The sequence below is a fragment of the Rissa tridactyla genome, chromosome 1 (genome assembly GCF_028500815.1).
Source record: "Rissa tridactyla isolate bRisTri1 chromosome 1, bRisTri1.patW.cur.20221130, whole genome shotgun sequence".
Taxonomy (NCBI): domain Eukaryota; kingdom Metazoa; phylum Chordata; class Aves; order Charadriiformes; family Laridae; genus Rissa; species Rissa tridactyla.
Window position 1 is genome coordinate 367,591 of NC_071466.1, and position 121,896 is coordinate 489,486.

Genomic DNA, 121,896 nt, shown 5'->3' on the forward strand with positions numbered 1-121,896 from the left:
ACTGTAGGACCTCCTGTCATATTTTCGAACGTGTAGCACGGAGCTGCGCAGTGGCTGAATGGCTTGGGTTAGGAGTGAGTTTCAGTGTAACGAAACACAGGCTGCTCATGCTCCCAGTGCACCCGCGCCTTGCTGCCCGCTCTCCTGTGTCTACAAGAATCGAGGACCAGATCTCCACCTGTGGCTGTCAGACTTTTCATTTGAAGACTTTAGGCATAAATTTTGCTTTTCTGGTAAGGTAAAGCGTGGGCCTGGGCCTAATGCTCCTAGACACTACGGCAGCAGTAAATAATGCATTGCCGTCAATCCCTGCAGCTTCGTTGAAATTAATAAACTTGGCTGTTGCCCAACTCTGGAGAAGCATTTCACCCTAGGGAGGCCTCCGAGTCCATCAGGGAGCATACGAAACAGCAAGCTGATCTTGTGGTATGCAGCAAATGTAAAGATCCTGTTTCAGAAAAGGAAAGAAATGACAGAACATGTAATGCCGTAAAAGCCATATGCCTTTGCACAGGATATCACTCACATGGCACAGATCGTAAGAGTGACATACATTTTGATCGCTATTTTACCCCTATGTTGTGACTACACACCAGAATTACAAAAAAAATTACAAAGGCAAACAGCATGTAGCTCAAATCTAATGCAAAAGTTTCTCAGAAATACAAGAAGTTCATTCTGGGGAAACCTTTCTGTTTCTGGTTTCTTCTGCGATTGCAATTTTCTCCTTAACATTTTGAATTTCATAATTTGCTCTGCGTTTTTTCTTCCAAGGGAAACAAAAAGTGAACTAGCATCCCACATCTCCTTTTCTTAGACTGTCTTCTCCCTTCCTTAGATGTGTGCTGTTACCAGTTGGCCACCGTCCCTGTCTGATTTTCTTTGACCTCTCTCTCTCTTGCATTCCTGGCTGCACAGTGGCTCACTCGGAGATTGTTTCCTTCCTTGACCCTGGTGAAGGGTGGCAGTTAGGAAACTTTCCTGGGATGTGAATGCAATGCCTTCAGTTCTTTGAGAAAGGTCCAGCTCTCCCACTGTTGGGCAAGTGCTCTAATCGCTCAGCTATTATGCAGAAACTGCACTTTTCCCGTTCTCTGTAATGAAATCGGTGCCAACACTTCCTTCTCCTCCCTGAGCTCAGTGTTAAGGGTAAATACTGGGAGAAGGCGCACTGGATCAGCCCCCTTAGGGATGCGGGCAGAATTTAAGGGCCTGTCTGCCCTAATCTAGACTGCCGCAGAGCAGAAGATGAGGTGCCCAGATCGCTCCCCGGACTGGAAGGTCACAGCGTCCTGTTCATAACGCATGCAGTCACCACGGGAACTTGCAGGATGATCATCGTATTCTGAGAGATGGAGACACCTCAAAGTGTAGGTGATTTGGCTCTGGATCACTTCAAGGTACACAAGGAAAATTCAGGCACCAGAAACCTTTTAAGCCGTGTCTGTAACATTAACTAAAACACTCAGCAAAGTGTTGTAAAGCTCTGGGAGAGTAGATTTGAGTGTAGTAGATGTTGATGGGAAGTAGACTTGGGAGGCGAGTGTGCAGTCAGGGTGATTTTGGTGATGCAGTAGAAGCAACTGATCAGAGAAAGTACGTGCTCGGTCTCTAGGAGGGACTGCCTGCCTTGACAGTGGTCTGTCCAGCTGGTAGGACGAAGCACAGAGACCATCATAATTGGAGGATGGATGTTCACAAAGCAGAGAAGAGAGGAGCTGGTGCTCAAACGATGTTTGAGAGTCACGTTAGAACTTTTTGAATTATTCAGGTTATAACTAGCATCTCTGGCCATTTCTGAGTGCTCTTACCAAGTGGTTTAAAACCCATGCTCATATACATCTGGGATGGTTTAAGACAGAGAAAGAAGACAGAAAACTTCCAGAGATGCCTGGGAAGGCAGGATTTAGCCACTTGCAAAGTCATCCTTTTCTATGGAGGAAGAAGGCAGTTGTATTAGCGTGGCACTGGTTTCTGCCAGCCTTTTCTTGGGATACTGACTCAAAACCCTTGGTTGTTTCCAGGGAGAGAGAAAAAGGGGATGTTTTCTACAAAAACGCACTCCTTGCTCTGTACCTAGATACGACGTAGGATGCAATGTCGACTGGAGCGTGAGTCATGCGCTCCACATGCATTACAGCACTCGGTAAGTGGGCAGTGAAGCACAGTCGCCGGCTCGTGAGTCATCAGCTTCGTGTGAGTGGGCAGTCAAATCCTGCATAAGCTGATTTTTCAGAGACATTCTAAGGGTATTTTGAAGTATAGCATATGGCATGGGCAAATTATCTTGGTTTTGTTTGTGCTTGCTGCGGCTTCGGCTTTGGCCAAGGCCCCACGTTATTAGGCCTGACATATCCTACAAGTTTTATTTTCTGTCATTCCAGCTCTGACATGCTTGTCTAGAGAAGTTTCATCATCTGTCTCTCTGTAAGTAGCTTCCATTTCTCTTTACATTCTGAGAGAAATGAGGAAGTGAATGAAAATAGCAAACAAGATAAATAAACTATACTATTTCTTCTGCTGTTAGAGCTGCTTTGGCATCCAGCTATGGTTCTGGTGAGCCTTAAATTCAAAATATGAATTTTCCCTTTCCCTAGTTCTCCTTTTAGTGTCACTGGATGATATAAAATAGCTGTAATCCTCTGTCCTGCTGTTCCGAAACTTCACCTGGCACCTCGTATGGCCGCAGAAATCCCGCCACTTTCTGAGACAGGGCTCCTGCCGCAGCCAAAGGACCCCCAACTGAGTTTCACAGGAGTCGTGTCCTACTCGCATTTTTTAAGCTTAGGGCCACGTATGGGTCAGACGCTCCCTCCTTCTTTATATGGAACTTGGAAAAAGACGGTACTTAGCTTCCTCCCAATTTTCTGCAGACCCTTGGTATGTGGCTCATGAGGAACACAAAAAATGGCAACTTTCTGAGCTGTAAGAGGAAGACAGCCAGCTCAAGCTGGGCTGGATGAGACTTCTCGGCGCTGCTCCTTGGACTTGGCATCTCCCGGAAGAACAGCCTTGCTCTGCTGCCAGCCGTCATTGCTGCTGCTGTCTCAAGGAGCGGCCGTGTACACCACGACGCCCGGTTTGGAGTGGAAGCTCCCCTGCTGACTCAGGGCGGTGTATTTAAAAGCTGCTAGTAACAGAGTTCTATTCTTAATATAAAAATCAGTATCTGGTGCAGCTTCCCCTCCGAAAAAAAAACCCCAGAACAAACCAAAACCAAACCAAACATGAAGACCACCACAAAAAGTAGGCTGGTTCGAAGCGTAGCGATGAGAACTCGGGACAGTATGGACGTGGAGGCGCCCATAGCGCCCTTCTTGTCGCCGCGGTACGGCTACACACCCCGCACCCTTGTGCCAGGCACAGGAGCCTGCCTCTCCCAGTGCCCCCCAGGGACGCCTGATGGGGCAGGGTCGGACTGGGGACAGCACTCCCCGGCCCCCCTCAGCGTTCGAGGAGCTCCCGCAGACCTCACCGGTGGGTTCTCGGACAGCCCCTTTGTTTTCCCCCGAGCGGCAGCGCAGTTGCGCGCCGGCTGCCCCCCCACTCCCTCCTGCCTCTCGTATCGCATTTCAGCCCTGGGGGGGGCTGGCAGGGCAGTGGGGGGGCACCCCAGGGACCGGGGGGTGGGGACCCCCACGGGCGGGGAGACGCGCTTTTCAAGGTGGGGGGATGCGGGGAGGCGGCCGCACCGCTGCGGGGCAGAGGCGCTGGCGACCCAAAGCCCCTTTCGGGGGCGCCGATTCCCGGCTGGGCTGCGGGACCCGGGGAGGGGGGGGCACGGACAAAGGGCGCCCGTCGGCAGACAAAGGGGCAGCGGCGGAGCCGGGGGGCGGGGGGGATGGGGGGGTGGCTGCAGAACCGGGCGGCGGGGCCGGAGCGCAACGCCCCGGCGGCCGGAAGACAGGGCGGGGGGTGAGGGGTGGGGAGAGGGGAGGAGGACCGGCTCAGCCCCGCTGAAAAGGAGGGCTCGCCCGCCCGTCGCCCCCCCATCGGCCCCCCCAACCCCCCCTCCCCTCCACCGGGTCCTGCCCCACACCATGGCTCTGTCCTGGAGGAGCTGGCTGGCCAACGAGGGGAGCAAACACCTCTTTCTGGTAGGGGGCTGCCCCACCAGACCCGGGGGGGGTCCCCTCGGTGGGGCTGAGCTGCGGGGAAGGCTGGGGAGGGGGGCGCAGAGGGGGGGGCGGGCGGCCGGGGCCAGCGCGGCTGGCGGGTGCTCGGCGGGGCGCCGTGGAGCCGCGGGGGGGAGGTCGGGGGTCCGCGGGGCGCAGGAGGCGCCGGGCGTGCGGGGGCGTCGGTGCCCCCCGGGATGCGCTCCCGGTGCGCCCCGGCGCGCGGCGGGCAGGGGGACACCGCCTGTGCCCGGGGACAAGGCGCGCAAAGTCCGCGTCCGGCGGGCACTCCGCACCGCTCCGTGCTCTTTGTTAGAGCCGCCTGGGGGAAGTTGAGGGGCAGAGGATGCGTCTTCGTGGAGGGGTCACGTTCGTCCTGCCTTTGTCTTTGTCTCTTTGTTGGTATTTTTTATTCTTTGAGCCTTTAACTGCAATATTTAACTAAAGAGCGGGAGCGGCGTTTTGTACGCCGAGGGCTTTGCCAGCTCTCGTTGTCTGAAGTCACAAAGGTAAAGTTTTGTGAAGTTCAGTGAAAGTGCAAACTTCTCACGCAGGGGCTATTCCTTTTAATACTTTAAAATATTTTATGCTAAATGCTCGAAGTTTTTTCTCTCCCATTCCATATGTTTATGAAACTACACGCTTACAAGTTTTATGAATGAAATTACCACTGAAAAGTTTGCACATGCAACTTTCGCTTACAAACTCTTGTTTCTGTTTCATTTTAGCTTTTCTGGCTCTCCCTCAATGCGTGGCTCTTCTGGAAAACCTTCCTGCTCTATTATCAAGGGCTGCAGTATTATTATTTGCATCAGATGTTAGGGGTGAGTGACCCGGACATTACTTTTTGCCCTGGAAATTGGGATGCTGGGAGATGGGAAAGGGACAGGATGCATTTGCTAATCAAGGATGACACAAACTGCCTGTTAACGCCACAAAGCGGGGAAAGATCAAATAGGAAATGACTGGGATACTGCTGACAGTTGTTTAGGCGTAGAAAGTGAACAGCGTGGAGAAGAAAAAGAGCCAGTCAAGTGTGGGACAGCTATCCTTCCCCCGCCTTTCCCCCCTCCCGGTGCTCCCAGCTGCAGACAGGCTCACAGGAACACAAACATGCTCAAGAGATGACTGGAGATCGACTTTTTGTCATCAAAATGTTAGCCAAGCTTATGGGCTTGCGCTGGCAAATCCTTTCTAATCCAGTTATTGCGATACATATTTGCTGAAGGAATTCTTTTGATATGTCTTAGTTCTACTTGGTGTTTGTCATCCTCGTAGTTCCTGTGTAAATCATTGTGATCTATATTATTTTAGTTTTGTTTTCTAACAACAAATTCTTGGAATCTGAATGGTTTAATGAAGATTTTACTGTTTTGATTTTGCGAGGGTAACATCCACCACCACCAGAAGAATCCAAAAAAAGATAATATGGGGAAGTGAGATACGGGTCTGTCTTGTGAAGTTACCCACAGCCACGCTCTTGCGGTTGTTTGAAATGACTTCTGTCCAAAGGGCTTAACAATTTCCTGGAAAGTGCTCTAGGGTTGCTCAGATTTTGAGAATGCAGGAGAAGGTGGATGAATAACACGATGCTTTGTAACACCATGGCAGACTCGGGAATGGGTGTCAATGCAGAGTTGACGTGGGGCTAAAGCACAGATGATGCACATCCCAACCTGCTGTAGAGCCTCTGGGTTTTATCTTGGGCAGGATATATTTTTTGTTATGGCTGATACCATTGCCAGAGCTAGCCAGCCCCATAAGCCTTTGTGAACTTGCTTGAAAGTAAGTTGACCTGATACACTTTTCTCTTTTTTTCTTATGGCTGACTCAGACGTGTTAAGAAATGAATCTTAGCAAAGGTAATGCAAAAAGGAGGGAATGAAAATACCTAAATGCTTCATGATGATGACTTTATAACAGAAAAAAACCATGAAAACACATTTAGTTTTACCATGATCTCTAATAGCGTTGCAGCCCAGCACGTCCATTTGAAAAGTGTGTTTGTTCCTGGCAGAGCAAGTGGGTTGTTTATAAAGCGAATGTTCTTGGGTCAACATGTTGGGCCAGGTTGTCAGCTGGTGTCAATCAGCAAAGTTCCTCTCACTTCAGAAGACTCACCTGCCTTGTACCAGCTCATCACCTGGCCTTTTTTTGCTTTTCTTATACTTCACAATGAAAGACATGTAGAAAGTAATATAATCTGTGTTGAGAACCTGTGAGTTGATTCAAGCAACAGATTCACTGTCTTGGTCAGGAGATGAGAGCTGGGAAGCCATGTGTTTGGTTTGTGTCTGCAACTGTGAGAAAAATTACCAAAGAAGTTTAGAAACTTTTTTAAATGAGGAAGAAAGTGAAAAGCTAAATCTAAAAGATACTTTTGACCAAAGCTCTGAAACTAATTTAAAAATTTTGAAAGCATTAAAGACTGCAAAACATTCTCACAACTCACTTCTTACAGTTTGACTAAATATCATACAAATACCATTCTAAGACACCAAAATTATCTTTCTCCCATCTCTTCAATGTATTTGTACATGTGTATAAATGATACAGGTTGTTTTGCAAGGGTTGGGAAGACTGAACCCAATTTTAGTCTCTTCAGGAAACAGAGTAAGCACGGCCATGCTACACCTGCTGTTCCCTTTCGTGGGGATTTTTGCTCCTCTTCTTTACATCGGGTTGTGTAGCCACTGTCCACCTTGTGGCCCATCTCATAACACTCTCCTCTTGGTTCCATATGTGGGTGAGTGGCTTGCAGTGTCTCTGTGTGCCATTTCTGGATGTTTGAAAATGCGGGGATTTAGATGAAAATTCTTCATTTATAGTTCAGTAGTTGGTTTGGGGTTTTTTTTTGTGTCTTAAGATGATGAACCGAAACCAACTTGTTTTTCAGCGAGGTCTGCTAAGGAGTTGTTTTCTTTTCTCTCTTTGTGCACTGCGATAGCTTAAAATCTCCTGAAGAACTTCTGCACTTGCAGCACTGAAAGATTTACCACAGGTAATTTTATTGTTTTCCAAGTAACAGGGTGGAGAACAAGAAGAGTTGCTGTGGTAAATCAGACTGTGAAATGAAATCTTGGACTGAATATCCGAGTAGATTCAACTCTGCCATGTTTTCATGCAACTTGTTTTCTTTCTGATGTGAAGAAGGAGAAAATTCTTTCCTTCAGTGATCACTGAAGTGGTTCGCCTTCCTTCGGCCTTCTGCAGAAGGAGGAGACCAGTTTTATTCTCTGTCGATTGCATCCTCTGCAATCTTGATACTTAGCACAGGATTTTGAAATTATTTCGGTACCTAACTCTCAATCTTTCAATGTCAGTCTTTCTGATCCTTAATTCTACACCTGTAAAAAGGCAATAATAGCATGGTGACGTCCTGGAAGTGCAAAGAGAATAAATAAGTCAATGGCACTGATGTGCTGGGGGAAGGTTAATCAGTCTATTCGACACTACAAAATTTAGTGGGTAAAGTTACGTTGTGTCAAACGTCCCCACTTTGCAGTTTGAGTCCTACTGATGAGACCAGCATAAAGTCTTCAATGTGGAATCTCTGTCCTTGGAGGTTTTCAGAAACTAATTGCATAAAACCCTGGGCAAAGTTGGTCAGAGTTTGGGCTTGAACCTGCATTGAGTGGGAGGTTGGAATAGAGACATCCCAAGGTCCCTTCCAACCAGAATAATTCTGTGATTATATGATTCTTGTGGTCTAAGTTAGCCAGAACCTAGCAGATGTAAACCCCTTCCCTACACTTTTGCCTTGTAACACTGCACGTCAGAGTCTTAGTACATGAGTGCACTCATTGCTGCTGGTTCAGGAACGTAAGTCAAATAAAAAAAACCAAAACTCAGTTTTTCATAATTCAATGAGTGTAAACTTGTGGCATTATTTTGCCTAAAGAGAAGTCTGTGAGGAAGACAATAGGCACTGATTTTATGTAAAAGATTGTGACAAAGAGGAAAGGAAGATTCTTATCTCCATCTTCATGGTAGGTAGCGCAGGATGTAGTCTGTGTGAATTACAGAAAGGAAGCTTCACAGATTACTTGACGTGACTCCACAATCTCCATTGTTGGAGGTTCTCGGTCAGAGAAGTTTACCAAATTATTAATTTCCTTGTGGACTTCAGGATTTCTCCCTTCACGTTAGCTTGGCTGTATTTGTTTTCCAACAAGTTTGCTTGCATTTGACCAACCAATTTAGTCCTAAATTCGGTACTGGCCTTATTATAGAACTCAAATCTTGCTTTTAACAGCATTAAATGAAATACCTGTTTCTTGTTCCTTGAGTTCCCCATGAATAGAAAGCATTGGGCTCATTTTGTCATGGCATAAAAGGTCTCTCTTTCCCTATTCCCTCTCTAGTCGCTGCTCAGATAACTCTAATGTAGTCAAATGGCTGTTAATGCAAGAGATGAGCTTCTGGGTTTCACACCGAAGTGGAGATAATGCCTTCTCAGAAGGGGCTCTCTGGGAAAAGATTGAATAACTGAAAAAGGGACCGAAAAAGAAAAGTGCTGCCTCACTTTTTTATCTGTACAGTTGCTGCCTTCCTGAGCATCGTGTTTGTGTCATCTTTATTTACTGCTTGGAATACATTCCCGTAACTTGCATGTCTCTCCTTGCTACTTTATCGTAATGATAAAGATTTTGCTAATGGAGGCCAAATTCTGCTTCCATTGATCCTTACGCAACCGCTCTGCAGCCTCCTTCCCCCACGCATCTAAGTGTTGAAGGGAGCTGTGTACCTTGACCCTTTATTTTCCTTAATGTGTAGTTTTGCTATTTAATTGTCTTGTAACCAGGCTATTTGGGATTTGTTCTTTAGGTGCTACGTGTAGCAAAAATGTTTAATAATAGGTTTACGTTGCTATGGAAGCTCTGTGCGTGTATATATAAAAGTATATACACAATTCGATTTTTCAGGTTTTTTTCTACAAGGTGAGCTTAAAAGGTGAGATAGGACAATATTTGTTGACGTTTTCCTGTATTTTACTCCCCAATACGTTTTGCAACCACATATTGAATATTAGATTTCTGTGCACAGCGGCTGCAGGTAACATTCATCTCAGCGTTTATAACTGATGAACTTTGGGGAATTTTGTGATATACAGTAAATTCCTTTAGCCTTCAACTTAATACTGAAATAAATTGCCTGACTGCAGAGAAGCTCGTTTCCCCTGCAGCTCACAGAACACCCAACGAGAACTGCCTCGTTGCCTCTCCATCCTACTTTGCGCGTTGTATGAGCGTGGCCAGGAGTCCATCCGGATTTCTGTGGGACCGTACATCAGACAGGGGTAGCTGGAGAACTTACGTTCCCGCTGTGTCTCTGGAGCCCTGTCCTGCTGCTGTGGAGAAGTAAAATACGGTGATCGCTTTATACTTGCCCGGAGAAGGAGTTTTGAGGATACCAGGTTTGAATTTGTAGTGGGTCCGGTTCCCTACTGTCTCTGCCACAGATTTCCCCTGTAAATTTGATTAATCCTTTAGTTTTTCCAGGCCTCTCTGCCCCTCCATGGAATGGGATAACAGCGTGTGTGGTACCGGGTAGGCAGAGTACAGAAGGAGGTTGTCAAACGCTTGGATTTGATGTCAGCAAAGGGTGGATGAAAGAGAGCGTCCAGCAGAGATTTTGGGGGTGTTTTTCCACTCTTTTTGATCCTACAGCAATTTCGTATGCTACTAACATGAAATAAGACCTTTTTTTTTTAAGACAAGGATAATCTTAGGAAGAAAAGAGGATTATGTTTCTCTCATTTCTTAACTAGTTAATAAGGATATATATTCCCTTCTAGAACCAGCAAGTTGCCTTGGAGCAAAAATTGTCTTTCATTCTGCTATTGTTTAAAAATCCAAGAATACACTATGATAATTTGTTACTGTGCCACCCAGGCAACGCGAAGGAAGTCAAGAAAGAGACCACTTGGAAACCATTTGGAAAGAATTAGTTTCATAGGGATATTTTTAGCCTTTGGATATATGTTAAGAGCAAACTTAGTACTCTGTTATTCTTCTGGGTCTTGAATGAATTGTGATTCTAAGCATTGCTAAATGTATTACTTTACCATTGTTTTCAAATTGGTCATGGGCTCATTGCAGCAATCATTGCCCAGCTGTATTTCAGAATAAAACCTTAAGTGAACCGTTGGTGAAACTGTTTGAAGCTGGAGAAGTCGTTTTCTCCTCTCTTTTTTTTTTTTTTAATTTTTCTTTTTACAGATGCTGATAGCCTTGAATTAGAATTAATATGAGGGCATTCTTCCATAGTAACTGCATTATGAATGAATATCTGCTATTTGTTAAATAGTGTCATGGAAAAACACAAAGCAAGGTTAGGGTAGCCTTTTCTACTCATCATAGCTGATTCATAGTTTTTGTACCAGTTAAATTGTTTAGCAATTTACTTATTTCTTAGAATAAATTATTTCATTTACTTAATACTATACAGTGTAGAATTAACTCCATCCTAGACTATTCCAAACTAGACTGTTTTGTTGAAGTTTTGCAAGAAGAATAGTTGTCCCCGATAAAGGAAGTCTCGGGTAACTGATATCATGCCTGATTTATGTTTAAACTCAAAGACAACATAAATTCTTAAGAAACTAATGGTGTAACTTCTGGTCTAGTTGAAGATGTCCCTGCTCACTGCAGGGGGTTGGACTAGATGGCCTTTAAAGGTCCCTTCCAACCCAGCACATTCCATGATTCTCTCATATAGGTCATATCAGAAATTACAACAATTTTCAAATTGCTTTACTTATTAATTGTTCTGCAGCTTTTTTCAGCTTTTCGGTGTTAGTCAAGGGCTACAAAAATGGTTCCGTTTACTTTGGATTTGCATAACGTTAGTTCTACGCAATTCTTGTGTTTTTCAAATCATGCTCATTTAATCACTGAAATACTGTAGCACATCAGCAAGCTCTAATAAAAACGCTTATATGCGTTTAATGAGCATGTTTTTGAAGTTATTGCTTATGAGGTGTATAGCTCATTTTAGCTTCCCTTTAGAGGAATAATAATTAATGAAAATAGAGACAGGCTTGTATATGCAAATGGCACATTATAGAGACATTTTACTTTCCATTCATAGAATCGTAGAATGTGTTGGGCTGGAGGGGACCTTTAAAGGTCATCTAGTCCAACCCCCCTGCAATGAGCAGGGACATCTCTAACTAGATCAGATTAAGTCCAATAATTTCAAGGATATTGCCATTTTATCTGTCAATGCAAAAATACTTACAATGTTCTAAAGTCACTTTAAGCTACTGTGGATAGAGAAATATTTATTCTTATTGTTCACATATTTTTTTTTTTTTTAATCATGCTTTGAAGCGGAAAGTGACATCAGCATTCAGTAAAATCTCAGGTCGGTTGCTGAGGTTGTGGCCACTGTAGCTGCTGTCCAGTTGCAGTCATTGCACTTGGTCTCTGGACCACTTGGGAGAGTCCAGAGGGGAGGGCAGAGGATGATCTAAAGGCTGAAGAGCATGATTTGTGAGGGAAAAGTAACAAGAATAGTCTCTCACAGTGCATGTGAAAAGAGCGTGAAGTAACAGATGAAATAGAAGCAAGGGAGGTTTTATGTAAGGAAAAAGGGACTAACATTGCACTGGCAGAAAAGGTGGAGGAGGTCTGGAGAGTGGGAGAACCAGGTGATGTAGTTCATTCTAGTCTTATTTTCTAGAATTCAGTAGGTTAGAGGTGCCTCTGTTGTAAGTGTCCCTCTCAGGATAACTTCCATGAGAGCTGCTCCCGGGCCATTTGCCAGGGATCCCACATGTACACGGCAGAGAACAAGGTAGAGCACGTTTTGTGGGGTAATTTCTCCTACGTCTCATGACCAGCTTTTGGGAGAAGATGCCCTTATGACCGCTTTGTTCTGTGGAACGGGTAATCGTAGGATCATAGAATCATGGAATTGTTCCGGTTGGAAGGAACCTTAAAGATCATCTAGTTCCAATCCCCCTGCCATGGGCAGGGACACCTCCCACTAGACCAGGTTGCTCAGAGCCCCGTCCAGCCTGGCCTTGAACACTTCCAGGGGCATCCACAAGTTCTCTGGGCAACCTGTTCCGGTGTCTCACCACCCTCATGGTGAAGAACTTCTTCCTAACGTCCAGTCTGAATCGACCCATCTCTAGTTTTAATCCATTCCCTCTAGTCCTACCATTACCCAACATCCTAAAAAGTCCCTCCCCAGCTTTCTTGTAGGCCCCCTTAAGATACTGGTAGGCCACTAGAAGGTCTCCTCGGAGCCTTGTCTTCTCCAGACTGAAGTCTGGAGAACTTCTCTGTTGAGAAGGTCCCTAGCACTCAGGTCCAACTAAATAATGTAAAGTAGCCAGAAAATAAACAGAATTTACGTAGACTTTGATGCTTCAGGTGGATTCACCACCTTTACCTTCTGTTTGCCTACTGGTTTTGTGCCCAGACGTACCGCAGAGCAGGTGGGGTACATGGGTTGTACTAACTCTAACAGTTCTGGTGGTTTATGGTACTGAGAAGCTCCTGTCATGCCGTTGTGCTTGTGATCTTGCTAGACATGCTGAAGTCCAGTTATTTTGTTTACTTTATTTTTACTAGTTTATATATTCATCCATTTCTGAGACATGTAGATAAGTCTGTAAAAGACAACTAATAGCAATGACAAATTTTGAAATTACAAGGCTTTTCTAATAATTTCTGTAAGAAAATATTACCGAATAAATAAGACCTCTGTATTTCTCTCCATTTTTCTTCTTCTTGATAAGAAAGATATGAATATAATAAATTCACTAATTTCACATTTCACACATTTCACTAATGAAACGTTTTGCACTGAAAAATAACAAATGTTCTGTTTTTTTTACATAACGTTTCTTTTTGAAAAAGTAATACATCTTCAGTAATTTTTATTAGATAATTCGTACTTGTTCAAATCATTCACATACCTCTGCAGTATTTGAGTTATCTTATAATATTGTAACAGTTTTAATTAATTTATTCAGGAGTTGAAAAACTTGGGGCTTAGAGAACATTGTAAGAAATACCCTTCCAGAAATCTGTTGACAGTCTAAAAGCATTTTTATATAAGGTAGTAAAATGGTAATTCAACCTAATAACTAGGCGAACAATGGCATTTTGCTAACTTTTTAAAAAATCATAAATGAATGAGAGAATTTAATAAGATTAAAAAATACCGGTTATGACATTAATGGGTGCTTTGTTCATTTATTTGACAGGTGTTTTTGTTCTAATTATGTAAGTTCCAAATATACCAGTGAAAGCATTAGTGAAATTAGATTTCGTTGCAGTTCCCAGCTATTGAGTAGTTAAAATGAAGAAAACCTACTGTCATTAGGTCCAAATCTGGCACTGCGTGGTGTGAATGGATGAGGAGTTCCGTGACAGTTCCATAGCAGTCCTTGAAACAATATTATCATTTCAATTTAATTGAATCAGTATTTTTCTACATCTTTTTCTGGCTTGTTTACCAGAAAATCATTACGCTTAAACTTAAGTGGCTGTCTAGTGTCTTCATAGTATTTATCCCTCTTATTTAATTATGCTTGTGGAAGCTTTCAGGTAATTTCTCAGTGGATGCTTGTTGTTGTCTCAGATAGATAGTTTTGTTCCACGTGGCTTTGAGCACCGGTGAGGATATTGGTTCTTTCAGTAGAAATTTGTCATTTGCTGACATTATTGGTCACAAAATTAGTTTTAAATAAGTTTTTGATGCAAAGGTGAGAGCTGTTTCACTCAGAGAACAGGACAGCATGCTGTGTGTACAGTGGTTTTTCCAGTACAGGTCAAACATCATGAAACTCCGCTATTCTGATGAGTCAAAGAGAGCATGGGAACCATTTGGGTTCACAGCCAAGAAAAGGAGGTTGAATAGGGAACCATTTGAACGTCTTTTCTCCCTGCAATCTAACTCTTGCTGTATTTGTTCAGCTAGGATTGTGTGTTAGCAGAGCTTCAGCATCTGTCCTCAATCTCAACTGCTGCCTGGTCCTTCTACCCATGTGCCGTGTTCTCTTGGCCTTCCTGCGGGGATCCCAGAAGGTGAGTACTGTCCTCAGAATGCAGCAGCTGAGAAGAGGAGGGCCTGGTCTCTGTTTAGTCTAAAAATAATAGGAAAAAATCTGTTATATCCCTGTTTGTTATACAGTATGTACCTACCTGGTGCAAGTATCGTTCAGCCTAGGTTCATGACCCCTTGGCTGGCATTGTCTGGTTTGATTGGCCCTGTCGTGAGGAGGGTTTCTTGAAGGCGTTTTTGAAGCGCAGGGTCTTGCTGTGGAACTGTAACCAGACGAAGTCTTCTCCTCCTTTCCCAGCTCTAATATGAAAGACATCTGTGTCCTCTCCACTGCTTCCTGGTAGAATTCAACAGGGCAAAAAGAACGGAGTCTCTGCATGACCAGAAGTGTCCTACTGGAAATGACAGAACTCTTAAATAAAAATACCCAACCTGATATATTCGCTATCAGGAGAGAAAAAAAAAGTTCTGGCAAAGCAAAGAGCGTTTGTTTTCCGTACCAGTGTTCAGTAAACGATAGTTTAGCTTGTTTGAGATTTGTCAGTTGCTTTGGCAGAAATGTAAGTGATGCTTTTGAGGAACACCTGTGCTTTCTAGACGGTTGCCAACTGAACCTGAGTTCTGTTCATCATGTGACAGTACCTGTAAGATTTGATGCCTATAGATACCTACACGTATGCAAATACACCTTTCCCCCGATCCTGCTCAGTGATGCCGACAACAATTAGTGCTGGAATTCCTAAATTTTAAGGCCAGAAGGGACGTTACTTTATGTGCTCTATGTACTTTATGTGGAATACTGACCCAACTGTGATTTCTGTATTAAGACCTCAGAACTGACTCATTGTCATAATCCTGTAGTTTTTAAATTTAGGTACTGTGCTTGCAAGGGTGTTAAACCTAGTAAAAGCTGAAGTTGCTATTAAATGAGCTCAATTGCTCTTTGCTTTGTTTTAGAAGAGAGATTGCTTGAATTCTTCTCTTATTAGGTTGCCAGCCGGAAAACCAGAAGGCTGCTAGATAAAAGTAAAACTTTCCATGTGACGTGTGGTGTTACAATATGCATCTTTTCAGGTGAGATCTTGCTGTACTGAGCAGCAGCTTGTTTGGGAAATGCATTAAAGCCGGTTTTTGTGGTTTTTCTTATACAGTACATTTGGGGGTAGTCTTGCTCTGTGCTTCCCTGCCTTACGTTGTGAATGCTTTCTGGGATGTGTGTGGGGTTTGGTTTATTTTTCCTTTAAACACATGAGCTTACATTCTAACGCCGAGCCTTTCCTTAAAATTCCAGTTTCTGAAAGGACAGGTGTATGAGATCAGGTCAAAATCTGCCATTATAGCTGACCTTCAGTTGTGCCTGAGGAATTTGAGTGAGGAAGCGGGATGCTACAGGCTTATCAGCAGGAGAGGGAGCAGTGGAGGCAAACACCCATTGAACTGAAGGCAAAAGTGTTCTTTGGTGGACACCTTTGAATATTGTCTCCCAGCTGAAGCGTTGCAGTGTGGAAATGATGGCTCTAGTGCTAAAAAAACGTAATATCTTAAATGCATACAGCTTTCTGCCATGCATATCTATAACTTGATTTACTTTAGCAAAAATAATTCCTTAGTCCCCGATACATCTCAAGCAGGTGATGTGATTATGGCTTGGCATCTGGGTAGCCACTTTTCTTTACTTCAGGGGAACGTCTACCTCTTGTTTACGGATCTCAGCTTTACTCTTGTTGGTTTTTTTTAGTCTTACATGTTGCTGCTCATCTGGTGAACGCTCTTAACTTCTCTGAGAACTACAATGAAGACTTCCTGTCACTAAATGCAGCAAACTATCGCGGTGAGGTGAGCCAGCTGTTCTTTTATATTTTGCTTTTAAGTATATAATTTAAATGTATGATTATTCTTATATCCAATTCCATTGCGAGATACATCCTGTGATCTGTAGAGCGCTGCTGATTTTGTGCACTGAAAAGTCACCATCATGTGGATTGCCGTGGATTTTGTTTCTTTCTCTGGACGAAGCGTGCATTAAGCACCTTGTTTAAGGCAGCAGGATTCAGACCTCTTGGATGGAGAGGTGGAGAACGCTGTCATCAAGTCCTTTCACCTGCGCTCTGCCCTGTTCTCCTTCTTCTCTACAACATGCTTTAACTTCTGTTCAGCCCTGTGCTGGTCAGGCGGTTGGGGTAGATGATTGTTGCAGGTCCCTTCCAACTGAAATAGGCTGTTCGACTCTTCTTCTGCTTCTCTCTGTTCCTTGGGTGGGCCTGATTGAGACGCTTCTGCTGTTTTGGAAAAATACATTCTGTGTTTGCAACATTTAGAATATAGTGCCATGTGACATGTGCTGGTGACAGGGAGATTTGAGAGTGATTTTGCATTTTTAAACTGCAGTGGGAACTGGAGTATATATGCGAAGAGTGGAATCAGTTATCTGCACGAACTGGGCTGGAAGCTGATTTCTAGTTACGAAATACTTTGTTTGCCTGACTGCTGACTGTGGTGCGGATTGCTTTGAGGGCATACCCCAGCCCTAGTCCCTCCTCCAGGTGCTTGCTTGTGCATTTGGCGCTGGAGAGATGTTTGCAGATTGTAGGAGTAAGACTGGAGTCCGGGACTCTTTCTTCTTTGGGCTACACTCAAGTGCTCTCTTGTTTATATTCATTCTGGTCTCAAGTCTGCTTTTCTTTTCTACCAGCTTCATTAGGAAAGATTTAGAATGACCCTGTCCCAGCTGCATCCTTTCCTGGAAAAGGAGAGCTTGACTCAGCCCAGGCGCATAAGGACCAACAACCAAGGTCTTCTACTCCCCGGGTGAATGATCTAATCACCGAGCTATTCTACGGCAGGCAGACATGCCAACACCAACTATTGTGCTGAGGTTCTGGATTGAACTCAAGTGTCTGCGTGTGTTAGGAGTGGTCTGATGGGCTTAGCCTCATCAGGAACATTAGCAGGAGCTTGCCGCAGGCAAGAACGTGCCAGGGTGTGCATGGCAGCCTGTGCTAAGCAGCCTTAGGAATTTTGCAATAGAAAAATGGAGATAATAACAAGTTTTTAGTAACTCTAGGATCAAAACCTCACATATTTTAGGTACTCGAGTAGCTCTTGAATCTCTGTGCTTGAATTCCACTTAAACATGTTGTTAGCTGGGGCGGGCAGTCTGGATGCTGCTGCCGTCTTCTGCACGCGGGGGCGCGTGTTTGGGTGCAGACAAGGTCAGAGAGAGGGACGCTTCATTTTTTCTCACCTGTACGACAACTGCTCACCTCCCCTCACTGCATTTTACTGCGAGTTTAAAAAAAAAAACAAACCAAAGTTCTTCTCTGCAGTGAGGACAAAACCTCAGGAGGCATAGGACTCAAGGGAGTGAGGCAGTTTCCCGTGGGGTTGACGTATCCCCTCTTCCTCTCACGTGCGGTGAAGGACACAGGAACATCTGGCCTTGTATTGTCAGCTCCTTTGTGTGCAGTCCTGCTTCACTGGAGTCCACTGCACATCTCTTGGTGATGCCATTGGCTGTAAAATTCTTGCTGCTGGTCTTTCATCGAAATTCAAAATCTCTCTCTCTCCTGCTCCCCTCTGTCCTCCCAAAGGTATGAGGTACCTGACTAAAGTTAGGCTTTCAAAAAATAATAATTTTTAAGATTATCTGGATCCTAATTTTTCATAACAGATCGGAACTGTCTTCACTGGAGGAATGCAAAGGTTGAAGGTTTAATTTATGTTGAATTGCAGTCAGTGTAAACTGCTGCCAAATACCAAATCCATTCCTGCATTCAGATTTAGGGACTGCTTACACCATCGAGCCTGTGAGCTTTATGAGCTACTTGTTATTATTACATTATTCATATTATTACCATATATAAAATCAAATATATTGACTTCTTTTTTGACCTGTCTGTTTTTCAGGACCCGAGGAAACTGCTTTTTGCTACTGGTAAGTCTGTTGCAAAATGGAATGCAAAAGTTTGCTGCTTCTCATCCTCGCTCTCCAGACAAAACATTCTGATCCCGTGTTTGCATGCTCCGTTTGTTGTATCTCAGCTAGGTTGAGATGTGTTATTTGTGTTAATACAAGCCGGGTTTGCTTATCCAGTAGTCAGGAGGGAGGACTTACGTAAGCCCTGTAGTAGGATGAGCAGCGTCTTCAAAGCTGTTGTTGTACAGATGAGTCAGTGGAAAATCATCAGTTTCAAACAGGGATTCTGCATAATATTAAACCCAAATTCCTAAATGATCCAATTTCTAGAAAAAGAAACACAACAAAAAAGCAGCCGTCTTGCTTCAGCTGGTTTATTTAAGGCTCGGTTTGACTTCGGAGCCATCTAAACTGTTATATGGGAATCAGGCTTCAGCACTTACAAAGAATAAATAAGCAAGAACATTTTTGGTGCAGGAATTTAGAAGGGAGCAATGTTTGGGTATGGACAGGTAGGCACGAGCCCGAGCTGTAGTGCTTCACAAGCAGGACAAGGTCCTCTCGGAGGCAAAGGTCCTTATTTAGACCAAATGAAAAAATTCCAACTTTGTGTCATTTAGGGCAGGGTCCAAAAGAATCATTCTGGTCAGCAGCTGATGGCGTTCTAGACCTGTCAATCCCATACATTTACTAGAATTGGCAGCCTTGGTGGAAAAGGGCTTTCCGAAAACCCTAGGCAGGTTGAGGTCAGTTGAAAGCAGAGGAAGTGAGAAAGTGAAATGACAGAAATTTGAGGTACAAGTTAACTGCTAACTGGAAATAGGCTGGGTGACTGGTGTAGTCAGTGAACCCGTGGTGGAGGCCTGAAGGAAGGTAACTCACAGAGGAGGGAGTTAAAGATGGGGAGGGGGGATCAGAACAAGCCTCCAGTGCCACATTTAATATCTTGCATAAAGGAGAAGGACTGAGTGTGGAGGCCCCATCAAATGTTACAGCTTCTGGGGGCACTTTGAGGCCTCAGTAGCTGAGCACAGACGATCTGCAAGGTGGAACTCCTTTTACCCTCTGGCAGCTGGGAAAATACTGCATTTTCAAAAGTTTGAGCAAAAAGTCTGAGCACATTGTTGCAAAAAGCATTTTTTTTTTGTGATTTTAATTTTAAATGTAAGGTTTCTCAGATCACTCCCCATCCTAACAGCGGCTAATTAACATTTATTATTTGTGCCGTGGGAGTGCCCAGGCAGGGACCAAGACTTCGCTGCAATGGGAGCTGTACAAATATGCAAAAAAAGGGTCTCTTCCCAAACTAGATTTATTGGCTGATTTTTTTAACAGTGAAGAGAAGGAATAAGGGTTTGGAAGGATTTACAGTGCGATGGTTTTTCACATCAGTCTGGGAAAGAACCTCCTGGCTTAAGGATGCGAGGCTCTGGGAAGAACAAGTATTCAAGACTGTAGTTAGTGGGGGGAAAAGCGAGACAGAGAGGAGAGGAAACACCAAAAATGCACCGATGAATCGGGGCGAGGTTGGCAGTGGTTTCATATTTGCAGTGTGATGGAGAAGAGAATTGAAGAACTGGCTGGAAAAGGTGATCTCTGGCGTGAGTGCCGACGTAGGAAGCTGGATCAAGTGCTGCACTGCAGTTGGATTGGAAGTATTTGTGTCAGAGGGGAGACCGATTGCACGCGACCTATCAAATTAGGCTAAGAATGAAGAAGAAATGAAGAACGGAAAGAATGCACATTTTTTTATTGCAACTGCTTTTAATTGTAACCTTTCTGCGAAGGACTGACATTAATGTTTCTTATGCAGTCCGTGACAAAACCTCCATTGATTGCAGGACCAGGATTTTTCCTACAGTTTGTAAAACCGAGGGGTGATTTGGAATGTATCAGAGTTTGGGTATCAGACTTATCAACAAGTGGATATTGGGAAGTTTATAAAAAGATAAGATTTGAAATTGTCTCTTTATTGCTAAAGAGTCTAAAATCACAATGAATTATTTAAAAAATTAGCTCGTTGTTATCATTAGGATGTGATCCTGTAAAAGATCCTGGACCATTAAAATCTGTGGTTTTGCCATTTGCGCCCATGAAAGCTGGTTGAAACTCTTGTATTCTGAGACTAAAACAGCACTTATTTAGCTTTGTGCTTGGTGATTGGCCTGACTGACCTTGTTTAAACCCAAACACGTGACTTTTCTTCGTGAAGTAAAACGTTCTTAGTTCTTAATTCAGATTCTTAATGCCTGGGATGGCAATTTTGAAGATAAAAAAGTGGTAAGATAAAGATAAAAAGAAGATAAAATAGCTCAGAAAAAGTGGTAACTTTGGGGTTCTTCTAATGTCTCTTTAGGCTGATGGTTTATGGTACTTTATGGGCAGGATTCTACTTTAGGATGAAACGAGTCATGCTGTAGAAATGCTCTCCTTTGACTTAAAAAAGAGATGAGGATAGACTAGTTCTGATACGAGTCTGCATTTGAGCAGATGAGTCCAGTCCTTAATGTTTTTACCCTTTCCTTGGCGAATACTGGCTGTAGATCCCTCTCACAGACCTTGCTCTACGGGCAGCAATTTCAAGCATGATACAATGCCATGGAGAGTAATTTCAGGCTCTTTCTCATTCCAGGATGAAATGGGTTGGCAAACAATTGTAGTGACAGCTTGCATAGAAATTGATTTGCTTGAAGTTCTCTCCCTGACCAGGTTTTTAATTGTCGTGTTCAACAGAGTTTAGGGTTTGGAATAAAAAAAGAGGTATAGAAACTTGTACAGTCAGTCTTACAAATAAACAAATAGACAGGAATTGTTCTTGGTTACCTGCTTAGAGACAAACGTTCTGAGCAAATGATTGCGGGAGCAAAGGCAATAGGAAATTAGTGATGCTTGGTGAAATGCAAGGAAGAGGCTGTTTTTCTCTGGGAAGGTGGGGAATAACAGAACATCTCTTCTTTCTTGTCTGGTTTAATACATGAATTGTCTTCAAGAGATAAATGCATGCAGGAGTTTGATTGAATCATGATTTCTATGTCTAATAACTTCCGTTTTCCTAAAAGGTCGTAGGAGACAACTGTACCTCTCCACAAGTCAAATGTAAGTTATCTTATGTCTGTTTTAGTTCCAGGTCTGACTGGAGTCATTATGGTGTTGGTATTATTCCTAATGTGTACAGCTTCTACCTATGCCATCAGGTAAGACGTAATCTGATCGCTATGCTGAAAAATGCCATTTGCGTAATCATATTCTCATACTGATTAGAGGGAACAAAGAGTAAATGCAGTACAAAGCAAGAAGTATTTAAATGAGTGTTAAAAATACCAGTTTTCTTGCCGTATTTTTTTTTTTTACTAGCTTGCAGGTAAATTGTCACAGTGAATTTTGTATTCAAAAAATTACAAAACCTGATTAAATTGCCTTCAGAGGAAAATATTGTTTGAGGAATGTGCTCAGTTAAAAACCTAGGTCTTTAAAAATGCAAATAGTTCTTTTTTCCTGTTTGTACAGGGAGGCAGTAAACTAAGCATATGGCAAGTTCTGTCCAATGCATAAATTAAGTCCACTGGAAGTAAAATAAGATGATATCTTTATCTTAATTATTTTCATCAATTAATTATAACAGCAAACTGTAAAAAAACAGCCACAGAAAAAAACAGCAGTGAAACAAACCAAACAGAATTATGCTACCTAAGTAGAATGTTGCGTTTTTAAAGCTCTGCTTATTTTGAATGTTGATTATAATTTTGAAAGAGCAATGCAGTATTGGCTTAGAGTAGCTGATGGGATTTCTTAAGTTTTGGTCCTCCAATGGGTTCACATCCTGCACCGACATTATTGAACACGTATTATGGTACATTTGAGTGACTGGGATCTCGGAGGATCTAGCCAAATGTTGTAGCCTTTTTAAGGCTTGGATTCTGCAACTGAAGCCTATAAAAAAACCCTTGGTTTTTATAGCAGTCTCTGGTGAATTCAAAGACTGATTATGTAAATACATCATCTCAATTCACCAAACTCTGAAGGACGTTTTAATCTTCAAACGTTAATGGTGCTTCGCCGATGTGAGCTGGGTATGTGGGTTTGGACATTGTTGAACTAATCTGTCTTTCCTGAGTAGCAACGTTATCTGGCGCTGATTCAGGAAAGTAGTTCAGCAAATACTTGGGCACTTTTTGTAGACGATGGTACTTCCAGGGTTGAGACCTTTGAGAGACACTGTAGGCTACAGAAGTCCAGGATGAGACTGCTGCCCAAGATGTCAGACATGGCTGCACATTACATCGTCCACGCAGATGGCTCTTCTTGCAAAAGAAAGCCAATTTTGGGAAGATGGAAAAATGAAACAATTACTTCACTCCACAGCACTGAGCCAGAACAAAGTCCTGTTTTCTTCAAGGCCATGATAAATTAGAAAAAAAGAACAGCATTTAGTAATCATTGGGAAACTTAGGAAAATATATGTAGTTGCAAACATATTCTTGGAAATAATAATTTTGCAGTTCATGCAACAAAGGTTTCCATCTTTCCGAGTTACATGCTTGTCATTTCCTTCTTCAAGTGCAAGTGCTTTCCCATCTTTCTGCACCTCCCAGCAGAATCAAAGCCCTAAGAGATCATTTGCATCTCCTGTTACTCTCCCTCAGCCATATGGCTCAAGCGTGTCTTTATAATGTCTTTTCCTGAGGAAATGAGCCTCTGTGTGCATCTTTCTGTCCCTTTTAAATCTCTTTCCCTGTGGATTCTCACGTGCTTTATGATGACTAAGCTCATGCTATGGTCTTAGAAAAATTAATTGTAAATGTTCACTGCCTATCAGAAACTGGGCTTTTAAAAAATATTTCAGAGACTGTTATACTCTCTTTGATTTCAGCCCTAATCCGCTCTTGCACACTGACCTGCTTAATCATTTCTTCCTTCGTATGTTCTTCCTGAAATTTTTCTCTGCATGATTATCCTGCTATTTTCGTGCCTCTACTTGTTCAGTAAACTGTATGAATAAGTATTAGGAGGATTGAATTAGCTGCTAATGTTTTAAAGAGGGGAAAATGAGTGGTGTTTGAAAAATTTTCTAAATTTCTTCCAGGTCATACCTGGGAATTAGACCAACATACGTTTTTTAGTAGTTGTCTGTTGGTGGGATTATAAAGTTATTAGAAAATACAATAAAAAAACCCCTATGAATAAACGTTGTCGTTTCTGCTATATTTCAAATGAATGTTGCTCAACAGTGTTTCCAATGAAAATAATTACTAGTGACTTTGGAAATCATATATTTAAAGGAACATTAAAATATAAGCTACTCCAATGCCATCTCTTTCTGTAACCAAATATTCCAGTCTTCAATTTCATCTTCTAACTACCACCTATATCTTCCTTTTCAAAACTAGCTGTAACAGGGCTAAAAATATTTTTCTAAAACTGTGCTGCTTGCTGTGTCCCTTTAAAGTATGGCAGTCGCCCCTTACATTTCTCAGTCAGTTAACTCTTGCAGGTCTGCACCTGCAAAATTCTAAAGTAGTTTAACCAAAATTAAAATTAAATATTCAACTTGATCTCAAATTTTCAGGACTTGGGAGTTCCTAAGAAATGCTTTCATTCTGTGAATAACGTCAATTTTAAGCCCTAAGAAGAAGGCAAAGAAAGTAAGAAACGTTGTGAAGAAGTATAAAAATCTATATGTAGCAGTAGGAAGATCAAGTGTATTAGAATATTGTATGTATCTGTATGACACACAGTTTAAGAAGGTGTGGTTTGGGCCAGACTGGCCACTGAAACAAATGACAAATACAAGTAAGAAACATGTAATTATTAAAAAGTTGGAGAACATGCTTTATGGTAAGAGGTTCAAGGATCTCCATCCCTTTAGTTTAAGCAGGTGAAGTTGAGAGGACTTGATTACATTTAGGGGAACTTCAGGCATGCGAGGAACCAGGATTTTATAGTAGAGGTATCTGCAGGAATGCAGAAAGAAGAATAAAATGGTCAACTGGCCGGAAGCTGACATTTAGACATACTCAGACAAGAAGTATACAGTAGTTTTAATCAGTAATAATAATTAGCAGTTGAAAATGACACATCAGAAGCTGGGATTGACTTTCCGTCACGGAAATTTTGAAAAATTGGTGCATTCCGAAAAAAGTGCTCAAGATCCAATAAGAATTAATTCAGTGTGCAGCTTTCGGTTTTGTAGCCAGATACCAAATTAAACCAGAGCTCCAAGATGTGTTTCAGGCCTGGGGGTAAATGTTGTTCTCTTTGTGCCTTCTCATTGTGCCTCCATTCCCCACAGCACCATCCTTCACTTTCATCTCACTGATGTTCGCTCCCACAGCTCCTTACGGATCCTGTTGAGCGACTGCATGAAAGTGCCTGCCAGGGTGTGGGTACTCAGAAATGGTTTGAGCAGCCTCAAGGAGGAAAAAGTGTTAGCGTGGTGCTGAACGGGGGAAGAACGGCAGGGCGAAGGGGGGGCTTCAGAGCCCCCAGCTGCCGATGGGTTCCTTAGAACTGCCCTTGCTTGGGTTTTATTTTTGTGGCCCTCAGAATGTCAAAATTATTTTTTTCTGTCTTGAGAAAGGAAACAGCTAAGTCCCATATTGACAGAAACAAATGCAATGTACGTTTCAGATGTACTGAAGCAAGGGTAGTTCGTTGTTTATGTGAAATATGGTTGGAGGGGAAAAAATTCTGAAAAAAGTTATCTGTGTCGGAGGAGTAGCTTCTTAAACTACGTACTCAGAGTTAAGGCTGTTTTTTATTTAATAATGGCTTTGGCTTATGGATGGGGGTAGGTTTTTTGGTTTTGGAAGGAACTCTACTACCATGCTGTGTAGTGTGAGAGGTGTGTTTGTATGCTATGAAGTAGAATATTTTCTTAACCATTTGGTGGTTGTTGTTGTTTGGTGACTATTTTACTCAAGAAAAAACAAACAGGCTTAACAGAAAACAGTTCCGGATGAGTATTTTCTTTGGTCTTGGTTCTTTTTGCATTACCTAACAAGTTACTGATGAAAGTAAGTCCCCTTTCCCCTTCACCTCTCCTGATCCTCACAGTGGTCATGTTCTTCTTGTTCCTCCCAACACCATCAGTCCTAGAGCCCCACCGTATGTGGCTTCCTGCCCTGAAATTTCTCCTGACAGTCCTCTTGTTGCCTCCTTGCTCTCCTTCCCTTTCCTCCTGTATTGTCTTCCACTGTATACCCTCACAGATTTCTTCTACCTTTCCCACCCGCCCTGCTGCTGCTGTCGACGATACCTGTTTGTGTGTTGTACCAGTAGTGACACATTAAACACCACAGCCCTGTACTGGGGCAGAGAACGGGAGGAGGCACTCACTCTAAAGAGATTTAGTTTTGAGCCTGGAGGCTGAAGAACTATTCTAGCTATGAGGATGTGATAGGGCCTAAGCAGGACCTATGAAACCAGTGAAGTCTCCTAATTTTGCAAGGGTTCTTCAGCTGGCTCTGTACTTCTGTGTCCATCTTCCTCAACTTTTTATTTCTGTGCCAGTCACCTGTTCTTCTCAACACTTAATTGCGTGCAGATACTTAATTGCGTGCCTGGAGGAAAACGTACTGGGCTTTGACTATTCTACGTGACTACGTGGTGTATAATGATGTCCTACGTGCACAGATCTGCTTTTAATGAGCAGTGATTCCATCTGAGTGAAACAGCATTGAACCATGGTTTATTCTTTTCAGGGTTTCAAACTATGACATCTTCTGGTATACACACAACCTTTTCTTTGTCTTCTATATGCTGCTGATGCTGCATGTTTCTGGGTAAGTAAGCGGAAAACACTGTCCCTTTTCCTGACGCATAACCAGAAAGAGCAGTTCCCTTGATTACTGCTTTTCCCGAGCTCGCTTGTGCACAGCGGGGCAACTTCTTCACAAGATGTTGTGCTTTTCAGGTTTTCAACAGGTTATTATTTAAATAATGTTCAGACTGTAGCTTGGAGAATTGTGTGCTACTACAGCCAGCTAGCACAAACTTCTACACTTGCACATTTATTCCTTGTCCATTTTACCAGTTTCTAGTGGGAAATCAAGAAAACACTATTGCTGCTTTTCTGCCCTCTCTTACCTGGTTGCCGAGAGGAGGATGAGAAGTAAGTTTGCTCATCCCTTTCTCTTTCCTCTCTCCCTTCCATTTTGACTCCTAAGGAGGCGGAAGGAATGGCCCCTCCCTGATTATCTCTTTCTCGTTGCCATCATACAAAATATACTAGTTTTTCTTCTTTTTTTCCACAAACATGAGACGAGTGTTCATGTACCATGAAGCTGATGGTCAGGTCTGTATCTGGCACAAACAAGCCCAGCTCTACCACAAGATTAACGTCTCTGAAGTTTGCTTTGTGGGTGTAGGAGACTGGTACAGGGAAGGGAAGGGGTATTTGAATGAGATTTATTTCTCCGTGTCACCAAACATCTACTGAAACACAGGGTGCTGGAATGTCTGCGCGACACCGAGCACCGCTGCTTAAAGTAAATAGTGAAAGGCAATTAGGCCTAGCAAGACCATGGTAGGAATATGTTGTTGAACAAAACAAACGCAGCTTGAGATCCGGTGAATTGAAATAATGAATTCAAACAATTGAAATTCCTGGACACAATTCCAGTTCTCTCTGTTGTTTTGTGTTTTTTTTTCCTTGCTGTGGCACTGCGCTTGTTCATAGCTGGGGGAGATGGATGTAACCTGTTCTCCCCATCCTGGAGCAGGATAAACTTTTGCTAAATTATTCTTGACAGGTGTTTGTCTAACTTCCTGACAACATCTGGTGACCGAGAGCCTCTAACCTCCTCGGCACTCTGTTCCAGTGATTGCCTTCAGAGTATTTTTCACGTCCAGTTTAATTCATCTCCTTCACTGTGTTATCCTTTGCCCGTTGTCTTCCTAGCCATGTTGCCACTTCATGAAGGAAGAAGTATAGCTAAAGTAGTTCGCCAGCCAAGGCTGCAGGAATGCACCAAGTGTTAAACAGGCATCTCCTTGCACACAGCCTCCTTAATATTGAATTGGAAAGCCTTTCAGTGAGAACCTAAAAAACGGAGTGTCAGTTAAAAGTGGGAGAAGAATGAGTCATGGAGAGTGGGAGTCAGTTCAAGTTTAAGACGCGTAAACGTGGGTCTCCGCATGCTTTCTAAGTGTCTGTCTCCCATTATAGTCTAATGAGTTCTAATAAATAGTCAATGGAGCCTTGAGAGTGCTTTAGCTAAGCTGCTGCTACAAAGATCTACATTCAAATGAGCTGGATTGATTTCTAGGCGTCATTGGTGGTACTGATTAGAAGATCTCTTCCGAGAATAAAGGAAGCTTAGGCACATACGCTTAGGTGCCAAGGTGACTCCTACGTGACATGTCTTTTGACATGGCCAGTTACTCTACAGAGCAAGGCGTTTCCTGTGCCTGGACTGTGCAGGCAGGCTGAGTGAGCATTTACTGTCTTGGGATTCTCTCCTTTTGAGTATTTCCACAGTATTCCTGTATTCTTGTTTTGTTTCAAATTATTATAGGTATGTTCCTGAGTATTCTCTTCCTCAGGGTAGCCAAGCACTTCTCACCAGTATATAAAGTGACGTGATTCATCTGATTTATTGGTTTGTTCTTTCATCCCTACCCTAAGGGAGAGGAGAATCTTTCAGGGAATTATTCTTAAAGACTTTTGTTGCTCTTGTAATTCTTGCAACATGACTTTCAGATATTTTAGTGTCTGAAGGCTTGTTGCATATTAGGCCAGTAATAGCAACAAGAAAAAATAGTTTATGTTAAAACAGAAGCGTGATGTTTCTAGTACCAATATAAGGAGCTATAAAACATACGAAAAATTTAGAGCCCGATCCTCAGCTGATCCAATTTGATACTGCTGTGGAGTTAAGTGGGTTATGCTGGTTCATAGGAGCTGAGAGTAAGAGTCACTAGCGTTATCCAAAGGCTGAAAATTCTTGAGATTCCACCCACACATTGACCTTTAGGAGACACCTCAAGCAACTCGCCTTGAGTGGAGCAGTGGCAGATGGATGAGAAGATAGGAGCAGTGTAGTTCCCTATAAAAACATTAAGAAACATTGACCTCTAGCTTATCATCATAAAAATCTCAAAAAATAGTGATAGGTATTTTCCAGCTCTATCCAGAAGTGAATGTTGTCTCTATTTTGGGCATAGAAAATTGGGGCAGAGGTTGATGTGTGCCCATGCAAATAGATTGCATGCTGTGTTGCTCAGCCAGTAGGACACTTTCATGTTACTTGCTGGTTTTGTCTCTCCCATTTTTGTTTGCTAAAGATGTCTGTCTCCTACTTACTGACATCCACATTTTGATTTTTATGTATTCAGGTGTTGTATCGAATAAATATGTGTGGCTATATCTTAGGCTCCTTAAGAGTTGTGCAGAATTCAACCTTTCTGCGAACTGATCTTGGCCGTGTAAGACAACCTGCCTTTCCTTGACAGCTTCAGAAATGGGAGTCATTGCAGCTGCTACTAACAGCCAGCTTTGTCATCCCAGTTTGCCACTCAGTTAGCATGTTTGTAATAGTTTAAACAAACCAGAAATCGCTGGAGGGGATGCTCGTATTTGCAGTTCAGTTATTCATATCTCAAGGAGAACTTTGAATCCTCTTTTGGGACGTTGGGAGAACAGAGAAGCTGTGAGAGCAGCTGGCAGGCATGTACATAAGGTTGATTGAAAAAATATTGCATGTGCTGTGATTTCCAGCTAAATCCACGAGGCACCATAATATTTATGGAGCAGGGAACTACCATAATGCTGGGGGTATCTGTCACTTTGCAAATATGCGATGACCAACAGTGATGCCAGATGCAAGCAATAGGCATGATCGGGCAATAAATACAGACAGAAGCATGGGTGTAGGCACATGGACACTTCCCAAGTGATTCTCCAAGGGTCAGATGTGGAGTTTAGAGTGAGCAGGTTTAGCTTCCAGGCTGTACATTATTCAGTGGACCATGTAGGAAGCTTGTTACTAGCTGTCAGGACTGCATTTCAGTAGGGAAGATTGCCAGTGGCCTGTTGGAACCCATTTAAGTTGGGAATATTGCAGATATTCTACTTCTCTCTCTCGTTGTGAATTAGACGCTGTCTCTGCAGCCATGTTTGTACGTTGGGGAGAGAAGGGGGGAGCACATGTCCTTATGTTTGATCATATACTTGAGATGAGCCTTCACCACGTGGCCTAGCAATCTGAGGGCACGTCTCACCAGACATTGTGCCTTATTTCCCACCCAACATCATCCTGTACAGCTATCATTTAGCCCTTTGTTTTTTTAAACACTTCTCCTTGTGCTTTTACTGTCATCAAATCCAGATTTGGAGGCAAGTAGTATTCCGAGGAATTTTATTACTGGTATTATCAGTTCTTCCTCATTTTCAGTGATTCATTCATGTGTTGAGATATCATAGAGTGTCTCAGGTTTCCACTTCTTTCTCCACAGTTTCTAGCTGCAGCTGCAAAGTTCTCACTTCATTTTACTAGAATCATAGTGTCGTTTAGGTTGGAAAAGACCTTTAAGATCATCAAGTCCAACCGTTAACCCAGCACTGCCAGGTTACCACTAAACCATGTCCCTAAGCAGCACATCTACACGTCTTTTAAATACCTCCAGGGATGGTGACTCAGGCACTTCCCTGGGCAGCCTGATCCAGTGCTTGACAATCCTTTCAGTGAAGAAATTTCTCCTACTATCCAATCTAAACTTCCCCTGCTTTCCTCATCCTATCACTTGTTCCTTGGGAGAAGAGCCCGACCCCCCTGGCTGCCCCCTCCTTTCAGGAGCTGCAGAGAGCGAGAAGGTCTCCCCTCAGCCTCCTCTTCTCCAGGCTGAACACCCCCAGCTCCCTCAGCCGCTCCTCACAGGACTTGTGCTCCAGACCCCTCACCAGCTCTGTTGCCCTTCTCTGGACATGCTCCAGCACCTCAGTGTCTTTCCTGGAGTGAGAGGCCCAAAACTGGACACAGCCCTCGAGGTGGGGCCTCACCAGCGCTGAGTACAGGGAGACGATCACTTCCCTAGTCCTACTCACTATTTCTAATACAAACCACGATGCTGTTGGCCCTCTTGGCCACCTGGCTCATACTCAGCTGGCCATCAACCAACACCCCCAGGTCCTTTTCCACTGGGCAGCTCTCCAGCCACTCCTCCCCAGGCCTGTAGCGCCGCATGGGGTTGTTGTGACCCAAGCGCAGGACCCAGCACTTGGCCTTGTTGAACCTCACGCCATTGGCTTTGGCCTATCGAGCATAACTTTAGCTTAAGAAACAAGCATGGACCCCACAAAATAATTTGCCAAAAACGTTCCTTGTCTGTCATGCAGGGCTTTCTTTTTTTTCCTTCTATCTATTTAACAAGATGTTATTTAAAGAAGTAAATTATGCCGTTGTGTGCAAACCTGATAAACGCCAAGTAGCGGGAACATTCCTGCAGTTTATGATTTGGCAACTTAGGCCACTTCTGCTACGGATTGCCTCAACAAACGGGGCTTGCTGACTGTAGGGAGGATGAGTGAAAACAGCCTGGCTGTGATTGAACTGGAAATGTGATTATTTAATTTTTTTCAAGGCTCCCACTATATCTCCCCCTTTCAAGCGGTATTAAGCTTGAGGCTGTTCAGTGGGGGAGTGCCAACTGAGCTGGAACAGTTAAACCTTGCCTCTAGTGACAAGGGACTCTATTGTTGCAAAGCTTCAATCTCATTGAAAATCCTGAAAGCAAATGGAATAAAAATTCTTACAGAAGATGAGCATTGTGACTGCTTTCTGAAACCCTCCCTGAATTAAGATAAGTTTCTTGGTTTTGACTGTTACTTCAGTGTCTTTGCTATTTTTATTTTCCTGTAGGGGGGTGCTGAAGTACCAGACCAACTTAGAGGAACACCCTCCTGGTTGCTTTAATCCTAACAAAACACTCCGAGAGAACATGACGGTGCCAAAGGCTTTTGAAGAGTCGTTTCCTGACTATACTACCGAGCCTTTCCCAGAGGACTTATCAGTACCAGAACCCTTTGTACAAAATAACTTTATGAGAATTTGTTCCGAGGAACCCAAGTTCCAGTCACACTTCCCAGAGGTCTGTATGATCCGACGTTTCAGGTATTACAAGCCATGCCAAGTCTTTCAGTCAGCCATAACCACTAATTATTGCTTTTCCAGACCAGATGTTTTAATAGTGGAAAATATTATTAAAACCTTTTCAGGCATTCAAAGATTTGGTGGGAAAAAAACAATCTGTATTAAACCTTGAACTGCATTACAATGTGGCGCATAGAATAGGGCGGAAAAATGCCAAGAGATCGGTTGTAATGTTCTTTTTTGTATGACACGCTAAGGGATGTATTGCTCTTGCTATAAATGTGACTTTAAATTACAGCGTAGCACTTCAGAGCAAACATTTATATAACATATTCATAAGGTCCCTTTGTAAGCATTGTGCGGCAGTAGTTAATTGAAATAATCAAACTCCATTTGTTCTCTTTTTTACTATGTGGAAGCAAGTCCTAATACTTATTTCTGGGTTGCAGTTGGTTGTGGTTTGGCTTTGTGTAGCCTGTTGTTTGCAGACAGCCTTGTTTGATACGTGGCATGGGTAAACGAGCATGGTGGCAGCGGGGGCAGAAAAGCCTTTTTTTTTTCTGTTTTTCGTTTTCCTTTTGTTTCTTTATGTTTTGTGGCAGCAGCTTTGTCTTCATCCAGATTTTCTCTTTTATTTTGAGAAAAGATGAGCTGGGCTGTGTTGGCAAGTAGCCTGAGGAAGTTTGGGAATATGGAGTTCACAAGCCCAAGGCCCACCACTCAAGGTGGCTCCATAACAAAACTCACCGGAGTTGTTTTTTATTATTATTATTATTATTGTTGTTGTTGTTGTTTTCTGTAGGACACGTCCCTTACTAGCTGCAGTGGGAACCCATTTTACTGTGGTGCATGTAATCATAATAAGAAATGGTCATTTCTACATTGAGGTCGTCCAACAAAGTTCTTTGGATTTGTATTTTGTCGTGATAATACTCCTGAATTACAAGAATCGGTGTACATCTGGCTCCAGATGACCCACAGGACATCAAACTTTGGGGCATTCTTTGGGGCTTAAGGTGTCTACTTTATAGCTGTTTATGGGGAAACAAGAGCCATGAAAAGAAATGGTCACTCAGTGTTTTCCTGGCAGCTCGTAACTTTATTTTAGGACTTTTTTTGATTTGGAAGTGTTTTATGCTCTTAGTGATACCAAGTTTGAAAAAAAAAAAGAAAGCCTTAGGACTTGTGAGGTTCCAAAGTTTTAAGGCCAGAGGTCCTTGAGGAAATAAAATAATCTGCTAGTTGCAAGAGATGCTGATGTGTCACTTCAAAAATTGGGAAGGGAGGATGGATGAAGGTTGAGGGCACTTCAGTGCCATGGCTTGAATGACCGAGCAGATGTGGAATTAGTAGTTAGCTCTGCCATGAGCTGTTAGTAATTGACTTTTAGGATGGGATTTAGCTGAGCAGCTGCATATGTCTCCATCTGAGGTAGCCACCCAGGTCTCCCTGTATAACCACTGCAGAGAAATGGGCGTTTCCAGGGCATTATTTGTCTGGTATACACATCTTCCACTGGGGCAAATGAATCGTGATTCAAAAGTGCCCATTTCTCTCCCTTGACTGTGTTTTTACACAAGCTTAATATGAGCATGAATTATATAGCACAAGAATTGCTTGTGCTATATAATGTGCTACGTGCCAGAACAGACTCTGGTCTGTTAGATTTTTAAACAGCGTATGTGCTGTGTCCTTCACTGCTGAAGTCAGCCGCAGTCTAACTACACAAAACCGGAGTAACATGGCTGCAAATGAGGTCATTAGCATTTTGTTCCTGATGAGTTTCATGATTGAAATCGTTTGTGCTTGTGGGTGATGCTGCCGGTTAGACTGATTAAGCCCCCATAATGCGCTTGGGTTTCTGCACGCAGAGAGAGGTGGAGGTCACTTGTGACCAAAACACTGTTCCACAATAGACGTGAAATGAGGTCCTGCAAGCACTCATGTAGTTTTGAAATCAGAAAACATACAATGAAAAGTCCTTGAGCTGGCATATTTTTGTTCTTCCATAGACCTGGTTTTGGATTTCCGGACCTCTGTGCTTGTACTGCGTGGAAAGGCTGTACCGCTACATCCGCAGCAATAAACCGGTCACCATAACTTCGGTGATAAGCCATCCCTCCAATGTCCTTGAAGTAAGGATGATAAAAGACGACTTTAAAGCAAGGCCTGGTCAGGTGAGTTAACGTGCCCCTCAAAAATCACTGCTGTTCATGCAGTATTTTGCATAGGGATGACTCACTTTGTGTGTGCTAGCCCATCGCTGAATGTTTTGAATGTATCTTTTCCATCATTTTATTTTCTCTGACTGATTCTGTTTCAGTATGTTATTCTACACTGTCCAAGAGTGTCGGCCCTGGAAAGCCATCCGTTCACCCTTACAATGGTAAGACATAGTATTTTTTTTCTATACTTGCCCTTTTATTTATATTTGGTAAGCAAATGGTCTTTATTGCCTTCAAGGTGAAAACTCCCTCCAGAAGAGCTTATGTTTCATTTATGAGGGTACCAATGAATATGAAATGGGATGATTATTGTGTATGACAGTACTCAATACATATTTAATTTGCTCACTGTTGAGAAAATGATAATAGGAACTTTTTTCTAAGTCCTCAGTAAGTGAAAAACAATAAAAAAAAATAAATAAATTCAGTGTGATTTTGATCATTGTTTCATAAAAGAGGTTTCAGCTGTTTTTGTAGACATTAATGCAGAACGAGCACAAATTGTAATAAATTTTGTCATCTTTCCTATTCAATGAAAAGACACTCCTGCGACTGCCTTTTACAAAGTTAGAAAAACATCAAGTTTAAAAAGGAAGTTTCTGAAACAATCTTCTGTTTTATTTTTATATTGCGAGATATATTGATGATTTAAAATGGTATACCAGTGAAGTCATACGACAGTGGGAGTATTACTTACTCAGTTCAGTTGATCCAGAACGGGCCCCCTGGAGACAGACTGGAATAAAGTGAAATTGTATATAAACAGATCTGAAGATCTCCAGGAGCGAGCAGTGCAGGGGCCTGGGAGATGCTACCAGAAAATCACTGACTGCGCTGGCTATGTTGTTACGAAAAGCAGAGGCTAAGGCTGAATATTAGCAGTGGCCTTTTTGTTCCAAAGCGAATAATTTAGTATCACCTGAAACTGATACTCATCTTCAAGACGACCACGGAGATAAATATTCACAGTTGATTCTTTTCTTTGGACTGATCTCTGATACTTCATCTTCACCAAATTGCACCTAGTACTGTGGAACAGCTGAGATGTTTTAATGTTACTTGGGATTACCAGGTCCTGCCTGCTCCCAGCTCTTTGGTTTTGTGGGGTGTTTTGTTATGTTTTGTTTTTTTAATTTATTTATCTATATACCGAGCCAGCAGGCAGGTACTGTCACAAGGGAACCCACGCTAAATTCCATCCAAAATAAAATTTGTGCTGTAAAAAAATCTGGGATTGAACCTCACTTAAAGCAAGCTGCCTGTGTATAGCTTGATGGAGCAATATTGGCACTTGTGTAGCCTGATTTTTGCAGTTTTCCTGGCTATTTGCTTAGCCAGAGCAGCAGAGGTGTGTGTTATTTATCTGTTCTTAACCCAGTAGGCAATTTTTCAGGCTTTCTTCTGTATAATGCGTGACGAGAACTAGATTTGCAATGCTGAAAAATGATGTGCATTGCAGTACTGATGGAATAGTAGCTGATTTTTTGTGCAGAATGTTTCAATCAGTATTTATGTATATTATTTATTAGTTTAGTGATCAGAAAATAAATTTAAAGAGCTTAGCATGTCTCACACTGCTCTTTACACTCCTTTTGCCCTAGCATAGCTATATTTAATAGTTACACCTGTTTTATACCAGTGGACATATCTTATTTAAATAATAATCTCAAAACATACTGTTCTTGATTTCTGACTGTCCATCTCCGTGGAAATTAAAATAATGGTAATAATTTGATCATTTGTAGTAATTCCACAACTTGGAAACTATGGGATTGTTATAAAGATTTACTTTTCTTATATTAGAAGACTGCTAGAACGATGGATCCTGTCATTCTAATTTCCATAAATAATGTCATCAAAGGCTATTAGGCCTGGTTCAGTAGTCTTTTCTCTGGCAAAACTTCTTATTTGTTGTGATGAGGATTTTTATCAGAAAAGAGGCTGCTGACATGGACCTGCTCGGTAAGATCATAGGGTGAAGTCGAGTAGGGTGTTTTATTGAAGTCAGGTTCTTTGTATGAGTTGAGGATCAATCCAGTATTTCAAATGGCATACTATAATAATGCATGTTATGAAAAATGCTTTTTGCACAAAAACTTCTAGATCTAGGAGCTATGGAAAATAGATCTCTTGTTGTGAGTCTGAGTTTTCTTAGTGAATATAACTAACTCATTCAGAGAATGTGCAGTATATTTTAGATGTATAAGCCTGGTTGATAAATTACAGTTAGTGTAATTTTTACAGACACATATTAAATATGTAACGTTAGAACTAGCAATTTCCACTCATGCACAATGCATTATATTTTAAGCCTGTAATATGAGACTGGGCAATTTCTGTTAGCGCTCGATGCTTTACACTGTAAAGTACAGTGATATCCTTCAGCATAACAGCACATCCTTCAAGATTGCGTACATGTTTTAACTATTACAAGATATGAAGTTACCACTGACTTACTGAGCTTCATTTTTATTGCCACAAACATATTTTGGTAGAACATCAGCTATGCTGGAGAAATGCTGTTATTGGGCAAATGGCTGTTTTACAGCATGATGAGGATTTTAAATGTCTAGGTTTATGACAATCTTTTTCCCAGCCTCAGCAGGGAACCATCGTTTTCACATGTCTTTCTAGGTCATAGAATAGGCCTTGGGCTGCTGTCCTGTTTAGAAAGCTGCTTTTTCTTTTTTCCTGTTGTTTAATATGGTGCCAGACATGGGACTGGGCTTGTAGAGTGTGTAGGCAATAGCTTCATTCAGTATTTTTTTTCTCCTCTGATCTGACCTACTTGTAGTTACCAAGCAAGCTGGAACACTACTGCTGCTTCTTTTGTTGGATGATGATAATCCCTAGGTTCTTTAGAGGTGGTGGAGTCTCCGTCTCTAGAGACATTCCAAACCTGCCTGGACGCGTTCCTGGGCCACCTGCTCTGGGTGACCCTGCTCTGGCAGGGGGTGGGACTGGGTGATCTCCAGAGGGCCCTTCCAACCCCTATCATTCTGTGATACCATTTTCCTAGGCCGGTGTAGGAGCGCGGGGCTCGGAGCCACAGGCAGACCAGCATGAGGGGCCCGTGGGGCTTTGGATGCTGGGACCGTGGCAGTGGCAGGGCTAGGAGAAAGGCTGCAGCCTTCTTCCTGGTGCTCTTCTCCTGCTTAGGCTCTGTGGAATGTCCCGTCTAAGCTGATGAAACATCTCACTGTGCCTGGAGTATGCTTGAAAGACAAGAAGTTCAGGCATATCTTTATGCTCTAAGTAAGGATTGTAGACAAAATCGCAAAGGAAAGGGTGAGTCAGCGTGAAGGAGTCATGCAGATATTTTGCTAGTCCCTTCCCTTTTCGAGGTTGTGTAATATTTACAGTTTAGCTCAGTTTCTTACATAACGCTGGGGTGGAGGAGAACACTGGGAGGCTGCGTAAAGGGCCCGAACCCCCTCGTATTGCACCCTGGCAAAGTTCCCACGAGCTTCACTCGGGGCCAGAGGGAGCTCTGAATTGTAACCAAGTGAGCATAAAGAGGTAAGCGTTCTTCAGAAGTCCATGCAGTGGCGTTTATTTTCTTGTCCTTTTTGTCAGTTGACAGTGTTCTTCCCCCTGCTGATGGAAGGAATGAGCACAAGTCATTGGTGCAAAAATGCACAAGGGAATTTGGAGAAGCAAAATCCATGTTGCTCTGAACTCAAGGCTGCCAGTCTAGCTTCTCTGCTAACCTGTGACCTCTGCTGTCGAAGGCTTCATGTCACAGAATCAGAGAATGGTTGAGATTGAAGGGGACTTCTGGAGAACATCCTGTCCAACCCCACCTGCTCAAGCAGTGCCACCTAGAGCCAGTAGCTCAGGACCATGTCCAGATGGTTTTTGAGTATCTTGAAGGATGGAGACTACACAGCCTCCCTGGGCAACCTGTGCCCATGCTTAGGGACCCTCCCAGCAAAGAAGTGTTTTCTGATGTTCAGGGGGAACCTCTTGTGTTTCAGTTGCGCCCATTGCCTGTGGTCCTGCCCCTGGGCACCACTGAAAAGAGCCTGGCTCCGTCCTCTTTGCACCCTCCCTTCAGGTATTTATATACATTGACAAGGTCCTCTTAAGCCTTCTAGTCTCCAGGTTGAACAGTCCCAGCTCTCTTAGCTTTTCCTCACAGGGGAGATGCTCCAGACCCTTAATCACCTTCATGGCCCTTGGTTGGCCTCTTCCCAGAATGTCCCTGTCTCTCTTGTACTAAGGAGCCCAGAACTGGACATAGTGCTCCAGGTGTGGCCTCACCAGCGCTGAATAAAGGGGAGGCATCACCTCCATCAACCTGCTGCCAATGTCACTTGTACACTCTGAAGTTCAGGCATTCGGAGATCCTAATGTTATCATTGATGTGGAAGCCGGCATTTTTTTAACTTAATTTTTGAAGCATGCTGCCACTGGTTTTTATTCACTAGTGTGACTCCTTGACTTTGTTATCCATTGGGAAGGCTGGGAATGGTCATGAAGGGATTCCTGCAGGTGACCTGCTGGCCCGTTCTAGGTAGTTTGTAGTGGGCTGCTAGCTTCATACTCTCTTCATTGCACCATTGTCTTTGATTTCACTTTGACGAAATGCTTTCTTTTTAACATGTTTTACCATGCTTATTTCACTGGTTTCTATACACGACTGTACACAACTGTTACTATGCTGTGTAAATCCGTGTGAGTAACATTTTCAGTCTTGTGTCCAATTTACTTATTTTAGATAGGATATTATTGCATCTTACAGTTGAATCTGAGCAGAATACAGTCAGCTCCCATTTATTTTTGATCTGTAGTGGGGAGAAATATTTTCTGTAAATAAATATTTTAGTAGAGGGCTTGTAAAGTGACAAATGATTTTTGTGTGTTTCCACTTGATGAACTCTTTTAAGGAGATTTGTCTTTCAGACCAGTATGGTCTGGAGATCAGACCAGCCAAAGAAACATCAGAAATCTTCTCTTTAGTGCTCTGCTTCCCAAGTCTGACATTTATTTACACTTCTGTGGAACAAAGTGTGGAACTCATCTGCTGTGGAATAGAGTTCAAATGCCATTGGAAAAGAAAACATGCATCAGCAGTAGTACCAATTTCTAGTAATGAGGGCGGTTGTTCATTACAGTTCATGTATCCAAAGCATTGCTTCCACTTTCTTTAGTATACAAAGCCCCACCCCTTACCAAAACCAAGGAAAAAAATAGTTTATGGAGATTCTTCCATCTTTTTTTTGGTTTTTTTTGTTTTTTTTTTGTTTTTACATTGAAAGTGTTTGTTTCCTGTGACTTCATTATGGTTGCTCTTCAGTTTAATTTGTGTGAACCAGAGGAGACTCAGGCTTGCAGTTTATGATAGCATTGGCTTTCTTTTCATCTCCATCTTACGTTTTACACTTGGTATTGAGTTCCCTCTCTTTCCAGACACATCACCACACTGCTGATTATTTGCAGCAGCATGAAACCGTAGTACTGACCATTTATGGCTGCACACTTCCTTTTTCTTTGCTAATGAATGGCTCCAGAAGTTCCTGTTTAGAATATATATTAGTGTCTTACAAGATAAGTCACTTTTTCTGCTGTGTTTTTGGAATTTCTTGCATTGGCATGAAGTGATTGGCAGTAAGCCTCATGGAAATAGCCTTGTGTTTTGCAGATGTTGTTCTTCAGAAGATGTGCTTGGTCCTTCATGTGGTCTCTGCTGAATCTACAAAGAGTCAATGCAAGCCAAGAGCTCTCACAAGCTGCAGTTTAGACAGCTTGGCTATCAAAAGACTGGTGTCTACTCCCAGCACCTCATAAAGCTTAGTAACCTTGTTGGGTCAGTAGTGTTGATTTGCCTGTGGCAAAAGAAGGTAGGAAACAATTACATCATTTCATATGGAACTTAGTTTGTGACAGACCTTGAAATAAGGACAAGACCAAGAGACAAATGCTTCTAAATTTGGAGATGGCTCAGATCTGAGGTTTGGTGAAAACTTCTGCTCTGCAACAAACACCCACAAATGCAGGATCAGGCAACCTGTTACCTCAAATTTGTGACAGTTTTGGTTGTCTCTAGCTGCTGTCATGCCCTCATTTCCCCTTTGGACTGAAATCTAAGTTGCACAAAGATAGGAGATATGTTCTGCTGTTGTGGATTCAGAGCTCGCTTAAACTGCTGGCTGAATATCTTGAAGGTTAAAATCCTTCCTTCCGGTACGTGCAAGGAACAGTGCGAACTGTTCAAAACTGTTCTTTCAGTGGGTACCATCTTCACAGTAGGAGTACCACCTCTGAGGAGGAAAGAAAATTAGTCCCGCTGGTACATGCAGTAGTGAACTGAATCTTTCATCAGAGCTTCTTTAGAGCCGCCTTTTACAGTGGTGGCTGTGGAGGAGAGCGTAGCAGGTCCTGTGGTGACTGAGTGAGTTGGTTTGCAGTATCGTCTTTGCTGAACTTGAACTGCTGATGGAAAGGCTTCATTAAGTTTTGTTTTATGGCAACAACATAGATCTGCTATTTGGAATATTTTTTTTTATTTTTTTTTTCAGCTAAAAGTCCTCTTTCATTTCTGACAATTGTGTGTGTGCTTATAAATTACCTTTTCAGGTATTTTGACACTTCGCCATCTGAAGCATTACTTTAGCACCCAAGACATGAGACGTCAGAGTTGTAGGCATTGTCCGTAGACACTGAGACAACACCTCCTTTAGGCTGGCACTCATGCAGAACAACAGGGAGTGCTTTTGGCTAATCCAGACTTCTGTAGTATGAGGGTGAGAGTCTCTTCCAAGAGACATTCAGGACAGGAGCCAAACCTTGAATCCGCTGAATCACATTATTGCATTGACTAGAGGAGGTGATAGAGTTAGTCCCTGGGAACTCCCGCTCAGATGCTGTGGGTGCGGGAGAGGAGGGAGGCTTTAGGAGATTCTGGGAACTGAATTCTGCACTCTGTAGTTCTTGTCTAGTGATTTCAGTGACCCAACCACAATTCCTTTCTGCACTGAAGTCACTCAGGCAAATAATCCACGTTGAATTTCTCTGAGATTCAGGATATCATTTTGTTGGAAGTGATGAAACAATAAATCTTAGCTCACTGAGCTCAGGCTCTTCAGGCAGAGCAAAAGCATTGCCTGGTCTGTGTAGGTCAACCTTCACTGACGTGACTTTACATATAGATTTCATTCCTTTCTCCACCTTTCCTCCTGAACAGAACATTTGGTAGGGTGCCCCTTCCCCTCCTGCAGTTCCCCTTTTAAGCATCCAGAATCCCTTTTGGAAACCAGTAAAAAGCCACATGTTAGTAAGATAAAATGCTTAATGTGAAGATGTTAATCTATTTTGTAAGAAGTTGACTCTCAGTATAGAAAGAGTACCACCTCTTCTGCTCCTGTGAACAGTGGAAGCTTAAATATTTTGGATAAATGTCTTTGTGCTTTACTCATATCTATAAAGCTGCCCAAGACCTCATTTGTCTTTCCAAGAACTGTATATCCTGAGCTTGGTGTTGTGTTTTCAGATTAATACTGTTCTAGCATAGAAGTTGTCCTTCAGTGACTTTTTTTTTAATTAACACATACATGTATCCCAAGATACTCTTGTTGATACTCAGACACAGACAACTTGTATAAACTCTTGTTGAGCTTTCTCTGCTTCTCTGTTTAAGACATACTCGGTGTACCCACTGATTAGTAGGTTCACGAGAAAGTTAATAGGGGCCGATGGCATGGAAGTGGCACATATTAAGCAAAACTAAAACCAAGTCAAAGAACGTAAAGCAAAGATCCTAGCCTTCAGACTCCAGGACTTTATGACATAGCTGCTTTGTATTAGCATGGGCGGCTGCTTCTTCAGATCCTCCAAAGAGTTTTGGCCTTTCATTCAATGTCTAGATCGTAGTTCTGGTAGCAGGTGAGCAGAGATCAACTACCCGCAACAGGTACTTTGAAACTTTCTTTGAAACTAGAAATTTTCTCCTGTGTTGTAGTGTGCTCTGACCTCCCCTAGCTGAGCGCCGCGTAACAAATCTGCTTTTAAATCCCATTGAAGTAGAAGCTGGAAGAGTCTGGTAATAAAAAGCTCTGAGAAGTTCTGCTCTTTTTGCTGGTTCTCCATCTTTTTGCATGTATGGTTAATTTGAAGCAGATTGCATCAGGAGGATTTGTGGCACGACGTCTTTCTTCTTTTCCTCTCCACGTAGAGTTCTGTATGAGTAAGAAAAGAAAAAGTCCGGAGGGACTTGAATTCTCTGCTCATATACGTGGATGGTCAAATCCCTGCTGTGTCATTTGAGGCATGTAGCGAGTTAGGGGGCCAGTATCTGTGCGTTTTTTAACAAGTCAAAGATGAATTTTGAGGAGGTGAGAGGACAGTTTTGCATATGCAGATACTCAGATCCGCAGACAAAATCCAAATATGTGTTGTCGAGGAAGAATACTTTGTCTGATTAATCCCCAAATTAAAATTTGATAAATAATTACTGAACCCCAGGCAGAGAAACTCTTTAATTCATTAATCATCTCAGAGTAGGAAGAAGAATTACCTGAAAGAGGTTTCTGAATGTACATGACAAATTATAGTGCTGTACCTAAATGTCTCAACGCTATTACTTATTCATACATTTTCTACCTTTAAGGTTTTTGGGCTGGGTTGGGTTTTTTTGTAGATTGGGTTTTCCTTTTTACCTCTGCACCTCTGTTTAAGTACATCTGGTATCTGGATTTAGACATGATATGATTAGAAGCTGATGGCCCTGACCTGTACATTTACATTTTTGGGCTTGATGCCTTGTCAGAAAGGTCTCAGCAAATAATACATGAGTATAAACAATGTCACAAGTAACAAATTTTCTTTTGTAAAAGAAAACCAGTGTTTTGTAAAGCCAAGGTTGTCTTTGTCCCTGGGTATATCCAGAGTTCATTTAAAATCCATCAAGTTATTAACAGTCTAGCAGTGAAGTTTTAGCTCTGAGCTTCTTTTAAGCAAGAAATTCAGTACTGTGCAAGAAGATGATGGAGAAACACGTCCTGTACTGTAAACTTGAGAAATAAACTGCCCATAACAGGAAAAGCCGATGGGCCAAATTCTGAAATACTTCATAAAAATAATTGAAAAGCTGTTGGAAGTTTGCCTGAGTAAAAAGTATGCAAGGATGTCAAGAGCTAAGTTCATATTGACAGGTAAATACAATAAAAACAAAATCTGACATGATGACATTCTAAAAGGTTTGTTAAATATCTTGTGCAAATGGTTATGAAACTTATCTTTAAGAGATGATTTATGGAGCATTTAGGGAAATACAGATATTGTGAAGTATCTTGCTGGCAAACTAAAATCCCTAGAGCTTGTCTGCACTTCATAGAAGTAGAAAATCTAGCAGCTGTTTGACAAAGAATTTAAGTAAAACAAAAATAGAATAGATTAATATTTCAGATGCCTTCAGTACTTCTTAGGCTTGTTCATTTGGTTTGGTTTCGGGCTTAATAGTTTTGGGGTCTGTATAAAAGCCGTAAGTAAACCTTTACTTTCATTTAAACCTAAAAATCTGACTATTTTGGATCAAGGGAACACAGAAATTGTTACATACAAGTTCACTAAACCCTGAGTGGAGATACCTCCTTCAGGAGATACTTCTCCCATCAGAAGTAGTGCTTCTAGGGTAGCTGCTAGGTCAGGTTAGAGAAAGGTCTAGGAAATGCAGGAGAACGTCAAAATGAAAAAAAAAGAGCACAACTTTTTAACATGAATGCGATTAACATGTAGACAAAGTATTAAAGGAAGTGAAATGCCTTGCCTCTTGATGTCCTAAAATTAAGACCAGCTGACTGGCTGGGATCTGAGTTTTAGCCGGGCAAAATATCGTGTGCCGGCTGGGTAGTTTGGAGGGACACAGCATGTCTCAAGGTGTTGATAATCAACTAAAAGACTTGTCGATCCGTTGGTGGTTCTTTCCATGAGTGCCGTACACCCCTGGGAGTCAGTTAGCACGGGTCTGGAGGTGGCCTATCATTTCTGCTCAGGGATGATGGAGAAGGAGCCTTTTGTGCCATTCAGCTTCCTTCTTCCTGCATTCAGGGCAGTGGTGCTTGGCAATGTGTCCACATACCCTCGGAGGACTTGGAGAGGCAGCCTTGGGCAGAAACGTTGCTCTACTGCCTTTTACTCCTTCAGGGTCAAAGGCTCGCATCCTGAGCATCCCGTAGGTCGTGGTTTGTTTTTTCCACTAGCTAGCAACTTGAGATGCATAAATTATATGGGCTGCACGTTGCTAGGACTGAAACATTTTCACCGCGTTACGGGCAGTTGCACTTGGGTGATCCTGATGGGTCCCATCAAGCTTGTGCATTCTGTGATTCTGTGAAATGCAATGTGTCTGCTGGGGTGAAAGGGCAGTCGGCGAGTTTTTTACCTTGGTTGAGCTGCAGAGGAAAAGGACTACTGAGTAGTCTGTAGAAGGGTATCTTTGTAGTGCCTCTGTAGCAGCAACAGAGTAGCAGTTGGGCTACTATAGACTTATTAGAAAACAAATAAAGTAATTTCTCATTATTTATTCACCAATGTGTATATTTTATGCAACATCGTATGTATTTTAAATCTACAACTATTGGTGTATTTGCAAACCTAAGACATCTATCGCAGTAAAGATTTGTGTTTTCTTGTGGTGCAAGAGTGAAATCAAGGAGCAAATGCTCATAGACTGAGACCTAAAAAACAAAAAGAAAGCTTGTTTTGAACACTGAGAGTAATTTAACAACTGAGACTGCAGGGAGTGAAGCAGCAGATGCTGAACTGCAGCCTCACAGGAATCGGTGGGTGTGGGTTTGTGGTTTCTGTCACAGAAGTTAGACCCCAGATGACCAGAATGATCCGTCTTGGCGCTGCAGCTGACCAGTGATGCATCCTGAGCATCCCACAGCGTTATGGTGTGTTTTTTCCACTAGCTAGACTGCAGGTGTTTGGGTTTGTACAACAAGGAGTGCAAGGGAATGGAAAGCGAAAGGGAGAAGTGTTTGGGATATGTTTCTGCAGCTGGGCTGCTTGCAAGGAATCAGCTCTGCACTGGGAGGGCTCTGGCTGAAGCGGTGAGTGTTCAAGGCATGGTGGTCTTGCCTTGATCATCCAGACACCCTTGATACTTTAATCATGTTCCATGGTCAGGATTTCCCCGCGTTCAGGGATGTTATAATGTCTGCTGATGTCTGCCAGTTAAATTCGAATGGCTGTGAAGCCAAGTCTCTAACGGGGAAAGCTTTTAGAGAAAAAATGATCTGTAAAGTAACCCAAAACAGAAAAATAAACAGAGCCATGTTAGAGAATCTCCTAGCCTTTGAGGCAGAGATGTGTTTAAAAGAGTAACTCCTCAAATCAACGTTTTTTCTCTGAAATTTGCTTCTTCTGGGATTCATTAGTTAAAACAGGGATAGCCCAGTGTAACAGAGTTCACCTCCTATGAGTCAGACTGGAGTCTAGCTACTATTTTTTGGCTACCTTTATATAGCATGCCTGTGTTTGTCATCACTCCTCTTCATTTTCTAATGTCGGGATGAATCATTTTAGGAATGTTTATATCAGTTCTGTATGAAAACAGACAAGCTTACAGCTCTTACTGAGCTCCCGAGGTTCATGTTTTCTTGTCAGTTGACAAAGTTGAAAAACTTTTCTTTTTCTTCCCCCCCCACCCCCCTCTACAGGAGGGGAAATAAGTTGGTCGTGCTTAGTTCTCTCCCCCCCCCACCCCCCCCCCACCCCCCAATTCTGCCTCTTTCCCGACCATGCCAAGTCTTTGATGTGTTTTTCTTGATCTGTGTAAGAGCTCGTCTGAGTCTGGAGCAAGGATGGGCAGATGAAACGGGGTTCGCGGCGCAGCTGGTTCCCCCGGCAGGGAGGCAGAGGCAGGGAAAGAGATCAGGGGCCCAGCAGTGTTTCCAGTCCCTGACAGGGTATTTGCAAATCCATATTAGGACCATATCATGGCTTTTTCCCCGAAGTGAAAGCTTTCTTTGAAGGAGTTTCCCTTTATTTAACCAAACACCGCAATAAGCTTTTTAGTTCCCCAAATCAGGCCAAGATGAGGTTTCGCTTTGTTCTTCCAGCTGTGGCACGGATCTTGTTTGTAACTCTGGGCACTATTCAGGCCACCTACTACAGGACCAAACACAGAAGTTGGTGTTCACTGAGGTGCATCAGCTTGAGAGCAGTATCTCCACAGGAGATCAGGAGCTTTATTTGCAGAGCCGCATGGTGGTCCATAACTTGGGCATCCCTTTCATCTCCGTTTTTCTGATAATAGATATTCTGCAGTGTTATCCTGGTGTATGCATCAGCGCTTCTGTGACAGCGCTGTGATCAAACCCTAACATCTCTCTAACGAGTCTTCACAATTCTTATGGTAGAGATTTACAGAAGAACTGGAAACTTTCAGGAATTAACTTGCTAGTTTCTTGCTAGTTTCCTTTTGACTCACCCCAACTCCCTGCATCTCAAGGTCTAAAAAGAGTTCTTTACAATATTTCAATAGTGTTTAATGCCATTCAGATTATTTCAATAAGGTTTGTCCTGTTTCATGTTCTGGGCAGGGTTCTTGACTGGGAGTAGATACCAGTGATGTTAAATATTTGGGGTATTCTAAGCTGGAAACACAGATGCTGATAACCTAGTTTTCATTAACTATACGTGGTGCGCTCCTATGCACAGATTTCTCCGCTGGTCATTGTCTCCGGTAGATTTTTATACCAATATAAAGGGCATTTAAAGTATTACCACTATGGTCTAACGGTAGTTAGTTCACTCTGTGTTCATATAAAAGCAAGGCATAGAGGACAACCGAGAATCATGTTCGCAATGCAAAACTGATAAATAAAATACATTTCAAGTATGTATTAATATAGTAGTGCATTAAAAATAATTAAATTATTACGCTTATTAAAATTATCATCTATATTTTATCTCAGCATATAGATAAATAATAGGGCTACAGCTACTGGTGAGTGTAATTAACTTGGTCGCTCTCCAGAGACTGTTGCAAATTCCCTATGTGATAATTCGCATTTGTATGTCAAATAAGCTTGAAAAAAAAGGAAAAAAAAATACATGGGAAGGTGTTTTTTCTTCAAGATATAGAATCTGTATTACATAAGTTCTATCTACATATAGAATACTTTTCTCACTGCTTTGAATGTGAAAATACATCCAAAAATAAAATAAAAATAGTCATTGTAAACTAGCTCACATGTGATTAACAGCTCTGAGGAAATCTACTGACTTTCCAATGCTAAGAACGTAGTTTGGTTTCTCCAGGGGTGTAAAACTGCACAGCTCTGTTAAATGTAACAGAATTCCTTTGGTTTTAAATTGTTTTTGGAGGATGGCCAAATGCTGACAGATTAACGTGATTAGAGTAGGTGTTCCTACCTGTAAAATCTTTTACTTTTTAAAGGTATACATAGCTTGAGGTTAGAATAAGATTAACATAGCTGCACGTAATTACGCTATCAGCCACAGTTAATTTGTGTACCATAGCATTTTAATCAAATGAGTGCGGCAAACGGGATTCATTTAACTCTTCAAAATGCGGAAAGTACTGCTGAAAAACTTACCAGGTGTCACCTTGTGTTTAACGATGTCTAATGTCCCTTCTCATTACACGCTATTCAAGTTAGTGATTCACCTGCTTGTAAAGCATTGTTTATTTAAGGAAAAGGAACTAAGCGGAAGTGTTTTTTCATTTCAAGTTTGGCTAATCTTTACAATTTCCTCTGGTGCAGTAGACTGGGCAATAAGGAAAAATAAGGGGCTGCCTGCAGCTCTCACCACAGTACGGTTAATAGTCACTGGATTGTTTCTTAGGGCTCCCAGATTAAAAGGAGCAGGGAGAAGTCCAAGTACTATTTGCCAAAACACATTCTAAAAGCAATTCTAAATTGCTTTTGTTCACAGCTGCAGAGAGGACATCGTGCATTGCCGAGGCCACTTTGATATGCCTTTATTTGACCAAGGCTCATGTGCTTGGTCTCTTGATTTCGCATTCAAGAGGGTACTTCAGCTTGTTCTTGTCTTCATAGAACATAAATAGATGCCAGTTTAAATGTGTGTATGAGCTGACTGTAAGAAGGATCTTCAAGCAGTGTGTAGCTGTGCAGTGCTTTAAAGATGAGATACGGCAAACTAAAATAGGTGATCAGAGACTTAGATATATAAAATGGACAAGAGCATCATAATTCACAAGATTTTTGACAGTATTTCCCATAAAATCCTCATAGAGAAATAGGTGAAGTGTGGAGTAGATGAGAGGGCAGGGAGGTAGGTGGAAAACAGGCTGAGCTGCTGGGCTGAGAGGGTTGTGATCAGTAGCGTGAAGTCCAGCTGAACGCCAGTCAGTAGTGGTGTACCTCAGGGCTCTGTACTGGTTTGCAAATGGTACAAGACTGGGAAGAGCGGTTGGTACACTGGGTGCTTGTGCTGCCATTTGAGGGACCTTGAGAGGCTGGATCTGGTGGAGGAGTGAAGAAAACAGCGAGGGTGTTCTCGGTGGCACCCAGTGACAGCACAACACCAACTGAAATACAGGAGGTTCCATCTGAACAGAAGAAAAACCCGCTTTTTCTGTGAGGGTGGCACAGGTTGCCCAGAGAGGCTGTGGTGTCTCCATCCTTGGAGACATTCAAAGTGCAACTGGACACTGTCCTGGGCCACCTGCTCTTGCAGACCCTGCTTGAGCAGGAGTATTGAAGTAGCCGGTCTCCAGAGATGCTCTCTAGTCTCAGCTATCCTACGATTCATGAAGAAGGTTTAATATATAAGAGGTTATTTTCATTGCACTTCATTACACATGCCCAGTGGTCTGTTAATAACATGGGAAAGTTTACCTAGTTTCCTGATTAAACTTGTGAAAAACTGTCTTTGAATATTTTCTTAAGCTTCTGGAATATATTCTCTAACAGCGTGGAAAAAGCCACAATTTAGAGGCTCAATTGTATTTACGGAAAAGAGAGAGGTAAAATAAGTGTTCTGTGCAGTAAAAACCTCCTAAATACAATTTTCAAAGGTAAAATGACAGGTCCATAGAAAAGTCTTAAGTTGGAAGAGGCCTCTGGAGATCATCTGGTTCAACCTTCTGGTGCAAGGGCCATGGAGTAGGTTATCCTGGGACCTGTGAAGCTGAATCAGCAGGAGAAATTGCACCGTTTCTCTGGCTAACTCTTCCACGGTGAAGAAAATTTTTCTAATGTCCAGATGAAATTTCCACTGAAGCAACTTGTGCCCCTGGTCTCTTATCCTATCACCATGCATGGTGGTGAAGAGAGCGCCTTCATCTTCTCTATAGCTATTTTTTGGGTATTGGAAGACCGTGATCTCCCTGAGCCTTCTCTTCTGTGAGTTACAGAGGCGCGTTCCCTTTTTGACCTCTCTTTGTATGGCAGGTTCTCCAGGCCTCTCATCATCTTGGTGGCCCTTCACTGGACCATCTACAATCTTTCTCTCTCTTGAACTGGAGGAAATTCACTCCATGTAGCCTAGATGGTGGGCGTGTTTTTCTGGTAAGATTTAGCAGTACAATAAGATATTTCTAGAACTCTCTGAGGAGCTCTCATACCCAGTTATAGGTATCAAAATAGGCTTCCTGAAGTCTAAAGAGAAATAAATCTCTTTTTTTATTGGATAATTATTCAAAGTAGTGCAGAAAGGAGTTAGTCACAAGGGTAATGTAAAGGAGAACGGGTTTGAACCTATTCTGGCTGGAGACAAGGGGATTCAGCCATTAACTTCAATGGAAGGAGAGACTGACAGGCGATTTTATAAATGTGCAGAACTGGGACTGTGCACAGTTAGACTAAGAAATTCACTCAACTTCCTGTGAAACACGGAGAGCCCTGGGACAGCCCAGACTGAAGAATAAACTCTGCTAAAGGCTCTTACAGAAGCCCTCAGGAGAACAGGTCTTTTTGCTGCCAGTATGCACCTTCCCAGCTGAGAGGCTGCTTACCTGCCTTTCTGTGGAGAATTGGTCTCGAGATTTTGGTTGGAAGACGTTGCAACAAGTGGCAGCAAATACTGGCCTCGTTGTGTGAGATTTGCCTGTATCCCTCCCTTGATGCCATTTTTTTGAAGGTTAAGACTTTCTGAAATAATTCTAAGTCTCTGTACCAAATTTTTGTAGGAAAACGTGAAAGATGACAAGGACTTAAATATGAGTCTGTCTGTAATCAGTACTCTTAACAAGAGTGCTCCTCCCCTTCAGGACAATGGAGTGACTAGCTGGGACATTGTATTCCCTGTTCGAGATTTGCCGAGATGTGGAAAATACTAACCTTTAATCTGTGTCTGCTGCTAAATAAGGAACTGCTAGTAACTGATCCTCGGCCCCGAGGCCGGTAATTTCCCACTCCACAACAAATTATCTTGGGAATGCTAATGGTCCAGAACCGAGCCAAGAAGTGTTCTCACAAGCATGGTGGGTGATTGAGTATTTGGTGCTTGGATTCACTACATGGGCCTCTTTTACTTATAATATAGACGTGTTCCTGGAATTTCAGCCCAAATAATTCATATTTTTCTGTAGCAGTAGAAAAAAAAAAGACAGGAGTGTCATCTGTTGGGTGTTGGATTCGTGATGGAGCTTGGATCAGTCATTAACAGGTTCTAAGAAAGGTGTCCAAACTCAGTAGTAATTTCTTCTATCAAAAGAAACCAATGGTGTTGGTTTTGTAGAAGGAAAGTGAAAAATCTTTCCTTGAGGAATGGTTGCTTGTCCTGTTTATGTGTGAAATCATTTGGTGTACCTGCAAAAGCTGTCCAGACAGTGCACTTGAAATCTCCCTGTAGCTACAAGGAACGGAACTGAGGGGGCTCCTTAGACCTTTGACATGGCTTGACTGGAGCCATGTTTTAGGTACCATGGTTTAAATAAGACCGTAAATAATACCATTCCTGTGTTGATATTCCCAAGTAAGTAGCCCCGAGGTGAGGGCATAGGTGCAGAGTGAGAGAATGGTGGCTGCAGAGTGATTTTTATGATGTGCCATGCCATCTGGTGTTTTTCCTTTGCAAACTCTAAGCTCTTGTGAAGCGCAGCAAAATCTCAGTTTCCATTTAGAAGCAAGCGTCAGTTGTGTGAGAATGATCAGCTTGAAAACAGGTGCCCTGACATTCAAGAACCAGAATTCTCTTAAATGCCTTGATTTAAGAGTGATGGGGCAGTTCCTGATTTTGGATGATAAGTGTCAATAGCAGAGGGAGCGTTTCTGTACATCCTCATGCTGGATTCTGTTGCATCCCCAGTTGGTATCATTGCTCAGTGATGCTGAATGAAGTGGCTCTTCCAAATCACACCATCAGACAAGCCCATCCCAAACCCCTCTGTGACCAGAAGAAAGAGTTAAGACTGAGTGCCATGCTCGGCTTCCTGAACTGTACTGATGCTAGACTTGCTTTTTAGAGGGTATCGCTGCTAGTATGCTTGCTCAGGAATGACCTATTTACACCAGGTTCTGTCTTAACAACTGTACTTTGAATGCATTTTGTTATTTTCTTGTTACTCAGAACTGGTCCTTAATATATTTAATATTTTTAGTGCCCTACAGATACCAAAGCAACGTTTGGGGTCCACCTTAAAGTAGTAGGAGACTGGACAGGTATGTAGAAAAACCATTCCTTTTCAGAGACAAATACCTTTACTTAACTGTTATCTCTTTCTGGCTTCAGCACGATTGTACCTTTATTGTGGTGTGTTCTCGCTAGAGATCATCCGTGCTCGTTTTTCCCAAGTTCCTTTTATTACACTCTTGATGCAACCCCTGCTTTATTCAGATGTACATTTCTTCAGATAACGTGTTCTTCCAACTACTAACAGATCTTCTGATTGCAATGTGATAATTTTCAGCACTCCTCCATTCCTGCCTCTTTTTCTTATTTTTCGGTAGCCCGCTGCCCCTGTGCAGTGCCTCTGTGCGTAGTAGTGTCTGCAGAAATGCCGAAATGTGCAGCTCCCAGATAAGCGGATTTTGATGCCAGCAGTCTGGATGGCTGCCAGGTTAATTAACGCCTATGGTACGCTGAGATTACAGGTCGCTTTCATGTTCTTCCATGCTCTTCCATTGCTCTTTGAATGTCCTCCAGACCAGGGGGGTAAGCCAGGATTCCCCGCAGAGGAGAATGGTAATTTGCTGCTCCCCGTGACAGTTGTATACTCACGTGATAGTTGTCATTATTCCGCGGCGGCTGACTTTCTTCTTGCTTAGCACAGCATTTCCTTGTAAGGAAGACAAATACACAACACCATCTTGTTCATCTCTTATGAAGGAATGTTTTCCATGTTAATTTCTATCGGCTCGTGTTTTTGTGGAACTGAGTCAAATAAGTTTGTCGCCCTAAAAGGGATTGGACCAATTTGGGGAGAATAAGTCCCTGAATGTCTGTAGAACTTGTCGGTCGTGCTGCATACTTGGCTGTGGAAGTTGCTGAAACATTAACAAGCAAAGGTTGTGAGGGCAGTGCCGTACGCACATACGCTCCGCAGTCACCCTCGTTTTCTGTTCTTGCTTGAAGTATAGGATTTCAGCCATATAGAGCCAGATGATGAGACTAATTAGCCTCGGGTCTCCTCCAGTATGATGGCTCTTGTTAAGCATCATTCCCGCCCGGGAGTGGACAGTGGGCTACTGGGACAAGTGGGGTGGACAAGTACAAGCTAAATGGGTTTTCCAAAAGAAGTGGCATCTTTGAAGTTTTGTGACTGCTTCTGTGGTGTGAATTGTTCTCTGTTAGCATTTAAATATTATTCTCCCACCTCAATATCTATATTCTCCATGGAGAGGCAGGTCTGCCTAGGTAGGACTGTATGAGACTCAGGACGCTGTCGCGTTACAGAGACCGTTTGTTCTATGACTTTTGCTAAACAGGGATATCTCTGCCGGGGTCAGACAAGCTGTCAAAAAGCAGGTGGTTTACCCAGCCCTTTATGCCACATCTGTGCCACGGAGCCTTGTTCTCACCGAGTCCCTTAAGCCCTGTGACAGTTAATGGTCTCTAATCCGCTGACTGTTTGAGGAAGGATTATTATGTTTGCCACGTTCCTTATAATCTTTCTTAAGCGTGCTCTAATGGCCTCTTCTGCAGACAGGATATTGGGCTGGAGGAGTTTTTGTGTGACATACTGTCATTTGAGCTCTTCTCACGACCTGTTCTCTCAGCCTTTATCCTATTGACCCAAATTCTCTTTTGTAACACTTTTTCACATTCCTGACAGTTTATGCCTGACACCAAAGAGAGTTAACAATTTGTTTCAGAGAACTCAATTACAAGCCTTAATTAAAAGGATGCCAGAAGAGCGCAGATACGCTCTGAAATATGGAGAAGAAGAACCGGTTAGTTTGAGATGTTTCTCCTCTTGCCGGCTTCAGCTCCTGCTGCCCGCTCCTGGGAGAAGTGGTGAAGGAACAATTTCCTGCCATTAGCTGTAAGGACTGGAGGAGGGATACGCGCTGCCGGCAAACCAATTCTGCGAGTTACGCTTTGGGTCAAGTCTCAGACACCGAGTCTTATGCTTTGAAAATTGAATAGAGTACTTCGTGGCCTTAGTGACTTTGGTGTGTAGGTTGGGAAAGCAACTGCATGTCAAGAGGAAAGATAAGGCGTAATAGAATTGTCAGCTCCCGGTGAGAAGTTGCGGTTAATGGAAAGTCATTTCTTGCCCGTATCCCGGTGCATATCGTTTTAGATATCCGGTAGAAGAAGCAGCAAGAAGCAGCTTCTGAAAAAGGCAGTCACTCTAGAAGTAATTTTTTGCATAGGAGCAGATATTTAGTAGATTTTCAGTCAATACTGTTATTTGCTTTTTAAAGCAATGATTTGAATAATGAAAAACATATGACAGAAAAAGTAGGGAAGAGAGGAAGAAACCTCAGAAACGGTAGGTCTGAGACCTTCGCAAACCAAACGGTCATCCGGACCCCGAAGTGATGTGTTTCTTGCTCCATTGAAATCAAATGGTGCTACCTGAGCTTAGAAGAACTGAGAACCTGACCTTCTCAGAAGGAGATTTGGATAAAGGCACAACATTCCCTCCCTTTAGGTAGGCAGCGGCACCCTTTAGATAAATTTCCAATACAAATCTGAACTCTTTCATTTCTCGTCTGTGTTATGATGGTGTTAGTAGCTGTGTTGTGTGTAACTTTCATGCCCTTCACGGCACAGAGAGGCACGCAGGCACTGGCATTGCTGCAATGTGCCCGCAGATGCCCTGTTTAGCAGATTCTTTCACCTGAAATCCTTCCCGTGGCTCCCTTCGTACCTCTGACCTGTTCACGTGTCTAGTTTAGGATGAGATGAGCCATGCCCCAAGCATGCCTTTTTCTCTTCATTCTTTGTAAAGGGAGTCTAGATACATACATAGCTACCTCAGAGGTGGTTAGTTTAGTTAATTGACAATTAGTTGTGATTTTTCCTGTGGAAAGATTCCTAACATGGTTTTTCCATCTTCTGCCATGTGCACTGGGTGTTGCGAATAGTGGAACAGCTATTACAGACCTCCCTAAAGACTGGTTTTGTGATCATGTAATTACTATCCTTGTGCTGACAAGCGACTACTTAAGTCAGCACTGATTGTATTAACAAAATGTTTTGTGGCATTGTGATGGCTCGTACTATTAATGCAGTTATTTCATCATATTACAGAGGTGAAACCTACAGCCGTAGACCACAGCTTAGACTGTCAGGACTTAGACACCCAAGTCACAATGGGTTTAGAGCGGCCCATCTGTGGTAATTGCAAATGTGGAGCCCTGCAGGTTGGGTTAGCCCTGTGGCCCAGAGCTAACTTGTCATGTCTTCCTCTGCGGCTGAGCCGGTGGGTGGCAGCTTTAAAGCCTGCGGTAACATTGCAGCCCCTCGTGCACGGATCCGAGGTGGGAGATCCATGGATTAGCTAATAAGCTAATCTTGTTACCAGCCTCCCCTCTAAACCTGTTTTGTTCTGCTTCTGTCATATCTCTGTGGTCGCCTATTTCTCCTTCAGCTTGGAAAAAATTGTTGTTAGTATTTACAAAAGGGTTTTTTGAAAGTTTTTTTGTCTCACTTACTTACTGTCTAGTTTGTCCTCAGCATTGTCATCTATCAGCCTTGTGCTTCCTCTGTCCTTGCTGCTGCCTCAAGTACTACTGCTTGTTTAGTTTCAAAGCTGACATTTCATCTGGCACCTCTGGAGGAGAGAAGAGAGGCCAGGGGCCATGCCTCATGTCCAGCCACTTGACAGCAGTGAAAAAACCACACGACAGTGTATCAAGACAATGGATCTCATTCACTAGACAAATTTCAGGGTGCAAGACACAAAGTGATATTGATGATGCCAAAATAACAGACTTCTGAAGCAACGCGGCATGTTTTGGTGGAAAAACAAATACACAGCACTCAGGTGTTAAGGTGAACTGCATGTCTTAAGGCAATAAAACATTGTGTGGTGCTGGTACAAATTGATGTGGGACCGTGTTTAAAACACTGCTGCGGTTCTGCGCTCTACAGGGATTTTTGTCTTGTAGTGACATCCTCCTGCTGTGTACTCGCGTGTGGTCCTGGAGACATCCACAAGGCCTGTCCACCATTCGGAGCAGCATGCCATCCATGGGCAGAGAGCTGGGCAGAGAAGAACCTCATGAGGTTCAACAAAAGCAAGTGCAAGGTCCTGCACCTGGGGAGGAAGAATGCTAAGCACCAGTATAGGTTAGGGGTGGACCTGCTGGGAAGTAGTTCTGAGGAGAAGGATCTGGGGGTCCTGGTAGACAGTAAATTATCCATGAGCCAACAATGTGCCCTTGTTGCCAAAAAGGCCAATGGAATCCTGGGCTGCATAGGGAAGACTGTGGCCAGTAGGTCGAGGGAGGTCATTCTCCCCCTCTACTCTGCACTGGTGAGGCCACATCTGGAATACTGCGTCCAGTTTTGGGCTCCCCAGTTCAAGAGGGACAGGGAACTGCTGGAGCGGGTCCAGCGTAGGGCAACTAAGATGTTTGAGGGACTGGAGCATCTCCCTGATGAGGAAAGGCTGAGAGAGCTGGGACTCTTTAGCCTGGAGAAGAGAAGGCTGAGGGGAGACCTTATTATGGCATACGAGTATCCAAAGGGTGGGTTGAAGGAGGATGGTGCCAGACTCTTTTCATTGGTTCCCAGTGACAGGATGAGGGGCAACGGGCACAGGTTGGAACATAGGAAGTTCCGTTCAAATACACGGAAAAACTTCTTTACGGTGAGGGTGACAGAGCACTGGAACAGGCTGCCCAGGGAGGGTGTGGGGTCCCATTCTCTGGAGATTTTCAAGACTCGCCTGGATGCAGCCCTGAGTGATGTGCTCTGGGCAATCCTGCTTTGGCAGGGGAGTTGGACTAGATGATCTCTAGAGGTCCCTTCCAACTCTGAAGTTTCTGTGATTCTGTGATTCTGTATTTATTGTGGGGATGCCATAAGAGCACTTTAGTACCACCCATTGAACCTGGGACGTCTGTCCTATAGGTTGCCAAATGTCGTGGCAGCAGGAGGTGGTGGTGTGTGCGGGAACTCTCCATCTGGAGCCAGGACAGACAGATCATGGGGTACCGATCTGCATCACCCTGTAAACTCTAGGTCTTGTCAGAAAATACACATCTTTGCTTATTCTTCCCGCTAGGGATGAGGGTATACACGGTCACTAGGTCATCTAGGTGCTTATTTTGAATGATGTGAATTTTTGTCAGATATTGTCATAGTCCTTTTTCTGGAAGGTCCAGACTTGGAGCAGGAAGTTCCAGCGGAAAACAAACATTTTTCAGTTAAAAACAACAATTTTCCAGAACATGGCAAATGTATGAAAGCATGGATCTTGTTTAACTCCCTGTGGACTAAAACCTCAGACAGCAAAGCGCACACACCCCAGATGATAGTTTTAAACAGACAAAAATTTTCAGGCAGTTGTTTGGGACTTTGGAGGCTGACTAAGGATTTTTTGCATACTCACCAGAAGAAAACAAAGATACCTTTTGAGTGGCTCTGAAGGAAGAATGATCTAAACTTGCTGGGCTGGGAGGGTTTGTCAAATTGTTGAGGAGCATCTACGTGACCTTGCTAAGCCCCTGCAGCTCCTGGTTTAGAGAGGGCCTGAAGCATCCCAACGTGCTTTGCTGCCCTTAAATGGAGTTTTGCAGCAAGCGCAGGAGCTAGCAAAGAAGCAATAACCCTGGAGACAGTTTTAGAGATATTGAAGTAGTGGATCATTCAGTCAGTATCTACTATATTCTTAGTAGATCTTGATTCAGACTGGAGGAATGTGTGAAGCAGAAGGTGACAAGACTACAAAATCTGCCCGCAGGGTGTGACACGGTTGTCCCGGGATCACTATAACGGCTACTGAAGCTATTACCTCAAGCTCTGTTTGATTTGGGCCTTTTTCATTCCATAGTAACATGTATTTTGTTGTGTTTAGTTATTCCATGGGATTCCTGGCAGGGTGTAAAGGCGTTAATGATGTGGTACTGTCAGCAGTTCCAGCAAAATCAACGTGCGGTTTTGGAAGCTGAAGACAGAGATGGAATAGATGTTATTTTCCCCTGTTAGATTTTATGTCTACCAATTCTTATATTATCAGTGAATCCTACGTAGACTTCTGAGGAGGATATCAGAATTGAATGCTAAAAAGGTTTAATTGTGTTTCTTTTCATATAATTAGACATTAGTAATAAAAATAATACTGTTGCATTACTGAGAAGTTAAAATACCTTAACAATATAATTAGCCACATTGTGCCATAAGGAGTACTATTTTTATTCTTCATTGCCATTAACGTTCATTAATTATCCTATTTATGACTGCAAACAAGCTCAATAAAAGACAGGATTAAGAGAATGGAGCAAAAGAAGGAGAACAGATTTAGTTTACTGGCCCAAAGCTGAGAGCCCCTTTCCTCTGATTAAAGAATTAATGCTGAAGGTGAACACATCTGGAGTTTTGGCTCCAGACCTGGATTGTTTTACGTTAGTTGAACTCCAGCTGACTTAGTCCCAAAACCAGGGTAACTTGAGTCAGCTCCGATTTGAACAGTTAATGAGTTTTATCTCTACAGGGAAAAAAAATTTTTAGGTGACAAAAGGAGTAGGACTTCCTGCTCTGAAGTCCTTTCTTCATGCATCCTGTTATTTGTAAGCTTCCGTATTTTTGCATGTCCCAGGCTCTTTTTATTCATTTAATGATTATAGAAAATGGCCAAATGATGTAAATTATTTTTATCCTTTTATACAATACACACAAGATGTGTGGATGTTGGTGTAGTTAAGAACTGACCCAAGAATACAAGGCTGAAGGATTCCTCGCCATGCCTCAGAACTCTGAAGTACCCTTCTGAAGGGAACGACAGGAATGAAGCCTGTGGAGCACATGGACATGTAGCAGCTGATGGGATCGAAATGAACGTAGGGAAAAAAAGCAAAAAGCTGCTCTCTACTTTGAAAATAGAATCACAAGATAGAAAAGCTCTAGGACATGTATCTGAGAGGACTGCCAGGCAAATTTCTGGGGTTGTAATCACTAACACGCGGTGTTTGCCTATTTAAGAACGCAAAGTTGCTGTCCTGGAATTGCCTGTGTTTCACCATTTTTCTGTTAATCTTTGCTTAGGGAAGCAAATCTTTGCTTAGTTTCACCATTTTTCAGTTAATCTTTGTTTAGGGAAGAAAATCTTCGCTGAGTTTCACCATTTTTCTGTTAACCTTTGCCTAGGGCTGCTTAGGGAAGTCCCATTCTTGTGGTGGTTTCTGTGCAGAGGTACACAGCGGCTTCCAGCAAGGAATTTGCAAAGTCTGGCTGGACTTTCTGGTTCCTTTGTGTGAGCACCTTTAACAAGCTGAGGGGTGTAATGGTTTCTAGAGAAATTTGAGGGTTCACATCAAAACGCCAGCTCTTCATGCACGCCTGCGCTTCCCTGGGGGCAGCAGTGGACTCCCCTAGATGCCACTCAAGTTTTGCTGAAGAATGCGTACCAAATGTCATCTTGTTTTGTTCCCAGATCATTGAAACTTCCTCCTCAGGGACAGAACAAAAACGCAGACATGCTTCATACTTGGAATTATGATTTACCACAGTTGAACTAACAATTGCTAGTTAAAATCTCTTAAAAAGAGATTTGAAAGGTTTCTTTTTGGGACCTTTTTCTAACAGATTGTAAAAGTGCTGTAGTTAATTAGGAAAAATATATTTCATATTTGGAGCATTAAAAATATAGGAAAAACTCCTGTAGGAACTGTTGATATTTATAACCTTTATGATCACAAGGGACAATTATCTTTATGTGCTCCGAACTCCTGCGTGATGCTTTAGAGTTTCTTAGAATAATTTCTGTACAGACGTTAACATAAACCAAACCCAAAACTTGGGATTGAAAGAGTCTGCTGTTTTTTCTGCTTGAACCATTGGATGTCCGTGGGCTCTTTCTGTGCTGTTTGTGAAAATGAAGCTCAACTTTGTGATGATGTCATAATTTAGGTTTTTTTCCTGTTTGGTTTTTTTTTTTACCCCTTTACTCCTTCATTTCAGAGCAAGAACCACCACTGAAAAATGTGTGTGCATTTTAGTTGTTGCCTTTTTATGTGCAAATTCTTACAGAAAATGAGCACGGCACCTTTGAACCTTCTGTTGGGTTCATCTGTTGTACAAAGTTGAAGTTTTGAGACCTTGCATTTGCCTGGCTCTTTACTTTCTTCACCTTCTTCACTTCTAACATTCCTTTTAATTACAGAAGTGGGCTTGCTTCTCAGTAGAGGTCTCATCATCGATTTAGGCTGTGGTGTGATTTAAAGCGTAGCTCTCCATTGCCGTGAAGGCCACTAGGAACAGTGGCTGCTGGGCTGTTGAGAAGACTACCGACCGTGCTACCTCGTATTGCTGCTCATTCCCTGGTCTCTCCTACCCGTCTGCTTATATCTACAGGTGCCTTGTCTAAGTTGGATTGGAAGGGAGAGAGGCCGTCACTTGCTCAGAATTTACTCTGGGCTCAGCAGTTAACTCTGTGGGAGTTAATTAAAACTCCCACGACACTGCAAATGTCATCATGATCAAATAATGTGGTGAAATGACTTTTTCACCCTATTTACACAGCCAATATTGCATAGCTCCTTGTTGGCACGATATTGGCGTTGAAGTTCTAGTTAGGATATCCCACCTTCTTTATTGCTATTGCATTATTTTTTCTCCTTCATTCCAAAAGTATGTTTACCCTGCTTTTCGTCAGCTGCATGTCCTCACCCCAAACGTCCTTCAAGCAGCAACTGTCTATTCCAAAATCTCTTTCTATTCCAAGATGCATGAAAATCAGTGCTGGCGTTGTTCATGTGAAGCAAATCCTACACCCCAAATTTCAACATCAATTCCCTACAGCCCCTTGCAGCCCAGCATTCGTGTGCCACACACACCTTCCTGTTGCTCCATCCGGTCCTTTGACTTTTGTGTGTGCATTGTTTCTCCAATGCATCAAGCACTAGCTGGAGAATTTGGGTTTTACCGTAAAGAAATAGAGCCAGTCGGTGATCCAAGAAGTTCTGAGGAGCATCTTGCAGCCACAGTTCTTCTCTGCCCCAGTGCTCCCCTGGAGATCTGTTCCATTAAATCATAAATATTATTAGTAAAAATCTGCCACCAACTGACTATGTACTTTTCAACTGTAAAAGTAGGATTCCTGTGAAAAAAAAGGGTATGTGACAGCCGCAAAAGTGTTACGTCTTCCTTTAAAGAAGAAAACCAAATCTCAGAACTTGCACTGGAGGCACCGTGTTGTGACAATGGGCCAGCAGCAGGTTTCCACAACTTGTCAAAATAGGCATGTTGGTGTCTGCTATAAACAGAATGGAAGAATTGTGTTTAAAATGTTTATGGCTACGCATTTTGTACAAACTTAAACCACACGTGAAACTACGTGCTCATCACAGCTCTGTGGTGGTCTATGAACCTCGTGGTGCCGTGCCTCAGAACAGCGGATGCCGCAGTGCAGAGCGCAGGCGCGGGGGCAAGTTCCTAAAGGGAGTGGAGTCAGGCCACCAGTGCAATCCAGTTTTTAATATAAAGGCATCCTTCTGTGAGTGTCAGTCCACTAAATTAATTTGTAATTAGACCCCAATTTTTTTCTTTTGATCAGGCTTTGAAATTTCAAAAGGTGGTGAGGCAGAAATGCCTTAAATACGCTAGAAAGTTTTAAGATGCTGCGAGGTAAATTAATTGCTAGTGCGTCCGACTTTGGGGCGAAATTTGAAATGGTAGTTGCTACGTGCTGAATGTGGCATTTCTTATCGACGCAAATTAGCTCAGTATTAGCTAAATGCCATGAGGAGAAACTGTAGGAGGGAATTCATAGCCTGGAAATCGCTTCCAAATTGTGAATGGGATCGCAGCCGTGCGCCTCGGGGATGGCGCGGCAGAGTGTGCGGTGACGGCAGTAACCGGCGCTTTGGTATGAGGCGCAGCAGCTGACGGGCAGGGTGCAGCGTGTATTTTGTTTCACTGACATTATAACCCACATTTCTGCAGCTCCGGCATGTCCTTCTGCCTCTTTTTCTTCTTTATGTAAAGGGTTTTTTTGATGAGAATGGGGATAAAGTGACAGAGCTTGTTTCAGAAAGGATATCACGATATTTCTTATTTGTATAGTTTGTGACATTTGTAGCAGATTAGACCAAAGTACGCTATAATGAAATAATATACCATGAGAGGCAAGTTTTGGGGGGGGAGGTAATATCGTTTATTAGATCAGCTGAAACAGCCGGAAAAAACCAGGCTGTCTTTGAGGCATGAGGTGCCTTCAGCAGCTTTGACAAAGAGGCAGCGAAGTCAAAGCAAAGAGCAGGGAATGAAATAACATTCCCTGTGACTTTTTAAAGCATTTTTTTCCTTGAGAAATAAGAGTGATAAAATTGCCTATTAAATGAATATAAGATGCCCTTCCCCCCCTTTTTTTTAAATTAATTTACCTTTTCCATGAGAAATATTATTTGTTTCTCCAAAAATTCACTTGGTCAAAAACATTGTCCGAAAGCCAAAAATGTCACTTGTAAGTGCTCTCCCCACTGCCTCTTAGGATTTGTGTGTCTCCAGCTTCCTTTATCTTCTCTTGGCTGGGTTCCCCATTTGGGGTATATTTGCTGTAATATGCCACGGTCTCGCTCTCTCGGAGAAAGAAGGCGCTTGCATCGTGGTAGATAGAGTCCGTCTGGCAACTCTAACTGGGAAAGGAGATGGGCGCGTGAGAAAACTCCACTGTGACTGGCATGAAGCGCTGCATTTTATTTACATATACGTGCCCACACACATCCCTCCACTTTCAGCACTCGGGTGGGTTTTTTCACATTTTAATGTGTTGGGTTTTTTTCTCTTAAAATATCGACATCCTATCTAAAAAGCCATTTTGATTTAAAATGTTTGACCATCTCTAGAGAGTAAAACTGGGACAATACTTTATGCAAGGCATCACTGTAGTTTTGGTAATTTGAAGGGACGCTGTGCTGTGCGTGGGAGCTGACAAACAGTGGATGACTGCTTGGATTTGTGACTTACCTGAAACCAGACAATTTTAAGTTCTGCTGTAGTAAAGACCGTGATCGTGAGTAAGAGAATGCCTCTCTGCTGGGGAGAGGGCCTGGGAGGTCTGTGAATCCAAACAGGCGCATTTGTGTTTTCATGTGTGTTGGACAAGGGGGGGCTCAGTGGAAGGTGGCATTTACCGAGGCCTGTTGACACATTTTTCAGTGTTGAAGGGGGATTTTGGGGAGAGGAGGAGCTTCAGAGATTACTGGCTATTTTGAGTTTTGCTGAAATGGCTGCTGCGATGGTTTCGCTGTACTGCCGGCGATAACTAGCGCACCGGCAGCCGGAGAAGCCTGCTTGTGTTACGTGACATGAAAAGAAAGCAGCGGGCAGTTTGTGCTCTTCGTTCCGATAAGCGGTTTTAAGGACTACCTATCTCTTCCCATAAATTTAACATGCTCTCTTACTCATTAAGCACACCGTAAGTGCCATTTCCTCAAGGAACATGACAGAGACGCCCACGCATTTTCAAAGCCGAAGCTGTGATGCTTTGCCGTGCTTTGCCCAGTGTCTGGTGCCAGCCTGACGGCACAGGGCTTTCCCTCAAGGATGTCACTTATGCTCCGTTAGCTGAGTGTCTCTGGAGCTTAGCCGTGACTGGCTTGAAAAAGGCAAAATTTATAAGTAAAGGAAGATATTTTTATAATTTCTGTTATTTGATGTTGGTGTTTTTTTAATGGGTCGAGGGGATTATGCTAATCATGCCCCATTATTAACAAGCATGGCAAATGAAATTTCCTCAGTGTCCAAATAAAGCAGCATTTCATTAATCCAAAAATCGGTTTAGAAATAACATTTCTTTAAAGGTCTCTCCTGCTTCTCAACAAATATGTACCAGGATGTGCCATTTCTGCCTGAAGAGGTTTTTAGCATTTCTGCACTGTTTGGTATTGCTGAATTTGTGATGGTGCATCCATCCATGCATTGCTGTATGGCAGGTCGTGACTGGTAACTAAAAGAATCAAAAGATAGATATCTAATGACAGCTTATAGTTTTAAGTGTGGTGTATGAAGGCACGGACTCTGGCTGTGATGAGCACGAAATCGTTTATTGCTTCTCAGGCCTCGGCTTTTATACGCGAGCTCTAAAACTTTCCATGCACCTGCTAGGCAAGTAAACGCATACTTCAGATCACTAACCCGGTCGCCTTGTTCAGTTCCCACCAAGATAAGCACGCGAAGCTGTTTTCTTGTTCCATGGTTATATTGAGCCGGTTCCTCTTCGTTCCATCCCTGTCGATACCCGTGCTCCTGTTTCTGTGTGCATTGCTCGCCGTGTCCTTGGCCGTACGCAGCCCTCTGCGCATAGATCTGCCACGTTAAGAATTGGCAAAATGACTTTTTCAAAAAAGTACCTGCCAAACCTTTTCCTTACAATGGCGTGAGGAACTGTGTGATCTAAATCATGTTAAAACACTGGTTTTCTTTGTTCTAGAAAATAGTTATTAGTGTAGTATTACATAGTAACATCTTCAAGCTTTTCTCTCCCGTTCAAGGCTGGGAAGACTTTTTTTTGTTGACTTTTGTTGAGTAGTAACAGACTTTCTGTCGTGTAAAAAGATGTCTATTTAATATTTCGTTACATTCGTAACATCGTGGTAGTTAAAAGATGGAGACGACAATCCATAGAAAATCACGCAACATATTTGAAGGAGAATCTACACATGAGCTAGTGCTAAGTCAGCAAATAAAAGTATTTTTAAGAAATTATTAATTAAGAGTAAATGAAAACTACCCAGACTAGGTTATATATAGTAGTTTACAGTCAGGGAGTGGGCTGGCTGAAGTTCTCAAGAATTACTTGTCTAATTCAGATGTAAGAAGAAATAATAGAATTGCTCACAGCAGGGTGAAATTAAACCAAACTTTTGATACATTTCCTGATACACTTGTGTGCATTATGTTTTATCACCTATCCAAAAAAAAAAAGAGAAAAACAATATCTAATGGCTCATTTCATTTGCCAGTCATTCAAATGATTTCCTGATAAGGTTTTGATATTGCCCTTTGAGAGATGTTATAAGAAATGGAGCCTCAGATGTGATTAGATCTTTGGAAAAAATATGCAGTTCTTCCCAGTGGATCATCCCCAGTTGACTAGCAAAATTTACATAGAAGGTAGGATCCAGCTGAGCTCTGATCACTTTATCCTGTGTTATGCTTCAGCGCAACTAGTGCTAGGAGTGCTTTCAGAGAAGAACTTGTATGTGTTCTGTGAAAGACACAGCCAGCTGAAAACACAGGAGAAATGATTTTTATATATAAATGGAGTCCCTTAATACCCTATTTCTTCTTTTGTTTCTTATTTGGAGCCTTATTACTGTTATTTCTAGCATTTGATTTCAGCTAAGAGGTTGGCTGGACAGGCGTTTCACCCCCCGGGATGTATATCAGTGCTGTTTTGTCCGAGCACTGTCTTAAGGATTCCGCATATTCCAGCTTTCTGTCTGGCCCTCGGCACAGACCCTGACAACAACTTAGCATCTTCAATGTAGGTATTCACACAACGTAGCTGTGAGGAGGTAAAAGTTCTGCTTAGTGACCTTACTGATGTCAATTAAGCCTCGTTGATTAGCAACACCATTCACAGCTGCAGTTGGAGGGAAGAGGGCCGGGCAATCTCCCTGGTACCTTGTATTGGAAGACAGGGAGTGAGGGTGTATTAACACGGAAACTCTGGTTCTCTTTTGCAAACTCTTCTTTCTTTAGCATGTTTCCTTCCCCTCCCATCCCTGCCCCAACTAAGAGAAGCCAGCATCTCCCCTGCCCAGCACGTACGAAACCTATGGCAGGGCAGTGTCTTGACTTTGTGTTTATCAGCTCTGGGGACAGTTGCCTCCTCACCTTCTGTGTCCCTCTCCTCAAACCGATGTGGGTTTGCAGTTTTATGTTCAAAGGTGACAATCAATGGAAACGGCACAAAATATTGATATAGTTTTGTTTGGTTTGTTTTTTTCTTTTTTTTCCATAAGCAGACATGTTGATTATATCAGTTATTTAGGGTGACTTCGGGACAATTTTAGTCGGGACAATCCTCGTTATCAATACAGGCTGGGGGATGATGTGATAGAGAGCAGCCTGGTGGAAAAGGACTTGGGGGTCCTGGTGGATGAAAAGCTGGACATGAGCCAACAATGTGTGCTTGCAGCCCAGAAAGCCAACGCATCCTGGGCTGCATCGAAAGAAGCGTGGCCAGCAGGTCGAGGGAGGTGATTCTGCCCCTCTGCTCCGCTCTGGTGAGACCCCACCTGGAGTACTGCGTCCAGCTCCGGAGTCCTCAGCACAAGAAGGACGTGGACTTGTTGGAAGGGGTCCAGCGGAGGGCCACGAAGATCAGCGGAGGGCTGGAGCGCCTATGCTATGAGGACAGGCTGAGAGAGTTGGGGATGTTCATCCTGGAGAAGAGAAGGCTCCAGGGAGACCTTATAATGGCCTACCAGTCCCTGAAGGGGGCCTACAGGAAAGCTGGGGAGGGGCTGTTTGCAAGGGCATGTAGCGACAGGATGAGGGGCAATGGTTTAAACTAGAGCAGGGCAGGTTTAGATGAGACATTAGGAAGAAGTTCTTTACACTGAGGGTGGTGAGACACTGTCCCAGGTTGCCCAGAGAGGTGGTGGAGGCCCCATCCCTTACGACACTCAAGGCCAGGCTGGATGAGGCTCTGAGCAGCCTGATCTAGTTGAAGATGTCCCTGCTCACTACAGGGGGGTTGGACTAGATGGCCTTTAGAGGTCCCTCAGCCCAACACATTCTATGATTCTATGATTCCATGACTTCTAAGAAAGGAATTGGCACAAAGAACTAGAATGTACTTGTTGGTGATATTTTTATAGGGGCATGCTTTGCTAGGCCAAAATCTGCTAGCGCTTCACGCCTGTTCTCTTGTAATGGCGTAGGAGTACTTTGTACAAGACTGGCGTGTTGCGTGTTTTGGGTATACAAAGCATTTTGTGCTTCACCCACCCCCAAAAACAGTGGCTGAAGGTAAAATATAATTTTGTCAGCCTTAAATCACACCCTGTGTTGCATAGGGAAAGGTTCATTAGATCTGGAATCCAGGTCTCAAGGCATGTGATTGTTCCCTCCAATGCCTTTTGTCCAAAATCTTTTGCTTTTGCCTGGGAGGGAGTAAAGCAGAGGGAGCCAGGTTCTTCCCAGTGACAGAAGAGGAGGCAATCAGTGCAAATTGAAATACAGAAAATTCATTTTAAGTTCAAGAAAAACCCTTCCCACTGGAAGGGTGTTCAGGCACAGGAACAGGTTGCTTAGGGAGGATGTGGAGTCTCCATCCTTGGAGATATTCAAAACCCAACTGAACATGGCCATGAGCAACCTGGTCTTCCTGGCCCTGCTCAGAGCAGGGTGATTGGACTAGATGATCTCCAGAGAGCCCTTCCACCCTTCCACTTCCCTGGCCATCAGGAGCAGGGAAGTGATGGTGCCTCTGTACTCGGCACTGGTGAGGCCTCACCTCGAGTGCTGCGTTCAGTTCTGGGCCCCTCTGTACAAGAGGGACATTGAGGTGCTGGAGCATGTCCAGAGGAGAGCTACCAGGCTAGTGAAGGGTCTGGAGACCAGGGCATATGAGGAGAGGCTGAGGGAGCTGGGCATGTTTAGCTTGGAGAAGAGGAGGCTGAGGGGAGACTTCATTGTCCTCTACAACTCCCTGAAAGGAGGTTGGAAAGAGGTGGGTGTTGGCCTCTTCTCCCAGGGGAATAATGACAGGACCAGAGGAAATGGTCTGAAGCTGCGGCAGGGGAGGTTTAGGTTAGATATTTGGAAGAATTACTTTACTGCAAGAGTGGTCAGGCACTGGAACAGCCTGCCCAGGGAGGGGGTTGAGTCACCATCCCTAGAGGTGTTTAAGAAACATCTAGATGTGGCACTTCAGGGCATGCTCTAGTGGCAGAGATCGTAGGTTGTGGGGTGGTTGGATTTTTTTTTTCTTTGTTTGTTTGGGGTTTTTTTGTGTGTGTGTATGGTTGGACTCGATGATCTCAAAGGTCCTTTCCAACCATGAAGATTCTGTGATTCTATGATTCTATTCTGTGGTTCTGCAAAGTTATTGTACAGTAATTTATTTGCATATTTGAGTGTAATAATGAAGCTCTGCCTGTATTAGTAAGAGTGTGAAATGATCCCGTGCTTATGGTCTAAACCGAGGCCAAATGCGAATAGACAAAAGCCAATGAATGAGTTCCCAACGACTGGTGGTGTTTTTGTTATGATACAGAATTTTAGCCTTGGATGGGATTAACTCCATTATTTTGTGGCTGCCATTTAAATAAGTTTTATGAAAAGTTCTCATAGCTTGTTCAACTGCATAAAATATGTTACGCTTACAAACCTATTTATAGACCTAGCTATAAATACCAGTGCATGTATGCATGTGGGTACGTACTGATGTTTGATATATTTGGTGACAAACTAATGCACGTGGCTGGAGATGATGTGACAGTGACAGCCCAAGAATAACACTTCGGAGTCATGATAATTATTTCCATTTCAGCTCAGTGCTCAGCAGCAATAAAGAGGGAAAATTATTAGGAGAAGAGTAGATGCTGAAGCAGAGGAGGTCACTGTGCAGCTGGGCATTTCTGTGGTGCTCCCAGGACTTGAGTCCTGCGTGAGTCCCCTGTGCAGGTCTGGTCCTCATCGCTCAGCCGGGATACTGGACAGGGTTCAAGAGGAAAGGACAAACATGATCAAAAGCTCGGAAAGACTTCCAAACATGGGACAACTGAGTATACAGGGACTCTTTAGCCTGGAAAAGAGATAATCTAGAGGAATATAGCAGTGATCTGCAAATCATGCAAAACACTGGAAGATAAAGTGAGTAGGGCCTGACTGTTCATGGTTTCTGCCAGTGTCAGAACTTTGGTCATCAAATACAGTCGGTAAGACACTATTTCAGAGCAAACGTAAGATGATGGATCTTCATGTAGTAGAAACTCCTTGTCAGAGGCTGTGGGATAGATTAGGGGGTTTTCATGGGGGACTCGGCAAGTACTTTAAAGAGAAGTCAGGTATTTCTTAATAGACAAACCACCGTAGGCTCAGATCTCTTCAGGTAGAAACAGTTGGAGGCTTGGAAAGTGCCGGCAGGATGGATTTGCCCCGTGCCGGTTCTTCCATAGGTGCCTGCCTGTGAAGCAAGAGCTGAGGGGGCCCTTGGTGCGAATCAGTGCAGCCTGACAAATTGTGCCTTTGCCCAGGTTTTTGGAGGCATACCCTCTGGAGCTTGGCAGTGCTGGAATTGTAGAACTCAGTGCTACAAAATTCTGCATAAATAACATTTGCTTCAGAGTATGTATTTATACAGGGTTTTTTTAAAAAATTAAAGTTACCTTTTAGGACTGTTTCTAAACCCAGTTTTACTGTAGCACTTTGTAAGTGCCGAGCTGTGGAATGAACTCTACTGTCATGACAGAAATAGCCTTCACGTATAGTGAGAACCTCTGAGAAAGAAAAGTTTCTTGATTAAGACATTGGTTTTGAACTCCAGGGATCTAGCTAATCCCCAGCTCTGCCGGGGCGTTGCTCTATAACCTGCAGAAGGGTCTCTAACTCCGTATTGAGCATTGAGGCTGCTCAACTTTGGTGTTGTGTCCGCTCCTCTTCACCGGCTGTCTGGGGAGCCCGAGGCTGGCAGCACAGCTCATAGGCAGGCTGGGTCACTCGCCACTGTCTTGCCAAGTTAGACATACCAAATGCAGTCTCAATGCGGTTCTCGGTGTCTCTCTTCCCTGTTTTGAAACAAAGCATTTTGCTTTCCATCACTCACCTTTCAACCTTTTAAGGTCCTTTGGACAAGAACTGCCTTTTATGCCGCCTCTTCATTGGCAGATGTATGGGTATACACACATAAATCATGCAATATCTGTGGTTCTAGTGTAAATGAGGGAGGTCTGGTTAGAAATAAATCTGTCCAAACTCATTTTGACATAGTAGGTGTGACATTTTAAAGGCATAGGAAAGCACCTAGAGTTCCAGCAGGGAAGGGATGGGCTGATGCCAGATTCAGGTTCACTGCTGACCTGTGTAATGATTAGTTGATTTCCTTATTTTTTCCCTCTGCTTAAACAAACTAAAATTCTGCAAAAGAAACAGAAGGATGCTCACTGCTTATTCACCTAGCTTAGAAAACAAGGAGACCAGTCGCCGTTCTGTCAAAGCTTCTCTATTTCCCTTAGATAAATATAAACAGCAAGGGTTTTTATATAATTTTCAACTTTATGGCTTTTACTAGCTTTTAGGTTTTTTTTAGTAGCTCTGTAAATAGTGGGCTTTAATTAGTCTTTTACATGACTGATCAGGAGGGATCACCAATGGTGGTGAAAAAACAGGAGAATTAAACTCCGTGAGGCTTAATGGACTGAAAATCATGGAAGTTCAAGCTGGTCAAAAAGCCTGTCTTTTTGTATCAGCAAAATATGTATGTTTTAGGGGAATTCCAAGGCTCATGGTGTAATCATTTTGGAACCTTTAGCTCATCAACATTACCTCATCATTGTTTTCTTTCCTCCCCTTTTAATCCGATGGAGGATATTTGTAGTGCAGACTCTTCAAGAGGAGAGAAGTGACACTTCCTTAACTTCAGAAACTTTGGCCGTTGCGATGACATAGGTCAAACTGAAATATTGAACATTTCAGTTTTATGCCATCTTGTTGCTCATCGTAGTTTTATAGCCCTTAGAGTGGCAAAGGCGTCTTCCTAAATGCCTTTTTACAAGGCACTGAGGAAGTACTTGTGACAGCATTTCATGTATACAGAGCTTGAAAACAAGGCAGATTAGTGGGTCTGAAATCCTTTTAAATGATGTTGACTATTTTAAGAAAGCTGACTTGATTTTTTTGTTTTTTATTTAAATTATTGCAAGTTGTTGAGGAGATATTCATGGCATGGAAGGTGCTCCAGACCAGTCTGCATTTTGCATAAAGCTAGGCAGATTTTTTATAGTTTGAAATTACAGGACTTGCAAGTGTCCGTGTAGTGAAAGATGAAAGTGAGAGATTTCTGTCTCAATAAATGCAAAAGTGCTACAGGTAGTTAGAGAAACATGAGTGTAAAATGTCCAAAGGTATGAGTGCGGCACTATGGATAGACCTTCTGGTAGGCAGCTAGGCTTCTGGGCCACAGTGTTCTGTAGTTGGAACTAATGAGGCTTTTCTGTTCTCCCGTTCACTGGTTGCTTTCTAATCTCATCTGTGTTTATTCTTATGAACTTCGATTTAAAAAGTCCATAAAGCTGGTATAAAAAATCCGTATCCCAAAAAAGCAATTGCCATCAGTCATAACAGTGTTCTTAATTGAGTTCATCGCGTGCAATTCAACCTGGTTTTATTAGAGGTTCAGAGTGATCTGAAGCTGCTGGGTAAAAGGTGACTGGGATAAACAAAAGAGCAATATCTCAAACTTCAGTTTGAGATACAGACCTCATAGATACAGACCCATCAAACTCTGAAAGAGCAGGAATTTGATTTTTCAAGACCCTTGGAATTCAGCAGAGTCACTTTGCTGTTATTTTCTGTAAAGTATTTTGTAACAAGGAGGAGCAAGGAAAGAAGAACCACAAGACCTGACCTTTAAAGTCAAACCTGACACAACTGCAGTGTGTGACCTTTGTCATCACCTTTGAAGTGCTAAAGCCGTAAGAGCTTCAGGGGTGTGATAGCTTCAAAATACAAGGCCGCTGCTCTCTGTGCCATAGTATTCTGTCTACAGAATGTGAATAATAATAATAATAATAATAATAATAAACCTTCTACACAAATTATTTTTCTTTGTTTTGAGAGCCCCAGAAAATAAAATTTTATCATAAAATTTCCCTTTGCCTCTCTTTCCACCTCTCTAATAGTGTATTCTGGAAAAAAGGAAACTTGACTGTGTAACCGATTTAAATGGGCTTCCAAGCACGCACCCATTCTTGCTCACGTTTTTCTGGCATTACTCACCATAGTGAGCACAACCTCATTCTTGCTTGAGAACCAAAAATGACATGCATCTAAATATTTCAAAGGGAAAATTTCCCTTGAAATGCATCCTTCTGTCCCTGAAATGGGTAACTGGTTTGGCAGAACAGGTATTATAAAGCTGTTCGTGGGCGTTTATACTGAGATTCCAGTGGTTGACTTGTGAATGTGTTGAGCTGGGAGGGGGAAGGAAGAACAAAGGATGAAAAAGAGAGAAGAATTTGGTAAGAGACAAGGAAGAGAGGTTTATGTAAGAGGACAGATTAAATTTCTAAAGCTATCCATGACAAACTTTCTCTTCTCCTTTGTAGTCTACAACCTTCCTGACTTAGAACAGGGCAAAGATTGTGTTATTACACCCAGCCCCTACTCATCACGGGTAGCAACACTTCACATTTATCTCAACATACACGATCCCAGTGAGAGTGCCTACATTTAACCGAGGACTTCTCACTGATCAACGATTTGGAAGGAACTGTATGCTCAAAAGGGAAACCAGGAAGAAATGGAGACACTGGGCATGTTGAAGAGAGAAGTTTGAGCATAAGACGTGACCGTGCAGCCATTCTTGATGCCTGTGAGGACTTTGTCCTGTGGTTAGACTTACGGGAGAGTCAGCGAGACGGTATCTGCAGTGTCACACTCAGCAGAGTGACAAAACAATCAATGGCATAATTGATCTCCGAACAATGCAAAAAATCATTAGGAAATGAGCTAGTACAGACAAAATAATGCAAATTGCATGCATAGAATGAGAGAGAAGATAATTGCGGATTTCTCAGAAGCAAGCATTTTAAAACTTGGTTTAGTAAATGTTTTGCATGTTTGGTTAATAAACCAGACCAATACCTAGACAAAAAGCATCACATTTTAGACTAAACTGTATGAAGTGATGGAAAAGATTCATTTTTGGAGATGTCTCTCTAAAATGATCTGAGTATTAAAATTGTCTGACTTGGTTTGGTTCCATTGGTCAGCTAGTGATTGCAGATCAAAATAATGTAAAATACTCTGATTAGTTTCATCAGTTCTTCAAGTCTTTCATCTGTTGTTGTAGCATGGATTTGAAGGAAACTCTTATTTTTTTGAAAAGTCCCCCTGCCTTTGGAAAGTATCGTTGTGATTTTTTCTTGCAAATTGAAAAGCTTTCTCCTGTCAAGCTTTAAGCTTCTGACACATACTTTTCTAGGAGCACCAAAAGTGGTTTATGTTCTGTCAGCAGCTGCCAAAGCTCTCATCACCTCCCTCATCACCTTGCTGGATAGTCCTTAAAGGCAATAGTGTCATTTCCACCAATGTGACTTTTGTACAGTGCACACGTATGTGTAATATGGGAATATCATAGACCTGAAGGGTGAAGGATGTACATAATGGTCCTATGGGACGGATCAATGCTAAAGGCTTCTGTTCAGTGTGCCGTTTCTCCTGGGAGGCTTGAGAGGCTTTAGAGGACGTGGAGGCTACGTGTGCTGGAGGAAGTTGTAGGATGTGTGGGAGATGAGGTGGAACGCTACCCCATAGTGTAAGTGCTGCCATGGAAAAATGAGTAAAGTCATATGGTGAAAAGAAAATACGTCTGCCTGGGAAATTTGCCATAGTGTGGTGAAAAAAATAAAAGTTGACTTTAACTAAAACAAGATCCAGTAGGGAAGCTGTTTAGGCCAATTTCAGATGCCATAACTTGGCTGCTTTCACTCCAGTCCGGGCCAGCCCTGTCACATTACTATTCAAAACATTTTCAAGATCACGGCTTGTCGGGTTGAGTCCTGGAGTGCAGCCAGGTGGCCTGGATCAATGGGAAAGGGCAGCAGCACAAGAAAAAGAGTCACAGAGCAGGGGTTAGAGATGGAGCATGGCTGGCTGCCTGTGTGCTGTCCATCTCAGGCAGAACAATGGAGCAGGACATATCTGCAGCCTCCCTGGGATGTGTTTTGCTTCTCCCAGAGAATCGCAGGCCCTTTGCAAGGTCTGCCAAACCAGCCTCACTCACATGTAGTATGGTGGTGTGTGGTATTGACCTGAAGAAGAGCATGAAGAATGCTCTTCTGAAAAACTGAAGAATGCTTTGCATTGCAGTTGTACATGGTCATAGACCCTAACAAATAAATAAATTGGGCCACCCCAAAGACAAATCCTTAATCACGGTGACTTGCACAATGTTCTGGAGGTCAAAACCCTCAAGTCATGGAAGGAAGTGCTATTGTTCAGTGTTTGCCATTGAAAACTTCCTCTCATTCCTCCAGCAGGCACATACAAAGGCTGTTGTTGTTCATACAAAGTCTTTTTATTAAAGGGTACCATTAGCTTGAGTTGCATTGGGAAGTTCCTGAGGTAGGGGTGGGAGTTAACGTGCTTGCTCTGACACATATGCAGTTGGATATTTTGCACCAGTGAAAGCTCCCTGAAGCCTTTCAGTTCTTGTCCAGTGGCTTTTGAAGATCATATCGTATCATCTTTAAGGATGACAGGGCATGCCCACATGCATTAGAGGATATGCCCATGTGTTAGAGCGTATTTTGAGATGCAGAGGGATATAAGGAGAGGAAGGACTATGCTTATCCTCAGGTTCAGTTTCCAGAATGAAAAACTTACATGGAAAAGATATCTATTTTAGAGAAACCCATAGTACAGCTGCTACACACAACACAGGCCACAAACTGTGGTTTAGCAAATGAAGGATAAAACCTGTAGCTGAAGACTTCAAGCCACGGTTATAAGGTATTGCAGGAAGAGTAGGAGGTGAGAAGCTGGGAAGGGAATCACCAGTGTGCCACTGGAGGACTGGTTAAATAAAAGTTGCAGGTGGTGGAAGCAAAGAAGGAAAGAGAGCGTGTCCCATGCTATGGAGAGCTACAGGGTGTGCTGAGGGGATTTGACCTGGGTCGGAAACGTCCTTCGGTCCCTCAATCTGGGTATCAAGTGAATTTTGAGGAGATTCCCATCTTCCAGGAACTGAGAAATTGATACCGATAGAAGCTCCTACAGATCCTGCTTATGCCTATCCACCTCTGGAGAAAGGCATCAGAGAAAGGCAGCTACCCCAACCACGACCACCCCGTCACTTGGTGGTTGGTGAAGCTACGTTACAAAAACTTCACCTACTGCAGATGGTCCTATAATGCAGTTTAAGTATATAATAGTGAACAAAAAGCAATCAAGTCTTCCAACCATCCCTGAAAATACCAGTGAATCAGTTACCAAAGGGCTTGTATTGCAATTTAATTTAGATTAATTAATTAATCTACGTTTGTTTAGGCTGCTGTGATCCTTGAGTGGCTGGTGAATTCTTAATTGCTCCTCCTTTCTGTCTAGACTCAGCTCTTCAAGGCAGGGACTATTTATTTATCATCTGTGTATGATACTCAGAAAACCTGTATGCAAACCTCAGAAACTTGTAAGCACTACTAGAATTCAATATTGGATGAAAAAATTGACATTTTAAAATATTATTAAAAGGCCTTACAGGAGACAGAAATTTCTGGGCTCAGTGCAGTTTTGTATGAATATATAGATTTTATTCCCTGTACACTTAGCTTTGTCCTCTGGTTAATATTGCTGGAGAAGAGAATTCACTGATATTACTGCTTGCTTACTTGTGGCCTGAACTTATAACGCAGAGTCACAGTCTGGGTTTGTTTTTTTTTTCTTTTCTTTTTTTTTTTTCTCTGTCCTGACAGAAAGATTTCGGGATTTACTGCTTCTCCATTCAAACCAAGATACAGAGATTCTGCCCATCTTTCAGCAGAGGCGCTATCCCAAGTAAGTAAGATTGTCTTCTTGGGAGAAATAAAATCTTTATCTATTTGCAGCGAGGGAGAGCGGAGCGTTTATAGCCCTGCACATGCTTTCGGTGTGAAGTCCTAAGGCAGAGCTGTCGGGGAGACCCACCCGCGCTGAGCTCGGCAGTCCTTCAGCGGTGTCAGGGAGAAGCAGACGTGCTGCACGAGCGTGCCCAGCTGGCAGGGGGGATGTGGTGGTGGAGTTGCCTGGATCGGTGTCTGGTGGAGCTCCGTTTCACTTGACACTGCGTTGACATAGGCAGATGTTTTGTCAAGCTAATCCCCGCTCTTGTCTTGTGGGATTCCATCATTTGCGGTGACAGATTGCCTTGGATTTTAACAGGCTCCCCTCTGGAAGCCTGCAAGGACTAGAAAACATTTTTTTCGGCCCTTTTTAGAGATACATGTACGGACAAACCAAAAGATTAGTGTTGTGTGTTTAGGAGGTCTTGAATGTATTGAGTATCCTGGACAAAACCTCTTCTTCTCCTAAGTGACATACCTGAATGAAAAAATAAGTGCTCCTTGTTATTATATTAGTCACAAGAAACAGTCACTTTCAGCCGAGTCTTGGAAAGAGGCAGAGAAGGGGAGAGGAGAAGAAGAAACAGTCCTTGCATTAACCGTGGCCAGAGTGAGCGATGAAGGAAGGCCAGTGCAGGAAAGACAGGGGCAGGAGAAGGAAGAAAGAATGTGTGGAGCCAATCCAGCGATGATGACAGAAATAAGCAAAGTTATATACTTTAGTTATTATTGTTAGCAGGTTCCTGAAATACGTAAGAAGCCAGTGGAGCAAAGTGTGAAATACAGCTCTTAAAATCTTATAATATGAATTATCTTAAGAGTAGGCAACAAATAGAGGGGCTGGGTGCTGAAAACCAGTCACTTCCTTACTGCGAACACTTGAAAATAGAAGCACTCAGGGGTGAAATCCTGATTCTGAAAATAGTGAAACTTTGCAGACTTCAAGGGAGACAGGATTTTATCCCCTGGAATTGATTGTTTGCGTTATCCGTTGTCACTGTACTGGAATACTGTGGAGTTACAATATATGAAACTGTGGGAGACACCGTATGTGGATGGACTGGTCTGCTTTTTTCACTGGGACTTCCATGAATTATTACTTTTCTCCTCAGCCTTTGGGGCACTGAAACAGTTATTTTTCCATGGCAGTAGACTACTTTGCTTGGCTGAGATGTTTTCACTTATGGTATGGACACTGTCAGACTGGTCTGAGAAACTAGTGTATTGTCCTTCCTCAAAGAACAGACTTACCTCTACACAAATCATTCTTAAGGTGTCTGACTTTCCATTTCCTTACATTCAATTTATTGTTAGCATTCTTGGCAAGTACAGTCCACTAGCAATATTCACATTGTCAGATTCATGGGTGAACGAGTGCCTGTTGTCTGCTGTTCAGTGGATGCTTCAGGTTTTTGAAGATCATACGACAAATAGCTTGTAGTGTGGAGCTCTATTGCTATTTGAAGTTATAGTGGCTTTGCATCACAAAATGATACATGTTTTCAGCCACATTACTTGGCAAGATTGACCGATTCCTCTAACATACAAAATCAGCCAAACTTTGGCACGGAACTGAAAGAGAAGTTTGCATATGTTCTTAAAAGCAGTAGATTGCTGTTTATAGCATCATTAATTGGTGCATATTTGCTTGCTTGTTTCAGAAATTTGTAATTTATTATAGTTCATTTAGAAACTAGTTTAAGACTATTGACATGCCCTAATTTCCCTAGGGGTTGTCGTTCAAGTGAAATACTTGTGTTCAGCAAGGTAGAAAACCTGTTCATCTTCATAATATCTTTTGTCGTATTCCCATGTCAGTTTTTTCCCTTCCCTGTGCTCATTTTCATTGAAAGGTCAGTTAACAGAAGTGAAGATAATGAACAGACAGATTGCATAAATCAGTGTCCCTTCATTGACTTCAGCTGAGCCATGGCTGGTGGTACTACATAAGGATCTGAGCAGTCAGGTCATTTTAGTGAGACGTCGTCATGGGGCACAAGCTGGAGCTTGTAATGCTTAAGGAAATCTTAAAAATATGGACGGTTAAAAATAGAAGATAAATTCTAGTAATGACTTAGCTGAATAGCTCGACTAAGCAGGGCTTAGCAGGTAGAAAGGACAAAGGTTTGCACATATTTAAGAGGCGTATGTCCAAAAGAAATAGATTGGATAGGAAGATGTTCAGCATTTCTCAGGATATTCAGAGTCATAGTAATAAATATTAAAGGCTAAATGAGCAAACTATAATCCATCAGTTTTTGAAAGAAATAGAAACCTTGATGTTCTGGCCTGAATTATGTTCTTGTACGTTTATTATATTAAGACCTGAACTCTTTCCCAGGGAACAGCAGGATAATTTTGGGCACTTGTTTGAGCTCAGAGAAGATGTCTGTGCACTGGAAGGGCTGGAAGAAATTTTCTAGAATACACATGCACATTGTTCTGGATTTGCTGGGGTAAATGTGTCAGAGAAACATGCTTTGCACTCCTGGTTGATGGAAGGGAGAAATGCAGGATCTTTTTATGGTCCTTGTGTTTGCCTGAGTTGATTCTGCTGGTCTTGGCTTAGTCAAGGAGCAAATACCTACTCTGACACGTGGAGGAGATTATGGAGAGGTCTGAGCTTACAAAGATTCAGTCTTGTAAAGCCACACGGCACATCGCAGCGCTTCCTTGTTATCACTGTGCGTCCACAAGTAGCGTGGCATCATGAGCACCGGTTCCAATCATGGCCTGCGGGCGGAGAGGCAGTGCTGTGCCAGCACATCACTACAGCATGCATCCAGTCAGCCCAACACGCAGCGTGCGTTCTCTCACTTTTCTTTACAAGGTTGTAGAGCAGAAAGAGCTTGGCTTTATCTTACGCTTCACTCACATGACAACGTAACTGTGTCTTGGAAAAATTGTAGTTATTGGGGAAGGAATATGGAAGTATGTTCTCCCATAAATACCTATAGTGGAACTTAAGGAAACATACAACACTCCACGTGGTCGCAAGTTAGTGAACTAGTGGCACCAGTCTAATCCTGGCAAATCTTTTTGATACCTCAAGTGATTGTCGGAGGATGAAATGTGTGGTTCAGAGATCAGATGTCACTAGACACCCCTCATCCACCTCATCAGGAAACCCCCCATCCACAGAGAGAAATGTTTTGAGGAGAAAATCCGTCTCCTAGCTGACATGAAGCCATCGCCATGTTTGTGAGGATTCACATTCCTAGAACTAAGAATAAACCTGCAGCTGTGGGCAGCCAGATGGGTTGGGGTACATAGCAGCTCCTGAAAAGAGCCCCTGCATGTGAACCAAATCACAGACATACTTGCAGCTTGTTCCTTCTCTCCCTCACTCCACGAGAGTGAGGAAGTCACCAAGGTGAGTTATGCCAAGGCAGTATGGCCTGTCAACAAACTAGGCTTGTTGCAATGCAACAATGCAATTATCCCGACTCGTTACTTTGACAGTGAGCATGAGGGCTCCTATATCTCATGAAAACTTTTCTGAGTTTCACTCTTAGCACGTTTCTCCGGGAGCTTTTCTCATGTTGGTATCAAGCTTTCCTTGGTTGCCCACTTCGCTGATGACGTTCCTACTGTTATCACACAGATTCACTCATAAAATGCAAGAACTGCTGAAGTGCTGACACAAACTAAGGAGGATTGCTCCTGAAGAAGACACTTTGCTCATTAATTGGGCTGTAGGGTCCAGCACATGGCAGGGTGGTTGGTGCTAGCAGTGGGGCCTAGGTCGCTCCATCCCGCCAGGGTCTTTAGGTCTTTTCCTACTGACTCCATTCCACTCCTGACCGCCCGTGTTGTGTGTGCAAGGGAAGGACGTGCAGTTGCCTTGCAACACCAGAGAGAAGTGTCTCTTGCAACTGGGCCTGATAATGTCAAAAGAAAAAAAAACCAAAAGAACGCAACGATAAGGGAAACGATAAAAGAAGTGCGAGAGTGAGAAATTAGGTTGGTGGGTGAAAAAGGCAGGAGAGAAGCTGAGTGCACAAAACAACCCTTGAGAGGGATGCACCAGAAATACTACTGGCGTTAGACCTTTTTAGCAGATTTCTCTGTGTACAAGTGTCTTGAGAGTTCAGCTGTACTTTATATTTTCAAGATATTGCTGAAATCCTCAAATACGTATGTGGGTTTTTTGGAGGGATTATTTGCTTCTTTTTTTTACTCTTCAGAAATATTTGCAGTCTTCATTCTTATCTTCTGCGGGTTTGGTGGAGAAGTTCTTGGATGATTCACAGATTTTAAGAACAGAAGGAACTGTTATGTTCCAGCTAATTTGAGTCCCTTCTTAACATAAGCCATAGAGCATTACCCAATAATCCCTGCAGCAAGCTTCTGGTTCAACTGGAGCATGAATTTAGAAAGACATCCAGTCTTTAAATTGAGATGTTAAAAACTGGAAAATTCACAAGCCTTTACATCAGCTTGTTTCAGTTGTTAATTACTTTTATGTATGTATAACATTAATTTCTTTAACTTCAGTTTCCAGTCTCTGCCATCTCACTGTACCATTTTCTGCTAAACACAAAAGTCCTGTACCATCGGAAATGACACCTCCAGACAAGAGGTTGGAGGTGATTTAAAAACTTACCCTTCTCTTCTACAAATTAAATAAATAAAAATTTCTTCCAGGGTAAGGCTTACTTAAAAGGTCTCTCTCTAATTTTTTTTTTCCTTTTAAAACCTTTCCAAAGTTTTCTTTTTCATTTTCTTTTTCTTTTTTTTTTTTTTTGTTTTTTTAAACGTAGGCAGCACTTAAGAAAGCATTTTGGTAACTGTTTGCATAACGTCCATATAGAGAAATAACAGCACTTCTTCGTAGTCGAATAGGGAGACAATGTAAACTGAGTTAGCTTGTTATTTAAATGGAGTGACAAAGTGTTGAACTTCAGGGGAAAAAACTGAACTTAGAACCTAACAGGTGAAATAACAGTGTATGCAGAACACATTCATTTTCCATCAGTCATAAACTTACAAACCGTTCTTTGGCACATATTCTTAATAAATTAAGGTAGATGACTTGTTTATGCACAGAAGTACTGGTCATTTTCATGTCACAAAGAACCAGAAAATACAGGATTTTGATTTTTATGGATATACGTATCTTCAAATACGTATTTTTGAAGGTCATCTTTGAAAAGCTGCTGAAAGTTTCAGCTCAAACAAAGCCAAATGGTGTTATTCAATTCTCATCATGGAGTAGTCTAGACAAATAGGCGGCAGAAAGTTAGTGCCCTAAACCATGGTGCCATCTGGTTCCCAATTGCTATCATTGTAATGATAATGGATCTGTAATGGATCCATGCCAATTCACTACAGCTTGAGATCTGCGCCAAGAAACTGATAATATTTCATAAATAATACCCCAGGAATAAAACTTGTATCTTATTTGTAGCTGTCTCGAGAGCATTTTTCTTTTTAGTGGAAAATGATTGGTGTCTGAGTAGAGAAAGCAGTGAGCTGGAGCTTCTGCAGTGACGATGCTCAGACAGTGCAGCTGCTGAAATTCCCTTGAATCCCAGCACGCAGGAGAGCAGCTAGCAGGACCACGGCCGAGAAACCCAATTCAGTTTATGTTAGAAACAAAAGCAACATCTGCCCTGGTGTTCAACAGGGGGAAAAATCGCGACCTATGCCTTTGTCACTCAGTCTTTGTTGTAAAGGCAAGGAAATTCTTAGTTTTAAAAAGAGGTGGAGTGATTTTCTACAAAAGGCTTTCCGTGAAGTGCTTTACAAAGGTGTTCTCCTGTTACGGAGAAGAAACCAGGGCACGGGACTCTGATGCGAGTTACCAGTGTCACCCAGGAACAACTCTCCTGAGGACAAGGCCAGAAATAGAAATTAGAAATCAGGTCTTCCGTGGTCCTTTCAGTTGTGTGCAGTTGGCGCTCTCATCTAAAGTAGCATCTATCCTGTTTTCCACTGCAAAAACACGTGGCCGGCCCATATTGCTGAAATCAGATGGGAAAGTGCCAAATGAAGGAGCCTTTCAAAAGTGCCCACACAAGCACTTTAAATGCTTTGTGTAGCATTGTACATTAAGCATGAAAATTGCTGGGTTTGAAATGCTCCAAGATTTATTTCAAAATGCAGGCTAGAAGCTAACTGTCGCACCAGCAGCACTGAGCCCCCAGAAAACCTGGATCTCAGAGAATTTTGATTACCTGATAAAAAAAGAGATGCCTGCTTAAGGAATTTGTAATAACATTTAAAAGAAACTCAAGCTGTTTATAGAGAAGAATATTTACAGGGTTTTTAGTGGTTTGGGATTTTGTCTCTTATTTTTCATTCTTTTTTCTTTTTTTTTTTTTTTTTTTTTAAAGTGACTTGCAGTGATATCAGGTTATCCTGTAGAATTTGGAGACCAGTGCAGAGCTGAAGTCCATGACACTAAGACTTCCACTATAAATAAAAGGCATTTTCCTGTCATTTGGAATTTTTACCAAATGGTAAGAACAACAGTGGCAATGGAGTAAAGGCTGGTAGCTGTTTGTAAAAACAATGATCATGTTATACGAGTAATCGTCACTAAAAATGCAAGTCTTAGATTTAGATTTTGTTGAAAACATAATGAAAATGGGAAGAAAGAGGACAGTAATTCATACTGTGTGCTACATGGTTGGGCTCAGGTCCTCCAAAGACTCATGTGGACACGTCACGTAATATCGAACAAGTCCAAGTCAGTATCTTGAAATATTAAGACTGTACATTAAACTCAAGTGTGTGTTATGAATTCCTTGAGACAGAGGCTATATTTGTTTAGCGCATCCGACAATGCCCCAGTAACTTCTAGTGCAAAATAAAGACACTTTTGTTCTGTTTCCAAAGGCCTCAAGTTCAAGCACCAACAGCACTGAGTGAGCCGGTCCCCTTAGAGCCGAGGGGAGCTGTGCTGCCAACTTCAATGGGGCACAGACCTGAAATCTCAGAAACTTTGAAGCAACAAGTGCAACTCTTTCACATTTAGAGAGATTTTGGAGAAAAACATGTATTTGTGCAGCAACATACACGCAAAATCGAAGCTCCATGTGCACATACGTTCTCTTTTAAGTACCAAGCGCTCTAGAGTCCAAGTGTAACTTAGCTCTGGTTATCACAGCATAGTTGTGGCTTATCAGCAGTCATTAACTGTTTTATGCAAAACATTGCCATACTCCCAACTGAGAAGGGGAGAGGGCTGACTGAAACTAAAAGATGCCTAAACCTTTCAAAATATTTGGGAGATGAAATCATCGCTTTGTTCAAAGTGAATGGTATAAGACAAAACATTGCAGCGGCTTTTCATTCTGCTGTTTGGGAGCGTGAGCATGGTTCTCGATAAAGCCTGTTGATTTAATTGGTATATACCTGCCTACTGCTGAGCAGCAGTGTGAGGCTGCGGGGAATTACCTGCCACCAGATGTCTTGAAGGATGGTTTTTTAAACAGCTCAAACAGAAGTTATAGTAGTTTGATGCAGAAATTATGAGTGAAGTTCTTTGATTCATTATACAAGAGAGAGTTACAATGACCCCTTCTGGCCTTATACCCAGTTTTAACATAGTTTTAAAAATAATGGCTTATTTTAGTTTAAAAAATAGTTTCACAATTACCATAGTTACAGAAATCCGAGCACCAGGCTTTTGAAAAAGAAAGAGTGCTAAAGAGATGTGGCTGTTGACAGTAGCGACTTCCTCCTCGACTCTGGATGAAAGGGAAGAGCATCGTCCCTTCACTCATACACGCCTACCTGCACATTAGCAATTTCATCTCTGGGCCCGTGCTTTCCGTGGGGGACCCCGGAGGCTGCTGCCTTTCACAGAACCTGTTAAAGGAGGCAGCATCTTTTATTGGTCTTTTCTTATTGAATCTTGGTGAAAAAGATCAAAGAAAGATTCCAGCTATAATAAAGGGGAAAATTGACGATATTATGCCCCTAAACATCTGAAAGAAACCGGGAGAGAAAAAGGAGTTGCCTACCACGTCTTCCTTTATATTTCATGTAAGACATAGGCAAAAACTGTATTTACTGGTCTCTGAGGAGGGCAGAAATCTAGCAACACTCATTGCTATTCTGGCCCTTTCCCAAAAAAGGTTTGAAGAAGGAGGAAAACTGTTAGATAAACGTCTGAGCTGTACCACCAGTCCCTCTTCATGCCATTTAACCCCTCAGAAAACAGCATACGCTGCTGCTGCCCCTGGGGTAGCAGAGCAAGTGTGTCTGCACTGTGGGAGGGGAGCACGACCTTCAAGCCGAAGGAGACAGTTCTGATGTTCTAGTTTTGCATAAAATGGGCAAGGGTGGCTTGCTCTCGTCAGGGTGTGAGCCTGGACTTCAGTGTTAGCAATCTTTTGGTGTGTGGCACTGGAGGAGTCGTTCAATTCTGAGTGCCAGGCTCTTTAGTGTATGTGAAGGAGACACTTCACGTTTCGTTTGCTGCAGCAAGTTGGGCTTTCAGCTCTTGGTGATAATCAGAGGCAGAAAGAGGCCCACGTTGATCTAACAGATGTCCCCTGTCTCTTCTGAGAAACGGATAGGAGATCCGTGCTGTGGGATGCCAACTGGACCACCCTGAACTGAGCACCCCCAAGTAAACACGTACATGAAGACCACGTTTCATGGAGGAAGATGTCTCAGCATCTAGGCTAGAATGCAACTCAGAAGTAACTATCGAGTCTTAAAAACTGGCAGCGGTAGAAGATCCATCTCAGTCTATAATACATTATTCCAGCTGTTAGTTATCATCAGTTGTGGGGACAGGAGTTGGCTGCTGGTGGATTGTACCCAGTGGCCCAAGCCTAGCCCCAAGGAAAGTTCTTCTCCGGCCACGTCAAGTGGTTTGTAAGAATCACCAGTGCTTTTGAACAGCCAGACAGCTAGCAGCTGGAAAACATTGTTAGCAGCTGCAGAACAGCAAAGGCCCACGATATGAGCTGCCAAGTCTTTTCGGAGTGTTGCCTAATCAGCTCGCTGAGGCAGTTCATGAGCAGAATTCGAGACTAAAGTAGATAAGTCCTAACACAAAAGCTGCTTGAATAGAGGATATGTACTGAGTTGCTCGATGGTGAAGATAAATTGGGCGATATTCAGAGTTCCTGGTTATTGTTTTTTAATAGAAGAATTTTGTGGGTTACAGATTTCTTAGAAAATTACCAGTCTAAGCATCTGCACTGAAAGTGAGGCATTAAAATTTGTTGAGTGAGGAGACTAGCAATGCTTTTCCTTGGTATCGTGAATGTACTGACATTTTTTCTCCCCCCAAAGCAATGACAGAAGCTGTGTTGTAGGAACCAACCAGAAAGAAAAGATACTAGAGTAATTTGCTTTAGAGCCTAATAGCTTTCATGTAACACTGTGCTTTATGAGTTAATTATCCATTGCTGTCAAGGTATCTGTGCGATATGAGGCTTAAATTAAGTTTGCGTATGGTTGAAACTCATTTAGAACCAAACTCTGCAAGGCATTTTCCTCATTCCTCTGGGAGGAAGGCAAAACTGCTGCACGCTCCAAAAAACCACATGGGAGCAGGATCAGTCCTCCCACCCAAAATCCGTGTGGCCAGTGTGGAAAAGGCGACGGATGGTGCAGCCTGTGCAGTGATCAGCGTGAGAGTTCTCTGTATGCTCTCGGCTTTCAAAAAGTACTCAAAAGTGCCTAATGAAAGGCAAATGCCTCAGCACTTCTGAGGACTGGGGCCTTGCTTCCCTCTGCATAGTGTGTCGTGGCGTTGCCTCAGGATATTATAGCTTTGTATTTCCCTTCACCGTATACCATGTCTTTAAGGCATAAAATAGTTTTTTAGGTACATTACTGTTGTTGATTTCTATATGTAGGAATGTTTAAGGTATAATTAATTTCTCTTCTAAACAAATCACCATAAAAGATTGAATTTCTTTATTATATTGATCTCCATCTGCTAAACCAATTCTGAAGGTTTTAAAATAGATTAAATTGTCTTTTTTTCATGAATAGCTGGAGCTTCCTAAACAGTATTTGCAATGCAAGCATTTATTTCCAGTGTTTTCTCTGAAATAAAGGTATTTGCAGCCCCTCTCAAAAGGCTTTGAAAGCTATTTGTAATTTGGTTTTTGTGCCATACTTGTTATAGGGAAGATAGTGCAATGGAGGTGTTCAGTGACAATTTCTCCATCACGTGGTATCTTTATTACCAGAGCAAAGCCAAAGAAGTGGTGGCAGAACTGGGCCACACATTTTCTTGTGCTTCATCCCCAGATGTGTTTTGAACTCGGATGAGGCAAATCACGTGGGATGTAATATTACCTTGTGAAGGAGTCAGAAACCTGACGTTCTGAGCATTTGGGCACTGTGAAGATGAAACTCTGTGATCTTAATAATATACCAAGAGTATCTTCTGGCACGGCAGTTTTCAAGGGAAGCAGTTCTAGGATTTCAGCTCGTGGCTCCATCAGTGAGAGTCTGAAGCGTGTTGGAGGGATCCCACTCACTTTGCTCAAATCTGGGAAACTGGCACTTTGTTAAAGCTGGTATAAGACAAAATCTGGCAGAGTTGTGATCCGACCTCAGGCTTCCCGTAATTATTGAGTATAAGCTGCAGGAAAGTCTAGAACGTACCAAAATCCATTAGTTAGGGCGATACAGTGCCGGTGTTTCTGAGTGGGAAGGGTAGGGGCTGCTGTCCTGAAGGATCACAGCCGACCTGAAGAGTGTAGAAGTCGTTGGTTACATATTTCAGTTATGCCCAAGTGAAACGCTTTGCTGCTTTCCCTCCAGGAAGAGCAAGCTGTGTGTGAAGGACAGTCATTACACGCCAGCCTTCCTGTCAGCCGTGTTTTGTTTCAGGGAGAGGACATGAAATTTTGCTTCAGCTCACATATGTCAGACTTGCTGGTGAACTCAAGAAAAAAGGTCTAATGTAGGTTTGGTTTCTGAATGGCGTGGAAGGGAGCAGTGATGCCGAATGTTGTGTGAGGACGCAGGGAGGGAGAGAGGGAGGGAAGGCGAGCAGGGAGGAAGAAAAGACAGATGTAGCTTTTTGGTTTGTGCACAGCCACACATTATGTAGAGAAAAATACCTTAATTCAAAAGAACAGGTTTACCTTATGGGATCAGCAGAGCAAAGTAAAATGAGCTGCGCAGGGCTCTGACTGTACTGAGACCCTCTGGGCTCTGCTCTTCTGCGACAGGCACGTGATGCTGGTATTGACAGACGACTTCAGCTCCTGCTGTCTTGTGTTTGGGAGGAGGGTTTAGGAATGTCTTCCTAATGTATTTGCGGATCGCTGTGTCCCCAGGAGAAAACATGCTGTGAGTTTGGCATCTCCAAGGCTTCTTTCACCCATGGTGCCATTAGCACGCGCTTGAGCATCTAATTCCAAGCTGTGAGTGCAGCAGAAGGGCTGTCCCCTGGGGCTCGGCCCCCGCTTCCCTCTTTCACAGTGGGCACAAGCAGCACTTCTCCGATGGGGAACTTCTCCAGCTTTCAGTGCCCCATCTGCAGCAGCGCTTTGCTGTTTGAATGCGTTTTTGTGTGTCTGTCTATGTGTGTTTTGCCTTCACGTTGTTGGAAGGCCGTAACTAGCTCTGTAGCGGTTGATGGTTAACTTTTCTTTTTCTTGGTGCAGATTTGCGCTACAATTAAGGAATCCGCTTTAGGGGATTGGTGCAAACGGCGGTTATCAAAATGTGAGCTGGCTCTCTCAAGTCATTTGATAGCAAAATAGGGCAGGTTGACTGCAAGCAACTCTAAAGAGCATCACTGGAGTTTAAGAAATCTGTTTATCTCTGCATTGGCTATGCCAGCTATACATGGTCAGATCACCCCCCCTCACTGGATTAACTTCTTTGTTACTTACATCGCCCTGCACTCAGATTCTGGCACCAGTGAATAGCATCTGCACCGTGTGGAAATGTTTTGGCAATTAAGAACCAATTAAATTTGGCTCGTTCCCCTGTTCCGCCCTTCTTATGATGTCCAAGGAGAAGACTCATGAGTGAAATATTTAGCATCTATTAAAAAAAAAAAGGGGGTGTCTTGATTTTGCTGAGTCTTGGGGTCTGTGTTTCTCTACACTTGACAGTCCCTTGGAGGGTGAAAGTTCAAGGGACGTTGCACCATGAAACTTATTCACAGAAATAATATATCAAAAGTGCTTCTGAATCATGTATGGTTTTATTATCATTGGGTCACTGGTGGTAAAAAACCCCTGTGCACTTAAGTATTTGAACACTGTCATGTAAGGTTAACCACACGGATGGAATAGAACTAACAAGGAAATAACAGGGCTGGTGCCTTTATCCACAGTCGTCTTTACGCTTTCTTTCACTTGTTTGTCTTGGCAAGGCTTCTCCAATGAGATGTGAAGCTATCGCTTACCCTTTTTCAAACTGCGTATGTTGGTTCTGCAGATAAAAGCCGTCGGTTAGACAGATGAAACCGTAAAGCAATGAATCTCTAGAAACACTCCTTTGTGTGATGTTATCCTTCCTTTCCTTTTATTTGCTCATTAAGGACTGTGATCCTTATATTGATGGGATTTATGACCACCATTATAGATGTATCTATGGGCCTCACAGCCCTTTGATGAAGTCATTGTTGCAATGCTCTTCTCTGTTTGAGAAATATATATTCCTGTGTAACAGGTAGAAGCTCTCACACGGTGTCAAACTGACTGGCCCAAGTTCTCCTAAGGCAGGTGTGGCGGAACGCGGGATGGGTCCTACCACAGCACCTGAGCTGCCGTATTCATCCTCCCTCTTTCTGCTCTTTTATAAAGTCCCTGCTCCAAGGGGGAAAGTACCTTTTGATTAGGGACCACTTCCACAGTAGATGTAGCAGGTGGTGCTTTAGCAAATGGTTGATGAATGCAACCACTAGGGAAAACATGACTGCAGTTTTCAGAATCTCGGAAAGGAACAACCAGAAAGCATTCACCTGTCAGTCCAATTTACAATGTGTTTAAGTTACAGGTGTTAAGGGAACCCTAAAGAAGAAAGCAAGTAAACGGTATGTGGAACACCTAAACCGCTGGTCGCAGCTGAGGGATACAGAGCGAGCTCTTCAGAAGTTGAGATTTGGTAGATACACAAAACGTAGAGAACTGGGATTTCATCCATCATGTACTGCCTGTGTCCTGGTGTGTTTACTTACAAATATAGGTACCACAGCGGGGCAAGTAGTGAAAAGGAGACTCGGTGTATATATATGTGTGTATGTGTACATATATATATATATATATATACACACACACACTTGTATAGTGGGTATCTGCTTGACAATATACTTCTCAGTCCTGCAGAACTAAATCCTGGTATCGTGGAATTCAGTGGCTTTTTTGACATTTGATTTGTCCTGGAATCAGTTGTTTTTTTTCCCACACATAATTTAGCAAAGTATTGTCTAAATAAGAATACAGCACAGCGTATTAAAAAGAAAAAATGAAACAGTCGGTGCTGACAGGTGGCAAGCAGCAAATAGTTCTTACGCAGACAGTTTGAAAAGGGGTGAGGTATCAAATATGCAGCAATTCATCTTGGGACTTGTTCTTTTCAATATATCAAGTAATGAATGACAAGGAGGGAGATGTAAACACCAAGTTAATTAAATCCTCGGATGATACTGGGCTAGGGAGGGTAGTATATTTCAGAGCAGATGGATTGAAATTTCTGAATGATCTGGCAAATTTCAGGAGGTGGGTGGAAGAAAAGGAAGATGAGTTGGAATAGCAGAAATGTCAGACAGTTCAACAAGAGAAATTATCATTATTAAAGAAGGAACAGTGACATGGCGCTGGGGGGGAAATGTTAGGACCATACTTAGCACTTTATAACAGCCATTTGTCTGTGTGCGTCAGAGTATTAAACCTGTTAAATTAAGCATTCCCGGTAGTGTGGAGGGGTCTGAGAAAGTGTTGCTACCTGGTTTCACCAAAAGGGTTAGCGTAGCTGAGAATGTAAATGGCATTCTGGAAATGACAGCGGATCAGTGTGAGGGAGATGGGATTAAAAGGCAGGGCTTCTCTTCCTCGCTGACGGATGAAAAGTGGCATTTGAGGGCACAGTCCTGTCATCTGCATTTCACAATGCCAACGAACATGACGGGGATCGGCTTGACGAGTGTGGGGCTGCAGGACACTGATTTTACGTGAGAAGTCTCATGACTCAAGATTTCATAGACTCATAGAATAGTTTGGGTTGGAAGGGATCTTAAAGACCATCTAGTTCCAATCCCCCTGCCGTGGGCTGGGACACCTCCCATTTCACCAGGTTCCTCAAAGCCCCGTCCAGGCTGGCCTTGAACACCTCCAGGGTTGAGGCCTCCACACCTTCTCTGGGCAGCCTGTTCCGGAATGACCAGACCAGTCACACACAGTGTAGTTTGTGTATACCCAGAGCAACTTCAGGGGCCTGGTCAACAGGAACCGGTATTGGACCTACAGGAAGACCCCCTTCGGCTTAGACCCTGACTCTGTCTAGATGTATTCTGCTGTGATGTCCAGCCTCTATCCTCTTCAGTGCCTTATAATCACCTTGCCCTCCAGCAGTGTTTCACACCCAGTGGGTTGTAACCCTCAGGGTATTTATGAAAAGTAACGGTGGGAAGGGTTAGCAGAGGAGTTATATATTTGAATTACTTAAACACTAGTCCTCTCCCTCTGTGTCTCACCAAGTCACTTCTTAACTGTCTTGTTCAGGGTCACCTGTTTTCTCCCAGGTTCTTAAAACTCATAGAAATGCTAAAAATAATACTTTCTGTTATCATTGTTACTCTTACAACACAAGAAAGGTAAGAGCTTGAAGGAATTTAAAAATTCAAGGCATGAAAAATTCTTAATTTTGAATAACCCAAGAGGCCAAAGGGCTGTACAGAGGCATATTTGTACGTCTAAAAAGGTACTAATGATGACACTACCACCTATGAATAATGATGCCATTATATAGAGCCTTGGCAGGACTGAAGTTCAAGTACTACAGACAGTGATAGGCCGTTCACTCCAAAAAACAGAACTTGAAATAAGAAGTTGGAGCATATTCAGAGAAAATCAATGAAGAGGTCAAGATGGTCAGGGCTGGATTGAGCTCATCTATGATGTAATGCAGTATATTCTCTGGTAGCTTGATAAGCTTCTGCCTGCGAGTCTATGTGCGGACTCATCTATAGACTTACGTTGACTTCAGAAATTCCTTCTCCAAGCTGGATGATCTCATCCTTAATCTGCCATTTTACTGCAACTGTGTATGGTTTACTATAGTGTTCAGCAGGTGTTCTTTCCATTTTGGCCTTGCCAGTTTTCCATATCACTTTCCAGATAAGAGGCTGTCTGCCTAAGGAAATGAGCTTGTCTGACCATCGCAGAACAGCTGGAAGCCATTTGTAGTTGCCTCCTCATTGTCTCGCAGACATCACTCCTCAACTGTCTGAGCAATTTTTAGAGAATTTCTTTCTAGGCTTCCTGGCAGCTAAGTTCAAGCAAAGATATTTTACAACCCCCCAAACCAGTAATTATTTACTTCATGAAGCAAATAATGTGAAATAATAAATAAAAGGGAAATAAAAGCAAATAAAAGGGCACATATAGGCACATTCCCCAGCCTGTGTAGGATGTGAGGGTCACGGAAAGCATCTTTCCTTAAAGGAAGCGTAGCTGTGCGAGACATTTCTTTACAACGAGAATTCTCTAGAGAAAAGATGGGCTTGTGACTGGACCAAATCACTTTGCTTACCCAATGTCCACCCTAAGACAGAAAAGAATCCAGCAGTGGGATCCAGACATAGCAATTTTTTCTTGGGAGTTTGTTATATTTTAGGTATCATATTTGTGCTTAGGTTTACTGTATATGCAGGATCCCATTTTACTGCAGGATTGACTACTTCATTCCAACTGCAGAAATTGTTGTGATTTTTCTGTCTTTGTTTTTTCTTCTTATTCTCTTCATTTTGAATTCTTCATCCCTACTTAATCTAGTCCAAAAATCCCGAGCGGGCTGCCTTTGGAGGGCATCATGCTGTGCCTGGCCTTGTCTTCAGATTGATCTGCTGCCAGCTACGTCTTCCAGTGCTCTAGTCAGCTGCTTCTCTCCTCCTCTCTTGTTTCTGCAGATACATAGCTAGGATTTTGATTTCTGCACTTGTCATCCTTGGGATTTGTCAGCAGGTGCCAACTTTTCTTTCTCCAGCCTTAAGGTGTATTATTGGAGCTTGACCAGGAAAGCCTACTATGCCGCCGAATATATTTGTAAGTGCAAAGTGGCTTCCAGGGGAACAACCGGTATACCTCATATATGTACTACCCGTCAGGCTTTCCCAAGTCCTAAACTCCCACGTAGACTTTTTTTTTACTTAACTTGAAAATATCTACACGCTGGCTGAGGGAACTGCATTAGACCTCCAGTGCTGGTTAATATGTAATAACTGGAGGGGTGGAAAATTTGAATCGACATCCGCAATCTGCAATTCGGTTGCATCACTGTACTTCAGTTGCTTCAGGTACCCCAGTGGTACCCTGAGGTTCGGCTGCTGCAGGTATTTCCAGTGACACGGAGAGGAGGGATATCCTGTCTTAGTGAATATAGTTTACCAAGTGAGGAAGAGGGCTCGGTGCCAATATCAGCACTGTTTGTGAGAAGGACCCATGCTGTCTGCCAGATGGCAGCTCTGAGACGACCACCAAAGGGAACAGCATAGGCAAGAAAAAGCTTCCTGTAAATACTGGAAGAGAGAACAGGTCAAATACGGAAGTGGATTACTCTAAAGCAGAAATACTGTTTGCAGTGAGGTGGACAGATGACTACTGTGCCAGCGAATGAGTTGTGGAGAAACGTGGTCAACACGCTCAACCCACTTGTGGTCGCTGATCTGCAGCATCTTATCACTGAATGGTGTAACAAACTAAATTTTCAAGAGGCAAGTTACAACAGGCGGTGCGGTCATTACAAATACTCTTCTTTTACTTTATTAGCTGTGGCAAAATTGGCGGGAGACAAGTTTACAGAGAGGCAAAGCACTTCACAAAATAGATACTGTAATTGGTAAGGAAATAAGTGGCAAATTGGATTTCTTGTTATAATAAAATAAATTATATGTGATCCTTAATCACAGGAATACATTTTGGAAACATTTTATAAAAATGACAGTAGAAAGGCCGCCATGGAAAAGAATTAATGCAACATTAATTAAGAATATTGACCCAAGAATTTGGTACAGAAAGTACATGTACTTTCAGAGAACAAAGTTGTCTGAGTACATAATTATACTTGATTATAGTTCTCGTAGTGGTTTTACAGACCTTTTTAATGAAGTGAATGGTCTAAACTGTTGCTTTTCTCTTATAATAGTCAGCAATGAGTAATAAGAAATATGGGCTCCCCATAAGTAATTTGGGCAATATTTAGACAGTTTTATTCAGTTCTGAGGAAAATGAACTTGATCTGAGAAATTACCTTCAGATTGCCCTAGGAGTCCTGAACAAGGAAGAGCCATGCTTACAAGGGTGTCCATCAGTTGTGCAAGTCTCTTTTCTGTGGCCTTCAGTGCATGTTCTATTTCTATGCCTTTTTGAAATTTTCCTTCATAGTTATGAGGTTCTTTTCACCTCCTTCACCATCCTCTTCACTCCTCTGTAACAAGGCCAGCTCACCATAGGTTATGGTACAACGTTCGCTGCTTTAGTGCTCCGGCGTACTCCAGTGGGATCTTCTTCTCCTTGAACTGGCACTATGTCTCATGGAAAACCATGGATCTCAGTTCAGGGTTTACAGAACGAGCCTTATCCATGAAAACGCACGTGCCTGCTCTGCTTTTCCACTCTCTTGCCCTTGTCATCATGCCTTCAGCATATTTTCTCTTGCTAAGGATGTTGTAGAAATGGAAATTCTTCCTCAGTCATCTCTGGGCCTTTGAGAGTACAGTAAGCTGAAGAACGGGTGATTTTGTTTTGTTTTGCTCAGCCAGGGAGAAATAAGTGGAACTGAGATGTACTAAAACCGATGGCTTTTCTACAATTTTAAAAATAATGATAATTTGGCATGTTCCTGTGAGAAGAAAAGCTGTTGCTAATTGATTCTATAGGGTTTTGAGCCATCCACGTTGTTATAATTGGATATTCCACCAACTCATAAAGCAAACAGCTTCTGTGGAAGAGAGAAGGAAACTTCTGCAAGCTCTAGTACATACCGAAAGAATACGTTTGAAGTTGAAAGGAAAAAATATGAATAATCAATCAGAAATTAAACTCAAGCTGTTAAAAAAAGGAGAGGATACCTAATGAAATCTGAATTAGAATCATAACACTGCAGTCTCGCGCAAAATGGTATACAAAGTTAATTGGACCCACTGGGTTTTGCAGGCTTTCTCGTCTAAGGAGCCGCTGTTTTCTTTAATGAAAACATCATCCTTCACAATGTCAGGAGAACACGTGGGAATCTCTGATCTCACATGCCAGATGTCACATTGTGTTACACTTTTAAACCTTGCAAGCCACTGTAGTTTCGGAAATCCATACAGACCAAGGGTGATGTGCTTTGTTCAGTGGTGGTTCTTCGTCTGGAAAAGGCTGTTGGTACTGAAATGCTGTCAATAATCACAAGCCTTCTGGAAAAATAACATCAGAGCGTACACCTAGTAATTGAGGTTTAAATAATGACATGAAGTGTCATACATTGACTTCAAAAGATGAAGTGACTGTCTTGATTTTTGTTGCAGAAAATATTTGAAAAATCATCGATAGTAGTAAGTGCAGCTTCTTTGAAAAATAAAACTGTGTAATTTGTTGTAACTAGGTCTTTACTGAAAACTGTGAATTCAGCCTTGGACTCCAAAGTGGTCTGGAACACTTCTGTAGTCAGTTTTGCTTTCTGCAAGCCTACCTCATGAAGGATTGCTTCTAAGTTTCAGATTTGGATGGTTTCCAGTAATTCTTCGTTTCTCTGTATTATCCTGGTGCCTGAAGGACCAGTCATGCATCAGGAGGCCATCCTGGTACATGCAACCACGCAGCAGAGAGACTGTCCTGACCAAACCGACTTAAACTAGGAGAACAGGAGACAACAGACGGATACAATCAGACAACAAAATTCAGGGAAACAGTGAGACATCACTGGGCCAGAACATGACTGAGCTGCGGCGAGCACATTGTCAGCCTCACTACTGTCAGCTTCTGGTTTATTGGTTTTTTTAGATATTAGAGGAAAGAGGAGTCTTAAGCAGGAATTCGAAGGGAGATAATGAAATAGCTCTGCAGATGTTTACAGAGATTTCCTCCCAGGCATGAAGGGCAGTGTGGGAGGAACACGAAGGCACTTGTTTGAATATTTATCGCGTGGGGGTGGAGGCTGGTACTGTGGGTTATCAGAGGGAGGTGATGGCATCTCTCTGGTGCGTAAGAGTTACAGCAGCAGAAAAGCGTCAGGAGACTGTTTCAGCCATCAGACAGCTGGTTCCGTGGAGTTCTCGGGCTGTATCCATCGTGGCAGTACCGAGCTGTGGTTTTGGCAGGGTAAGTTAAAGAGAAGAATGAGCGTGGGAGAAGGGTGGTTGTGTTGGTTTTATTGTAATTTTGGAGAAATTTATCCAAAACCTATTGAAGTCAATGACACGGGCTTTTCATCAGGGCAGAGATTCGGCTCCGGCCGAAGACATCTAAAGGTAGGAGTCTGTGTGTGAGCTAGGTATCAAAGCTCTGATTATCTCAGTGGATATCAAGGTCTGCAATCGGGCGCCTCCGGCTAGGCGTCTAGTGCCACCTCAGTTCTGCCGTTCCTGAGGGACACCAGTCTCTGTCTTGAACTGAGTCAGTACAGTCAGTAATCACAGAGGGCAGTTCATCGCATCCTGAATCTCTCTCCAGGCTCCATTTAGTGTATCGACTGCGTCTCTTTTGCCTGTGCCGGGGACCCGGTGCACTCACACACCTGGATCTCAGTAACAAACTGAATACTGCTCCAAGGGCATAAAATCTCATACTGCCGGGTGAAATCCCAACTCTGTTGACGTTGGTAAGAGTTTTGCCACAAACTTCAGTCAGACCATGACTTCACTTTCTGTGCTCTTTGCAGTACTTGGTATCCAAGCATTTTGTTCAACTTGCAAATGCTGATACTTTTTTAATTAAAATTTCCTACAAGCTCTTGAATTAACTCCCGTATCCATCTGTTACTCCACTAATATCCCAGATAATGTCTCACAGTAGCTCCCAAAGAGCCTGGAAAAAAATGTAATATCAGCATTTACAGTTGGGTTGTGAAGTACAGTAAAAGTATTAAATTTTTCTAAGGGCACATACACCCTGAAGTAAAGCATGGCGCTGAGGTCCAAGTCTGAGGGAGGTGTGAGCAGGTGCCCTCAGGCATCACCAGGCAGTCCTTGTGGAAGATGACTGCGTGGGTCTCAAAAGCGGTGCAGCTGCCCGTGTCCCTGGGACAGTGCCCCTTGGTTTAGGGACAGCCCCACGTTAGTGCAGGTGCATTGCCCAGTGCTGGAACAAGCTGTCCTGGGGGGACATTTCCGTAGCCCTGTACTGTAGAATGTAAGCGTGCTTTAAATAGAAAATGTGTTCACCAGCTATCTGTAAGATGCTTTTTAATAATGTGCTCCGCTATTTTTTTGTGATATATTCTGTTTGTGAGCTGAGACATTGTGCCAGAATAACTGAGAGCACTCCTAAGGCTGGAAATGAATACATGTGAAAAGAACAACGCGTTATTTGAATCAGTTTGCCTGAAGGGGGAATTTCTAAACTTTTAGTAAAATTCCATTCCCTTCCTTCATGTTAATTAAATTAAAGCCAGGGGGATAGGAGACCATAGCATGGTAGTGTGGTATATGTGGGGCACAACTCAAGAAGCGGAAAGTCCTCTTACCCCCCTTGGCTTGTCTGTCTTTTTATTGAATGCTGTGAGATTTCATTTGCAATAATGAACTGCGTTTATGCAAAACTTTTCAGTACCACCAAATGAAGGGAGGAACACGTTGACAGGAAGCGAAAGTTGCATAATCTCTGCAAAAGTCCATGGCTGAATCGCTGCTCTGTTTTATGCAGCATCGTGAGGGTTTTTTTTAATGCCACTGACGTGAATAAAAGAAGGATCAGTTCCTAACTGACCACCTCCATCAGGGCATCAGAGACACTTTTCTTTTAGTTATAAATTATCCCCATAGTAAAATGGGATTAAATAGTGCATGTTTATGACATCCAACAAAATCTTCCAGGGAGGTCACGTTATCCTTGGAATCAGTCTTTTCAGGCAGTCTTGCGGAGTGGGTTAATGCAGTAGCAGTATTTCTCCAGCTTTTCCCCCATTTCTCACACTTGGAAGCGGTGACTTCTGGCTGTTCTGTGCTGGGCCACATGCACGCACAGCAGGAGGCCCTTGGCTCCTCTGACTGCATTTGCTGTCCAAACAACTGCTCCTTACTCCCTCAGAGGAAGACACAGTGGGCAGATAGAAATATTTCGCAGGCCAGATGGGGCTAATGGGACACAAACTGGAGCAATCTGACCAAAATACATATTTAATTGAAGGTTGCTTCTCGGATTTCTGGCATGGAATTATGCACCATACTTGACTGGTTTGCGGTGACTGTATCTGGTGTTGCGTGTTGAACAAATTCCTGATCATGCCAGTGGTATTCAGTGGAACTCAGACTTCCCAGGAATTGCTTAGTTCCTTCTGAGATCAGACATACATCCGTGCTCCAGATAGTCCTCAAGTAGGCGTAAGTGCAGTTCTGCTCAGTGGCACCCCTACGGTATATGACTATTATCGCATCCACTGTGGTAATTTCTGGAAAAAACTCCTTTGCTAGTTTTTTTTTTGGTCTTGTTTGCTTGTGGTTTTTTTCCCCCAAAATGTTGGCTTGTTGGTGCTGCTTGTGCAAAATGGAAGGAATTTTCTTCAGGCCTGTATTATGCCCGTCACGTATTTAGGAGCGGTTCTCCAGATTTCAGCAGCTAGGCAGGATCTGATTAGGGTAGCACATGTATAAGAGGTATGCCAGGAATGACAGTGGACTTTTGGTTTGTTTTTTTTTTTCTTTTTGCCCTACACTGGTGTCCTGAAATTAGATCTCTGTTGAGATATGTATCTGAGACCTATAACATTGGTGGACTTCTCTCAAAATGTCCCCGGGGCTGGATTCATTTCAGAGTAATGACCTGCCTCTCTACATTTCCCTTGTTGCTTATTTAAATAAGAGATGCTCCTTTACCTCCTCAGTCAAATGACCGTGCAACATGGAGAAGATCTCTTGAAGTAGCTGCTACTGCACTCTGCACAGCAGTGGTGTCATTTCATTAGTGGAAAATAAACCCTGGTTAAGGAAATGGCATATAAAGTGTTATTAACAGGAAACATAGAATCATAGAATCATTTAGGTTGGAAAAGACCCTTGGGATCATCGAGTCCAACCATCAACTCAACTCTGCATTTAATGAGAAGATAAAGTTCTGTTTATATTGTATGCACATGTCCAGTCAAGTTTTTCTTGTCCCCATTGTGCAAAACAATTTATCTGTCCTAAGTAAGAAGTCAATTTGGTTTTCTAGTATTACCATCCCGCTGGTACTAACATACCTGACATTGGATAGCGTTTAGATTCTCCAGGAGAACGTTTGTGGAATACTGTAGTGGCTTCAGGATACAAAGACAGAAATAAGAATAAGCATATTTGAGTTGCAGATTGATTAGTTACGAATATCAGTGAGGAATTTTGGTTATGTAAAAACGTCTACTGACAGCACTTCCAGTGCTTTCTGATGGTGGTGGTGGCTGGCCCAGTGTCTTCTCCCTTTCTCTCCAGGTAGGACACCGAAAGCCAAGAAATGAATTTATAAGAAAGGGCATAGCTAAGGATCAGTCTGTTTGCCTCCAGATCCATCAGAAAGTAGGTACTTATCTGTGTTTAGATAAGACACTGTAGAAGGCGGCGCCTAACGTATGAGGCATCAAGATGTCAGCAATAGCAGAGGTCTGGAAGAAATTTCCTAGAAAGGACCATATTGGCCAAAGACACCCAGACAAGATGTTGTCTTGACAAGACAAGATGCCAAGGGTCAGACCACAAAACTAAAAGAAATAGAAATCAGATCACACTGAGATCTTAAATTATGGCTAAGATCCAGCCCTCAAAAGGAAAGAATCAGATGAGGGTTGGAAGACTTTGTCTGGGAAAAGAGACGTCTCCTCTGCCTTTAATTCTCTGGCTGATGGTATAAAGGAGAAGCTTATGCCCTTTTAGCAGGCAAATAGTATGCCTAGCTTAGTTGCATAATGGTACCAGTATGAGTGTGTGTATAAAAATATATATGTTGGAGCTTTTTTGTGGACTCTGGCCGAAGCTGATGTCAGTCAGTCAGGCTGGCTGTGAGCAAATACCTGATCAATGAGCTGCTGAATGCAGTGCTGGCCCCACCACGCTTTGCTTATTCGCCGGTTACCTCAAATGGGGTGGTCAGTGAGTCACTCGTATGCAGAATGGACCTTGACAAGTTGTACTTCATAATAGTTTCTAAAGGTGAATCTATTACTGGAGGTTGGTATTGCATAAGTAGAATAGGGGGTATGCGGATATTATTAGAGATATTACCGCCAATAAATTTTAGGCTATCGATGGATGACCTTTTTGAGACTTTCATCAGTGTAGGAAAGATTTGGAGGTCAAATTTTTGAAGATGCCTAAAAGCCCATTTTAAAATCAGTCAACTGACTTTCCAGCAGTATCTGAAATATTAAAAATGGGTTTGAAATGGGACTCAGTCTCCTAAATGATCTTTAAAAGCAGGTAGACAAAACTGCTGTAAGACTATGAGACATGAGTCAAAGAAGTAAACTCTGTAGTTTTTGCCTCTTTTCAGTTATCCGGTATGACTGGGATAGATCACATTCCCAAGGGTCTGGATGTGAAGTGAAGTTGTGGATAGATGTTAGTTTGTTCCCCTTGCTCACTTGCTCACACTGGATGTGTGTCACCTCTTCTTTATTCCCCGGAGGCCCATGAAAAGCATTAAGAGGAGCCATGAAAAACAGATTTTTGTATCCCTTTGTGCATCTCAGCTGTTTCTGCTGTTCGCGAGGTAAACCTCCTAGGCAGGGCTGGCCGAGGCCTCTTTCTGCTTAGGACCCACCGAGTTGTTCTGGTTTCCAGTGCAACACTTCCTTTACCCTCTGATACCAGACACAAAGGTCACTCAAAATATAGTTACTTCCACCAGTTTGATTAAAAAATGGCTTCTCTAATCATGGAATGTGCCAAGAGGTTTCACATAACAGGTTTTCATACCATTTGTACGTTGGTTTCTCTCCATGTAAAGCTTTCCAGGAAAAAGATTTTCATATTCTGCATCCCAAGACTAATAAAAAATTGAAACAAGTTCTTTGTAGGATGTTAATTCCAGCCCATGTTTCTTTTCCTCTTTTCTCTGATTTTAGCAGCTTTCTCTAAAAGTGCTTTTTTTGCATTTTCTGCAGACTGTATGTGGATGGACCCTTTGGAAGTCCCTTTGAGGAATCCCTGAACTACGAGGTCAGCCTCTGTGTGGCTGGAGGTATTGGAGTTACACCATTCGCATCAGTGCTCAACACGCTGCTGTAAGTCAGTTTAAGCCTTTTAAAGCTATTTCCCCCCAATTTACCGTAGCAGTGCATGTCAGAAAGACTTTCAGAGTATTTAAAAACTTCCATTAGCTTGACATAAGTGAATGATTCCTTGGAGAGAGGTGGAGGACTGGGATGTCCTCTGAAGAGCATAAATCATCACGTACAGGCTTTATAACCCAAAGAGTTGTGGCAGAGTTGTGCCAGTGATGCACCTGAGCTGGGACAGTGTCACTAACCTTCCTCTGCTGCCACCAGCCTGGCCGGTGATTAACGTAGTCACGGCCCCACAGCTAGACTCGTTCCCCTGGTCCCAGCTTAGATGAGGCTGTGGACTGTGGTAGGGAGTTTTTGAGAGCTGGGAAGTCGTGAGTCCTTCTGCTGGAAGTGTGGGGCCACTTCTGGTCTGGTTGTCTCCTGTAGATGTGTATGCTTAAGGTTTTAAACGAAAGGGATTCAGATGTTAAACTCTATTTGAGAAGTTTAAGTTTTAGGTATGCCTTTTTCTTTACTTTTTTTTTGTTTTGTTTCTCTCTCTTTTTTTTTTTTAATTTAATTTAAATCCTGGGACATTCAGTTCAGCCCAAACCTTTCACCTCTTGTTTCTCTGTCACACTGGCAACACGGTTCCCACCAAATCTTACGCTGTGTGAAATAGGCTTGTTTTTATGATTGCTATTGATTTTTTTTTATTTTTTTTTTTTGCTAGGTTATTGGGTAAGAGCTCCAGTCAGAGGTTAAGCGCCTGTTTCACAGGCATTGTATAAACAGCCAACCAAAGCAGCAAACCCTCCCTGAGGTGTCGAAAGGCTAGCTGGCTTTGGGAGGGTTTTACAATGCACAACTGAAGCGTTTGTTCTAAGATGCCAGTGGCCAGCTCTGACTCCAAAGTGAAGTTAAAGCCCAGCATTTAGATGCTGTGCACGTTCTTCTGACCTTGATCGGGGCTGGACCCGACAGTGCTGAGCACTTCTGAAAATTATCAGCCCCACCTGTCTCATAGTGCTGCAGCCCTCAAAGACCGTCTTGGTCTCCCTCATTTTCTTTTCCTGAGAGTGTATTGATCCTCGTCTCAAAAAGAGGGTACGTTTTTGATGAAGGCCTGGGGCCCAGGTGGATGAGGTGACCGTTTTCCTCGTGACGGATTACCCTTGACAGTGCTTAGCGAGAATGTCACAGATGATAATGATGGGCCAACAGCAGGGAACGAGATGTTTGCCTCTACCAGTGTGTTATCAGAGGCTGTGGGAAGCTGCACAGACATTGCCATAGAAGGTTAGTGTCCAAAAGCTTTTGCAATGTCCGTTTATCTGGATAAAGCCATAAATGGGCTTCCAAGTTGCCTTTGTGGCCGATCTTCCCCTTGTGCGCTGTAACGCTGTACAGGGGAACCCCTCTGGGGCTCTGGGAAAAAGTAGCAGCCTGCTTTCCTTCTCAGTATTTAAGCACCAGCAGAGCACTTGTTTAGTGGGTGATCTGCCTGTTGTCTTTGCCCTGGCTTAGAAGCAGAAATTGGCAGGTGCGAACACGCCAACTGCCTTACGACGCCAGGTCTGCAGAGCAGCGGGGCCGGTCCTCTTGTGCCGAGGACACGCAGGTCTGGGGGAGATCAGAAGCCCGTCGATGTAGTCATTTTGTTTCCTCCTCGGTTGTGTTGTGTGTACACAAGTTAATTCCTGCTCCTGCCCTTCCCTCCACTTAACTGTTGAACCCTGTGCCCTATTTTTAAGAAAGTATAACTTCCTTTAAGGAAAGCTAGTGGTTTTCGTGCGGACTGGTCTGTAAATAACAGCTGTTATTTTGGGCAGCGGTAACATAGAAGCGCACAAGGAGTGTTATATATGAGTGGATTTGGCTGTAGCGGGGGATTGCACCTTTATTGCATGATAGATCCTGCTGGAGGGAGACACAAGCATGTGTGTCCGAGGTGCTGTTTTACAGCTATGCTTGACTTGTTCCACGAAGTCTTGCAGCCCAGCCTCTTTGTCCAGCTCCAATGTTTCATCACCGAGGGTGGTGTTTTGTTACCGAGCTACAGCAGTTTAATACAAAATGCCTCACATTTTTCTCTTCATTTATCCTTTTTTTATGGTGAAAGGCACTTATTTTCCTTGCTACTGCTTATAGTTATCTTGTCACATCTGACCAGAGTGCGACCCTTCCTAAGGGCTTGTCTTAGCATAGGCAGTCAGAAAAAGGTGGAGGAAATCCTGCTCTGCAGGTCAACAGTTTACAAACACAAAAACCTGAAATCAGCACTTGAAAGTCACTATATTCTCCAGTCTTAAAGCACTTTTTTTCTCTCTATGGGGAGTTTACATGGAAGGTGAGTTCTCGGCCCCTACATGCTGCTGAGAACGTCTCCATCCTTGTTCCTCGGGCTCACAGTGCAGGCTGGGGTATGGGCAGGTAAGACGGTTGGTTGGAGTCACTGCCAAGGTAGATCTGTCACCACTACGGTAGATCTGTCCATACAGATATGTATATGAGGTGGATATGCCGGCAACCCTAGAGTTTGAAACAATGGATGGCGAGATGTATCATGAAGCTTTTCAACTGTGGTTGGCTCCTGGGACAAGTGTTTGAAGTTGGCAGGCTATGGCCTTCTCTATCTGAAAGTTATTTTAGGAGGAAAAGGAGGAAACAGTCTGTGCACTGGCTATTTCAGTGATCAGAACAACAGAAAACAGCACTGGCTAAGTAAGAAGATACTTCACGGATATTTGTACTTTGTTTGAACTCATTAATCATCAAGATTTTTTTTCACTTCTATTTTCTTTCCCAGTTCATTCCAGTCCTTTGTGCTATATTTGTGTTTTATTTGTATTAGAATTCTGACATGAGAGTCCTGTTTTTCTAAATACAGCGTCAGAATCTGGCCGCGACTGCACTTTCCCCACTGGCATTTTCTGAGGACTGTAATACATCACACAGTTCTCTAACACAATGGAGCTCTGATTGGATTGGGTCTTTGTGATTTTGCTAGAGTATTAATTATAATCAACCAGAGCCTTTCACATATAAAGGCAGAATTAAGTCCTGACATTATTGCATTTGTCAATATTTTCTTCTTACGGGTCGCTTTATAAACCTAATAAAGAATTGACATAGTATGTTTGAACGTAGAATGTCTGCTTTGCTTTGAAATAAACGTTTGAGGATGATGCATGAATCCATATTTGCTGCCCAAATCATCTGTATAGCTGACTACTTCCTAATGCAGAAACAGTATCTGTGAAGGGTGTTAGCTCTGTGATAGAGATTTAATGTTCTCCGGACCGTCATAATAGCCTGCATTGGTCGTTTTGGTGTCTGATGTATCTATCATAGGATGAAGAACAACTTAGCAGTTAGCTTCTAATGGAAACTCACGTTTCCACTGGTGAGTATAAACCATCTTAATTAATCTTTCCTTTTAAATGATAATTTTTAATTACCCAAACATTTTATTTTCAAGTGACGGCTGGAAATGCTACAAGCTGAGAAGACTCTACTTCATTTGGGTGTGCCGGGACATTGAGTCTTTCCGCTGGTTTGCAGACCTGCTCTGTACGTTGCATAGCAAGGTAATGGGGGTTGCTCGGAGGGGTAGGGACAACTTCATAACTGCGAGGTATGTCCACACACGCAGCTGGCATGCTGTGGAGAAAGGCAGCCTTGCTCAGAACAAGCAAGCTCCAGCAGTACTTCTGCTTGGGCTACCTGACCCAGACTCCGTTTATTCTTGGAGCTGCACAAACCAACTTGATTATCTGTCACCAGTATTTTGTTGCTCGGTGTTGCCATGCACCACTAGTCTGGACACTTACCTGTGAGGTTTATGAAACGGAAAGAGAACGTGCAGGCTGGGGAGTCTGAGTGGACAGATTGAGAAGCGGGGCGGGGGGGATTTGCAATTTCAGGTAGATTTTAAGAGCGGTGTAGCTTCCTAAAATAATACTTTGTACACAGCATGATGTGCAACATTCTGGAGTGCACCAAGGGCTGCTATGCAAGCGTATCTTCTTCATTAAAAAACTTTCTTCATTGATGCTGAATCCCAAGTCTCTCAGGATAGTGGGCACAAGTGACTTCACACTTACCTTAAGAGAAGGGATATTTTTTCACTAGCCGTTTCTATCATCCCCCCAGCTTTGGCAGGAGAATCGACCAGACTATATAAACATCCAGCTGTACCTCAGTCAAACAGATGGAATACAGGTACGTGGCTAAATGCTGTTTGTAAACCATACTAGACCTTGGAGTGGTAGAAATGCAAACTGTCAGTCAAAGGCAAAAAGGAATTACTGCAGACAGTAAAAACAGGAAATGAGGCCATAAGCTCAAGTGACTGATTCATTACTAGGGCAAGAGAGCAAGACCATCCCCACAGCATTAAGAGAATGTAGTCTAGAAGCCCTAACTTGATTAGATGTGGGCAAAAATCCATATCTTCCTTTTCTAGGAAAGAGGTCCTTCTGGGCCAGGCCATGGACCAGACAGTTGGCCGTGTTTGATGGGAAATCTGCATCATTTCTGGGATAAGAATCAAAACAGAATAGTTCTAGGAACTTGCAAGCTCAAGTCTTCTTTTCAAATACATATTTTGAGAGAAACTAGCTATTTTTGAAAGCTTTGGATTTCTTTGCCTGGGATATAGACAAAAGTTATAAATTTCTTGATATATGAGATTGGAAATTATACTGAACTGTCATGTGTTACCAACCCCAAAGCTGGGCTAATTCCCCAACTCTTGGCATCTCCTGTAGCTATTTACACTTACAGTGTTCATTTTACATTATTTATCGCATGAGCCTAGGCCTGATTCTTTACCCTGCTACATCTGGAAGATTTCCATTGACTGCAGCGGGTCCAGGACCAAGCCTGACAATTACTACAAAACATGAAACGCAGTGAGAAACCATGCCCAAAGGATTTTGATCTGCCTGGTGTCAGGTGGAGCTAGCATAACATTCCCAGCTCTAGTAGGAACACTGTCCACTAGTCTAAATGATGCGATAGCTACAGCAGTTATCAACAGTGCTCTACAGTTTTAATGCCTGGACAACATGTGTTGACTGGAATGGGGTGCTTGAAAACACCCAATTGATGAAGCTGGTATGTAATTGCTAGGTTAAAATTAAAACCCGAAGCAGGACTGCATTGCAATGACACAGCAAGGTTGTAATAACAGACAATTTAAAGCAAAGGTTTCTAATATTGTGCATCAAGCAGCTACTGAATTTATTTCAGTCAACTTTGTTGTAAGTCTTCTTTTAAAGTCACTTTTCTTTTGTGGCTATTGAGCAAAACTGGCATGAACCATAACGCTGCTCATGATTTCTCAAGGGGGGAATTAAATCCAACTCTCCATTACTGTAGAGCTCGTGCATTCATTGATGTTAGTCCAAAGTGCTGACTGCTACCAAAATTAGGGCAGTTTCGCTTCGTGCTCCCTTTGCTCCGAAGCAGCATGCCTGTGTGCCAACAGGGAGCCAAGCCCATCCTTCAGCAAATGCCCCTTGCATATATAGAAAATATAGATATAAGAGGCCACTGGAGGATGAGTTGGCCAAGACGCTGTGTTTGCATTGGTGTGAGCAACGTTTCAGGTCGTTCAGCAGTGGAGTGAACGTGGGAGCACAGGTAAAACGTAACTTCCCGCTGCCTTGCTATCGCACGAGGACAGAAAACTAAAGCAAGGGAATGGCCTGCAATGGAAGGGCATTTGACCTTGTCAAAATGCTGGTGAGTTAGCATTGCTGGAATGGGTTGGGATCCACCCGGGGAGCAGTTTTGGCTGCTTTCTGCTGTTAAGGCAGCTCGAAACAGCTGGCAAACTGCTCTCAGGGAGAAATGTAAGATTTCCCTTGTTACTTCTTCAGACCTAGTCATCTTCATAGTTACTTGTACAAAGTTAAGAAAAAAGACATTAGACAGAAATACGATTTTTTGCATCAGCAGTGTTTCTTCCAGCTTAGCATTAAAAGCCAATGAGAGAATGAATAATAGGAGCGTGGTTATTGTTTTATGGCTTAAATAAATTGCTTTAAAAGTAATGGGGAGATTAACGAGCAGCTGCATGAGGAACAATGTATAACGAACACCAAGGAGAGCCATTGAAAAGGCAGTGAGCAGAGGTATCGGTGCGTGAAATGGCTGCAGTTTTAATCACAACTGTCTGATACTTGTGCTCAGGTTTCACACCTCAGCGATGTGGTAAGTCAGCCACTGTCAGAAATGGGAGCCCTGGGTGATATGAAGCACTGTGCAAATCAGGCAGAATGGAATTTTTTGTTTCTTGCAGAAAATAATTGGTGAAAAATATCAAGCTTTAAACTCAAGGCTTTTGATTGGACGACCCCGGTGGAAACTCCTTTTTGATGAAATAGCGAAGTGTAACAGGCGGTAAGTACCGCTCCCCTTGAAGGATGCTTCAGTTTGAAGGGTGGGGGTATTACAGTTTCCACCTATGTTTGTATGAAAATATTTTGGGGTTTTATCTTCGAGTATGTTTAAGCTACTGATGTTGAAATTAGCTAATATTTTGCTGCGGGAGGTAGCCTGTACAAACAGAAACTTTTTTTTACACTCAGAACAGTTCATCTTTTCAATGCGGCTAGGCTGTTCAGCGGCCCAGAAAATAAAAGTAATAGATTTCCATCTCACTGCACAGAGATTGCATATGTTTTTGTCCGTGGCAATTATCTTGCTTGCAGCATATGCTGGTTTTATAAAGTTGCATTTTTTTAAATTGTTGACTTCTATAATTTTCATGATATGTAGTGCTGGTTTACAAACAGAATGCACAAGGAAGAATCTGACTGTCCTGTATTGTTTTTATTCAGAGGACATATTGTCTTTGGAGATCCCTGGCACTTTTTTATTCTTTGTTAAGACCTGGCAATGCCTTTTTACTGTGCTAGGCAAACACACTATGGTCTGAAAAAAGACAGTTGTAAAGCAGAGTAGACATGCAGTTAAACTATGGAATGTCTTTGTCCAGATCCAGCTTTGTTGGTTATTTTACACCCCACTGGCAGTTTTCTGCCTCAGAAGCCAATCTGGTAGAAGGGGTTGTGCGAGTCTTCCCTAATCCACTTCTGGCAAAGTCAGCGGGGTGGTAGCAAACCACCCTCAGTAGCTCTTCATATCAATCTGGGTGCACCGGGTTGAGAGTTGCTCTCACGTTCCCCTGCAGAACTTTCCCTCAATAGCTCTTTGTTCTCTGCTGCACTTGCAAACTGAACGTCTGCCCACGGCTTATTGACTCTTCTCTTCTGAGGCTGGATGTGACATGGGGACACTGGGGCCTGGCTCTTGAGAAATACTGAGCGCCAGTATGTATCACTGGTGGCAGTATGGCCTTCTGACAGTGTGTGTCTTGGATTCGGGTCCTACAGGAGGTTGTGGACAAGGTCCCTTGCCAGGACACCCCAAAGGCTGCTAGAGAGGGACATCCCCAGTAGGATTCTCACACTGTGCAAATGAGAATCGCTTAGAGCAGGCTTTCATAGTAAAGAACCACAGGAAAGGAAGGGAAGAAGAGAGGTCAGAGAAGCAAGTTGACTGTCTGGTTCAGAGTCCTCTGGGTAGAGAACTGTTGACCTTTTATGCTCCATTCTAATAGGGTTTTTTGTTTAACTGTGTGAATGCTGTTTTAAAAGATTAAAATGATGGGGTTTCTGCCGCATCCTTGCAAGGCTGTAAGTGCACATAGTATAGATGAAGCTATTAAAGGGTGGGTGTCAGGAGGACGGGGCCAGGCTCTTCTCAGTGGTGCCCAGGGACAGGACAAGGGGTAACGGGCACAAACTTGAGCATAGGAAGTTCCACCTAAACATGAGGAGGAACTTCTTTGCTGTGAGGGTGGCAGAGCCCTGGCACAGGCTGCCCAGAGAGGTGGTGGAGTCTCCGTCTCTAGAGACATTCCAAACCCACCTGGAGGCGTTCCTGTGCCACCTGCTCTGGGTGACCCTGCTCTGGCAGGGGGTGGGACTGGGTGATCTCCAGAGGTCCCTTCCAACCCCTATCATTCTGTGATTCTATGATTCTATTAGTGGTAGTCATACTTTCTTTTTCTTTTGTGCTTTCCATCGCATTACTCGTAATGAGACTTCGAGTACCGTTTTCTCCGTATTTCCACATCAAGTCTTTAAATTGTGCCACCACTTCCAAGCCAGGTGTGTTTTAGTACCTAAATAATGTTCTCCTTCCTTTGATTGCCCTGCAGCTTGCCAAGACGTAGGCTTCTTCACCCTTTGTCACCCCTTTAGCAGGGTCTGTGGCTACAGGTCTGTATCTATAGACGTAGTTAGGTGTAACATGACAGACAGTAGTGTAACCTGTAACTCAGCTATCCCACAGAAACTTACCTGTTGTAGGTAAATATTCTCCCTGTTTTCTTGAGTGAGAGGGGAACTTCCATTTTTCTCCAGAGTCCAATTTCCTGGTCTCCTACTAACTCCATTTCAGTTATTATTTCTCATTAACTTTCCACCTAAATGACCCTGCTGCAATATGCAGACAAAAAAAAAAAAAAAAAAAAAAAGAACAAAAAAAATAGGCAGGGCAACCAAGTTATTTTCGACATCTGGTGCCAGCGATGTATTTGCAGCCATCCCCTTGGGCTTGTTTATGGTCAGCCAAGACATTTTCTACTTTTTATCTTGTGATTTTAGTAAAAGCTGCGCATAAACAAACGCGCAGCTGGCAAACCTCTCATCGGTTTAGCCGTCTGATTGGTTTGTGGTTTGTGAATTGTTGCTGTTGTTGCTGTTTGGGTCCCAAATAAGCAAAGTGCATTTGTAAGTGTCTGAGCTTTGCCAGACCTTCAGAGCGTGACGTGGGACAGCCCAGCATCAGGTTCCTCATTCTTTCTCCTGGACTAAGAGGAGCAGACGTGTGCCATCTGCTGTTGGTATTTCATACGACACCCGCAGTCCCAAGGATGTGCGTTGGGACAGTTTATATAATAAATTATTTGTCTTATTTTTTGTGCTCTCTCTTTGGGGACGGAGCAGCAACCTTGTTCCTGTTCAGTTGTCTCCTGGATGAAAAGCTTACACTGCGCCTTGGCTGCCACGCTCGCTCGATTTTGCTTAGTTCAAATGGACGGGTGCTTTTTTCCAGATGGAGTCTGACCTAGAAAAAGACATGAATGTCTGTAGGAGGGGAGGGCAGGGAGCACCATGATAGATTTCTAGTGCGCTGCAAAGGAGAAATCTCTCTCTAGGAATGAATATGAGATTTCAAAGTAGAACATTTCAAATCCTCACTCTGTTCTCTCTAGGTAGAAAAGTATTTCACCTCTCCCTCGTCTCACACCGTTCATGAAATGGCTGTAAGAATAGATGCTGACCTACTCATCCCATAGGAACTCTGAGAAGTTATTTACTTAGTGCTCTGAATGAGTAAAATCCTGTATTAATGTTTATAATTACTACAAAGAATGGCCTATTACACAGTTTCCCTAATTGTAAACACGTTAGTGGTATTTAAAAGATTCTCAGACATTATGCCTCAGCAATAGCTAGCTGTCTGTTGTCATTCGAGCAACAAGGTCAGACATTGCCCCAGATGAGGGATAAGCAATTAAAGCCCATCAGTTCAGGACAGATGTGTGTGCTGCGCCATTTAGTAGATGTGGGGCAGAGAGGAAGGTGTGTGCAGGCAGGGAAGGGGGGGGTAGGTGGGGAAGGATGTGGGCAGGGAACTGGAGGAGATAAGTGGTACATGGAGGGATGTCCAGAACAGAGGGCGGTGGTGGGTATCCCGGGAAGGAAGTCTGAGACCCTCTGGGGCACCGCATGGGCAGCGGCTCTGCCGGGTTTCAGGAGACCTTGATAATCAGTCACACGTCTCTTGTGTGACCATAGGCAAATCCTTTAACCTTTCTGTGGTTCTGTTTACTAACCAAAAATTCTGCGCACCGTGGAAGGGTGTTGCTGGGATGGGAATACATTAGCAGTATGCGCTGCTTAGACGTGTCTGTGCTTCGGGGCTATATATACGCATAATGAAAGGGAGAGAGACAGACGAACTCTTTGGGTTTTATTAATCAGTTGTCTGTAATTAGACTAATGAAAAAAACCCAACAACATTAATTCTCTCAATGAAATACACGGTAGAAGACAGATTCATGCTGACAGCTCATGCACCCTTTTTCCCTGCTGCGCACCGCGTAGACAGTGTTCAAGCTCCGCAAGTGCTGAGGAATCTTGAGAGTAATAGCAAGCGACAGTAGGCTCGTCATTTCTGCAAATCCAGCCACCAACACAACACCCCTTGCCATTAAAAGGAGCACTGCCAGGATGGGAAAGTTTAATAGATATGCATAAGGGCGAGAAAAGTACAAGTTATGAATATTTGCCATAGATTGGTATGAGAACGATGTAATTAAAGGCAATTAAAGTCAGCTTTGTAAGATGCCTGCACAAGGGCACCGGTGCTGTTACCTGCGTACCTTTGTGATGCTTTTTGATGTTCGACCCCTCCGTTGTGCCGTGCTGGCGTTGCTGTGCACTGGTGCGGGGTGGACCGGTGTGCCACTCCAGCTGCTGCCTCACGTCAGCCACGTGGACTTAACAGCATGCACCAAAGATTTCCCCAGTGTGTCGGTTCCCTTCTCTCACCAAACACACACACAGGCAGCTTTAAACCGTGCATTTGATTATCCTGCATCTGCTAAGATATTTTTATTAAATCTTTACTGGATAAAATACTGAAGCGGTCCGGGAGGCAGGGACCAGAACCCCAGTCTCCAGCCTCCTGGTGAGTCCTGTAGATCACATTAGTTACAGCCACGTCCCCTGTTCCGTGCTCTCTCTCTATCCCAGTAAATCATTAAGATCTTTCTCTGTAGTGGCACAATTTCAGCAGGAAGATGAAGAAAAATTTTTTTTGTAAAGATATAGAACAGTCAGCACCGCATCCTTTCCCTGCTCCTTCCTTTCCCTTCTCCTCATCTTTCAAAAAAAGGGAGATGATGAATATCTGGAGTGCCTCAGTCCCGCTGTTGTGGACGTGCCCCGTTCTGATGCTGGCTACCATTCTGAGCCCTTAGATGCCGTCTGACCGTGAGTCTGACTTACAGCCTGTCTTTAAGGTGACCAGAGAGCAAAGAGCTGTTGTCGGCAGAGCAGCGTGAAAAAGTCAGGTTAACTAATGAACCCGGGCCGATAGCTGCGGATGACGAACAAGGATCACGTTCTGTGTCTGGCTTTTCATAAGACTTTCCAATACAGCTGCTGAAGGAAAGACGGCATGCTAATGTGAAACTAAAGCGGTAAAATTATTCTGCTGCTGCCAGAAATAATCACGGGTTAGTAGTGCTCTGTTTTCATTAGTGTAACGAATCACCGTTAGTGACTAGAGCTCCTGCCGGTGTAAATCATGAGTTACACTAATGAAGTCATTACAGTGAGGACCACTTTTAACAAAAAAAAAAGTGATTAATCATGGAAAAAATCAGAGTGGGAAGTAGTAATTTTTCATCACTTGGTGCCTTGAGACTAAGGTGAGGCACTTCTTTCTAAGGGTTGTCTCAGTCAAAAAAGTAATAGGGCTTGTTGTGGGGACGCTTGGGAGAAGTCTAGTGGCTTCAGGAACACTAACTACGTGATGCAGTGTGCTGCTCTACAGCTCAGAATCCAAATCTATCATTCTGGCTCTACAGGCCAGAATCCAAACGTATCGTTAGAAGTTGCTGTTTGTTTGCAATGTCGTAACTTTTCTTTTCTTTTCTTTTTTTTAACAGGAAGACCATTGGAGTTTTCTGTTGTGGACCAAACAAAATCTCTAAGATCCTTCATAAACTCAGCAACAGCAGCAACTCCTATGGGACAAGGTTTGAGTATAATAAAGAATCCTTCAGCTGAAAGTCTGTTGGACTAGCAAGACTCTCCTGAAGATAAAAGTGCAATTTTTTTTGTTTGTACAACTTAAAGTTCAGCTGAGGTTTAAACAGACAAAAATGTACCAAAGAATAGCACAGATTTTCTTATTTATGATTATTTAAGACTTTGGAAAATGATGGATGCAGCAGTATACCAACAAATAATAAGTGCTTATGCTCAAACCCAAATGCACTCGCACAATATTTTTAGCAGCCGCGATTCTTTGGATTTGTTTCTGTTAACTAAAAAGTACAGAAGCTGGGGAGAGACACAATTGCTTTAAAACCTGTTGGAAGAAGAATCTGTGGAACATTCGAACTTCTTCCACTTCCAGTCCTCTGAAGCTGGATCAGTAAATCAAACCCCAGGTTAATCCAAATGACAAAACATAGCGTATTACAAAGACTATTGCTTTTGTTGGTATACAAATCTCATGGCTTTGGGGTGGAAACACTCCATATTAAAGATTTTATACATTGCAGAATTGGGATTCTGTATTTAAAATATAGAGTGTTACTCTTACTAGTCTGCTTCCATAATGGACGTGAATATTCCCACCCTGAAGGGAAGAGAGGGTGGAATATAGGGAAGGGTTTAAGTTACCCTATAGAAATTGAGCACAACTGTATAGCAGCTGTGGGCAGGCTCTGACGTGGTGTAAATCACAGCCTTTTGACAAGCAGACAGCGGTGTGTGGAGAACTCTCTATCTTGCATCAATTCAGCATTCAGTGAGTTTGCAAAATAAGCGTGATTTGTGCAGCCAGAAAGATGGGTCAAGAAACTGATTAATAGGAGCAGACGGGATGTGATGTTTTATTATACCACGTGCTCAACGTGGAGTTGCACTCACTCTGCACTCACATGCCCTGAATGTCAAATGCCTCAAGCACTGAGATTTTTTTACTGATTATTTTACAATGCAGCAGGTTGAAATTCAATTTTAGAGGTGCTGGAGTATGCTTGGTTGACTGTGATGCTTTGAGCACCTTCCCCGGGCTCACGCTTGTTTGCGCTGATGTCGTTGAAAGCAGGATCAGGCCAGACCTGCAGCAGAGTAAGAACGCAGCCTTCACGACCGTGGTTCTTTGCATCGTGTGTGCAGACAGAAACTTTGCAGGAGCTGCAGCACGGGTTCAGGAAGTTCCAAAGGAGAGGAGCTGAAATATCCAAATTTAATCTCCTCTTCCCCTCTCCTCCCCACGGCTGTTTTCCACTGTGCTCATCTTTGCCGTGGAAGGGCTAGAGGTCGAAACAGGCACTTTAAAACTTTTTGGTTCTGAGGAGCAACTTTTTTTTTTTTTTCCCTCCATCCAGTAGCCAGTCCGACTTCCTTTATTTCTTTTTTACCCTTCTTACCTTATTTTGCTGAAAAGAAGACATTTAAGCAACAGCCAGGAAGTTAGCTGGCAGAAATAGGCATCATTCTAGTGCATCTTGATAGAGCAGCGTCGCTTTACATTTGCTGGAAACCCGCCCCTTAATCTCCATCAGGAGCGTGGGGGCAGTACCCCGCAGCGTTCGCAGCACACGCAGAGGGGAGATGGCTCAGCATCCCTCATGCCCGTGGTTCACCTGTATTTAGCACGGTGGATTTGATTCGGTTTACAGCCTTCCAATGAATACCTTTTTTATTTTAGTAGGAAAACCACTAATTTTCAGCTCACAACACAAACTCTGTAAAGGGATCTGGGAGTATTAGTGTTCAGAGGGAAGCGTTTTTCTAGCAGGTGGCGTATAGGCACGTTGTATGTGTAACTAGTGGCAATGAGTTTGGTCTTTGCCTTGGCAGCTTCTCCTCAGGAGCTGCCCTCCGAGGAGCAGCAGGGGGAGGTGCAGCAGCGGAGCCGCATGGGAACGTGTTCTCAGTGTCTGGACTTTGCACTGAAGTTTTTATCTCTGGCTCTGCCCAATTTGAAATTCATGGGGGAAGGAAAGAGCCAGAGATGGATGTATTCCTACAGACGAGAATTCTCAAAGTAGCCTAGAGGAGAGAGAAGCCGAAATAGAAATGCAGTGTGAGATGGGAGCCTACATTGCAGCTACTGATTTTAATTTTTTTTTTTTTTTTTGAGGCTGGAAGGATCATTATTTTCCCATTGGATCTCATTCATCTGTCACTGTAAAATTGGAGGTATGCAGCAAAGGATTAGGTCCTTTTTAATCATTAATATTTATTTCTAATGCTGCCTGCATGGATTTTATAATAAACATAACACCGATGGCAGCACGCATAGATGCTGGGTATTGCCGATACTGCAGGCTTTCTTGTTTGCTGGCAGTTAGCTTAAAGCATGATTGAAATCCTGACTGCATCTATTAACCACAACCAGACAGTCATCTTTTTCCTCTTGTTTTAGGATGTAGTAGCTAATGGTTTTTAAATACAGTTCAGAGTCATCTAATCACGACATTGTTTCTGGTTTAACATCTCCTCTCTGATAGATACCTGTTCCATTACTGTATAATGAGCAGCCAGTTTTGTAGGTAGCTCCGTGCTAAAACAGATGATGTTTTCTGGCTCAGCCCCTATATAGGCAGTGCTTTATAGTTAAAATAATAATAATACCGGTACTGTGCTCTTGTTCTGCGTTGTATCAGGAGCTGTCGGTGCTGTTGCTCCGTGAGGCAGCGCGGGCCCGGCAGGCCGCAGGCAGAGCCGCCATCTCCCCGTGCTGCCTCTGTCCTGCACAGACCTCGGCTCACCCGCCGCTGCAACGGCCTTGGCACCGTCCACCTTTCTGCCGCGCTGGGAGGCTTAGTTAGTGTTTCGGGATCGCTTCGGTGCACCTGCAGGGAAAAGGTCTAATTGCTGTGCAACTGTAGTTGTGTTTTACTTCATGTAAAGCTTCGCCTGACCAATCCTCTCCGTTGCTCACGTGAGCGATGGCTAGAGCAGGTGAGGGCGAGTTTGGGGAAAGGCTAAAAGCCTCAGTTGCTTTTTTCCTTTTCCTTGAGCTATGCTTTCTAGAGGGGCAAAATTTGAAGGGTTAGTGACTGTGTCTTGCCTTCAGGAGCGGCACATGTTATGATAAACATGGTATTTCTGGAGGCTGCATTGTCCTTACTGCTTCTGTGTGTCTCCAGCTTGCAAAACCGAGCCGAGCTCTCTTTTAAACTCCGTAGCTTTTTTATCTGTAAGCCAAGTGTACATGAAGACACAACTCTGTGCCAGGCAAGTAAGTGAAGGCCGACAGCACTTAATTCTACATTTACAGATCAACCGGATTTACATAATTGAACGTCTCTTTATGCTTTAAACTGAGTCCCGTAAGTGGGTCTGTCGTAAGTGTCCTGCTGGCAGGAGAAGGATCCCCCCGTGTCTCCTGCCACTTCTTGCTCCGTCTGTCACAGAACTGCAGAGCCCTCAGTGTTTGCTCAGCAGGATCTTTGTGTTTTATTCATCATAAATGTTTTGGGACTTTTCTTTAAAACGGGAGTGTTTTCACGCCGTGATGGAAACCAAGCCCTTTTCCTGCAATGGGAATCCAGCCCTGCTGCAGCAGTGTGGGGCTCGGGACTTTACACAGCTAACAACCAGATTTACCCGAGCAATTCTATTCCTGTAGCTCTGAGATGACTTGCGTGAGTAAATGTTCACTCCTGGAGCAAGGGGCTGGAGAGGTGAGCCCTGGTGGAGTGTGGGAAGGGATGATGAGGAGTGACCTCCACCTCTGAAGCCTGCAGGACAGCCCGTCTCTCCATGACGATTATTCCAGCCCTGGGTTCAGAGCAACACGTCCCGATTCCGCGTGTGGTACTAATAGCACATGAGTTCTCCCTTGGTCTTTTATCTCCTCTTCTAGGAGACAGGACTGAAAGGAGTGTGAGAAACCACAACCTTGTGCCTGGCCTGGGGAGAGGACACCAACGCATTCCACAGACACCTAGCCGATGATGGCACTGCTTAGGGTAGAAAGTTTAAGCCACATCCATTTTTCTGCAAAATACTGATTGTTTTGCCACCACGGACTAGCGAACAGTTGCTGTCAAGGGAAAAGAGATAAACCCTCTCTGTGTTTGAAGACTCCTGCCCACACGAGCCCGATGTGACGATGCATGTGACAGCACTGCGCACGTTCAGCTGCCACTGCATCCCGATTGCGGGGCTTACTCCCCCAGCACCGAATCCTCATCACATCCCCTGATTGCAGACCTTCGCCCGTCGTGTTAGCAGATGTGCCTTGCAGGGGAGAGAGGTGCTACCTGTGCTCGCATCCGTGCACAGAGTCCGATATAAGCACGAAGCAACCTGTGAGCACCCGTCGCAGCCAGGGCAAGCAAGCGCAGGGTCATCCCTTGAACGCTTCCAGCACGTAGGTGGGAAAGCCATTTGGGGCTGGCTGAGAAGGGGCAGATAATACGAGTGGCAGACCAGTCGCGTTGGGAACAATAATTCAGCTATAACAGCACAACAGAGCAGAGAAGTAATGTTTTGGTAAGAAATTTGCTTTTAGAACAAACAGTTAAAGGGAAAAGCCTCTACTCAACACTGACGTACCAGGTTTTAGTTTCAAACTAGGAGATGTTGCTGAGAGAAGCAGGCAGGAGGCTGACTAGTCATTGCCTACAGCAATTCAAGCCCCGTAAGTCAGAGAAGACACGTTGTTATTAAAATGCAATGTTTACTTGTTTAAAAAATGTAAAAGGGCTTCTAGGGAGATTAATTTTCGCTTGAGCCTGGCAATCATTTCATAAACGTGCCAGGGTGATTTAAGACAAGCTGGATCTGTTCTTCTCTGGATTATGCGTCTGATCTGTCTGCAGAATTCCCACCCCTCACAAATAAAACCAGTTCTCTAGTGTTTTAACAAAGAGGATTTAACAGCAAGGTTTAATCAGAATGCCGCTGATGCCCGTGCTCAACTGAGCTTTTCTGCAGCGAATGTACATTTTTCAGGGATATCTGGAATGCAGCTGAGGACTGAACTCTGGGTGGTGATGTGGGGGTTGCGTCGTCTCTGCTGCTGTGTATTTCATTAAGACACTATAGCGATGTGCTGGTGAAACACATGGAGCTGAAATGAGACTCTTCATTCCCATAAAGAGCCTGATATTTTAGTGCCTATACTAAACATAGCAAATCTCAGAGGCTCTGGAATTTCCTTTTCAGGTACAGTAGATTAATTAGCCAGCATCTTTTAGGGTTGAACCCTGAGTCCTCTGCTGGACTGACACGTATAATGAATGCTCTTGTGCAAAGGTTTTGAGCAACAAATGCTGCTCCTTGGAGGGCTGGGTGAGTATTCGTGAAGGTTTAGTACCCCGCTAGTTGTATCACCCATGTTGTAAGAGGGATGGGATCTGGTTTTGGTACCGTGGAATGCTGAGCACTTCCTCTGAGGTTATGAATATCTCCAGACTTGCAGTGGGTGCTCAAGGTTTGCCGTGCCTGAAGTGTTATATTCCCGAGAAGGATCATGTTTGTAAGAGACAGCTGCTGGGGCTGTGCAGGGGCGCGGAGAGAAAGCTGGAGAGAGCCCCCCGTGCCAATTGCACGCTGCCTCTTAACAAAGCCCTTGGATTTCTGAGAATGTCAGACCTTGCAAAAGATATTTACATGCTGTCTGCTTCTTCCTGGCAAAGCGTGTCTGGCCCACAGTCCAGAATCGGCACTTTCGTCCTGATGATCTGTATTGTTACACCAGGAGGGGGAAGCCAAGAGCAGCTGCTGCAGCTCCAGGTAAACTGCTCTCAACCTGAGTTTGCCGAGCAAACCAAGGGCAGGAGAACGTGATGAATGCCAGCAATGAACGGGATGAAATATTTCGAACCTGGGAGCAAAGGGGAAAGAGGGAGACATTTTTCCTGGCTCCTCAACTCTAGAAATTACAAGCAAGCCCCGTTGCCTGGATGTGGATACGAAGTCTCCCTGGGCTTTGAGAACTAATATCTGCAAAGACGTTGCCTTTCTGTGCACCGCTCAGAGCTAAAGCACATAAGAAAAACAGTGTATTTTAGCAAACACCTTGGAAATAAGCAATTTGTTTGACATAAATCCACTGTTGACTCTTTCTAGTTAACCTGTTGCCAAAAGCTTTCTACTTCTGTTGTGCAGCTTTGGGGTTGGGAATGGCTTTTACCTGTTAACTCCTCTTCACCAGAATACTGGCGTGTGTAGCGCTCTGTGCCAGCCCTAAGTAGCTTGGACAGTTGACTAAATAGATTCTGTGTTCGTTGCCGCTGACCCTAGGTGAGGACAGCCTTGAGGATGAGAAGCGGCGTTACATAAATGTCTGGTGTAGATGGCAGCACCGAGGAGGGAGACGCTGCTGCATTGCTTTCGGTGCACCAGTCACACATTAAAATTCTGTCATTGCAAGGTCGCGTTGCTCATCTCATACTCCGCAACCCCGGGGAAGAAATTTGGATGAGGGGTGGGGGAGGAAAAGCGAAAAACTTCCTCGTGCTGTAACCAAGAATATATTCATTGACAGCAGGGCATTTCTTTTGATTTCAAAAGAGCATGCCATTTCTTTTTCGGGGATAACAGGTTCTCTCCTGGTGCTGTGTAGTGGTGTTTGCATGTTAGAAATGTAACACAGTGATAACGGGTTGCTTCTCAATTGAATAAATAACGCCTCTGAGCCCTTTCTTCTCCCTTTAATAATCTGAGAGAAATGCAGAATAGCAGAGAGCATACAGAGTGGACTGTGTCCTGAGCTGCACTCGGTGCAGCCTGGTTAAGGATGCTGCACAGAAAGTCGGCAAGCTGCTGGAAGAGGGGAGGTTTAAGGCAGAGAGGAAGGACAACTGTTTTAAGGAGAAACACCCAGCAGCGATATGTGATCCATAGCCAGAAGCAGGCCATGCCACAACATTGGCCATCACGTTTTTGAACGGTGCTGAGTCAGAGCCTATCCTAAAGGTACGGTGTGGTGCCAGAGAAGGTCGAGGGCCCTCGGATTGAGTTGGCAGTGTGGGATGAAAGCAGGTTTAAATGCAGCCGCGTGAGCCAGCCGTGTGCACTCTCCAGCTTGGAGCACAGACCTGTCACACCTGAGGGTGAACTGCAGACAATGAGCTGCTGCGGCTCGTGAGTGCGGTCTCAGCTGTGAGGTGGGCTGAGGGCATGGACGTACCCTTGGTGTTTCTGTAGCTCTGTAGAAGCACGTTGTCCAGGGACTGGGGAGCAGAGCATGTTATTGTACCTCATTGGGTGTTAGATGCTTCAAAGCGTGTCCTGTCCAGAACAGATGAGGATGGTGAACGCTGAATGTGCCCTGCCCATATTTGCACTCGTGTTCATGAGGAACAAATGGCAAAATCTCTGCAGAGAAGATACAAGTGCTGTGCTTTTCCTTTATTGTGTCAGAGCAACATAAATAACTGTTAAAAAATATTTGATAAGAATGTGAAGATTCACCTATGGCATTATTCTTTTTCATTGCTCAAGCACTTGTAACTGTTCAATATACGCTTTTTGAGAAAAACATAATGTCCCCTAGCAGAGCTTAAAAACGTGGCTGAGATGCAACTTGGCAAAGTGCCTCCACTGCTAGCGAGGTATCATTATCTGTTGGAGCTGGACGCATTGGTGCTTTCGTCAGTCTCCGTCTACGCCCTCTCCATGGAAGATAAGCGGGAGCTGAGCTTTCAGAGCCATCTCTGTCCCTCCATAGCACGTGTTGTGTCAAGAGGCTTCTCCCACTCTCTGCTTCCCTTAACTCAGGAAAATGCCACTCTGGGAAATGCAGAGGTCCTCGGTTTTGATCATAGCATACAGCAGCCTTTATAACGCTCCCAATGTACACAAACCAGTGGGGTCTTGTAGTCACTTTAGTTAGCATTAGGAAAGTGATGGGTTGCAGCATCCCAGTCCTGGAGATGCTTTATTAGACTGAGACGAGGGGCAGTAACACAAGGATGTGCAGAAAATGGGGAAAACTCGTCATAGCAGTGATTATGTCATCTTCTGGATGAGAATCAGGGATTTGGTTCTGTGAAAGTCAGATCGTTTGTAGCCGCCACTGAAATTGTCGTGTTTCTGCATTTGTGTGTGGGCATTTCAGGTCAGCGGGCAGTGATGGAAAGTTGCTTTTTTCAGTTACATTCTCTGTCTCCATACAGCCCCTAGTTTATCCACTGCATATGAATTCCTCCTTTCACTGATTAAATATTTCCTTGCCTGGTTTCTTTGCTTCAGGGAGCTTGAGAGCTCGTTGTTTATAAAGGGAAAGGAGAAGGATTGTGCTGTTAAGCAGGCAGCTCCCAACACGTGTTGCATCTTTGAGAAGGACACACTGATGCTGCTGCGAGGGCAGAAGGGCAGAGCTTTCACTGAGAATCGGATGCGACCAAGAGCCCCTTCCAGCATTCGTGTGTTGATGAAGCTCTGGGCTTTTTAATTACCTTTTTCTGAAACAAGAAGCCTTAGCCCATACGTGCTGGGTTGTGAAACCCCTTAATCCCACTGAGCTTTTGCCTCCCTGTGTTCCTTCTAATCACTCGCAAGAGCAAGTTTGATAAAGCACCTTGGGGTAAGAAATAGTTTCCTTGGTCTGTGATAGTTTAGGAGAAAAGACATAATTGTGACATTTTTCCAAATTGATGTCCAAAAAGATATTTTGTCTGGGCCAGCTGTGTTAGTTCCATAATGTGCATATGGAGAGGTTTTTTCAGATTCTATGGTTTTACATTGTTTATATAAATACATTTTCATTTCAGAGCAAAAAAGCATAACAAAAAAACCCCAAACTTTTTTTTTTTACCTGGGAAACGTTATCGTGTCCAAAATATACTTTGAAAGATGCTTGAAGGAGAGTGGAAACCAGCTGTAAAAAACTACTATTTTCTAATGGCAAAAAATTATTTGGTTTATTTATTTCCAACCTTCATTAGCGAAAAGTGCTGTTTGAACTAAGGAGTACTACCGCAATCTGAGCTTCGACAAGTGAATATCTTCCTTTCAAAGCAAAGCATCTCTCTAGGATCATGTCTACACTGTCATCTGAACTTTCAAGGCAATGACTGCGACTGGTCTAGGCTTGGGTTGCTCCGGAACTTGAGCTCCGAGACTGAGCCAGACCTGGGGGCTCGATGTACACTTGGGGACACACCAGCCCTCCCATGAGAAAGCTGTGCCTGTGGGGGGCATTGAGCCTTCTTTAGCCACAGCTTATGTTATCTCATAATAGCTTCTGAGGTGATGAGGATATATAGAGCTAGGAATTATCTCAGAAAGGAAGAAGACAAACGATCCAATTTTTTATCTCACTTTGGATAGTTATTTGGGGCTCATAAGCCATGTGAGAGTTTGACATGGTAAATGTACAAGAACTGGGCACAGTGGTACGAGCGTGGGTTTCCTGAAAAGACCTTAGCTTGTGTTCCCACTAGTCAAAGGACTTCTTGGAACCAGAGTGCTATGCGGACAGAAAATAATTAATCAAAATCCAGTCTCAGGAAAGAAGATACGGACCCCAGATGGAAGTATTGCCATCCAAAAAATTTGGAAAAAGCAATAAACCGTTCAAAAAGCAATAAAGTTCAACTTTACAATTTTGCCTTTAAAAGTAAGCCTTGGAAGTACTTATTTCCAGTTAACAGGTGATAGAAAAAATGAATGCCCTGTCTTTTCTGTAGTTGCACATCTTGACTTTTTCACTACTGACCACATTCTTCCCTCACTCTTCCCTGTCCCAAAAGAAAGAAGGCAGAAAATTTGTTCTGAATTTCCAATTTTGTAATTATATATTTTTTCCACTAGAGCTGAAATAAAAATAATGTATTAAAAAGGAAGGCAGCATTTACTTTTTTATCTCTATACAATGTGCAAGATAACCGTTTTGGAAAGTACTAGCATAAATGTCCACGATTTTGAGTACTCAGTGTTCTTTTCAGAGATGCCTGTTTACATTAATGTAATTTCAATCTGTTCTTATGTTTTTATAGATCAGGATGTGGTACAATTCTTTGACGACAAATCTCTGCTTAGTTTCCAAGTGGAACAGAAAGCAAAATTTGGTCCTGAACTTTCATTTTTAATTTTTCCTCCCAGGCTTGGCTTTAAGAACAAGAATAGTCCTTAGTGGGTTCCTGCCCATAACAAGTCATACTCTTGTCATGTGAAACAGCCCATTTTGTAGCTTCAGTTTGCCGCCCCCCAACACAACAGAGGGACTATGTTTCACTGGCTGGAAGCATTTAAATAGGTCACTATTGTAACTGCATGCCTCGTAAACCTTCAAAGAGTAAGCAATAAGCTTTTCAACTCTCTCAGTTCCCATCAAATGAAGCAAAGCTTTTGCCAGTTAGCTGCATAATAAGGCAGAGCTAGAAAATTGATCATAAAAAAAGCTTTTTTTCTTCCCTCTCTCTTCTTCCTGAGCCCTTGGAGTTTTTTTCCTCTCTTTTTCCTGAGTCATATGCAGAAATCTTTTCCCATAGTGTCCCTTTGTTAATTATACGGTGTTGTGAGGGTAGGTGCAAACCACTGGCTGAAAAAGGATCCGATAGGGAGAAATTCTGGGTTTTATCCCATGGTCTTACAGAGTTTCCTTACGAAAAAATCACTCGGTTTAGGATTTTTCAGAGTAACGTGAAGAATCCAGGTTCACTGAGGTTTTGATACCCATCTGCGTTAAGCTTCTTTCTAAAATCCCACGTTTTTTCTGCCTACCTGTAAAATGGGGACAGTCAACACCTGGAAGGAGTTTTATGGATTTGCCTGGCAAATAGTCCTTCACTGCAAATTTGTTTAGTTAAATTGCGAGATCATGGTTGCAGTATGGAAAGGAAGCTTCTTTCTAAAAATTCTAGAC

General features: G+C 43.1%; 1 protein-coding gene across 4 annotated transcripts; it reads left to right on the forward strand.

Annotated features, from left to right (window-relative positions):
• Window positions 1-4,006: 4,006 nt before the first annotated feature.
• On the forward strand, window positions 4,007-120,870 carry NOX4 (NADPH oxidase 4). 4 transcript variants are annotated; one of them, XM_054217834.1, is made up of 19 exons: window positions 4,007-4,097; window positions 4,844-4,939; window positions 14,051-14,161; window positions 15,128-15,212; window positions 15,877-15,974; window positions 18,045-18,072; window positions 21,176-21,248; window positions 25,755-25,835; window positions 30,912-31,140; window positions 33,155-33,319; window positions 33,466-33,528; window positions 50,910-50,970; window positions 74,572-74,653; window positions 99,133-99,252; window positions 102,716-102,824; window positions 103,390-103,458; window positions 105,545-105,645; window positions 110,996-111,085; window positions 113,209-120,870. In XM_054217834.1, the coding sequence occupies exons 1-19, from the start codon at window positions 4,041-4,043 to the stop codon at window positions 113,315-113,317; spliced, it is 1,827 nt and encodes a 608-aa protein (XP_054073809.1). In that variant the 5' UTR covers window positions 4,007-4,040; the 3' UTR covers window positions 113,318-120,870. The 4 variants fall into 4 exon arrangements, with proteins under 4 accessions (XP_054073809.1, XP_054073815.1, XP_054073813.1 ...); XM_054217840.1 differs by having other exon boundaries at window positions 14,055-14,161; XM_054217838.1 differs by lacking the exon at window positions 113,209-120,870 and having other exon boundaries at window positions 110,996-113,176.
• Window positions 120,871-121,896: the final 1,026 nt, after the last annotated feature.

What these genes read in the sequence shown, in the direction of transcription:
- NOX4 (XM_054217834.1), top strand. Translation starts at nt 4,041, where the DNA reads ATGGCTCTGTCCTGGAGGAGCTGGCTGGCCAACGAGGGGAGCAAACAC. An exon ending in CAGCAGAGGCGCTATCCCAA is followed by an intron (nt 74,654 to 99,132) that starts GTAAGTAAGATT and finishes CATTTTCTGCAG; the next exon opens with ACTGTATGTGGATGGACCCT. An exon ending in TCTGTACGTTGCATAGCAAG is followed by an intron (nt 102,825 to 103,389) that starts GTAATGGGGGTT and finishes TCATCCCCCCAG; the next exon opens with CTTTGGCAGGAGAATCGACC.